Genomic DNA, 144,179 nt, shown 5'->3' on the forward strand with positions numbered 1-144,179 from the left:
CAGGGTGCATTTCACCACAGACACTTGGACGAGTAGGCATGGACAGGGGCGTTACATGTCGCTGACTGGGCACTGGGTAACTATGGTGACACCAGGACAAGGGGCTGCTGTCCAAGTCTTGCCGTCCCCACGAGTTGTGCGTCAATCCTCTTTATGTCAAAGTTCCTCCACTGCTTCTGCCTCCTCAACCTCCTCTCGGTCTTCCACCTGCACCCAAAGCCTGTCTGGTCATGCCACAAGCTTTCTAACTGCGCAGAAGGGATCCTGCACACCTCCTTACTATGCTGGCAGTAGGGCTCAAAGTCATCAGGTGGTTTTTACTTTGAAATGTCTGGGAAATGTGAGTCACACAGCTGAGGAGTTGTGGTCAGCTCTGGAGAACCAATTTCATGAATGGTTGTCTCCACTGGACCTGAAACCAGGGAAGGCCGTGTGCGACAATGCTGCAAACCTGGGTGCGGCCCTTCGCCGGGGCAATGTCACACACGTGCCTTGTATGGCTCACGTGTTGAACCTGGTTGTCCAGCAATTTTTAGCCCACTATCCCAGACTAGATGGCCTTCTGCAGAGGGCACGGTCGCTGTGTGCTCACTTCCGCCGTTCGCATCCCGCAGCTCAGCGACTTACATCTCTACAGAAGTCGTTGGGCCTGCCACTTCACCGGCTAAAATGCGATGTGCCTACCCGGTGGAATTCAACTCTGCACATGTTGCAGCGACTGTGGCAGCACCGACAAGCCCTGGTGCAATACGTTCTGACGTATAGCCTGGGCCAACGAGATCCGGAGGTGGGGCAAATCACGCTGGAGGAGTGGTCTCAGATCAGGGACCTATGCACCCTTCTGCACAGTTTTGAAATGGCGACGAAGATGTTTAGTGCTGACGATGCCATTATCAGCATGACTATTCCGGTGATTTACATGCTGGAGCACATGTTAAACAGAATTCGGAGTCAGGTGGTGGCACAAGAGGAGGTGGAGGAAGTAGAGGAGGAGGAGTTGTATGCGGAAGGGCTAACATCTGCAAGGTCCAGACGTTCAGCAGCACCAAGGCGGCAGGCATGTGAGGGTGGGGGAGATGGTTTTACCAGGGCGCATGGTAGCAGCCAAACTAGTGAGGAAGGTGCAGGAGCCCAGGAAGAAGTGGAGGACGAACTGATGGAAGACTCATCAGATGAGGGAGACCTTGATCACATTTCTGTTGTGCGAGGTTGGGGGGAGAGGACAGAGGAAGGAAGCATGATTGTTACCTCGCCACCAACACAACAGGGACTTGGTGCTCCTGGATGCGCAACACACATGAGTGCCTTCTTGCTGCACTACCTGCAACATGACCCTCGAATTGTGAGAATTAGAAATAATCCTGACTACTGGTTTGCCACACTGTTAGATCCCCGGTACAAAAGTAAATTTGCAGAAATTATTCCTGCCATAGAAAGGGATGCACGCATGCAGGAGTATCAGCAGAGACTGTTGCAGAATCTTACATGTGCTTTTCCACAAAACACCAGTGGTGCACGTAGTGAATCTCACAGTTCCAACTTGCCAACCGTGGGACCGTCAAGTGTTCAGCACTCAAACCATAACAGAACCACAGTATCTGCTGGTAACATCAATTTTGCGGAATCATTTCACCACTTTTTTAGCCCATCCTTTGCAAGGCCACAGGAGACAAGAAGTCTGACACATAGTCAACGCCTAGAGACGATGATACAGGAGTATCTCCAAGTAAACATTGAAGCCATGACTGTGTCACTGGACCCTTGCTCTTTTTGGGCTTCCAATCTGGATAAATGGCCGGAGCTAGCCACTTACGCCTTGGAGATCTTGTCATGCCCCGCAGCCAGCGTTCTGTCTGAACGTGTGTTCAGCGCTGCTGGTGGTGTGCTGACAGATAAGCGCACGCTGCTCTCCACTGATAATGTAGACAGACTCACGTTCATAAAGATGAACAAATCATGGATCCGAAACGACTTTTCTACCCCTGTGTCATCCTGGGGAGAGTAAAAGCTTGATGATTGGTTAAAAATCACCCTACCAACCGTTTTAAGCTTTCAAATTACTAATCATGTTTATCTGTATCTTGACTGGAAAATAATTTGGGCTTTGTAGCAGTGTGCAGCACTGATCCTATTAGCCCATCTATACTAAGCTCCACCAGATTTAAAATTAATAATAATTTGTAGGTGCATCTAGCCCGGAAAATAATTTTGGGGCTCCGAGATGCGCAAGACACATAAGTGCCTTCTTGCTGCACTACCTGCAACATGACCCTCATATTGTCAGAATTCGAAGTAATCATGACTACTGGGTTGCCACACTCTTAGATCCCCCAAACTTTTCCATCAACCTTTTCATTTTAATAAAGACCAAAAAAATGGTCATTTTTGATATTATAAGCATTAGCAGGTTATTAGAAACTGAAATCAAACAGTTTTCAACTCAAAACTTTATTCTAGGTGATGTTACATTTTCACATAGGACTCCTTGTTCGAAAGGAGCTTCTGAACTCTCTCGTCCATTGAATTTGTCAGGTTTTGGATGGTTTCTGCTTCAATTGTCAAGGACAGAATACCCTCCCAGAGCTGTTGCTTAGATGTGAACTGCCTCCCGCCATCATAGACACTCCTTTTGATGATGCTCCAGAGGTTCTGAATGGGGTAGACGTCAGGGGAGCATGGGGGTCACACCATACGTTTGTCCCCTTTTATGCCCATATCAGCCAGAGATGCAGATGTTTTATGTGCAGCATGAGATGGTGCATTATCATGCAAAAAAATGATCTTGCTGTGAAATACATGGTTCTTCTTCTTGAACCATGGCAGGAAGTGCTGTTTGAGAAAATCCACATACATTATGGAGTTCATCTTTAGCGCCTTCAGGGATCCTAAAGGGGCCGACAATCTCTCTCCCCATGATTCCAGCCCAAAACATTACTCCACCTCCTCCTTGTTGGCGCTGTAGCCGTGTTTGCGTGGGGTGTCCATCAACCAGCCATCCTCCACTCCATCCATCTGGACCATCGAGCGCTGCACGGCACTCATCCGTGAACAAAACAGTTTTGAAATCAGTCTTCATGTAATGTTTGGCCCACTGGAGCCATTTCTGCTTCTGTGAAGTGGATAGAGGAGGTCGACAGGATGGCATATGCACAGCTGCAAACCTCTGAAGGACCCTGTATCTTGTTGTTCGGGGGACGTTGGAGGCACCAGCAGCTTCAAAAACTTGTCTGCTGCTATGACAAGGCTTTTTTGCCGCTGCTCTTTTAACCTGACATAATTGCCTGTAGGAAAGAGTCCTCAATTTGCCCTTATCAGCACGCACACATGTGTACTGTGAATCAGCTACATACTTCTTGATTGCCAAGACACTTCATCCTGATCATCGCACAATGTTGATTGTAGTCATGCCTTGACCTAAACACTCCACAATTTGTTGCTTCTCAGCAGCCGACACATCCTTTTTCTTTCCCATTTTGGCAGAAAATGTAGGCTGCTTAATAATGTGAGACAGCCTTCTTAAGTAGTCTTGCCTTTCATTGGACACACCTGCCAAACTAATTAGCACAGGTGTCTGCAATTGCTTACAGTGATATAAAGAGCCCTGACACACATCACCATCAATGAGTTTAACTGACAAATAAACAAATTCTTCCCTTATCACTCCTAAACACTTTTTGCATAATAATTTGGAACACAGTGTACATGTGCTTTTCCACAAAACACCAGTGGTTCACGTAGTGAATCTTACAGTTCTAACTTGCCAACCGTGGTCTGTATGGAGTTGTTCAATAAAGGGCCCAAAATTAAGATAACATAGATGGGAGAGGTCTCTATGAATAGGAATTCCTAAGTATTTGATACCCTGTGAGGGCCAGGCAAAGGGAAAGTTGGACTGGATGGAATCCTATATGGATTTGGGGAGGGAGACATCGAGGGCCTCAGACTTCGCTGCATTGATTTTAAAATTTGACCATGTAACAAAGTGATCTATTTCAGCCACAACAGCATGGATGGATATATGTGATTGAGTGATATATACTAGTACATCATCAGCAAATAGAGAGCACTTGTACTCGGTGCCTCCCACCTCAATCCACCTAATATTGGGGTTATGGCGAATTGATGAGAGCAGGTGCTCCGTCACTAGGATGTATGAGAGAGGGGACAGAGGACATCCCTGCCTTGTCCCATTGGTGATTGTGAAAGGTGATGAAAATGTTCTGATGCACCCCCTGGGCCTTGGGACACCCGGAGCCGGACCCATTTTGGTGGATGCTGGTGGTTGTAGTCTTCGTGGCGGCGACCCGGTTCCGTGGCTCAGGGTGGTCAAACCAGTGGCGGAACTATTTATGTGGTTTTGATGTTTAAATGTCCGACTACGCCACCCGTGGATTGCGGTCAGAGTGAACCGCCGCTGCAGGGCAGACCGCTGAGGCTGGTGTTGTGGGTGCAGCAGAGCGTAGCATAACGCCCCACGGGAGGAGTATAGCCTCAGGGCAGTGTATGCGGAGGATGGGGGTGATGGTGCAGGGCAGCAGCAGTAACGACACGGAGTCAGTGATGCAGTCCAGGGCCTTTACTCACAGTTCTTATTATCCAGACCACGTCTGCAGGTAACGGCTGCCCACGTCGTACTGTGCTCACCAGGTGAGGGGCTCAGACAACTCCCAGATAACTTTGGAGCGCTTCACAGGACCCCCTTTGTGTGTCCTTTGTCTGGCCTTTCTTACCAACCCTTCTGTCCGGCTGCCTCGGGCCTCCTCTTGGTAAACTTGGCGCCAGTTTCCCTGACCCTATGTGCTGCCCTCCTAGCGGGTGTAGCGAGGGGCTGCGCCACATAAAATGTCACAGCCTCCGGTTTCTAGCTGAGGGTCTTTTACTGCCTCCACTAGTTTCGGGGACCGGTCTCCCCCTTTGGCCTGACCCCTCCATGCAGGTGGATTCGGGCGTGCGGTGGCGACTCGCCCGTCCGCACCCCTGGGATCCCTTCGTTCCTCGTTCCTGGAGCCTTCTCCGCTCCTCTTCCTTCCTTCTCCCTCTTCCAGGCCTGGGCCTCTGTTACTAGGCCCGCCTCTGGAGCAGAGCTCATGCAGAGCCCCTGCTCCCTGCCACTTCTGCTCAGACTTCTCTGCACTGAACTAAGATGGTGCCCACCTTTTATACTCCCTTCTCAATGCACCCAGGAACTGCTTCCTCCCTGCTCCTGCACTACAGGTTCCCCTTCCTCAGTGTTCGCCCCCCCACTCCAGCCAGGGACAGGGACTGTCGTGCCCATCTCAGGGGCATATTGGTCGCCCTGCCCCACGGCAATGTGGTGTAATGCATGCAGGTGTCGGGTCCTGATCCACACTCCATCCTTACCTGAGAGTGAGATATCACACCTCTGGGTGAGGTGCAATACCTCTGTAGCAACCGAGCCCTCAGGGTGCTACAGTTCCATTTATCTTCAGCCTAGGTGACGTATTGCGATACAGGGCCGTGATTTTGGCTATAAAAGGGTCCCCTAGACCCCTACCCCAAGCTTTTTAAGAGAATCATATATGGCGTGCCAGGAGACTCTATGGAATGCTTTCTCAGCATCCAACGAGAGTATCTAATTACAAATTTTTAACTGCATCTAGCCCAGGAAATACTTTGTGCCTAGTAGCAGTGTCTGCTAGTCAGCGGATTATCCCGGCTGTTAAGCAAGCTACACCACCTGTAGTTTGGACACTTAATTTTTTCAAAGGAAATGCTTCGGGACCACGGGATACTCAGTGAAGAGCATCAGGAGGCACTCCAAGGCATAGGAGCTGGGACTGGCAGTAGGATGCCTTGCGGTGGACAGCCGAGCTCGATCCTTATAAAAGCTTTTTAACTGCAGCAGCTTTAGTGGACGCTACTGGAGCTGGAATTACGCGGCTGCTGGCATGAGACTTGCCCTCCAATAGATCCTTGTAAATGGATTTAAAGTGTATTCATTCAAATTAGAGAGACAATTTAAATTAAAAAGCTTAGAGCTGCCTCCACCACAGGGGGGCTCGTTCGACCCACCAGCGGACAGGCACCAGTATTGGGAGAGGGGGGCTGGCCGTCAGGGTTCACCGCGGCTCTGGCACAAACCCGGCGACACGGAGGTGGCACGGGCAGGAGCGGACTGAACGTGTCGGCTTCTCACTTTTTGGATTTTAGAAGGGCATGACATGCCTATATCTGTATCTCCCCCTCCTTTTACTCCTCCACCTCTTTTCTTTTCTCATGACTATATGTACTTGTCACTTTTCCATGTGTTAGTTGTGTCTTCTGAGCAGTTTGTCAGCTTTTGGACACCTTTGAAGGTGTTTTCTATGTGTTTCTATGTGTTTTTGTTTGCCTGCCATTGGTTTTAACGGTGTTCGAAGGTGTTCGACGAACAGTTCGACGAACAGTTCGGCGAACACACGGGTGTTCGACGAACCGAACCGAACTCGAACACTACGGGGGTGGCTCAACACTATTTGCCACAGAACACCAGGATTGGCAAAGTTGCCACTGGTGCCCTGTGCTCTTCACAGATGAAAGCAGTTTCACACTGAGCACATGTGACAGACATTACAGAGTCTGGAAACGCCATGGAGAGCAATCTGCTGCCTGCAACATCCTTCAACATGACTGGTTTGGCAGTGGGTCAGTAATGGTGTGGGGTGGCATTTCTTTGGATTGCCGCACAGCCCTCCATGTGCTCGCCAGAGGTAGCCTGACTGCCATTAGGTACCGAGATGAGATTCTCAGACCCCTTGTGTGACCATATGCTGGTGCGGTTGGCCCTGGGTTTCTCCTAATGCAGAACAATGTGCTTTACGGTGTATACATGCATTTAGTCTGATTCCCCGCCCACTGAGTGCGGTGTTTTTTTTTGAAGGGAGCAAGGGATGCGTATCCATGTGCATTCTTTCGCTATAAATAACAGACCCTGCATGTGTATGTGTATAGACTGTCCTGAGGAAGTGGTGTGATCACCAAGAAATGCGTAGAAATAAAGTCTATTTCATCACTACATCGACTTGGATTCCTCTGGTACATTATTCTGACAGGCGAGCAGCACAGTCTCTTCACCTAATAAAGGGTGTGTCAGATGTGACAGACAGGTGCCCTGCAGTTGGTTGCAGGAGATCCCTTCAATTGGCATTACAGACAGCTTCTTAGATCTGTCACACTCTAGGCCCCAGCGGCTACCTCCCTCCTGCTGACTGACATCCAGGCCTGGGTGTGTAAATACTTCCTGTTTGCTATAGGGTGGTGCCTGTTATATTAATATGACCCCTTGTGAAGGCTTGGAGCTGTTGCAGTCTTCTTACTTCCTCCTGGAGCTGAGAGGACGTGTTGCAATCTCTTTGAAGTCGGCTGAAGCTAAGTTACTTTCCCCCTCGTCTGTCTACCTTGTTGACGCGCCCAGGGGATGGGGACGACTAGGCGCCCGGGCCTTGTTGTCTGACTCTGGGGGATGTCACGGTGGTCGGCTCCCGGGCCCGTACCCGGGGCCTCTCTTTAAAAGGGTGGATAATTATGTGAAAGTTCGTGACGCCACCTGTGGAGTCTGGTGAGGGCCTCCAGCGCTGCGGCAGCCCACTGAGGCCGGTGTTAAGGCAGCTTGGGTGGTATAGCTCCCCACAGGTGGAGCTAGGCCTCAGGGCAGCGTAGGTAGTAGAGATGAGCGGTGTTCGACTAGAACTGGTCGCTAATCTCAAATTCGAGCTGTTTTCGGCGGTGTTCGAGTCGTTCGACGAACGCGAACGATTTGCAAAAATTCGGCTGTTCGAGGTTAAGTTCGATAACTGTTCGTGCACCAAAAGCGTGTCCTGCATGTCTGGCGCTATTTAGAGCACCAATCATGCAGGGATTGTCTGCCACTCACTGTAATGCCACAGCCATAGTGGCCCTCACTAGGCTATACACACTAGCGGCAGCTTGCCGCGCTTCACCGCTCTTATGGCATCGGCACGCCTTAAGCTCACTATTCTGAGCTACAAATGAGTCTGACTAAACTGACTGAGCTCCACTGCAGTATCACTTCTGCAAGGGCTCTCCTCAGACTAGACCGAGCTCGACTCTGTATTCAGATCTGTACTTGCTGAACTCTCCAGAGGAACTGACTGCCTAGCTCCACCTTCCCTTTTTATATCCCTAACGGGCTCCCTCTGGTGGTCTGAGGTGGAAGGTGGAGGTGTGTGTATGCTATGAGGGCCTCTTGTGGACCCTTCTAGGATCTGTGGCACTAATGAAAGCAGGGGCGCCACATTGTCTTAAATTGTTAGTCGGGACATACTATTGCTCATCCCCCACTTCCCTAGACAGGGCCTAGCTCTAGGGACAAACAGGGTTTTAGGTTACTGTGCGGCATATGGTGAGGAACCAATATAGGGACATTAGTGGAGAGAGGGTGATATCAGATCAGCCTAGGAGGTCTCTATTCCCCCTTTCCCTAGTGTCTGGGCTCCCTTCCCCTAAGACTTCGTGTTGAACTTAGCATTTCCCACATTTTGCATGACATCATCACCGGCCGTGCACATTTAAAGAAGAAAAGAAAACAAAAACTGACACTTGTGTTTCATTGTGTGTGTGTTTTTTTTTTATTTATTATTGTTTTTTTTTCTCCTTTTATCTTGGTATGAATTCAGTTGTAGAGCTTGCAGAGCTGCTGTACAGTCTGTCTCTGGAGGTGAATGACCTCTGCTGTGAGGTTCAGCAACAGCATCAGCGGCTACAGGTCACTAATGTGGGGGTCTCTGCAGGTAGACCTGTCCAGCCTGAACCAAAGGTTGCACGCCCAGACAGGTTTTCAGGAGGTAGGGACAAGTTTTTTGTATTCAAGGAGCCCTGCAAACTGTAATTTAAACTTCATCCTTATGCGACGCCCTCCCTGAGTGGTGGGGGTACCCGGAGCCGGGCCTTGCTGATGTTATGGGGATGCAGTCGTGGCCAAGACCTTTTCCGTGCCCAGGGCTGTCACATGAAAATAATGGGCTTCTTTTAGGATGAGTGGTATTTCGACTATGCCACCTGTGGTGTCTGGTGAGGGCCACCAGTGCTGCAACAATCCACTGAGGCCGGTGTTATGGGCAGAGAAGATGGGACAGCTCCCCACAGGCGAAGCAGGCCTCAGGGCAGTGTGAGAAGGGATGGTGGGTGCAGTGCCGCGCAGGAAATAACAGGCTGAAGCGGGGTGTGAAGTCATCCAGGGTTTTTACTCACATTCAGATGAACTTTAGCCGCAAAGCTTCCCTCTGCTACACACAGCATACTGCGGTCACCAGGAAGGGGTTCAGCACTTCCCAGGTAGATCAGGAGCACCTGTCAAGACCCCGTCAGCGTGTTCCTCTCCTTCTCCTTCTCCTGACTGTATGTGTGGTATGAACGTGGTGTAAAGCCGGGTCCCACTGGATAAATGCAGTGTGAGAGATACAGGTGGCATAGGCCGCTCCGTCCGTATCCCCCTGGGATCCACTAAGCCTCTGGGCTTTTCTGACTGAGACGTGAAGTGACAAGTCAAATATCGGGGGCCGGTCACCCCTCTTGCAGCAAGAATTTCTGTGACTAGGCCAGAGTGAGGTATATGACTCGCCCCCTGGGCCATGGGGCACTCGGATCCGGGCAATAGGAGAACGATGGGGGTAGTAGTGGCAACCCGGTTCCGTGGCTCAGGGTGGTCAGGCCAGTGGTAGTCCGTTATGTGCTGATGATTATGTCCGACTACGTCACCCGTGGATTTGCGGTCATTAGGAACCGCCGCTGCAAGGCAGACCGCTGGGGCTGATGATGTATGCAGCTGGGATGGTGTGACTCCCCACGGGAAGAGTGCGGCCCCAGGGCAGTATAATGGATGGTGGGAGTGCTGGTGGTGAGAGTCCCAGTGCCGTTAGTGCTGGAGGAGCAAGGAGCACACAGACAACAGGTTGCAGTCCAGGGTCTTTACTAGAACAGGTAAACTGACCCACAAACAGTCCCGGCTAGGAGGGGACCTGGATGTCTGAGAGCAATGGGGAAATTGGCCCTAGTCAGGGTGAGGGTGTAGGCCTACCGTGCTTTCTGCGCTCCTTCTGGCTATCTCCTCCTGATAGGGTAACAGCCCACGTTTCCGAGCTTTCCGTGTACTCTCGCCTGTATGGCCTGCGACGTGGGTTCCTTTCTGATCCCAGCCTGGTACGGCTTTGCTGGTTCCTTCTGTTGTGGCAGAGCCTCCAGGCTTCTTAGGCCAGGGAATATACAGTCCCCTGCGAACTGGTTATCTGTTTTAGGATGTGGAATCCTCCCAGCCTCAGACACCAAAGTGTGGTAAATTAAGTCCGTTATCTGCCAAGACCGGCTCACTTCACCTCTTGTCTCTGGCTTGTGGCTCTCCTCCTGCCACACTTCCTCTTAGGTGCAATACAACTTTCTGTCCCTGCTCTGCTCCGGGACACGTCTCAGTACCGAGACAGGTCATCCAGTTCTCTCTAACCCTGCCCCCAGCACCAGCTTTTATAGGGGCAGCCTGCTCCCCCTACTGGCCTGAGACAGGAGGTACTGCATGCTAATGTTCCCCTGACTAGAGAACCTCCCCCTTGCTCTCAGACACAGCTTTATTACATTTTGTGGCATCCAGGCCAGGGTGACACATATACAGGTGGCGACTCCGCTCCGTCCGCATCCCCTGGGATCCTTTTGCCTGTGGAGCCTATCTCCTCTGCTCCCCTCCAAGGCCTTCCCAGGTCAGGACCTTGACCGGGTAGAGACAGTGGTTAACTCTGACCCGCTCCTCGTCTCAAGGCCAGAGAACAAGGACCATGTATCTTCGGTCAGCTGCAGCCTTTTGCCGGACTCTAGCAGAAGACCACCATCAGAGACGAAGATCACAATCAAAGACATTGAATTTAAGATGGCCGTAGATTAAATATGAATCAATATGTGTTTCCTAAAAGTGTGTCCTCCACCCTCACCCACTACATGGTTCCCCCTATCTTTGGTTCCCCCCATCTCCTCTATCCCGGGCCGGGGCAGCACCCTGGTGCATTTAGGCCCCCTACAGGACAGGATTGGTGTAGTGTTGAGTGGTAAAGTGGTGTCCAGGGTGATGCTCCATCTTTACCTGGGAGAGGAGATACCACACCTCTATCTGAGGTGCAGTAACCCTGTGGCGACTGAACCCTCAGGGGCGCCACACTTACTTCTCCGGAAGTGATGCGCAACGAGCTGGAATTATGATCTCTCTCCTGCAGGGAGATCCTCAATCCAGGGCATTTTCTATACCGCAGGATTCGGTTTGTCTCTAGTCTGTAGAGTGGTTTTTCGGGGCTATGAACCTCATCTATGATGACCCTGACCAAGTCGCCTTGGTTGAGTCTAGGCTATGTTGCCTTCGCAGGGGAATTGGTCAGTGGAGACGTACAGTTCTGAATTCCGTAGATGGGCAATGGATTCTAAATGGAATGACTCAGCCCTTAGAAGTCAATTTTGTGAGCGTCTTACTGAAAGGTTGAAAGATGCCTTGCCAGTATATACAGTTAGGTCCATATATATTTGGACAGAGACAACATTTTTCTAATTTTGGTTCTAGACATTACCACAATGAATTTTAAACAAAACAATTCAGATGCAGTTGAAGTTCAGACTTTCAGCTTTCATTTGAGGGTATCCACATTAAAATTGGATGAAGGGTTTAGGAGTTTCAGCTCCTTAACATGTGCCACCCTGTTTTTAAACGGACCAAAAGTAATTGGACAGATTAAATAATTGTAAATAAAATGTTCATTTCTAGTACTTGGTTGAAAACCCTTTGTTGGCAATGACTGCCTGAAGTCTTGAACTCATGAACATCACCAGATGCTGTGTTTCCTCCATTTTGATGCTCTGCCAGGCCTTCACTGCTGTGGTTTTCAGTTGCTGTTTGTTTGTGGGCCTTTCTGTCTGAAGTTTAGTCTTTAACAACTAAAATGTATGCTCAATTGGGTTGAGATCAGGTGACTGACTTGGCCATTCAAGAATATTCCACTTCTTTGCTTTAATAAACTCCTGGGTTGCTTTGGCTTTATGTTTTGGGTCATTGTCCATCTGTAGTATGAAACGATGACCAATCAGATTGGCTGCATTTGGCTGGATCCGAGCACACAGTATGGCTCTGAATGCATCAAAATTCATTCGGCTGCTTCTGTCCTGTGTCACATCATCAATAAACACTAGTAACCCAGTGCCACTGGCAGCCATGCATGCCCAAGCCATCACACTGCCTCCGTCGTGTTTTACAGATGATGTGGTATGCTTTGGATCATGAGCTGTACCACGCCTTCGCCATACTTTTCTCTTTCCATCATTCTGGTAGAGGTTGATCTTGGTTTCATCTGTCCAAAGAATGTTCTTCCAGAACTGTGCTGGCTTTTTTAGATGTTTTTTAGCAAAGTCCAATCTAGCCTTTTTATTCTTGATGCTTATGAGTGGCTTGCACCGTGCAGGGAACCCTCTGTATTTACTTTCATGCAGTCTCCTCTTTATGGTATTGATACGCCTACCTCCTGGAGAGTGTTGTTCACTTGGTTGGCTGTTGTGAAGGGGTTTCTCTTCACCATGGAGATTATTCTGCGATCATCCACCACTGTTGTTTTCCGTGGGCGCCCAGGTCTTTTGGCATTGATGAGTTCACCAGTGCTTTCTTTCTTTCTCAGGATGTACCAAACTGTAGATTTTGCCACTCCTAATATTGTAGCAATTTCTCGGATAGTTTTTTTCTGTTTTTGCAGCTTAAGGATGGCTTGTTTCACCTGCATGGAGTGCTCCTTTGACAGCATGTTTACTTCACAGCAAAACCTTCCAAATGCAAGCACCACACCTCAAATCAACTCCAGGCCTTTTATCTGCTTAATTGAGAATGACATAACGAAGGGATTGCCCACACCTGTCCATGAAATAGGCTTGGAGCCAATTGTCCAATTACTTTTGGTCCCTTTAAAAACAGGGTGACACATGTTAAGGGAGCTGAAACTCCTAAACCTTTCATCCAATTTTAATGTGGATACCCTCAAATGAAAGCTGAAAGTCTGAACTTCAACTGCATCTGAATTGTTTTGTTTAAAATTCATTGTGGTAATGTCTAGAACCAAAATTAGAAAAATTTTGTCTCTGTCTAAATATATATGGACCTAACTGTAGTGTGATTACTTCTGTCTCGTTATTGTGAGGCCATTTCCCTGGTGATGAATTGAAAGTGCATGAAGTTGTCATCATACGAGACCTTAAATTTAAGCAAAATGCTTTTGAATATAGGTAAGCTCATTTAATTAAAGAAAACTGACTGCCAAAAGTTTTGCATATACTATTTATTGATCACAACATAGAGAGTAATTCATTGTTTACAATGCCATAACTTCGCATTTTGTAGCATAAACTCTTGCTTTAATTACTGCACCACACCGATGGAGCATTAAAGCCACTAGGGTATTCAGGGTATTCAATACATTTTGAGGGATCTTGCTCCATTCCATTTGCAAATCTGCAAACAATTCATCTTTATTGCTCTGGGTATGAGCTCCAACCCATCGCCCTAACTCATTCCAAAGGTGCTCTATAGAGTTTAAATTAGGTGATTGGTTGGCCATTGCAACAGGCAAACTTATTTCTTTGCTAACCAATTTTTGACTAAATTGGATGTGTGCTTAGGATCATTGTCCTGCTGGAATTTCCATCCCCTACCAACTTTGGTTTTACCATGTGGCAGCATTACTTTCTCCAGTATATCCTTCTACATGGAAGCATTCATATTTCTATCAATTCTATGCAGAGGGTCAATGGCAGATGCAGAAAAGCAGCCCCAAACCATGACATTGCCACCACCATGTTTCACTGTAGGTGTTTGGCACCCTCCGTCCTTACGTTTTCCAATTGGGAGGTATATATAGTGCTTGCCATCACTACCAAACAGATTGAACTTGGATTCATCCAACACAACACCTTAGACCAATCTGTCTCTTTCCATTGGCTGTGTTGTTTGGCAAATTCAAGTAAAAATTTTATTTTTTTCCTCTGCAACAGCTCTGCACACACCTGAATTTCAACATCACTAAATGAGGCTGACGGGTCTACAAAAATGGGGCTGTACCAGGAAGCCCTTGTTGCGGAACTATTAAAAAAATTCCTATCTGAAAAAGCTAGTGGCAGTGGTCACACCTTGTTGGACAACCAAGGAGTACAGGCAAGAGAGACACAACTTCAATCCAGCAGAGGCAGGGGAACACTGTCAAAGTTCTGGGAGAATTTTCTCAGACCCTCCTATCGCACAAGCCCTGTGGCATGGGGTACTCTCACAAGAAGTGCAAAGTTTGAGAAGATGCTGAGGGAGTACCTTGCCGACCATACCAAAGTCCTCTGTGATTCCTCTGTGCCTTATAATTATTGGGTATCCAAACTGGATACGTGGTATGAACTGGCTCTCTATGCTTTGGAGGTCCAGACCTGCGTTGCCGCCAGCGTTTTATCAGAGTGGACTTTTAGTGCCGCTGGTGGAATTATAACTGATAAGCGCATCCGCCTGTCAACTGAAAATGCTGACAGGCTGACTCTTATAAAAATGAACAAGGGCTGGATTGGGCAAGACTTCTCAACACCACCGAATGATAGCAGCGTAACATAAACTCAAATCCAGTGTCTTTTCTTGTGAGGTGTATTCCCATGCACTTTTTCACACCCACACATGGGTATACGCTTCCTGATTTTGGCTATTTGCTCTTGTCCTCCTCCTTTTCCTCATCCTCCACCACCATATCACCAGGGTGACCGTGGTCCGTGATGCAACACCCATATAATTTTTTTAAAGGGTCTTTAGGATGCGGGTAAAAAAATTTTTATACGGTATGTTCATGTATACCCCCCAAGGGTAAATGTTTGTCAGCCCATACACTTAGCGCATGGGCATTACAAGTATAGGAGGCCCGCTCCTTTCTAATAGGAACATTTTTTAATGAGGCCCTCCTCCTCGTCTCTTCCAAGGGACATTGAAGAGCCTCCAAATTTTTGGCACCCTTGCATTCACTGCATAGGCCAACACTATGGGAGACTCTCTCCTTTCTAATGGGAATTTGTCGTTACTATGGCCCTGCTCTATGTCTCTTTAAATTGTTAGTGGGGTTTTTCCTAAATTTGGTCAGCCATTGGACTCACTGCATACCATATAACTGTATAGCAGACCCTCTCCTTTCTAATGGGAACATGTCGTACTTGTTACTGTGGCCCTGCTCTATGTCTCTTTAATTTCTTAGTGGGGTTTTTCCTAAATTTGGTCAGCCGTTGAACTCACTGCATACCCTATAACTGTATAGCAGACCCTCTCCTTTCTAATGGGAACATGTCGTACTTGTTGCTGTGGCCCTGCTCTATGTGTCTTTAAATTCTTAGTGGGATTTTTCCTAAATTTGGTCAGCCGTCAGACTCACTGCATACCCTATAACTGTATAGCAGACCCTCTCCTTTCTAATTGGAATTTGTCATTACTGTGGCCCTGCTCTATGTCTCTTTAATTTCTTAGTGGGGTTTCTCCTAAATTTGGTCAGCCGTTGGACTCACTGCATACCCTATAACTGTATAGCAGACTCTCTCCTTTCTAATGGGAATTTGTCGTTACGGTGGCCCAGCTCTATGTCTCTTTAATTTCTTAGTGGGATTTTTCCTAAATTTGGTCAGCAGTTGGACTCACTGCATACCCTATGTTATGGGTCCGGGTGGTGGAACCTCTGTGCCGAGGTGCAAGGAGGGACCCAGAGGGGCGTGACTAAGTATCCACCCGAACCGACCCTGGTCGTACGGCAGCAAACAACACCGTGACCAGGGAGGATCCGGGCTGAGGGACCAGGTGCTACTCTGGGGACGACCTTGTAAGAGAGCAGGTGGTTCCCACGAGTCAGATGGCTGGGACTGACCGGTATGGCGGATGGACACGGCAAGCAGGCGGAAGTCTCTGGTAGCCGACAGGTGGTCACAGTTCGAGAAAGCCGGGCAAGTAGCAGTCTTTAGGTTTACCAGGAAGGTGGTCACAGCAAGTGACGGCAGGGTCTCCAGGCAGGCTGACAGGAAACAGGCGGGTGCTCCCAGGTGAGCGGGCAAACAGACGAGGCAGGTAACTGGCAGGTAACTGGTGGGCGCTCCCAGGTGAGCGGGTAGGCAGACGAGGCAGGTAACTGGCAGGTAACTGGTAGGCGCTCCGGGGTGAGCGGGCTGACGGACACAGCAGGTAACTGGCAGGTAACTGGTTGGCGCTCCCAGGTGAGCGGGCAGATAGAAGAGGCAGGTAAGTGGCAGGTAACTGGTGGGTGCTCCCAGGTGAGCGGGCTGATGGACACAGCAGATAACAGGCGGGTGCTCCCAGGTGAGCGGACAGACAGCCAAGGCAGGTAACAGGTGAGCACTCCAGGTGAGCAGGCTGGCAGGCTCGGCAGGTAACGGGCAGATAACAGGCTGGCAGGATGAGTAGTCAGGCTAGCAGCAGGACCTGAGGGCTGAAGCAAAGATCAGACACAGTGCAAACAACTTTGCTCGGGCACCTCCATTTTGGAGGAGGTGCCTTATATATGGGAGGTCCTCCGGCAATTGGCCGGGGACTCCTTAGGACAGCACGCGCGGTACCTTTAAGAGAGGGCGAGCGCGCGCGCCCCCTAAGCACACTGCCGGGGAAGGAGCGCGCGCCGGAAGCAGCGGGGAGAGGAGCGCTGGAGGACGCCGCACCAGGAGCGGGGAGGTGAGAGGGACAGCATCTCTGCCTAGCAAGGGGCAGAGACGCCGATGCTACAGTACCCCCCCCTTTAGGCCCCCTCTTTTTTTGGCCAGAAAGAAATTTTTCAAGGAGATGCTGGGCGTTGATGTTCTCCCTGGGTTCCCAAGTTCTCTCCTCAGGACCAAACCCCTTCCAATCTACCAGAAAAAAAGGTCTTTCCTCTTACCCTCTTGGTGGCCAGAATACTCTCTACCTCAAAGACGTCTTCAGCGGAAACCGGAGCAGGGGGAGCACCTGGATTGTTGGAAAAAGAGTTAAAGACAACGGGTTTGAGGAGAGATACGTGGAATGAGTTGGGAATCCGTAGGGTGGCCGGGAGTTTTAATTTGTAGGCCACTAAATTAATTTGCTTGAGGATTTCGAAAGGGCCGATGAAGGAGGGTATCTTGAGCCGCACATGTTTGGAGGAGAGCCAAACCTTGTCTCCCGGACGGAATTGAGGCGGATTCAGACGTCTCTTATCAGCATATCTCTTCATCCGCTCGGAGGACTGAAGAAGTGTGGACCTAGTACTCTCCCAAATGGTAGAAAACTCGCTGACAAGAGACTCCGCGGCAGGATTGTCCACAGAAGTGGAGACGGGAAACGGAATCCGGGGGTGTTGGCCATAGACAATAAAGAACGGGGACTTGGAAGAGGATTCGCTCTCGTGGTTATTATAAGAGAATTCCGCCCAAGGAAGGAGGTCCACCCAATCAGAATGGTGGGCATTAACAAAGTGCCGGAGGTAGCTGGTAAGGATCTGATTGATCCGCTCCACTTGACCATTGGACTGAGGGTGGTAAGCGGAGGAGAAATCCAGGGTGACGTCCAGCAGTTTACATGTGGCTCTCCAGAAGCGTGAGGTGAACTGAACCCCTCGATTCGACACGATGTGGAGGGGTAGTCCATGGAGACGGAAGATATGGCGGATAAAGTCCTTAGCCAGCTCAGGTGCAGACGGGAGACCAGGCAGGGGAATGAAGTGAGCCATTTTAGAAAAGCAGTCCGCGACCACCCAAATGACAGTACACCCGGCAGCAACAGGGAGATCGGTAATGAAGTCCATAGCGATGTGTTGCCATGGGGCAACAGGTACGGGAAGTGGCAGGAGATGACCGGCTGGTAAGTGTCTGGGAACTTTGTTGCGGCCACAAGATGAACAGGCAGAGACAAAGTCTACCACATCCTTACGCAGGGTTGACCACCAGTAATGCCGGGAAATGAGCAGGAAGGTCTTCTTTTGGCTGGCATGGCCAGCTAGTTTAGAAGAATGACCCCAGCGAAGAACCTTCTCACGGTCAGGAACCGCCACGAACGTCTTGCCGGGTGGAAGACGAGTCAAATCCAAGGGGGCCACATTCATCACCTTGGAGGGGTCGATAATGTGCATAGGCTCCTCCTCTTGGTCGGAGGACAGGAAGGACCGAGACAAGGCATCAGTTTTGTGTAAAGAGAGGAGAGAACAAGGCGCAATGGGTGACTCAGTATTGCAATTGTAGGAGGGGTGTGCGGATGGCTATTAACCTTATGAAGTTGTGCACCTCTGCACAACCCCAGTGTAAAGCTCCGCAAGCTCCGCTCTGTTGGTGGCTGTCATCTATTTCCAGCGGCGTCCACAGATCCTGATCTCTCGGTGGTGGATCACGTGGTCAGGTTAGTTGCATGTAACGCCGAGATGGACGGCCAGCTTCACCAACACCCCCGGCAGCGCTCCGGAGGGGTTAGGGCAGCGCAGCTTGGAAAACCAGGGTAGTAATTCTAATTAAATTCCTCCCACCGGTGAAAGAACAATAAATTAAAGGCAGCTTTACCGCACCCCAACAGGGGGAAAGGGACAATCAGTGAATATGAATAGTGGTACCAGAGCGCCAATAACAGGGCAAAAATATTAAAAGGACTGATTTATTAATACACACACGCGTTTCGGTGGACACAGCCACCTTCATCAGGTGATGAAGGTGGCTGTGTCCACTGAAACGCGTTGTGTGTATTAATAAATCAGTCTTTTTAATATTTTTGCCCTGTTATTGGCGCTCTGGTACCGCTATTCATATTCACTGATTGAAGGCATCAGCTTTGACATTCTTGTCCGCCGGGCGTAAATGAAGGATGAAATCGAAGCAGGCAAAAAACAAAGACCACCGGGCCTGACGTGGATTAAGTCTCTGGGCATTTTGGAGATATGCCAGATTTTTGTGATCCGTGTAGATGATCACCGGGTATAGAGCCCCTTCAAGCAGATAGCGCCACTCCTCCAGCGCCAATTTGACGGCCAGCAGTTCTCGGTCTCCTATGGAATAATTGCGCTCAGAGGAGGAGAAAATTTTGGAGAAAAAGCCGCAGGTTACCATTCTCCCGGATGAAGACTTTTGGGTGAGAACCGCTCCGGCTCCAGAGGAGGAAGCATCAATCTCCAGGTAGAACTGTTTGTTGCAGTCCGGACGGTGCAGCACAGGGGCAGAGGAGAAGGCTTGCTTCAGGGAAAGGAAGGCCTCCTCAGCTTCGGGTGGCCATACCTTGGGATTTGCTCCCTTACGGGTGAGCGCTGGTATGGGAGCAGTCCGAGACGAGAAGTGTGGAATCAAGAGACGATAGTAATTAACGAAGCCCAGGAATCGCTGTATCGCCTTCAACCCCTCTGGATGGGGCCACTTTAGGACAGCAGAGAGCTTCTCGGGATCCATTCGCAAGCCTGTCTGGGAGACAACATAGCCCAGGAATGGAAGAGAGGTCTGCTCAAATAGGCACTTCTCGTATTTGGCATAGAGGTGGTTCTGCCTGAGCCTAAGCAGGACCTGACGAACATCCCTCCGGTGTGTGGGAAGATCTGGAGAGAAGACCAAGATGTCGTCCAGGTATACCACCACGCAGGAGTAAAGAAGGTCATGGAAGATGACCAGTTCTTGGAAGACGGCGGGAGCATTGCAGAGGCCGAAGGGCATCACATGGTACTCATAGTGTCTGTCCCGGGTATTAAATGCCGTCTTCCACTCGTCTACTTGACGGATACGGACCAGGTTATACGCTCCACGTAGATCCAGCTTGGAGAAGATCCTGGCACCTTTAAGGCGATCAAATAACTCGGAGATGAGCGGAAGGGGGTATTTATTTTTAACCATGATCTGATTGAGTCCTCTATAGTCAATACAGGGGCGTAGCGAGCCATCCTTTTTTTTGACAAAGAAGAATCCGGCTCCAGCCGGGGAAGTAGACTTCCGAATGAATCCCCTAGCCAGATTCTCCTCTATGTACTTGGACATGGCCCGGATTTCAGCCGCAGATAGCGGATAAATATGCCCACGGGGAGGAGTGGCGCCAGGTACCAGGTCGATCGGGCAATCATATGGCCTATGAGGTGGCAATGTCTCTGCTTCCTTTTTACCGAAGACGTCAGCATAGGGCCAGTAAGGAGCCGGAAGACCGGGTAAATTAGCTGGGGTAGGTGGTGGACGAACCGGACGAACCGGAACCAGGCAGGTCTTATGGCAGGCCGGCCCCCACCGGAGTACTTCACCGGAATGCCAGTTCAACACGGGTTCATGTGTCTGGAGCCAAGGTAGGCCTAGCAATAGGGAGTGGGAGAGTCTGGGTAGCACATGGAAGGAGATTACCTCAGAGTGCAGCATTCCCACCTGCAGGTTATGGGTTCCGTGATGAGCAGGATGGTCACCGGAAGGAGTCTTCCATCCACGGAGACGACTGACAATGGTTCAGCCAGAGACTTGGTGGGAATACGGTATTTCTCAACCAGGGACTGGGAGATGAGGTTTCCAGCGGATCCAGAATCCAGGTGGGCGAGTTCAAAGTGACGGTTCTCTCCCCAGGAGGTAGAGACAGACAAAGTCAGGGTTGGAGAGGACTACTTTTGTCTAGGGCGACCTCTCCGAGCGGTCCTAGACACTGGAGTTTCCCAGCCTCTCCAGACAGGAACGGATCAGGTGCTCCTTACTGCCACAATAGAAACAGCTCCCCTCGGCTCGGCGTGACTCTTGATGAGATTTGACCATCTTTGTCTGGTCAATCTGCATGGGCTCGGGTGAGCGCGCCCAGGGAATGACAGAAGAGGAGACAGGTCTCTGGAAAGTAGGAGCAAGGCGGGGAAACTTTCTCTCACGGGTGGTCTCTTTGGTGCGCTCTTGAAACCGGATGTCAATCCGGGTAGCCAGCGACACCAGGTCATCCAGGGTGGTAGGAATGACCCTCCCAGAAGACGGACACCAGGGCCTCGTTATCCCAGGCAAGATCAGAAGTGAGGGTGCGGAACCGTATGGCATATTGGCCCATGGTGAGACTCCCTTGGCGGAGACGTAGCAGAGAGGAGGCAGATGAGGACTTACGTCCCGGTTCATCGAAGACTCTCCGGAAAGCAGTGAGGAAAGACGACAGGTCGGACACCAGGGGATCCCCTCTCTCCCACAGGGGGTTAAGCCATGCCAGTGCCTCCCCAGTGAGATGGGACATGATGAATGCCACTTTGGCCCGGTCGGAGATAAACTGATGAGCCAAAAGTTCAAAGTGCAGGGTGCACTGGTTTATGAAGCCCCGAGCTTGAGCGGGGTCACCTCCGAAACGAGGAGGTGCAGAAAGCCGGGGTCCGGGGCAGGATGCCATGGTATTGGTGGGCTGCGGCGCTGCCGGGTGCGAGTCGTGCAACTAGCGGTGGTTGCTGGTGGAGCAGTTAGTGTGTCCAGGCGGGAGTTGACATTCCGCAGGTGGTTCAGGATGGACTCCTGCTGGGATCTCTGACGGGAGACTTCATGGTATAGGTCAGAGAGCGAGGGAGCTTGGGTGCCACCGGGTTCCATGGCCCGAGCAAACTGTTATGGGTCCGGGTGGTGGAACCTCTGTGCCGAGGTGCAAAGAGGGACCCAGAGGGGCGTGACTAAGTATCCACCCGAACCGACCCTGGTCGTATGGCAGCAAACGACACCGTGACCAGGGAGGATCCGGGCTGAGGGACCAGGTGCTACTCTGGAGACGACCTTGTAAGAGAGCAGGTGGCTCCCATGAGTCAGATGGCTGGGACTGACCGGTATGGCGGATGGACACGGCAAGCAGGCGGAAATCTCTGGTAGCCGACAGGTGGTCACAGGTCGAGAAAGCCGGGCATGTAGCAGTCTTTAGGTTTACCAGGAAGGTGGTCACAGCAAGTGACGGCAGGGTCTCCAGGCAGGCTGACAGGATACAGGCGGGTGCTCCCAGGTGAGCGGGCAAACAAACGAGGCAGGTAACTGGCAGGTAACTGGTGGGCGCTCCCAGGTGAGCAGGTAGGCAGACGAGGCAGGTAACTGGCAGGTAACTGGTGGGCGCTCCCAGGTGAGAGGGCTGACGGACACAGCAGGTAACTGGTGGGCGCTCCCAGGTGAGCGGGCAGACAGACGAGGCTGGAAACTGGCAGGTAACTGGTGGGCGCTCCCAGGTGAGCGGGCTGACGGACACAGCAGATAACAGGCGGGTGCTCCCAGGTGAGTGGACAGACAGCCAAGGCAGGTAACAGGTGAGCGCTCCAGGTGAGCAGGCTGGCAGGCTCGGCAGGTAATGGGCAGATAACAGGCTGGAAGGACGAGGAGTCAGGCTAGCAGTGGGACCTGAGGGCTGAAGCAAAGATCAGACACAGTGCAAACAACTTTGCTCGGGCACCTCGATTTTGGAGGAGGTGCCATAAATCTGGGAGGTCCTCCGGCAATTGGCCGGGGACTCCTTAGGACGGCGCGCGCGGTCCCTTTAAGAGAGGGGGAGCGCGCGCGCGCGCACGCCCTAAGCACACTGCCGGGGAAGGAGCGCGCGCCGGACGTAGCGGGGAGAGAAGCGCTGGAGGACGCCGCGCCAGGAGCGGGGAGGTGAGAGGGACGGCGTCTCTGCCTAGCAAGGGGCAGAGACGCCGATGCTACACCCTATAACTGCATAGCAGACTCTCTCCTTTCTAATGGGAATTTGTCGTTACTGTGGCCCTGCTCTATGTGTCTTTCAGAGTCCCTCCATCATCAATGAAACAGGATGTGTCTGATGATGTGTCACACACAACATTGCCAGATAAGGTTGTAAAATGTTAAAATGACATTTCCCGGTGAATGCATTTGTCTTGGTTGAGAGCAATACAAAAGTGCAAAAACGCATCAAAAACGCTACGTGTGAACATAGCCCAAGGTGTGGAGGAATATTTTTGATTATTTATTTTTCCTTATATACTACTCATTACCCTGGAAAGGATGTTCCTTAACATATTTCCCAGAAAAATCTATTTTGGATTCATTTTTGTATGTTTTATTGTGAGTCCCTAAAAGTGGCCTAATACCTCTGACAACATTGCTGACAGCAGTGACCTGGGGGTCAGAAATGCTTCCAGGGATCTTCCCCATGCTGTTCCCATGTCATTTGAGCACTGTTCCCATCGATTTGGCCATTTTTTAGGCCCTCTGCAGACCGCTGGGGGGAGCCGCCTGAAAAATGCTTGAGTTTCCCATAAACTTACATTGGGCTCGTTGCTCGGGTCGAGCACCCGAGTATTCCAATTTGCTTGACCCAAGCAACGAGTACCCAAGCATTTTAGTGCTCGTTCATCACTACTGAAGACCCACTTCTTGTGACAAGCATATAATTTGCGGTAAGCCTTGCTCCAGCATACTGCTGCACGACTAGCTGTACCCTGACCTACTGTATCCTCAGCCATCCCTTGTAGACTGTGTTTGCGCCTTCGCAGAAAGGGTCCTCTCTTCTCTTGTACCAGTTGGTGACCCCTTTTGACATGTAAAGCGCCATAGATTAAATGTTGCTGTAATAGTAATAATAATTATAGTTCTTGTACTCTGGGTCAATTGATGGCACTTTGCATGTGTCTACCCCTAATTTGATGTGTTTTGTCTGCTTTTGGGCCCGTTTGAAGGTGTTGTGTATGTGTTTTTTGTGTCCCTCCATTGAATCCTATGGCGTTCCGTAACGTTCGACGATCATTCGACGAATAAGTCGGCCAATATTGGAAATTCGGCGATCGTAATCCGAATCGAATATTGAATCATTCGCTCATCTCTAATCACAACAACCTGACAGAAGTAATCACACATTTAAAAAAAGATGCAAAACTTTTGGTCACTACTGTAGACAATCCCCTCCCTGAATTTCCCATTAATTGCTTTTCCTTACCAAAACTCCTGCAGCTGGCCATAGTTTTCACAGATTTGTAAAATAAATGCAACAGTTCAGAAATGCATCAACATAACACAATACAATTATTATATGATCTTCAGGGGGTGCAGGTCATTCTTCCAGTCTTTTACACAGTTGCTTTTTGTTATCATTTCTAAGCTACTTGCAGAAGGATTTGTAATCAGATATGATGCAATCAGGGCTATTAATCTTCCTCCAGCAGATAATAACTTTGCCTCTTGCTTTGTTATTAAATGTGTTCCACCCTATATGTAGTATATATATAGGTCGATGAGCCGCCTGTATAACAGAATATTTACTACATCAAGAATACAAGAGCCAGGTAAGTGTACTGATATTCAGCAAAAGATAGTGTGGTGGTACTGAGTTAGGGAAAAAATATCTAAGTCATGTAATACTGTATATTTTTATGTCAAAAAAGCAAAAGTAAGATACAAGTAATATATTTTCAGGCTAATAAGAAAAAATACAATTTCAAGCTTCCTGAGGCCAGAGGATCTTTTATTAGGTAAGTTATGATAAAACCTGCCAGATGAATGGTCCTTTATTCTCAAAACTTGCATATACGATTTTCAGGTAAGCTAATAAAGGTATCACTCCAGTAATACTTTTTATCTTTTGAACAAAAATATATTAAAGTTTTTTTTTTCAGGTTCAGGACAGAAGTTTAGGCCACGGTCCCACTATCAGTATTTGGTCAATATTCGGTCAGTATTTTTTCTCAGGAGTGGGAGCCAAAACCAGGAGTGGGTGATAAATGTAGAATTGGTGACTTGTTTCTATTATACCTTTTCTCTGATTGTTCCCCACCTGATTTTGGCTCCCACGCCTGAGAAAAAATACTGACCGAATACTGACCAAATACTGATAGTGGGGCCGTGGCTTTATAGTCAATCTGTGACTGCAGATTGACGAACTGTGACAGGGTGCGTTGTAGACGCTGTCACTATTCCCCAATATTCCCCTTGCTAGTTGGCAGTTACATGGCTGCATGTATGTAATTTGAATGCTTGCAATAGTGCAGACAGCCTGGACAGCCCCTTTAATGTCACATAAGTGAGTGTTCTTTATTGTATGTACATTGTGAATAACTGACACCAGGTTAGAATTAGAAATTTGGAAATTTTTAATGCTCCTTGCTCAGTTATTTATAGTCACTGTAACCTGTGAAGCATGTTGTAGCTGTCTTTCTTCTGATCTAATAGTCAGATATGACGGATCACCAGTGAGGCCAAATTAAGAGTTTAGGCCCTCCAATATAACGAGCGTTCAGATAGACATGACTGCACATAGGTCGTGAGCACATCAGTTTCTGTTTATTCACACAAAGAGTAATCATTTTTATACCATTTACAAGCAATGCAACTCAATGCAACCCGCGTAGCCACCCCCCCCCCAACCTGTCCAGGTCATGAGGACTTTATTCATCCTGTTCCATAACATGATTTTAGCAGGAGTTAGCAGAATGTTACATATGAGATAAGAAGCATAAGATCCTTGAGCGAAGACAGTGAGACTGGATAACTCTAAACATAGTATGAAATAGAGAAAGGTCAGGCATCAAGAGAATGTAGAGAAATATAGAGCAGAGAGGAAAAACATTAACCCTTCTATATCAGCTGACTTACTGTAAAAAATAATAGAGATATATAAAGATGCCAATATTAAATTTTGTGGGTAATCAGTGACTACTAGGAGTAGGGGTATGTGCATATGAACCTGTAGAGTTTTTTTAAGCAGAAGATGCCTCGGGAAGCACAGCCATTTTTTTTTCTGAAGTGTCTTTTGTGGTGTTTTTTCCAATGGTATTGACTGCCAACATTTGACTTTCTCTAGGGTTTTCCCACGGTTTTTGTGACTTTTTTTTTACGGCTGTTTTTTGTCTTTCTTATGCTATTGAATAAAGAAGAAACCAATAGTGTTTTTATTCAGAAAAATGTTCCAATAGATGTCTGGGCACCTTCTGGGTGTCCTTTGAGCTTTCCCATTAACTTGTATTGATTGTAAAGTAAAGAGTGTCTTCCAAGTAGAAAACGCCCGTAGAATTGTCGGATCACTTCTTATAGCCGCTTGGCGTCTTTGGAAACCTGAACCAGTTAAAAGAAGTTCTAAAGCCTGAACATATGAACAGAGCGTCATTCTTACACAGTAATGCATATGTTCATTCTTTTGAGCATTTTCTGATTCTCAGTGAATCCACCTGAAAAAGACGTTGTGTGCACCTACCCTAATTTAAGTAGGAGTGCTATTATATCATACTTATGAATATGGTTTTTAATTTCTGTTCTTTTTATTGTTTTATGACTGAAGGTAATATTAAAAAGTCTTTGTTATATAAATTTCGTAATTTTTTAACAAAAAAAAAATATAAATAGCAGTTATTATGATTTTTATTGGGCTAGGTTTCAGAAAATGTTGTGCCTAGCCGTAGAGAAAAGATGAGGGCATTCATAGAATGTTTACATAGTTCCTGATTCATCATTGTCTATTCACTTTTTTTCTGGAGTGAATTTGGTTCTATTAGTGATATTTATATTTATGCTTAGTGTAGCACTCCAGCTTTTTTTTATTTTGGTGCTAGAATGGTGCCACTAATCTTAACTTCCCTGACCCTAGTCTTATACTTAGCAGCTGCCATCTTCAGCTGCTCATGGCGCCACTCCAGTCACATGCTACCATCTTGTGACCACAGCTTCTGAATGACCGGAAGTCAGAAGTAACGGTCACAAGCTTTCACTGCATGTCTAGGAGAACGCCGTTCCGATCTCATTCTGGCTCTCATAGACATACATTGAGTTGTGACTTCTGGACATGCCCAGTAAACACTGGAGAGATCCAGAAAGTCACAAACTGCTGGACCAGAGAGGCACAAATAACAGTTGAAGACAGCCGCTGGTAAGTATGAGACTAAAAGAAGGGAACTTAGATTAGTGGCACAATTCCAGTGCTGCAATAAAAAAACAACAATGCTGGAGTGGTGCTGTAAGCCTACAAGGTCACATCCATGTGAACTGTGAGTGCACTGTCTGATTTTTTTCTAAGAAAGCACACAGACCCATTGAGTATATAGTATCTGATCCTAAAAATCAGATTAGAATAGGACCTGCATGGAATCTGATGGATATCGCACTCAGATCCATGATTTTCACGGGTCTGGGAATAGATCCATGAAACTCTATGGGTACATGTGCTGTCCAATGAAAAATCGATCCGCACACGAACATTTTACATGGAAGTGTGAATGTAGCATTATTTATTACTTGATTTGTGTCTTTTCAAGTTAACTTTACTTTGCTTTGTTTTTTTTTTATTCAACAATGTGGGTGTGGTTTTCTATATCCAGATATTTTACTCAACTTCATTTGTGGCTTTGGATTGTGGAATAAGTCCCTTGGTTAGGCCAGGAGGCGACGGACATCTCCTGGTAAGCTGACTGGCCTGTAGATGTGGCTTAGCTGCAGGATCATCTTCTCCCTTCACACACTGTGGGGATGGACAATTAGCACCTACTCTGTGCCTCTGTCCCCAGCTCTCCAGGATCAGACTATCACATGTCTGACAAGGTGGAGACTGCTGAAACCTGCCCACCGTATTATCCAAAAAGTCCCATGTAAATAAAAACAAGACAAAATCTTAATCAAACTTTTTCTTTTAATGGATGGAGGTTGGTCATAGCTAAGGGGGCGTGCGCAGAACATAGGAATATGAAATCTCAAATCAATACACTATTGGCCAGCAGCAAGTACGAATCGTTATGCCCAGCCGGACTCCCGGCGCAAGTCAGACTTCGTACATAACAAACACTATGATGGTAAAACAAATGACCACCAAGGAGGAGCAAAGTATTTATACTGCGCTCCGACCCCCACCTATTTGGTACAAGGTCTGCTCAAAGCCATCGTGGATACCAGAGAGGAAAATATCCAGACTAGAGTTGAGCGAGTATGTTCTGTTAACCCTTTCGCCGAGTACGCTCGGGCCGAGCTCCGAGTATTTACAGCTGCTCGGTGATATGCTTGAATCCCTCCTGTGTGCATGATTTGCGACTGTTTGACAGTTTTAATACATGGGAGGAATGTCTATTTCTTACACATTCCCCACATGTAATAAAGCTGTCAAACAGTTGCAAATCATGCACACGGGAGTGATTCAAGCATATCACCGAGCAGCAGTAAATACTCGGAGCTCGGCCCGAGCATACTCGGACAGAACATACTCGCTCAACACTAATCCAGACCTATTTCCGTGAGGTGAACACCATCAGGAAACATGAGACTGAAATTGTCTCCTTCAGCTGACGACGCCTGATGACCACTCCAGCAAACAAAGTGGGAGATACGTGCATTAAGTGTGCACCGAGATCGCTCTCCCGCTGCCGCATCCCTTGCGCCCTGCCATGCAACACTTGAAATGACCACCAACCAGACCAGGGTTGGTTCCGGGAAGAAACCATGGAATTTTTCAACATTCGAATGCATCATAGTGAGGGGTTTGGTAATACGGAAAGAGCAGAGATCATTCCCGCCCGCATGGAGGACTAAAATTATGGGGGAAGAAGAAACCTGAGAGATTCGAACAACCTCCGGGAGAACTTGGGACCAGGTCAACCCCCGAATTCCTTTCCAAAATACATCAATCCCGTGAAAGCCGAGACCTCTTCCACCCGGATGACGTTCTGCCCTCTGGGACATCCAGAAGATGTATGAGTGTCCCAGGATCCACAATGTGGGTTTCACACCACCTGGGAAAAAAGGTTAATGGAGTAATAAATCCGGTCTGATGTAACTGGAAAAACAAGAGGAATGCCATCTACCAATGTGCTGAATTTCACTGTTAGACAAACCAGCACGGGCTGTTTCCGTGGCAGCTCCAATCCTGAAGGAATGGGTTCCAAACTCCTTAGGAGGAAGACCCAAGGACAACAACCATTTACAAATGTAACATCCCAGGCGGCGAGCTTGCATAGTGCACCACCTCCCACTATGCAAGATCGCAATCTTACCCTTCAGGCCAGTCTGCAAACCTTGCCCCCGTTCATACTGTGTGCATGTCTCTGGGAAGATGCAGCAGAAGATTCAAAACCTGGCTCATAGAAGACCTTTCAGAAGGCCATCAGGAAGGCCTGTAGGTCCGAGGTGTCAGGATTCCCTCTGTCCCACAAGGGGTTGAGCCACCCTAGGGCAACTCCTGCTAGGTAGGACATAAAGAATCCCACCTTAACCCTATGTGAGGAAATCTGATGGGCAAGTAGCTCATAGTGCTGCATACTGTAACATCCCTGGCGGCATGCTTGCATAGTGCACCACCTCCCACTATGCAAGATCGCAATCTTACCCTTCAGTCCAGTCTGCAAGCCTTGCTCCTGTTCATGCTGTGTGCATGCCTCTGGTCTGATTGCTTAGGGCGGCGGCCCGGTTACTTCCTGTTTCTTATAGCTGCGGTGGGCACACTCCTAATGCGTCCCCAGCCTATTGCTGTGAGTCACTGGATATTTAAACCCACTCCACCCTGGAGGAGGTGCCTAAGCAACACTAACATTCAGTGTGCTCTTTTGACTCTGAAATTACCAGGTCCAGTTCTACCTCTTGTCTGTTTCTGCCATTTCTTGGGGCTGCATTCCCAGACCTGTTTCCTGTGACTTCTTGTTTGTTTCGGCCATTTCTGGGGGCTGCATTCCCAGACCTGTTACCTGTGACTTCTTGTCGGTTTCTGCCACCCTGGGGGCTGAGTTCCCAAGCTCGTTCCTTTACCTTGTTCCTGGTTCAGTCTCTGTCTGAACAGTGTCCTAGCTTGTTACCTGTTTCTCTCTATGTCCGTACCTTCCCTTTTCCTGCAGTGTCTGAACCTGCCCCTAACTCCAACTCGTTGTCTCTGTACTTCTGTTTGTGAGTGTAGAGTCCACTCGCTACTTCATTGAAAGTACCTTGTGTGTATCTGGTTCTGCTTTTCCCTTCCAGTCTGTTCCATGTGAACAGAGCCCTGTCCTCTCTGCCTGCACCATCCGCCCTGTTCTGCTATGCTTTGCTCACCGCTCCGGCGGTTACTCTCTGGTCTGCCTTGTCCACCGCTCCGGCGGTTCCTCTCTGCTCTGCCTTGTTCATCACATCTGCGGTTTCGCTCTGCTTGCTCACCGCACCAGCGATTCTGCCTTGCCCACCGCTCCGGCGGTTTCTCTCTGCTCTGCCTTGTCCACCGCACCTGTGGTTTCGCTCTGCTTGCTCACCACTCCAGCGGTTCCCCTCTGCTCTGCCTTGTTCACTACTCCGGCGGTTCTGCTCTCCCTTGCTCACCGCTCCGGCGGTACCTCTCTGCTCTGCCTTGCCCACCCCTCCAGCAGTTCTGCTTGCTCACCGCACCATCGGTTCTGCCTTGCCCACCGCTCCGGCGGTTCCTCTCTGCTCTGCCTTGCTCACCGCTCCGGCGGTACCTCTCTGCTCTGCCTTGCCCACCGCTCCAGCGGTTCCTCTCTGGTCTGCCTTGTTCATGGCATCTGCGGTTTCGCTCTGCTTGCTCACCGCACCAGCGGTTCTGCCTTTCCCACCGCTCCGGCAGTTCCTCTCTGCTCTGCCTTGTCCACCGCTCCAGCGGTTTCGCTCTGCTCTGCCTTTTCCACCGCACCTGCGGTTTCGCTCTGCTCTGCTTGTCTACCGCATCTGCGGCTCTGTTCCTGTATCCCAGTCTGTACTGGACCCTATCCAGCCTGCGCTCTATCCTGCTAGTACCTCCCTGTCTGCACGCCAGCCGTGCCTGCCAGTACCTCCCTGTCTGCACTCCAGCCGTTCTTGCCAGAACCCCCCTGTCTGCATACCAGCCGTGCTGACCAGTACCCACCTGTCTGCATACCAGTCGTGCCTGCCGGTGGGTCAACAGCCGTGTCCGGGGTCTGACCTAGGAGTAGCACCTGGTCCCTCTGCTCGGTTCCTCCTTGGTGCATGGAGTCGACTGAGCCGTCGTGCGATCTTGGTCGGGTCGGGTTGATACTTGGTAACGCCCCTCCAGGCACGCCCCGGTTCATGGTACAGTGGGATCACTAATCACGCACATGCCAGCCAGTCCGGGCGTGTGCATAACAACAAAAAAGAGAATGGAACTGAAATATTGTCAGAGGGGAACCATCATGGGAGAAAAAGGACTGACCAGAACGACGAACAGATAAATAACTAACTGTTAACGAGGTTTAAAGGATGAATAGGAGCAGGAATGGCAAATAGGGGAACCCATGAACCCAATACCTGACGGATCTGGAGCAGCATGATGATTGATTTTCGAATCCGAATACGGAGGCCTCCATCACAGGGGGAGACGTCATCATGTTGAAGGCCTCCAGAATTGTGCTTTGATGAGGAAACTAACTCGCTAATGCGTAGGGCACTGAAAAATTCAAAGGATTTAATTTTAGATTTTGCCATTAAGGCACCAGGGCCAGCCTCTCTAATCAAGGAGATAGCCTAGTCAAAGGAAACGTATGTTACAGATGCATCGCTTTCCGAAATGCCGTCATTTACCGATGTTCTCCTGGGGAAAGAGAGATGTTGAATTAAACAAAACTTGCCGGGGTCTTTTTTGGGAACGATTCCTAATGGGGAAACGCGGAAATTATAAAACAGAGGGGTTTGAAATGGACCTATTATTCTGCTCAGGGAAACTTTCTCCATTTTTTCTGTAAGAATTAGAGGGAATTCTTTGGCTGATTTCAGGTTGGCAGAAAACAATGGTTGGCTACAGAAAGTGAAAGGAATGAAGAAGCCGTAACTGAAGCCAAAACGTAAATGGGCCCCTGCTTCCTTATTGGGGTAGAGATCGAGCCAAGGCCCCATCGCGGTTACACTCACCGGCGTCCTTGGGCTATGATTGATTGGGGGGTTTTGTTGCCAACTTTGGAGAGGGACGGGGGGATTTGACTGCAGCATGGGGGCCTCCACAGGCTGAACACTCATGTTTGTATTTGCACAAACCAAAGAAATGGCAGTGTCCCTCATTAAACAGCTAACAGCAGCTGGGTCTGCAGTTGGCCACTGACCCTGTACCGGCGGTATGACCAGAGGCCGCTGAGTGAAAGGTGGTTGTGGCTTTCTGGGCTAGCATAAGATGAATCCATGTGTCCGTCGCTTTAACTCCCCAACCCATATGAGGCTCTAGGGCCAAACGCCGCCTGAACTCCTCATCATAGCACTACCAAGCGCAGCACCCATGGGCCTCATAGGAGTGATAGATGGTGTCTATGAAAATAAACATTTCAGAACAGGGCTCTGGATGCTTTTGTCTCATGACGCAGCCCATAACAAAAATTGCTTGCAACCAATTGTTAATGTTTTTTGCAACTTTTGGTTTGCACTCAAAAGGCCTATCAATGGGACGGCGCTCCTTGTCAACCGTATGCTGATTAGGAGACACCAGTGACCAACTATCAACATAATCGTTGGCCCAGATTTTGTTAATGGTCTCCTCGTCTAAGTGAGACCCAAGAGGAGAAATACCACAGATAAAGACATTCTTGTGTATACTAGCGTGGGTGAGAGGTGGGTCTTTTTGAGGGTTTTGGTTTAGCATAAGGGGGTTAACTAAAATGTTTTGTCCGGAAGGGAGGTTATTGCCCTGACGCTAAAGTGATTTTAAGGCTGGAAGTACACCCGCACCATCCCCCCCAAGACCCCGAATACTGGTACTCACCGATCCCTTGTGGAACCGACTGAATGGGATGAGCCTGAGCAACCTGCACAGGAACAGCCACGTCCTGAGAATAACCATGGATTGAAAAGATCCCAGGAGATCTGCGATGTGAACTCCTACGTAGGCTAACGGATACATCGGACGATATGTCGGACGACGAAGGTGATCGCCAGCGTGATGATCTGCATCGGCGGCTATGCCTAGGAGATCTGGAGCGGCATGATGAATGCCTGCTCCGCCTGCTATGAGATCTCATGGAACTATGGCGCCAATCGGGACTCTAAAATGATGATGGGGATGAAGACTCGGCGGTGCGGTTACTGCGCCCATGATGGCGTGTAGTCAGGGCCAGGGTTCCAGCACCCGCCACGTCCTGTCTGATCCGAAGCAGTGCCGTGGGTATCTACAACAGTGTATGTGTTATGCACACGCCCGGACTGGCTGGTGTGTGCGTGATTAGTGATCCCACTGTACCATGAACCGGGGAGTACCTGGAGGGGCGTAACTAAGTATCAACCCGATCCGACTAAGGTCGCACGGCGGCTCAGTCGACTCCGTGCACCAGGGAGGAACCGAGCAGAGGGACCAGGTGCTACTCCTAGGTCAGACCCCGAACACAGCTGTTGACCCACACCGGGGATGGCAGGAACAGGCAGGTCAGGCTGGCTTACAGACAGGTGGGTATTGGCAGGCACGACTGGTATGCAGACAGGTGGGTACTGGTAAGCACGGCTGGTATGCAGACAGGGGGACACTGGCAAGCACGGCTGGAGTGCAGACAGTGAGGTACTAACAGGTTGGAGCGCAGGCTGGATAGGGTCCAGTACAGACTGGGATTCAGGAACAGAACCGCAGATGTGGTAGACAAGCAGAGTAAAGCGAAACCGCCGGAGCGGAGGACAAGGCAGAGCAGAGCGAAACCGCTGGTGCGGTGAGCAAGTAGAGCAGAGCGAAACCGCAGGTGCGGTGGACAAGGCAGAGCAGAGCAAAACTGCCGAAGCGGTGGACAAGGCAGAGCAGAGAGGAACCGCCGGAGCGGTGAGCAAGGCAGAGCAGAGAGGAACCGCCGGAGCGGTGGGCAAGGCAGAACCGATGGTGCAGTGAGCAAGCAGAGCGAAACCGCAGATGCGGTGAACAAGGCAGACCAGAGAGGAACCGCTGGAGGGGTGGGCAAGGCAGAGCAGAGAGGTACCGCCGGAGCGGTAAGCAACGCAGAGCAGAGCAGAACCGCCGGAGCGGTGAACAAGGCAGAGCAGAGCGAAACCGCCGGTGCGGTGGACAAGGCAGAGCAGAGAGGAAATGCCGGAGTAGTGAGCAAGGCAGAGAGGACAGGGCTCTGTTCACATGGAACAGACTGGAACATACAGGAAAATGGTTAGAACACAGGGGGGTAGATACGTAGGAAGGGAAAAGGGACAAGCAGAACCAGATACACACAAGGTACTTACAATGAAGTAGCGAGTGGACTCTAAGCTCACAAACAGAAGTACAGAGACAACAAGTTGGAGTTAGGTGCAGGTTCAGACACTGCAGGAAAAGGGAAGGTATGGACATAGAGACAAACAGGTAACAGGCTAGGAGACAGTTCAGACAGGAACTGACACTGCAACGAGATACAGGAGTGAGCCTGGGTATACAGCCCCCAGAAATGGCGGAAACAGACAAGAAGTCACAGGTAACAGGTCTGGGTATGCAGCCCCCAGAAATGGCAGAAACAGACAAGAGGTAGAACTGGACCTGGCAACTTCAGAGTCAAGGAGCACACTGAATGATAGTGTTGCTCAGGCACCTTCTTCAGGGTGGAGTGGGTTTAAATATCCAGTGACTCACAGCAATAGGCTGGGGATGCATTAGGAGTGTGCCCACAGCAGCTATAAGAATCAGGAAGTAACCGGGCCGCCGCCCTAAGCAATCAGACCAGAGGCATGCACACAGCATGAACAGGAGCAAGGCTTGCAGACTGCACTGAAGGGTAAGATTGCGATCTTGCATAGTGGGAGGTGGTGCACTATGCAAGCACGCCGCCAGGGATGTTACAGTATGCAGCACTATGAGCTACTTGCCCATCAGATTTCCTCACATAGGGTTAAGGTGGGATTCTTTATGTCCTACCTAGCAGGAGTTGCCCTAGGGTGGCTCAACCCCTTGTGGGACAGAGGGAATCCTGACACCTCGGACCTACAGGCCTTCCTGATGGCCTTCTGAAAGGGCTTCTATGAGCCAAGTTTTGAATCTTCTGCTGCATCTTCCCTTCCAGGATCAAACCAGAGAGGTGACGCGTGAGAGGAAATTATCAAATCTCATTCCGTGCTCCCAGAGACCGTTTGTTCCTCAGCCTGAACTCAGTTATGATAAGGAGTGGTGCTTTTGCAGCAGTGGTGAGGGGTATCCCATCTGTCTTTGTCTTGAGAAGCTTGAAAAACTTCAAAGCCTTCGGTCAGTAGGAGAGGCTACCTTTGGCAAGAGTATTCCCTCTCTGCCTATGACTCTGACTGTATCTGTTTCATGTGGAGACTCTAGGTTGGCAGAAAAGTTCTGGCTGCACCAGGATCCCGGCCACCATCTCCAGAATCTGGTGAGGGTGTTGTTCAGAAAATGGAAACCCCTATCCGAAAATGGTCACGTCGTTGCTGTGCAAGTTGAGCTCCAGATTGGAGCTTTGCATCCAGAGAAGTTGCTATCTTCTCAACCAATTCTGCTGGTAGTCAACTTGTGGTGTGCTGGCATCTCCGAAAGAAGGAAAGCAGAGACGATGTCTCCACACAGTCTCGACGATTGTTCCAATGATCTGTGTCCATGAAGCTCCCCACTTCGAGGACATATCTTTGTGGACAACAGGTTGAAGATCGACCCATAGAAGGTACCTTCAGTTTTCAGGTGGTTGGATGATGAGATCTTCAAGGTGGAGGCATCTTCCAAGTCTTTACTATCCACCAACCAGGAAGAAGAACTCTAGTTTGTCTTTTTATCTTCCAAGGTGGTAGTTGGTCTTGCCGGGCAGAAAGAGAATTTGCAATTTAAAGTCCCTGGTACTACACCCGTTTTGTCCTGCTCTAAGGATGTCTTGATGGAGAAAAGCGTCCTAGTCATGAAGAAGGTGAGAGAAGTAACCTTTCTTCCAGTGGACAGAGAGAACATGGTCCTGAAGAGAAGTCGTGAAAGGCCAAGAAGAAGAGTCTGGCTCCACTTCTTCCGCAGATGATCCTTGCGGGCTTGAAGAAGAGAGGGCGTAAGAGGCCTACTGTAATGATAATGATGGCACCCCCGTATGGTTCCCCTTCCACCTCCATTCAGGGACGCTGACATATTTACAGCTGCGGACATGCGGTCACTTCCCCGTCTCTGGCACATCTCCCTGGGTCCTGCGCACTGACTTACAGTTATGCACTTAGTGCAAGCATGCTTCCCTGCTCTTAAAGGTCTTGTAAATGCCCCCAACCAATAGCTGGGAGGCATCTAAGTATAAAATGCACCCTCCTCTTTAGGGTAGGGCCTGAGCAACCCCTAAAGTTCCTGTGTAGTAGTGTGTGTGTGTGCAACTGAATGTTGCCAGGTCCCTCTTCCCATGTAGTTGTGAGTTTACCGGAGCCCCTGGTCCTTGTGCAGCTAGTCCCTGAACCTAAACCCCTGGTCCTTGTGCAGCCAGTCCCTGAACCTGAACCGCTGGTCCTTCCGCGGCTGGGCCCTGAACCTCATCCCCTGGTACTTGTGCGGCCAGATCCTGAACCTGAATCCCTGGTCTTTGTGCGGCCAGGCACTGAACCTGAACCCCTAGTCTTTGTTTGGAGAAAGCCTGAACTCTGAGCCAGAACCCATAGTCCTTGTGTGAACAGGGCCCAAACCCTGAAATCACACCGATGGTACCTGAACCCTGAGAAGCTACACCGGGGACACCTGAACCATGAAGCCATACTGGCGATACCTGAATCCAGAAGCCGCACTGGCGGTACCTGAACCCTTAGAAGCCGCACTGGTGGTACCTGAACCTGAAGTAGCTCTGGCAGCACCTAAACCCAGAAGCCACACCAGCGGTATTCGAACCTGTAACTGTTCCATCAGTAGCAATGGAGAACCTGCACCCGTGTCAGTCCTGGTTAGTGTTCGAGAGTCCATACTGTCGGACCCTTTTTCGGTATCCTGTAACTTTAGCTCAAGCCTGACTCCACCATCAGAATCTTCAGTGAAAACAGAGGTAGCTGCTTAGCCACGCCCCCTCCTATTAAGCTCGGCCCCATGGTACTGTGGGTCCACGAACCACATGTGCCATCAGAGGGCTTGATACAGTGTGTACTTACAATTACTTATTTTGCCTTTCTACCCAGCTAATTTTTCTTTTTACTCTGCTCTATGCAGTAACAGGAAGTGAAGAAAACAAAAAGGTATCCAGCTCCAGGATCCGAAGTTCATAAAAATTACTACATCCAAAAATGAAGGAATGAATAAATAAAACTGAGGTACAGGTGCAATTGAATAGATGTTACTAGGACATTTTCAGCAACGCGTTTCGATCGCTCAGAGGCGATCTTTTTCAAAGCTGCTAGACAAATGCTAACACACCATTTAAATAACATGCTGACAAACCAAAAAAGAAAAAAAAAAAAACAGGTCAGACCATTACCTTCAATGACCCAACAGGTGAATATCAACATGTTAAATCACATACAGAAAATAACACCAACATGCAAAAAGTTGAAAATCAAGTGTTAACACTGAAAATAGCACAAATATCCTAGAAACATAACAAGAAAAACCTAGTCAATTATAATAACACATGATTTATTTTCTAATGTTTAATCCATTTGGAGCACAAGTCCCCAAATTAAAAATCCAAAATGCTTCCCTTGTACGTAACATTCTGACATGATCACCTCCTCTTGGAGGCTTCCTGGCTGCTTCCAAACCAAAAACCTGAAAATGAGAAGTCTGCTTGTGATGTAATGAAATGAAATGCCTGGATGCATGTGAAACGTTACTGCTGTCTGAATTGGAGCTAATAATATCAGTGATGTGTTCTGAAATGCGAACTTTAAGCTTCCTTGCTGTGGAGCCTATGTACATTTTATTGCACGCAGTGCGAACAATAGCATACACAACATTTTGTGTGTAGCAATTTATGAACTGATAGAAAAACCAGCAGATTTATCATGGTTGAAAAAATTGTTAGTGGGTAATGCATGTTTGCGAGTACGACAATGGTTATCATGCAAAGGTTTCTTTAGGTGTGGGGGAAAAAATTGTCGTACTTGCAAACATGTATTATCCACTAACAATTTTATATTATTAGAAAAACCTACAAGAAGCAAAATGAACAAAAACTCTGCTGTAAATAAATAAAAAGCAAGTGCATTTAAATAAAATAGGGTTCTTAGTAACACTGTTTTTGATCAAAAATAGTATGAAAGCTATCCCACCATCGACAAGGTGAACCCATTCTTTGAATTTTGAATTTTATATTATTAACTCCAATTCAGACAGCAGTAACGTTTCACATGCATCCAGGCATTTCATTTCATAACATCACAAGCAGACTTCTCATTTTCAGGTTTTTGGTTTGGAAGTACAGTAGTTAGGGAGCCTCCCAGGGGAGGTGATCATGTCAGAATTTTCAGTGTTCACACTTGGTTTTTCAAACTGTTTGCATGTTGGTGTTATTTTCTGTATGTGTTTTAACATGCTGATTAGAGATGAGCGTTGTTCTACTCGAACTGTTCGCCAATCTCAAATTCGAGCTGTTTTGGGCAGTGTTCGAGCCGTTCGGCGAACACGAACAATTTGAGAAAAATTCGGCTGTTCGAGGTTATGTTCGATAACTGTTCGTGCACCAAAATCATAACTGGATTTTTTCTCAGTAATGATGAAAATTAATGTTAATACGCAGTTTGAGTGTACAGCGGGGTGGGGGGAGGGGCAGGGAATGGATCTCTGCAGGAACAATGAAGATCTCCATTTTTTTTTCTCTTTCCCGCATTTGCAGTGGGGAGGTGCAATCTGTCAGCCTATCAGCAGCGCACACACGGAGCGAAGTGCTTTTTTTCACACAAGCAAGGGCATGTGTCATTGGCAGTGTATGTCACATGTCCTTGCCCTATAAGACCAAGCCATTTTCCCCGTCGCCACCATTTTCTCACTGCTGCAGCTGCGTGTTAGACGGCACCGCTGTTGCTGTGTGCGCTATACCTTGTTAATTTCAAGCCAATTTTCGCACAAATCTACAGATAGCTTGGGAGTAGGGAATAGTTGTGATTGCAGTCCTTTTAAGGACTAGGTTACAGCATTTCCTACGACTTTTATCAGGCAGGTCTGTGCTCTTAAATAGATAGATTGTGGGAGTAAAGACTAATTGTAATTGGAGTCCTTTTCAGGACTAGGTTAAATCAGTTCCTATCAGTTTTTGCCAGGCAGGTCTGTGCCAGTGCTGTGCAAGTTTTTTTTCACAGCATTTGGCTGAATCTAGCAAAGCTAATCCTTTTTGGCCTATTGCAGAGTGTGTTAGTGAGTGGAGTAGCCTATCTGTGTTGCAAGATATACCACCTGTGTATAGAATACCAATTTTTTTACTGCACCTAGTGAAGTAAAATCTTTTGGGCATAGCATCATTCTATTAGTCCATCTATACTGACCTCCATCAGGTTGCAAATTGAATATAATTTTTTTCTGCATCTAGCTCTGAAAAAATATTGGGCTTCTAGCTGTGTGTGGGACTTGTTGTATTAGTCCATCTATACTGACCTCCATCAGGTTGCAAACTGCATATATTTTTTTCTTCATCTACCTCTGAAAAAATATTGGGCTTCTAGCTGTGTGTGGGACTTGTTCTATTAATCGATCTATACAGACCTCCATCAGGTTGCAAACTGAATATATTTTTTTCTGCATCTACCTCTGAAAAAATATTGGGCTTCTAGCTGTGTTTGGGACTTGTTGTATTAGTCCATCTATACTGACCTCCATCAGGTTGCAAACTGAATATATTTTTTCTGCATCTACCTCTGAAAAAATATTGGGCTTCTAGCTGTGTGTGGGACTTGTTCTATTAATCCATCTATACAGACCTCCATCAGGTTGCAAACTGAATATATTTTTTTCTGCATCTACCTCTGAAAAAATATGTGGCCTTCTAGCAGTGTGTGGGCCTTTCTCTATTAGTCCATCTATACTGACCTCCATCAGGTTGCAAACGGAATATAATTTTTTTCTGCATCTAGCTCTGAAAAAATATTTGGCCTTCTAGCAGTGTGTGGGACTTTCTCTATTAGTCCATCTATACTGACCTCCATCAGGTTGCAAATTAAAAATAATTTTTATCTGCATCTAGCTCTGAAAAAATATTTGGGCTTCTAGCTGTGTGTGGGACTTGTTCTATTACTCCATCTATACTGACCTCCATCAGGTTGCAAATTGAATATAATTTTTTTCTGCATCTAGCTCTGAAAAAGTATTGGGCTTCTAGCTGTGTGTGGGACTTGTTGTATTATTCCATCTATACTGACCTCCATCAGGTTGCAAACTGAATATATTTTTTTCTGCATCTACCTCTGAAAAAATATTGGGCTTCTAGCTGTGTGTGGGACTTGTTCTATTAATCCATCTATACACACCTCCATCAGGTTGCAAACTGAATATAATTTTTTTCTGCATCTAGCTCTGAAAAAATATTTGGCCTTCTAGCAGTGTGTGGGACTTTCTCTATTAGTCCATCTATACTGACCTCCATCAGGTTGCAACCTGAATATAATTTTTTCTGCATCTAGCTCTGAAAAAATATTTGGCCTTCTAGCAGTGTGTGGGACTTTCTCTATTAGTCCATCTATACTGACCTCCATCAGGTTGCAAACTGAATATAATTTTTTTCTGCATCTAGCTCTGAAAAAACACTTGGCCTTCTAGCAGTGTGTGGGACTTGTTCTATTAGTCCACCTATACTGACCTCCATCAGGTTGCAAATTCAAAATAATTTTTTGTCTGCATCTAGCTCTGAAAAAATATTTGGCCTTCTAGCAGTGTGTGGGACTTTCTCTATTAGTCCATCTATACTGACCTCCATCAGGTTGCAAACTGAATATATTTTTTTCTGCATCTACCTCTGAAAAAATATTTGGGCTTCTAGCTGTGTGTGGGACTTGTTCTATTAGTCCATCTATACTGACCTCCATCAGGTTGCAAATTGAATATAATTTTTTTCTGCATCTAACCCAGCCAATAGTTTTGGCCTAATACCACAGTTTGGCCACTCAGCTCTGCTCGGTTCCCATCCATTGTTTTTTTGTGCAAACAACTCCAGAGTTGTGAATTAGTTAACCACCAAAATGAGTGGAAAAAGGCCTGCTGCTGGTGGAAAGGGGAATAGGCGTGTTGGGAAGGGGAAAAAAGGTTGTGTCCGTGGGGTAGGTGTTAAAGCAACAGTAACATCTGCAGAAGAAAGACCATCTTCCAGCCAAACTAAAATGTCTACTTCTTTTAGCGGACAATGTGATAAGATCCCTTTCTTACGGCCACGCCAATCGCTACAAATTCCAGATGAGGCACAAAAACAGCAGGTGCTTCAACGGATATTAAGTGCTCCTTTAAGTGGGCTCTCCTCCACATCAACTTCAACATCACAAATACTCCAGTCCTCAAAGGTGTCACCCCAATCGCACTTGCTTCCTCACAGCTCCCAAATCTCCAGCTGCCCATCTGAGTATGAGGTAGAACAGATGGTTGAATCTGCAGAGCTGTTTACTCATACTATAGCCTGGGAATCAGAGGTCGACTCCAGCGCTTCTGTGAATCCAGACGAGGAAATGATCTGCACTGATGCCCAGAATCTTTATGAGTCGGATCCAGGACCAGACGCAGAAGGTTCTGACCATAATGTAGACCCTCATTCCCAAACTGTAACTCCTGTTGGTGGAGACAATGAGGAAGACGATGATAAGACTCAAATACCTGATTGGAGCGACAACTTTAGTTTTTTGTCAGGGCAGGAACAGGTTGGCTCTGAGGACGACGGGTGTGATAACGCACAGGGTGATGATGATGAGGTTGGAGATCCCACTTACTGTCAACCCACAGTCAGCCAAGAGATGAGGTCAGCAGAGGAGGTGGAGGAAGATGCTAGTGACGACGAGGTCAGGTTGCGCCTTCCTGGACAGAGACGTAGTACTGGAAGCACGTCAACAACTGCATCCTCAAACACAACTCTGCCTCTCACCACAAGTCGTGGTGGCTCTTCAGGTCGCATGGGTGCTAAGCCTTGCATAGCCTGGGCATTTTTTCAGATCGATAAAGATGACCCAACTCGTGTTATCTGTAACATTTGTCAGCAAAAGCTAAGTAGAGGCCAAAAAATACATAGTTTGAGTACTTCATGCATGAACCGGCACATGGACATGAAGCATAAGTTGCAGTGGGAAGCTCAGTGTGCTACAATGCGGCCTAGCCGGCCGGGCCAACCACCGTCTGCCATATCTTGTGCATCCGCAGCCTCTTCATCCTCTGTGACTGGGGGAACAGCAGTCACACCTGTTTTGGGGCGCAGACCTGCCACCTCTTTACCCGCAACAGCCAGCGTGATTGGCAGGTCATCATTTTCTTTGGAGGTGGTAACACCAGCTAGTGTTGAGCGCTGTCCGACATCGATAGCACCACCTTTGGATCAAGGCAACCTAACATGTCCGCCTGCATCTTCCTCACAGACAGGCAGTTTGCCGGGGACACCCTTATCAACCCCGTTTAAGCACAATAGCCAGCAATCGGTCCCTCAGATGTGGACAAGTAAAAGACCATTTCCTCCTAGCCATGAGAAAGCTAAGATGTTGAATTTCACCATCTGCAAGTTCTTGGCTACAGAAATGCTGCCTTTCCGCCTGGTGGACACAGAGGATTTTCGAGACCTTATGTCCGTCGCAGTGCCCCAGTACCAGATGCCCAGTCGGCACTACTTCTCAAAGAAAGGTGTGCCTGCGCTCCACCAGCATGTCGCACACAACATCACCGCTTCTTTGAGAAACTCTGTGTGTGACAGGGTGCATTTCACCACAGACACTTGGACGAGTAGGCATGGACAGGGGCGTTACATGTCGCTGACTGGGCACTGGGTAACTATGGTGACAGCAGGACAAGGGGCTGCTGTCCAAGTCTTGCCGTCCCCACGAGTTGTGCGTCAAACCTCTTTATGTCAAAGTTCCTCCACTGCTTCTGCCTCCTCAACCTCCTCTCGGTCTTCCACCTGCACCCAAAGCCTGTCTGGTCATGCCATAAGCTTTCTAACTGCGCAGAAGGGATCCTGCACACCTCCTTACTATGCTGGCAGTAGGGCTCAACGTCATCAGGTGGTTTTTACATTGAAATGTCTGGGAAATGTGAGTCACACAGCTGAGGAGTTGTGGTCAGCTCTGGAGAACCAATTTCATGAATGGTTGTCTCCACTGGACCTGAAACCAGGGAAGGCCGTGTGCGACAATGCTGCAAACCTGGGTGCGGCCCTTCGCCGGGGCAATGTCACACACGTGCCTTGTATGGCTCACGTGTTGAACCTGGTTGTCCAGCAATTTTTAGCCCACTATCCCAGACTAGATGGCCTTCTGCAGAGTGCACGGTCGCTGTGTGCTCACTTTCGCCGTTCGCATCCCGCAGCTCAGCGACTTACATCTCTACAGAAGTCGTTGGGCCTGCCACTTCACCGGCTAAAATGCGATGTGCCTACCCGGTGGAATTCAACTCTGCACATGTTGCAGCGACTGTGGCAGCACCGACAAGCCCTGGTGCAATACGTTCTGACGTATAGCCTGGGCCAACGAGATCCAGAGGTGGGGCAAATCACGCTGGAGGAGTGGTCTCAGATCAGGGACCTATGCACCCTTCTGCACAGTTTTGAAATGGCGACGAAGATGTTTAGTGCTGACGATGCCATTATCAGCATGACTATTCCGGTGATTTACATGCTGGAGCACATGTTAAACAGAATTCGGAGTCAGGTGGTGGCACAAGAGGAGGTGGAGGAAGTAGAGGAGGAGGAGTTGTATGCGGAAGGGCTAACATCTGCAAGGTCCAGACGGTCGGCAGCACCAAGGCGGCAGGCATGTGAGGGTGGGGGAGATGGTTTTACCAGGGCGCATGGTAGCAGCCAAACTAGTGAGGAAGGTGCAGGAGCCCAGGAAGAAGTGGAGGACGAACTGATGGAAGACTCATCAGATGAGGGAGACCTTGATCACATTTCTGTTGTGCGAGGTTGGGGGGAGAGGACAGAGGAAGGAAGCATGATTGTTACCTCGCCACCAACACAACAGGGACTTGGTGCTCCTGGATGCGCAACACACATGAGTGCCTTCTTGCTGCACTACCTGCAACATGACCCTCGAATTGTGAGAATTAGAAATAATCCTGACTACTGGGTTGCCACACTGTTAGATCCCCGGTACAAAAGTAAATTTGCAGAAATTATTCCTGCCATAGAAAGGGATGCACACATGTAGGAGTATCAGCAGAGACTGTTGCAGAATCTTACATGTGCTTTTCCACAAAATACCAGTGGTGCACGTAGTGAATCTCACAGTTCCAACTTGCCAACCGTGGGACCGTCAAGTGTTCAGCACTCAAACCGTAACAGAACCACAGTATCTGCTGGTAACATCAATTTTGCGGAATCATTTCACCACTTTTTTAGCCCATCCTTTGCAAGGCCACAGGAGACAAGAAGTCTGACACATAGTCAACGCCTAGAGACGATGGTACAGGAGTATCTCCAAGTAAACATTGAAGCCACGACTGTGTCACTGGACCCTTGCTCTTTTTGGGCTTCCAATCTGGATAAATGGCCGGAGCTAGCCACTTACGCCTTGGAGATCTTGTCATGCCCCGCAGCCAGCGTTCTGTCTGAACGTGTGTTCAGCGCTGCTGGTGGTGTGCTGACTGATAAGCGCACGCGGCTCTCCACTGATAATGTAGACAGACTCACGTTCATAAAGATGAACAAATCATGGATCCGAAACGACTTTTCTACCCCTGTGTCATCCTGGGGAGAGTAAAAGCTTGATGATTGGTTAAAATCACCCTACCAACCGTTTTAAGCTTTCAAATTACTAATCATGTTTATCTGTATCTTGGCTGGAAAATAATTTGGGCTTTGTAGCAGTGTGCAGCACTGATTCTATTAGGCCATCTATAATAAGCTTCACCAGATTTAAAATTACTAATCATGTTTATCTGTATCTTGACTGGAAAATAATTTGGGCTTTGTAGCAGTGTGCAGCACTGATCCTATTAGGCCATCTATACTAAAGCTTCACCAGATTTAAAATTAATAATAATTTTTAGCTGCATCTAGCCCGGAAAATAATTTTGGGGCTCCGAGATGCGCAAGACACATAAGTGCCTTCTTGCTGCACTACCTGCAGCATGACCCTCATATTGTCAGAATTCGAAGTAATCATGACTACTGGGTTGCCACACTCTTAGATCCCCCAAACTTTTCGATCAACCTTTTCATTTTAATAAAGACCAAAAAAATGGTCATTTTTGAAATTATAAGCATTAGCAGGTTGTTAGAAACTGAAATCAAACAGTTTTCAACTCAAAACTTTATTCTAGGTGATGTTACATTTTCACATAGGACCCCTTGTTCGAAAGGAGCTTCTGAACTCTCTCGTCCATTGAATTTGTCAGGTTTTGGATGGTTTCTGCTTCAATTGTTTTGCATGAGGACAGAATACCCTCCCAGAGCTGTTGCTTAGATGTGAACTGCCTCCCGCCATCATAGACACTCCTTTTAATGATGCTCCAAAGGTTCTGAATGGGGTAGAGGTCAGGGGAGCATGGGGGTCACACCATAAGTTTGTCCCCTTTTATGCCCATATCAGCCAGAGATGCAGATGTTTTATGTGCAGCATGAGATGGTGCATTATCATTCAGAAAAATGATCTTGCTGTGAAATACACGGTTCTTCTTCTTGAACCATGGCAGGAAGTGCTGTTTGAGAAAATCCACATACATTATGGAGTTCATCTTTAGCGCCTTCAGGGATCCTAAAGGGGCCGACAATCTCTCTCCCCATGATTCCAGCCCAAAACATTACTCCACATCCTCCTTGTTGGCGCTGTAGCCGTGTTTGCATGGGGTGTCCATCAACCAGCCATCCTCCACTCCATCTGGACCATCGAGCGCTGCACGGCACTCATCCGTGAACAAAACAGTTTTGAAATCAGTCTTCATGTAATGTTTGGCCCACTGGAGCCGTTTCTGCTTGTGTGAAGTGGATAGAGGAGGTCAACAGGATGGCGTATGCACAGCTGCAAACCTCTGAAGGACCCTGCATCTTGTTGTTCGGGGGACGTTGGAGGCACAAGCAGCTTCAAAAACTTGTCTGCTGCTATGACAAGGCTTTTTTGCCGCTGCTCTTTCAACCTGACGTAATTGCCTGTACGAAAGAGTCCTCAATTTGCCCTTATCAGCACGCACACGTGTGTACTGTGAATCAGCTACATACTTCTTGATTGCCAAGACACTTCATCCTGATCATCGCACAATGTTGATTGTAGTCATGCCTTGACCTAAACACTCCACAATTTGTTGCTTCTCAGCAACCGACACATCCTTTTTCTTTCCCATTTTGGCAGAAAATGTAGGCTGCTTAATAATGTGAGACAGCCTTCTTAAGTAGTCTTGCCTTTCATTGGACACACCTGCCAAACTAATTAGCACAGGTGTCTGCAATTGCTTACAGTGATATAAAGAGCCCTGACACACATCACCATCAATGAGTTTAACTGACAAACAAACAAATTCTTCCCTTATCACTCCTAAACACTTTTTGCATAATAATTTGGAACACAGTGTACATGTGCTTTTCCACAAAACACCAGTGGTTCACGTAGTGAATCTTACAGTTCTAACTTGCCAACCGTGGTCTGTATGGAATTGTTCAATAAAGGGCCCAAAATTAAGATAACATAGATGGGAGAGGTCTCTATGAATAGGAATTCCTAAGTATTTGATACCCTGTGAGGGCCAGGCGAAGGGAAAGTTGGACTGGATGGAATCCTATATGGATTTGGGGAGGGAGACATCGAGGGCCCCAGACTTCGCTGCATTGATTTTAAAATTTGACCATGTAACAAAGTGATCTATTTCAGCCATAACAGCATGGATGGATATATGTGATTGAGTGATATATACTAGGACATCATCAGCAAATAGAGAGCACTTGTACTCGGTGCCTCCCACCTCAATCCACCTAATATTGGGGTTATGGCGAATTGATGAGAGCAGGTGCTCCGTCACTAGGATGTATAAGAGAGGGGACAGAGAACATCCCTGCCTTGTCCCATTGGTGATTGTGAAAGGTGATGAAAATGATCTGACGCGCCCCCTGGGCCTTGGGACACCCGGAGCCGGACCCTTTTTGGTGGATGCTGGTGGTTGTAGTCTCCGTGGCGGCAACCCGGTTCCGTGGCTCAGGGCAGTCAAACCAGTGGCGGAAATATTTATGTGGTTTTGATGTTTAAATGTCCGACTACGCCACCCGTGGATTGCGGTCAGAGTGAACCGCCGCTCCAGGGCAGACCGCTGAGGCTGGTGTTGTGGGTGCAGCAGAGCGTAGCATAACTCCCCACGGGAGGAGTATAGCCTCAGGGCAGTGTATGCGGAGGATGGGGGTGATGGTGCAGGGCAGCAGCAGAAATGACACGGAGTCAGTGATGCAGTCCAGGGCCTTTACTCACAGTTCTTATTATCCAGACCACGTCTGCAGGTAACGGCTGCCCACATCGTACTGTGCTCACCAGGTGAGGGGCTCAGACAACTCCCAGATAACTTTGGAGTGCTTCACAAGACCCCCTTTGTGTGTCCTTTGTCTGGCCTTTCTTACCAACCCTTCTGTCCGGCTGCCTCGGGCCTCCTCTTGGTAAACTTGGCGCCAGTTTCCCTGACCCTATGTGGTGCCTTCCTAGCGGGTGTAGCGAGGGGCTGCGCCACATAAAATGTCACAGCCTCCTGTTTCTAGCTGAGGGTCGTTTCCTGCCTCCACTAGTTTCGGGGACCGGTCTCCCCCTTTGGCCTGACCCCTCCACGCAGGTGGATTCGGGCGTGCGGTGGCGACTCGCCCGTCCGCACCCCTGAGATCCCTTCGTTCCTCGTTCCTGGAGCCTTCTCCGCTCCTCTTCCTTCCTTCTCCCTCTTCCAGGCCTGGGCCTCTGTTACTAGGCCCGCCTCCGGAGCAGAGCTCATGCAGAGCCCTTGCTCCCTGCCACTTCTGCTCAGACTTCTCTGCACTGAACTAAGATGGTGCCCACCTTTTATACTCCCTTCTCAATGCACCCAGGAACTGCTTCCTCCCTGCTCCTGCACTACAGGGTTCCCCTTCTTCAGTGTTCCCTCCCCCCACTCCAGCCAGGGACAGGGACTGTCGTGCCCATCTCAGGGGCATATTGGTCGCCCTGCCCCACGTCAATGTGGTGTAATGCATGCAGGTGTCGGGTCCTGATCCACACTACATCCTTACCTGAGAGTGAGATATGACACCTCTGGGTGAGGTGCAATACCTCTGTAGCAACCCAGCCCTCAGGGTGCTACAGTTCCATTTATCTTCAGCCTAGGTGACGTATTGCGATACAGGGCCGTGATTTTGGCTATAAAAGGGTCCCCTAGACCCCTACCCCAAGCTTTTTAAGAGAATCATATATGGCGTGCCAGGAGACTCTATGGAATGCTTTCTCAGCATCCAACGAGAGTATCTAATTACAAATTTTTAACTGCATCTAGCCCAGGAAATACTTTGTGCCTAGTAGCAGTGTCTGCTAGTCAGCGGATTATCCCGGCTGTTAACCAAGCTACACCACCTGTAGTTTGGACACTTAATTTTTTCAAAGGAAATGCTTCGGGACCACGGGATACTCAGTGAAGAGCATCAGGAGGCACCCCAAGGCATAGGGGCTGGGACTGGCAGTAGGATGCCTTGCGGTGGACAGCCAAGCTCGATCCTTATAAAAGCTTTTTAACTGCAACAGCTTTAGTGGACGCTACTGGAGCTGGAATTACGCGGCTGCTGGCATGAGACTTGCCCTCCAATAGATCCTTGTAAATGGATTTAAAGTGTATTCATTCAAATTAGAGAGACAATTTAAATTAAAAAGCTTAGAGCTGCCTCCACCACAGGGGGGCTCGCTCGACCCACCAGCGGACAGGCACCAGTATTGGGAGAGGGGGGCTGGCCGTCAGGGTTCACTGCGGCTCTGGCACAAACCCGGCGACGCGGAGGTGGCACGGGCAGGAGCGGACTGAACGTGTCGGCTTCTCACTTTTTGGATTTTAGAAGGGCATGACATGCCTATATCTGTGTCTCCCCCTCCTTTTACTCCTCCACCTCTTTTCTTTTCGCATGACTATATGTACTTGTCACTTTTCCATGTGTTAGTTGTGTCTTCTGAGCAGTTTGTCAGCTTTTGGACACCTTTGAAGGTGTTTTCTATGTGTTTCTATGTGTTTTTGTTTGCCTGCCATTGGTTTTAACGGTGTTCGAAGGTGTTCGACGAACAGTTCGATGAACAGTTCGGCAAACACACGGGTGTTCGACGAACCGAACCGAACTCGAACACTACGGGGGTGGCTCAACACTAATGCTGATATTCACCTGTTGGGTCATTGAAGGTAATGGTCTCACTTGGGTTTTTTTGTTTCTCTTTTTTTGTTTGTCAGCATGTTATTTAAAAGGGCAGCAAGGTGGCTCAGTGGTTAGCACTGTAGCCTTTCAGAGCTGGGGTCCTGGATTCAAATCCCACCAAGGACAACATCTGCAAGGAGTTTGTATGTTCTCCCCGTGTTTGCATGGGTTTTCTCCAGGTTCTCCGGTTTCCTCCCACACTAAAAAGACATACTGATTGGGAATTTAGATTGTGAGCCCCAATGGGGACAGAAATTATAATGTATGTAAAGCACTGCAGAATATGTTGGCACTATATAAAAATAAAGATTATTAACGGCGTGTTAGCATTTGTCTAGCAGCTTTGAAAATGATCACCTCTGAGAGATCTAAACGCATTGCTGAAAATGTCATAGTAACAGCTACTCAATTGCACCTGTACCTCAGTTTTATTTATTCATTCCTTCATTTTCGGATGGAGTAATTTTTATGAATTTTTTCTAATAAAGTTGCTATTTTAAAATTTTCCTGTTTCCTCAGATCCTGGAGCTGGATACCTTTTTGTTTTCTTCAGTATTGTTGGTGTCTGTTCAGGACGAATTTCCGTTCTCCATTGTTTGGATTGCTCAGGTGAGCTGGCTGAAACTTTTTTATATACTAAGTAACAGGAAGTCTCTGTTCTCTGTATGAGTAATTCCCTTCTCCCCGCTGCCAGGGACTTTTGCAGTGATGACTCATGCAGGGAAAAGAGACTTCCTTTTTCTACATAGCGCTTAGAAGGATTCAGCTAGTCAGTTTTTAATCACATGATGTCATAGACCTAATGGAAAAGAGAAAAATTAACTGGGTAGAAAAGCAAAATGAGCAATTGTAAGTACACAGCACTATATAATATGATTATTGCAATATATTAAGAGGGTAACCATTTTGATGGGAGGAGGAGTGCTTCTTTAATATTTGCACCTTCCAAGAGAAAGTAAATAGGACTGAGTAGCACTGAAATGCAATTGCAGGCATAGTGTCATACATTTAACTAGCTATTGAACCCGTTCTACGCCCGGGTGGCGAGCATTTTTACTGGTATATGGTCTCCCATGCTGGTATGTGCTGCCCCCTCCTGGTATTTGTGCTGCCCCCATCCTGTCCCCACCATCCTATCCCAGTATGCGTGGCACCCCTCATCCCCAATCCCGGTATGCGTGGCACCCCTCATCCCCAATCCCGATATGCGTGGCTCCCCTCATCCCCATTCCCGGTATGCGTGGCTCCCCTCATCCCTGATCCCGGTATGCGTGGCTCCCCTCATCCCCGATCCCAGTATGCGTGGCTCCCCTCATCCCCGATCCTGGTATGCGTGGCTCCCCTCATCCCTAATGCCGGTATGCGTGGCTACCCTCATCCCCAATCCCAGTATGCGTGGCTCCCCTCAACCCGAATCTTGGTATACGTGGCTCCCCTCATCCCCAATCCCGGTATGCGTGGCTCTCCTCATCCCCAATCCCGGTATGCGTGGCTCCCCTCATCCCCAATCCCGGTATGCATGGCTCCCCTCATCCCCAATCCCGGTATGCGTGGCTCCCCTCATCCCGAATCCCGGTATGCGTGGCTCCCCTCATCCCCAATCGTGGTATGCGTGGCTCCCCTCATCCCCAATCCCGGTATGCGTGGCTCTCCTCATCCCCAATCCAGGTATGCGTGGCTCCCCTCATCCCCAATCCCGGTATGCATGGCTCCCCTCATCCCCAATCCCGGTATGCGTGGCTCCCCTCATCCCGAATCCCGGTATGCGTGGCTCCCCTCATCCCCACTCCCGGTATGCGTGGCTCCCCTCATCCCCATTCCCGGTATGCGTGGCTCCCGTCATCCCCTATCCCGGTATGCGTGGTACCCCTCATCCCCAATCCCGGTATGCGTGGCTCCCCTCATCCCCATTCCCATATGCATGGCTCGCCTCATCCCCTATCCCGGTATGCGTGGTACCCCTCATCCCCAATTCTGGTATGCGTGGCTCCCCTCATCCCCAATTTCGTATGCGTGGCTCCCCTCATCCCCATTCCCAACATGCGTGGCTCCCCTCATCCCCAATCCCGGAATGCGTGGCTCCCCTCATCCCCAATCCCGGTATGCGTGACTCCCCTTATCCCCAATCCCGGTATGCGTGGCTCCCCTCATCCCCAATCCCGGTATGCGTGGCTCCCCTCTTCCCCAATCTCGGTATATGTGGCTCCCCTCATCCCCAATCCCAGTATGTGTGGCTCCCCTCATCCCCAATCCCGGTATGCGTGGCTCCCCTCATCTCCACTCCCGGTATGCGTGGCTCCCCTCATCCCCATTCCCGGTATGCATGGCTCCCCTCATCCCCATTCCCGGTATGCGTGGCTCCCCTCATCCCCTATCCTAGTATGCGTGGTACCCCTCATCCCCATTCCCGGTATGCGTGGCTCCCCTCATCCCTATTCCCGTATGTGTGGCTCCCCTCATCCCCTATCCTGGTATGCGTGGTACCCCTCATCCCCAATCCCAGTATGCATGGCTCCCCTCATCCCCATTCCCATATGCGTGGCTCCCCTCATCCCCATTCCCGATATGCGTGGCTCCCCTCATCCCCATTCCTGGTATGCATGGCTCCCCTCATCCCCATTCCCGTTTTGCGTGGCTCCCCTCATCCCCTATCCTGGTATGCGTGGTACCCCTCATCCCCAATCCCGGTATGCATGGCTCCCCTCATCCCCATTCCCATATGCGTGGCTCCCCTCATCCCCATTCCCGATATGTGTGGCTCCCCTCATCCCCATTCCTGGTATGCATGGCTCCCCTCATCCCCATTCTCGTTATGCGTGGCACCCCTCATCCCCAATCCCGGTATGCGTGGCTCCCCTCATTCCCAATCCCGGTATGCGTGGCTTCCCTCATCCCCACTCCCGGTATGAGTGGTTCCCCTCATCCCCATTCCCGGTATGCATGGCTCCCCTCATCCCCATGCCCGGTATGCGTGGCTCCCCTCATCCCCTATCCCGGTATGCGTGGCTCCCCTCATCCCCTATCCCGGTATGCGTGGCTCCCCTCATCCCCTATCCTGGTATGCGTGGCTCCCCTCATCCCCTATCCCGGTATGCGTGGTACCCCTCATCCCCAATCCCGGTATGCGTGGCTCCCCTCATTCCCATTCCCGTATGCGTGGCTCCCCTCATCCCCATTCCCGATATGCGTGGCTCCCCTCATCCCCATTCCCGGTATGCATGGCTCCCCTCATCCCCATTCCCGGTATGCGTGGCTCCCCTCATCCCCTATCCTAGTATGCGTGGTACCCCTCATCCCCATTCCCGGTATGCGTGGCTCCCCTCATCCCTATTCCCGTATGTGTGGCTCCCCTCATCCCCTATCCTGGTATGCGTGGTACCCCTCATCCCCAATCCCAGTATGCATGGCTCCCCTCATCCCCATTCCCATATGCGTGGCTCCCCTCATCCCCATTCTCGATATGTGTGGCTCCCCTCATCCCCATTCCTGGTATGCATGGCTCCCCTCATCCCCATTCTCGTTATGCGTGGCACCCCTCATCCCCAATCCCGGCATGTGTGGCTCCCCTCATCCCCAATCCCGGTATGCGTGGCTCCCCTCATTCCCAATCCCGGTATGCGTGGCTTCCCTCATCCCCACTCCCGGTATGAGTGGTTCCCCTCATCCCCATTCCCGGTATGCATGGCTCCCCTCATCCCCATGCCCGGTATGCGTGGCTCCCCTCATCCCCATGCCCGGTATGCGTGGCTCCCCTCATCCCCTATCCCGGTATGCGTGGCTCCCCTCATCCCCTATCCTGGTATGCGTGGCTCCCCTCATCCCCTATCCCGGTATGCGTGGTACCCCTCATCCCCAATCCCGGTATGCGTGGCTCCCCTCATTCCCATTCCCGTATGCGTGGCTCCCCTCATCCCCATTCCCGATATGCGTGGCTCCCCTCATCCCCATTCCCGGTATGCATGGCTCCCCTCATCCCCATTCCCGTTATGCGTGGCTCCCCTCATCCCCATTCCCAGTATGCGTGGCACCCCTCATCCCCAATCCGGCATGCGTGGCACGCCTCATCCCCAATCCCGGTATGCGTGGCTCCCCTCATCCCCTATCCCGGTATGCGTGGTACCCCTCATCCCCAATCCCGGTATGTTTGGCTCCTCTCATCCCCATTCCCGTATTGGTGGCTCCCCTCATCCCCATTCCCGATATGCGTGGCTCCCCTCATCCCCGATCCCAGTTTGTGTGGCTCCCCTCATGCCCCCAATCCTGGTATGTGTGTTACCTCCTCATCCCCCCAATCCTGGTATGTGTGGTACCCCTCATCCCCCCAATCCTGGTATGTCTGGTACCCCTCACCTAACAATCCTGGTATATACACTGTGTTCCAAATTATTATGCAAATAATATTTTCTTAGATTTTCCCAAATTGCCTATATGAATTGCAGTCATTGTAATTTTCCAGTCAAATAACTATTAGAGTACAATTGAAAGGTTTTTGTACAAACTGCCTATGATAACAGTATATTTAAAATAAAAATCAAAAAACTCAAACTGCACTCAAAATGCATGTTCTAAATTATTATGCACAGCAGAGTTTTCAACCTTTTCATTTTAATAAAGAACAAAAAAATGGTCATTTTTGAAATTATAAACATTAGCAGGTTATTACAAACTGAAATCAAACAGTTTTCAACTCAAAACTTTATTCTAGGTGATGTTACATTTGTACATAGGACCCCTTGTTCGAAAGGAGCTTCTGAACTCTCTCGTCCATTGAATTTGTCAGGTTTTGGATGGTTTCTGCTTTAATTGTTTTGCATGAGGACAGAATACCCTCCCAGAGCTGTTGCTTAGATGTGAACTGCCTCCCGCCATCATAGACACTCCTTTTGATGATGCTCCAGAGGTTCTCAATGCGGTTGAGGTCAGGGGAGCATGGGTGCCACACCATAAGTTTTTCCCCTTTTATGCCCATAGCAGCCAGAGATGCAGATGTGTTATGTGCAGCATGAGACGGGGCATTATCATGCATGAAAATGATCTTGCTGCGGAATACACGGTTCTTCTTCTTGAACCATGGAAGGAAGTGCTGTTTGAGAAACTCAACATACATTATGGAGTTCATCTTTACCCCTTCAGGGATCCTAAAAGGGCCGACAATCTCTCTCCCCATGATTCCAGCCCAAAACATTACGCCGCCTCATCCTTGTTAGCGCCGTAACCGTGTTTGCATGGGGTGTCCATCAACCAGCCATCCTCCACTCCATCCATCTGGACCATCGAGATCATTTCATGCATGATAATGCATGATAATCCGACGCCTCACTCCTGCTTCTGTCTCCGGCGAAGAGAGGCGCCGCTGCAACACTCCTCCCGGTCAGGTAAGTATGCAAGTATGGCACCAGAGATCGCGGTGTGCATTCAGTGTCTATGCATACCGCGATCTCCGCCGCCATACACCTCCTCTAAGTATGGCGCCGGAGATCGCAGTGTGCGTTCAGTGTGTACGCATACCGCGATCTCCGGCGCCATAAACCTCCTCTTACCTGTAACGGCTGGATGCCTGCTTCTGTCTGGAGCCAGACTGCGCGTCACGCATGCGCAGTCTATCGAGGCTTCAGATAGAGACACGCATCCCCCGTTATATTATAGATAGTGGCTGTGCCTGGTATTGCAACTCAGATCAGCTTAAGTGAATGTGACTGAGCTGTAATAAGAGGCACAACCACAGTGATCTGGGGCACATGCTGTAGATTCCCTTTGTCCTATTCTAAGCTTTGGTCATTATTTTGCTAATCCCGGAGAATCGCCTTAATTAACACCTACTTCGTGAACAGTAGTGTATGCAGATTGAGATGGGCTCACTATTAAATTTCCTTAGACCCATATTGAGTCCAAAATATAGGAAAGCAAAGAGCGGGGTAATTCCCCAGTCACTCACTGGTGAACACAGATAGAAAAGGGCCCCTGTGCAAGAACAATATATGGGCCCTTTTGCAGCCCAAGAGCTCCTAATAATGCAAAATTGCACCTACTTTGGAGGTACAAATGGGCCCCCTTACCTCTTCGGCCCCTGTACAGCCACACAGGTTGCACCAATGAAATGCCCACCCATGTGTCCAGTGGTCTCTGCTACCTCTGTGCCTCCAACTTTAGCTCCATCCAAAAGATATAACTCTACAACAATTCTATATGATCAAAGTCACAAAATAGTAGGTAAGGGTGTATTTACCAAAAGCTAATGATGTGCAACAGAGTATGGAAAACAACACCCAATGAATGAATAAAAATATAATTTTTATTTAATCAGCAATAAAAAAACTTCCACAAGGCCAATTAAAAACAAATATAAAACAGGGGGGAAGGAAGCAGGAAAAATCACAGGGAAATGTATATATAGTGAGTATCATATATTGGTATGAAAAAATGCAATACTTGCAAAGTAAATCGTAGACCATACATATACAAAAATATATGTAAAGAGATTGTGTATCCAATGGTCCAATAGAGGATAAATATCCTAAAAATACATCAATATTTTACAAGCTAAGTGCCATAGTAGACATTGGATTAAAGGTCTTGAGAAAGCCACCTGGCGAAACGTACGTTGGGCTGCCATAATCTGGTATTATGCTTTTCTACTTATCCATCTTAGCATCATGATATACTTTATTGTTTACCTGAATATGTGTGTTTACTTTTAATCCAATGTCTATTATTGATTAAATAAAAATTATATTTTTATTCATTCATTGGGTGTTGTTTTCCATACTCTGTTGCACATCCGTCCAGAAGATACAAAAGTTTAATAAAGAATTGATTATCTTTCTGCCTTCCCAGTGCATGTGGAGAGAGAGATAACTAGTTGCCAGACGCCGCTTATCTCCATGCTGCACAAACGATCAGCAATGATAAAAATCCGACAAGTCAAACCTTGATCTAATGCTGACCGGAACATACTGTATTTTTTTTTAAAGAAATAAATTTCACGCATATTTTTAATCCTTTCAGCTACTTCTACAATATCGTACGAGAGCAGAGGTCTGCCTACAGCTATTAAAAGTTTGTTCTGCAACAGCTGAAGAGCTACAGGGTATTAAATAGCACTGCAGTCCCCCGATCTGCTCTTTTATTAATGTAAATTGTACTAAATAAGCAATGATCCCTCATCAGGAGTAAAACTGCAAGAAGCAATAGTGCTATACTTATACCGTACCGTAAATACATCACTGAACTTCCAAGAAACTTAGACAGCCCTGATTAGGTCATGTAAGGCTCTGTGCAGTGAGATCCCGTCACTATCTTGCTTCATCTACAATATTTTATTAATTCTTATGCACTTGGATATTGTACAACGTGAAAAAGGAATGTAATCCAGCCCTTCTCATTCTGATATAAGATTGTTGACCAAACCATCATTTAAATTCCAAGTGGAGTATAAATAACTAGTGATGAGCAAACGTGCTCGCCACTACTCGGTACTCGCCCAAACATCACGGTGCCAGACAAGCTCAGCGCTCGGTGACTATTTCCGGGTTGATCGGGCGGGAGCTCGGGTCCCCTCCCTGCATGTTTGGCGCTCTTTAAAGAGCCAATGAACATGCAGGGATTGCCTGCCACTCACTGTAATGCCGCAGCCATGTTGGTTGTGGGCATTACAGTGATTGGCTGGCCGCACAGCGTCATCAGGTCTATATAAGACCTGGCGTCACTATGCTCTTCACAGGCTACCCCAGAAACAGGCAGAGTAGGCAGAGGTGCTGTGAGTCAGGGAGAGATTTGCTTGTTTATAGTTAGTATAAGTATTCCATAATAAATATATATATATATATATATCCATCTCAACTAACAGTCCTTCTGAGGACTAATCCAGCTGCATATTTTCAGTGGTGAATGTAATAGCAGTAGTTAGGCAGGCAGGCAGGGTATGTGACAGACTGAAGTGCATAATACAGCACAAAAGGGTCCATTGCACGCTCAACTTCTGACTGATCCTGCTATGACAAATATTTTTAGACATAGCCCCAGATATCAGGGGCCAGGGCTGAGGTTTTTTTATTGTAATCCTGATTATTTGCTTAAAAACCAATCCCAAGTACATAATTTTTCTGCTCCATTTCCTTGTTAGCACTGCAGAATACAGCCAGATCTTTTACATATTACATCAATAAAAATCCAGAAATTTGAAGTGAATGTGGACAATATTGGCTTCCATTTTCATTTTGTTGCAGTTTGTCGGTCAAGTAATTCACACTAGTTGTCTGTGAAGAATAGTATTAGTAAACTACAGGCCTGCGATTTAAAACCGTGGTTCTCTGTCAGACGTATCACATATAACTGTGTTCCAAAATCAGCCATTTCTGGCTTCCATTTTCATTTTGTTGCGGTGTGTGGGTCAAGCTATTCACACTAGGTCTCTGAGAAGAATAGTATTAGTAAACTACAGGCCTGCTATTTAAAACCGTGGTTCTCTGTCAGACATATCACATATAACTGCATTCCAAAATCAGCCATTTCTGGCTTCTATTTTCACTTTGTTGCAGTGTGTTGGTCAAGCTATTTACACTAGGTCTCTGAGAAGAATAGTATTACTAGAGGACTGCTATTTAAAATCATTGTTCTCTGTCAGACATATCACATATAACTGTGTTCCAAAATCAGCCATTTCTAGTGAACGTGGAAAATATGGTCCTCAATTTAAAATGGGCAAGGTGCGTGGCAAGGTGACGGGGAAGTGGACGTGATGGTGATGGTGCATACAGGGGCCGAGGCCGAGGCCATGGCTGTGGGCAACCTGATATTGTGCCACAACAAACACCCACATCTTGTCGCCTGACTTTCCTGTCCCAATTGCTAGGGGACCGCAGCACACCACTATTGAACCCAGAGCAATGTCAAAAGGTTGTTGGTTGGATAGCAGATAATGCTTCCAGTCACTTTGGCACCACCAATACCACCCTGTCTTCCACACGGTCAAGTTTCAGTAGCCGGGAGTCTCAACCGCATATTCCTTACCGGGATCCTGCTTTCTCCCACCATGCCAAGTGCCCAGAGACAACTGATCCCACACTAGGACATTCAGAAGAGCTGTTCACTTTTCCATTTATAGATTCAGGCCTCTCGTCCGGCCAGCTTCAAATGACTCAAGAGGAGAACTCGTGTAGCGATGCCCAAATATTTGAGCAGCCACGGTGACACGAAGGCAATGGCGGGAAAGTGCAATTACTGTCGCAAGAGGTGGATGATGATGAGACACAATTGCCAGAAAGTCAGGAGGAGGACCAGGGTGTGAAAGTGGAAGACGAGGTGGTGGATGATATAGTAACTGACCCAACATGCAGAGCAAGGACAGCAGTACACAGGGGGAGGGAGGTGTAGCACCATAACAGGCAGGAAGAAGCAGTGTGGTGGCCACAGACACAAGGCGGAAAAGCGTTTACCGTAACGCCATCATGACGGAAGTTGCCAGTACAACTGTTAGGTCTTCCCGAGTCTGGTTGTTTTTAAACCCCTCTACCCCCGAAGGTGGTTTGCACGTTGATGACCGGGCCAATTTTTACAATTCTGACCGCCGTCAATTTATGAGGTAATTACTCTGGAACGCTTCAACGGATCACGCTGATTATGAGACTGTTTTTTTGTGACATATTGTACTTCATGATACAGGTAAAATTTCTTTGATATCACTTGTGTTTATTTGTGAAAAAAATGGAAATTTGGCGAAAATTGTAAAAATTTTGCAATTTTCAACATTGAATTTTTATGCCCTTAAATCAGAGAGATATGTCACACAAAATAGTTAATAAATAGCATGTCCCACATGTCTACTTTATATCAGCACAATTTTGGAACCAAAATTTTTTTTTACTAGGGAGCTATATGGGTTAAAAGATGACCAGCGATTTCTCACTTTTCCAACAAAATTTACAAAACCATTTTTTAGGGACCACATCACATTTGAAGTCACTTTGAGGGGTCTTTATGACAGAAAATACCCAAAAGTGACACCATTCTAAAAACTGCACCCCTCAACGTGCTCAAAACCACATTCAAGAATTTTGTTAACCCTTCAGGCGCTTCACAGGAATTTTTGGAATGTGGAAGAAAAAAATTAACATTTAACTTTTTTCACAAAAATGTTATTTGAGACGCAATTTTTTTTAAAAATGGACCCCAAAATTTGTTGTGCAATTTCCCCTGAGCACGTAGATGCCCCATACGTGGGTAAAAAACACTGTTTGGGCGCACAGCATTGTTTGGAAGAGAAGGAGCGCCATTTGACTTTTTGAATGTAAAATTTGCTTGAATAATTAGCGGATGCCATGTTGCATTTGGAGAGCCCCTGATGTGCCTAAACAGTGGAAACTCCCCACAAGTGACACCATTTTAGAAACTAGACCCCTCAGGGAACTTATCTAGATGTGTGGTGAGCACCTTGAACCCCCAGGTGCTTGAGAGAAGTTTAGAAAATTGAGCCGTAAAAATAAAATTTTCACATTTTTGCAACAAAAATGTTTTTCAGCCTCCAATTTTGCATTTTCATGAGGGTAACAGGAGAAATTGCACCATGCAATTTGTTGTGCAATTCTTCCTGAGCACGCCGATACCCCATATGTGGGGGAAAACCACTGTTTGGGCGCACGGCAGAGCTCAGAAGAGAAGGAGCGCCATTTGACTTTTGAATGTAAAATTTGCTTGAATAATTAGTGTATGCCATGTTGCGTTTGGAGAGCCCCTGATGTGCCCAAACAGTGGAATCCCCAACAAGTGACACCATTTTGGAAACTAGACCTCTCAGGGAACTTATCTAGATGTGTGGTGAGCACCTTGAACCCCCAGGTGCTTCACAGAAGTTTAGAACATTGAGCCGTAAAAATAAAATTTTCACATTTTTCCCACAAAAATGTTTTTCAGCCCCCAATTTTGCATTTTCATAAGGGTAACAGAAGAGATTGCACCATGAAGTTTGTTGTGAAATTTCTCCTGAGTAAGCAGATGCCCCATATGTGGGGGAAAACCACTGTTTAGGCGCATGGCAGGGTTCGGAAGGGAAGGAGCGCCATTTCACTTTTTGAATGTAAAATTTGCTTGAATAATTAGTGGATGTGCCCCTGATGTGCCTAAAAAGTGGAAAAACCCCACAAGTGACACCATTTTGGAAACTAGACCCCTCAGGGAACTTATCTAGATGTGTGGTGAGCACCCTGAACCCCCAAGTGCTTTGCAGAAGTTTATAACATGGAGCCGTGAAAATTAAAAAATCTAACTTTTTCCACAAAAATAATGTTTAGCCCCAATTTTTTTATTTTCACAAGGGTAAAAGGAGAAAATGGAACCCAAAAACTGTTGTGCAATTTCTCCTGTGTACGCCAATACCCTATATGTGGAGAAAATACAGTGTTTGGGCGCACGGCAGAGTTCAGAAGGGAAGAAGCATTGTGTGACTTTTTGAACGCAAAATTGGCTGGAACTGAGAGCGGACGCCATGTCGCGTTTGGAGAGCCCCTGATGTGCCTAAACAGTGGAAACCCCCCCCAGAAGTGACCCCATTTTGGAAACAAGCCCCCTCAAGGATTTTATCAAGGGGTAGAGTGAACATTTTGAATCCAGAGATACGACACAGAATTTGATAACATTAGGTCATCATACTGAATAAGTTGTCATTAGTCTAGAGCGCAAGTGCCAGCTACTTGAGTTTGCATCAGATACACGGGTATGCACCATGTATCACGGGTGCTCGAGTGACATGCTCGAGTCCCCGCTCGCATGATTCATGGTTATTAGACACCCCAAAAAAACATGTGGGGATCGCTCGTGCAAGGCAGGCAGTCCCCGCGAGGTTTTTTTTGGCCACAAAGCATATGGGGCAGAGACTCGAGCATGTCACTTGAGCACCCGCGATACTCAGTGCATACCCGAGCACCCGATGCAAACTCATGTGGCGAGCACTTACGCTCAACACTAGTCACCATATCGTCATCTTTTTTTTTTTTTACTTTTGAAAAAAATCCCAACCCTAACCCTAGCCCAACCCTAACCCTAACCCAACCCTAACCCTAGAGTTTATTTTTTATGCCGTTCCTCGTGCGGTATAAGTGATTAGACGACTTTATTCTTCGCGTCGGTGCGATTACAGCGATGCCATAATTATATCGGGTTTTTATGATTGGCAGCTGTCACACACACACATTTTTTTGCAAAATCTAGTTTTTGCATCGCCATATTTTGAGAGCTATAATTTTTTCCATATTTTGGCCGACAGAGTCATATGATGGCTTTTTGCAGGATGACTTGACGTTTTTATTGGTTCCATTTTTAGGAACTTGACATTTTTTGATCGCTTTCTATTCTGATTTTTGGGAGGCAGAATAAACACAAACCAGCAATTCCAGAATTTTTTTTATGTTTTTCTTATGCTGTTCTGTGTGTGGTAAAATAGATAAGACAGCGTTATTCTTCGGGTCAGTACATTTACAGCGGTACCACATTTATATCGTTTTTCTATGTTTTGGTGCTTTTACACAATAAAAGCTATTTTATAGAAAAAAAAATTTTTTTGCATCACTGTATTCTGAGAGCTATAACTTTTTTATTTTTCGGCTGATGGAGATGTATGGCAGCTTGTTTTTTGCGGGACAAGATGATGTTTTCAGCGGTACCATTTTTATTCATATTTTTCTTTTTGATCGCGTGTTATTTCATTTTTTGTTTGGCAGTATGATGATAAAGCATTGTTTTTTGCTTCATTTTTTTTTTACTGTGGTCAATAAAAGGGTTAACTAGTGGGATAGTTTTATAGGCCAGGTCGTTCCGGACGCGGCAATACCAAATATGTGTACTTTTATTTTTTTTTTGTTTTTTTTTCATAATAATATTTATTGATGGGTACATTATATTTTTATTTTTGGTGTATTATTTTTTTTATTTTATTTTTTATATTTTTCCAATTTTTTTTTCTTTCATTTTTTAACACTTTGTGGACTTTTATTCTGTGTCCCACTCTGGGACTTTCACTTTTTTTATTCTGATCGCCTGTATAGCACAGGAATGCAGCACCATTCCTGTGCTATACAGGCTGTCAGTGCTGCACAGGGAGATTCTTTTGTCATGCATTGCGCATGACCAAAGAATCTTCCTGCTGTCTGGTGACCCGGATGTGGTCATGACGACATTGGATCATCATGGCAACATTCGGGAAGCCGCGGCAGACAGCGCTGGAGGCCGGAAGAGGAGGTGAGTATCCCGATCACCTCCCCTTGCCACCGCAATGCTGCGATCGAATTCGATCGCAGCATTGAGGGGGTTAATGTGCCGGGAGTGGTGCGGGACCGCTCCTTGCATATAGTACCGGGTGTCAGCTGTGACAATCAGCTGACACCCGTGGCGATTTCCCCGCACCGCTTGTGTGCGGGCGCGATCGCCGTATGACCTAATAATACATCATTGATCCAATCGGTCCAGGTCACCATGACGTACTATTAGGTCATATGTCAGAAAGGGGTTAAAGACTGTGCAGATAACCCCAAACAGGCCATTTGCACCACCTGCCAGGCTAGCATCATCAGGGGTAGCAAAACTAGCAGCCTGACCATCACCAGCATGACCAGGTACATGGCAGCAAAGCACCCGACTAAGTGGGCCGAACCCCAGGGCCCAGAAACAGTGTCTGCAGGTGACACCACTGCTTCTTCTGCTGTTGTGCGTGTGCGCCAATCCTCTTTCCATAGATCATGCGAAGATGCCTCCTGCCCTGCACCTGCCGTTGCACACTCTCAACTAGCACCATTAGCAAGCACGTCCACGTCCTTGTCCCAGCACAGTGTTCATTTGTCCTTACCCCAGTCCTTGGAACACAAGCACAGCCAACGCCCCACAGGCCACACTACTAAATTCAAACATTTCACGAATTCTTGCGCTCGAAATGTTGCCTTTTAGGCTCGTGGAGACGGAAGCTTTCCGCAACCTGATAGCGGTGACCGTCCCTCGGTACTCGGTCCCCAGCCGCCACTATTTCTCCCGGTGTGCCGTCCTGACATTACACGAGCAGGTGTGCCACATTATTAGCCGTGCTCTCAACAACGCAGTTACTTGGAAAGTCCACCTAACCACGGGCATGTGGACAAGTTTCACGCCAAGTGTGGGAAAGACTTAGTGCTACACAAAGGGCAGAGGGAAAGGGAGCCCAGACTCTAGGGAAAGGGGGAACAGGAGACCTCCTAGTCTGGTCTAGTGTCACCTTGTCTCAACTACCGTCCCTATATTGGGTCTTCACCAATCGCCACACGCGTGACTCGCCCTGACTTTCCCTGGCATATGGCTAAGGCTAAGGAAGGGAGGAGATGAGCACTAGTTGATCTCCACTAACTCTATAGACCACAAGGATAGACAAACAGGGGGGGGATTGCTTAGCTTTAGATGACTCCAGACAAATGCGCACATGGCCTCAAGCTCCAGAGAGGACGAAGGCTAAAGCCTCACAAGTAGTAATGAATATCTCCAGCACCTCCCTCTCACACACACAGGTATTTATACACCCAGGCCAGGGAGCTAATCAGGCAGAGGGAGGTAGCCGCTGGGTCCTAGAGATAGCCAGCCTCCAAGAAGATGTCTGTAATGCCAAACGTAGAGATCTCCTGCAACCAACTGCAGGGTGACTGTCTGTCACCTCTAACACACCCGTGACAGTACCCCCCCTCTACGAGTGGCCTCCAGACACTCAGGACCGGGTTTCTAAGGAAAAGAGGTGTGAAATGAGCGAACCAGTCTGGGAACGTTCACCTCTGACGCTGAAACCCACATCCTCTCCTCTGTACCATAGCCTTTCCAGTGCACCAAGTATTGTAGAGAATGACGTTGGAGACGAGAATCTATAATCCTCGAAATCTGGAACTCCAGATTACCATCAACCATTACTGGGGGCAGTGGTAGAGACGAGGGCTCAAGAGGTTCCACATAATTTTTAAGTAAGGACCTATGGAACACGTTGTGGACGAAACGCTGTTGGGTTAATGACTGTGGTTATTTTATAGTGACTAGTGATGAGCAAGCATACTCACTACTGCTCGGTGCTCGCCCGAGCATCTCACTGCTCGAGATGCTCGGCGCTCGCCGAGTATTTCCGGGGTTGCTCAGCAGGAGCTCGGGTCCTCTCCCTGCATCTTTCGCGCTCTTTAGAGCGCCAATAAACATGCAAGGATTGCCTGCCACTCACTGTAATGCCGTAGCCATGTTGGTTGTGGCATTACAGTGATTAGCTGGCCGCACAGCGTCATCAGGTCTATATCAGACCTGGTGCAGCCATGTTTGTCACAGTCACTCCAGAATCAGACTGTGTAGGGAGAAGTGCTGCTGCGTCAGGGAGAGATTTGCTTGTGTATTAGGTAGTGTAGGGAGAAAAAACGTACATTACACATATCCATCTTAGCAAACAGTCCTTTTGCGGACTAACTAATCCATCTGCAGAGATATCAGGTAGGCAGTGTATATAGGCAGGCAGGGTATATAGCAGACAGCAGTGCATATAGCACAAGAGGCTCCATTCCAATTCTGACTTATGCTGCTGTTAGATATTTCTACACTAAGGCTCAGGTCTCAGGGACCAGGAATACTTTTCTTTGGATCTTAATCATCATTATTTGCTTAAAAAGCAATCCAGAGAACACCGTTTTCTGCGCCATTTGCTTGTTGGCACTGCAGAATACAGCCAGGTCCTTTCCATATTACAGCGCGAGAAATCCAGCTATTTAAAAATGTGTTTTCTCCATCAAACGGATCACATATACGTTGTCAGAAAATACTGTCATTTCTGGCCTCCATTAAAAATTTACTTTAGTGTGTCCGTGAAGCAATTCACAGCAGTTTGCTGTTCAAACTACTTACCTACAGGCCAGGTATTTAAAACTCTGTTTTCTCCGTTACACGGATCACATATAAGTTCGCTCCAATCTCAGTCATTTGTAGTGAGCGTGGAAGATACTGTCCTCCATTTAAAATGAGCAAGGCACGTGGCAAGGGACGGGGAACTGGGCGTGATGGTAATGGTGCATGCAGAGGCCGAGGACAAGGCCGTGGGCAAGCTGAAATTGTGCCACAACAAACACCCACATCTTCTCGCCTGACCTTCCTGTCCCAATTTCTAGGGGACCGCAGCACACCACTATTGAACCCAGAGCAGTTTCAAAAGGTTGTTGGTTGGATAGCGGATAATGCTTCCAGTCACTTATCCACCACCACCACCACCCTGTCTTCCACACGGTCAAGTCTTAGTAGCCGTGAGTCTGGACCGCATATTCCTCACCCTGATCCTCCTTCCTCCCACCATGCCGAGTACCCAGAGACAACTGATCCCACACTTGGACACTCTGAAGAGCTGTTCACTTTTTTATTTATAGATTCGGGTCTCTCGCCCAGTCCACTTGAAGCGGGGCAAAAGGAGATCGCGTGTAGCGATACTCAAATATTTGACCAGCCACAGTCACACGAAGGCGACGGTGGGAAAGTGTCACAAGAGGTGGACGATGATGAGACACAATTACCAGAAAGTCAGGAGGAGGACCAGGGGTGGGAAGTGGAAGACGAGGTGGTGGATGATATAGTAACTGACCCAACCTGGCAGAAGGACATGCAGAGCGAGGACAGCAGCACACAGGGGGAGGGAGGCAGAGCACCCCAACAGGCAGGAAGAAGCAGTGTGGTAGCCGTAGACAGAAGGCAGGCAACCATTCCCCGTAACACCAACACGAAGGAAGTTGCCAGAACAACTGTTAGGTCTTCCCGATGCTGGTTGTTTTTTAAAGACTCTGCCGATAACCCCAAAAAGGCCATTTGCACAACCTGCCAGGCTAGCATCAGCAGGGGTGGCAAAACAACCAGCCTGACCACCACCAGCATGATCAGGCACATGGCAGCAAAGCACCCGACTTTGTGGGCCGAACCCCAGGGTCCAGGAACTGTGTCTGCAGGTGGCACCATTGCTTCTTCCGCTGTTGTGCATGCAAGCCAATCCCCTGTCCTTGGTGCATGCGAAGATGCCTCCGGCCCTGCACCTGTCTTTGCGCACTCTCAAGTAGCAGCATCAGGAAGCACGTCCATGTCCTTGTCCCAGCGCAGCGTTCAGTTGTCCATTCCCCAGTCCTTGGAACGCAAGCGCAGATATGCAGCCAATGCCCCACAGGCCACACTACTAAATTCTCACATTTCACGACTGCTTGCGCTCGGAATGTTGCCTTTTAGGCTCGTGGAGATGGAAGCATTCCACAACCTGATGGCAGCGGCCGTCCCTTGGTACTCGGTCCCCAGCCGCCACTATTTCTCCCGGTGTGCCGTCCCCGCATTATACCAGCAAGCGTCCCAAAACATTAGCCGTGCCCTCAACAACGCAGTTACCGGGAAAGTCCACCTAACCACGGATACGAGGACAAGTGCTTGTGGGAAGGCACGGTACATCTAGCTGACGGCACACTGGGTTAACATAGTGGAAGCCGGGACCCAGTTGAACCTTGAGACAGAACCGTCCTCCCGACGCCAAGGATTGCAGGCCCTAGGTCAATCAGGGTTGCCACCACGGTCCACAGCTCCTGCACCTCATCCTCCTCAGCCTCCTCCTCCTCTTCAGCCTCCATCTCTGAAATGACCACTTCAGTCACAAGCTGGAAGCACTGCAGCACTGCCTCGGCCAAGAGGCAACAGGCTGTGCTGAAGCTAATATGCTTAGGTGACAAACCACACAATGCTGAAGAGTTGTGGACAGCTCTGAAAGAGCAGGCAGATCTGTGGCTCACACCGCTGAACCTACAGCCAGGCATGGTCGTGTGTGACAATGGCCGGAACCTGGTGGCGGCTCTGAGGCAAGGCGAGCTCACACACGTACCATGCCTGGCCTATGTGCTTAACCTCGTGGTTCAGCCGTTTCTCAAATCCTACCCAGAGCTGCAGGATCTGCTTGTTAAAGTATGCCGCCTGTGTGCCCATTTTAGAAAGTCAACTACAGCTTCTGCCGCCCTTGCCGTGTTTCAGCAGCATTTGCAACTTCCGGCTCACAGACTGGTGTGTGATGTCCCCATGTGTTAGAACTCTACACTGCAGATGTTGGGAAGGATTTATGAGCAGAAGAGGGCAGTTGTTGAGTACCAGCATCAACAAGGCCGTTGGTATTCAGTTCAGACTCCACACATAAGACCTCAGGAGTGGACATGGATGTCAGACATATATACCATCCTCCAAAACTTTGAGGACTCCACCAAGATGGTGAGAGGTGATGACTCCATAATTAGTGTCACCATCCCACTACTCTGTCTTCTAAAACACTCTCTGCTCACAATCAAAGAGGATGCATTGCAGGCGGAGCACGATGAGATGGAGCAAGGAACCATACAGGGTGATTACACACAGCCAAGCCTCATCTCATCCCAATGTGGATTGGATGACAATGAGGAAGAGGAGGAGGAGGAGGAGGAAGGACAGGAGCTAGTTTCATGCACTATGGCCAGGGGAAAGAGAGGAGGAGGAGGAGGAAGAGAGCATGGTCAGTCATCCTCTTGGTGAGGACACAGGAGTCTTGCCTGTTAGTAGTCTGGCACGCATGGCTGAGTTTATGTTACGCTGCCTTTCCCATGACCCTCGCGTTCTCAAAATTTTGGGTGACAGTCATTACTGGTTCGTGACACTTCTAGACCCACACTACAAGGAGAACTTTATATCTCTTATTCCTGAGGCAGACAGGTCTACAAAAATGGGGCAATATCAGAAGGCCCTTGTTGCGTAACTATTAAAAAAATTCCCATCTGAAAATGCTGGCGGCAGAGGGCACACTTCATTGGACAACCTAGGAGTACAGGCGAGAGAGACACAACTTCAATCCAGCAGAGGCAGGGGAACACTGTCAAAGATCTGGGAGAGTTTTCTCAGACCCTCCCATTGCACAAGCCCTGAGGCGCGGGGTACTCTCACAAGGAGTGCAAAGTTTGGGAAGATGCTGAGGGAGTACCTTACCGACTGTACCAATGTCCTCCGTGATTCCGCTGTGCCTTATAATTATTCGGTATCCAAGCTGGATACGTGGAATGAACTGGCTCTCTATGCCTTGGAGGTCCTGGCTTGCCCTGGCGCCAGCGTTTTATCAGAGCGAGTTTTTAGTGCCGCTGGTGGAATTATAACTGATAAGAGCATCCGCCTGTCAACTGAAAATGCTGACAGGCTGACTCTTATAAAAATGAACGAGGGCTGGATTGGGCCAGACTTCTCAACACCACCGAATGATAGCACCGTAACATAAACTCAAATCCAGTGTCTTTTCTTGGGAGGTGTATTCCCATGCACTTTTTCACACCCACACATGGGTATACGCTTCCTGATTTTGGCTATTTGCTCTTGTCCTCCTCCTTCTCCTCATCCTCCACCACCATATCACCAGGGTGACCGTAGTTCGTGATGCAACACCCACATAATTTTTTTAAAGGGTGTTTATGATGCCCGTTAAAAAAAAAATTATACAGTATGTTCATGTATACCCCCCAGAGGTAAATGTTTGTCAGCCCATTCACTTAGTGCATGGGCATTACAAGTATAGGAGGTCCGCTCTTTTTTAATGGGAACATTTTTTTATGAGGCCCTCCTCCACATCTCTTCCAAGGGGCATTGAAGTGTCTCCAAATTTTTGGCGGCCCTTGCATTCACTGCATAGGCCAACACTATGGGAGACTCTCTCCTTTCTAATGGGAATTTGTCGTTACTGTGGCCCTGCTCTATGTGTCCTTAAATTCTTAGTACAGTTTTTCCTAAAATTGGTCAGCCATTGGACTCACTGCATACCCTATAACTGTATAGCAGACCCTCTCCTTTCTAATGGGAACATGTCGTACTTGTTACTGTGGCCCTGCTCTGTGTATCTTTAAATTCTTAGTGGGGTTTTTCCTAAAATTGGTCAGCCGTTGGACTCTCTGCATACCCTATAACTGTATAGCAGACTCTCTCCTTTCTAATGGGAACATGTCATACTTGTTACTGTGGCCTTGCTCTGTGTGTCTTTGAATTCTTAGTGAGGTCTTTCCTAAAATTGGTCAGCCGTTGGACTCACTGCATACCCTATAACTGTATAGCAGACTCTCTCCTTTCTAAATGGAATTTGTCGTTACTGTGGCCCTGTTATATGTGTCTTTTAATTCTTAGTGGGGTTTTTCCCAAATTTTGGCAGCCCTTGCAGTCACAGAATGGGCATTACCACTATAGGAGACCCGATCCTTTATAATGGGAACATTTTTTTTACTGAGACCCTCCTCTATGTCTCTTCAAAAGGGTATTGGGTTGCATTCAAATTTTTTACAGCCCTTGCAGTCACTGGATACGCAATAAGAGTATAGGAGACCCATTTGTTAATAATGGGAACAACAAAGCTTCGCCGGCTGATGGCTCTCTAACAATAGCGAGGGCCGACTGCTGGCCTTTTAAGAATAGTAAGGGCTGTCTGATTTCCCTTTAAAAACAGGCTTTATGACTTTCAGAGTCCCTCCATCATAAATAAAACAGGATGTGTCTGATGATGTGTCACACACCACATTGCCAGATAAGGTTGTAAAATGTTAAAATGACATTTCCCAGTGAATGCATTTGTCTTAAAAAATAACGTAAAAAAAGAAAACAATAGGATCTTTCTTTAGTATAAAAAACAGCGTCACCAATTTAACCTCAATGTAATCACATTGTTCAGCTCCTGCACCTCCTCCTCCATCTCCGAAATGACCACATCAGTCACAAACTGACAGCACTGCAGCACTGCCTTGGCCAAGCGGCAACTGGCTGTGCTGAAGATAACATGCTTAATGCTTAATTGACAAACCGCCTAGCGCTGCAGAGTGATTGAAAGTTGTAACACAGCAGCCTGATCTGTGGCTCTCACCGCTGAACATACAGTCAGGCATGGTCGTGTACGACAATGGGCGGAACCTGGTGACGGAGAAATGACAGCCGGAATAGATACGGTTTCCCTCTATGCCAGTCCTTTCACCGAGCTAAATATAACTCTCAGCAAAAAAAGGTGTGGACTGGCTCCGGACAGTCCCTGGCCACATTCACCTGTCCACGTGTTTGTGGGTAGGCGGTCCTTCCCAGTAAGTGCAGTGGGGAGGGCACAGGTAATGTTGTGAGACCCGTGCTTGTTGAAGACGATACCGGGAGAAATAGTGGTGGCTGGGGACCGAGTATGGACACCTGGCTGCCGCCGGCATGAGGTTGTGAAAAGCTTCCGCCTCCACGAGCTTAAAAGGCCATATTTCAAATAGAAGCAACTGCCCAGAAATCTGGCAGCTTAGTGTTGCGGCCTGTGGGTGGGTGGGTGGCTGGCTGCATATTTGCGCTTGCATTCCAAGTAACAGAAAATTAAGCAGATGGTGGCCTCTATCATTATCATGGCCTCATCTCGGCACTATGAACTCTCTCCTGAAGGAGAAGCCAGGGCCCACCGGAGGAGTCTCCGGTTCTCTGGTGGGCCCGTCCAACCCTGCCGAGAAGCAGCCCTGGCTAAGAAAAGTGTGGGGGAAGGTTCCCAAACACTTTATGGCTGATTTTTTAATGTGGATCGGACACGCTTATGCATGTTATTTCTTAAACCGCATTGCAGATTAGGCCATTGTCCAACTCTGTATTCATGAAATTAAATGCACAAAGAAAGATGTTTGTGTGTCAAAGCTCCACCGACAAGTGCGAGTTGATGTTGGATGGGCTGCCATTGCTTCTGCAATAAGCTGCATTAGAGGACATCCTGGGAGAAATGACACCCAGGGTAGATACGGTTTCCCTCTATGCCAGTCCTTTCACCGAGCTAAATACAACTCTCAGCAAAAAAAGCTGTGGACTGGCTCCCTACCGTCCCTGGCCACATTCACCTGTCCACATGTTTGTGGTTTGGCGGTCCTTCCCAGTAAGTGCAGTGGGGAGGACACGGGTAATGCTGTGGGACCCGTGCTTGTGGAAGGCGGAGACGACACCGGGAGAAACGGTGGCGGCTGTGGACAGAGTATGAACACCCGGCCACCGCCGGCGGCATGAGGTTATGAAAAGCTTCTGCCTCCAAGAGCCTAAAAGGCCACATTTCAAGTGCAAGCAGCTGTCAAAAATTTGGCAGTATAATATTGCAGCCTGTGGGTGGCTGGCTGCATACTTGCGCTTGCATTCCAAGGAATGGGGTAGGGGCAACTGAACGCTGCACTGGGACAATGATGTGGACGGTGATTGATGCAAGTCTGCAATGACAGGTGCATTGTGGGAGGCATCTTCGCATGAGCCAAGGATCACTTATGATGGGCACACTTTTAGGCAGTGACCCCTAGGTCTCAGCAAAAAAAGCTGTGGACTGGCTCCGGACAGTCCCTGGCCACATTCACCTGTCCACGTGTTTGTGGGTAGGCGGTCCTTCCCACTAAGTGCAGTGGGGAGGGCATGGGTAATGTTGTGGGACCCGTGCTTGTTGAAGACGATACCGGGAGAAATAGCTGGGGACCGAGTATGGACACCCGGCTGCCGCCAGCATGAGGTTGTGAAAAGCTTCCGCCTCCACGAGTCAGAAATGCTTCCAGAGGTCTTCCCCATGCTGTTCCCATGTCTTTTCAGCACTGTATGCATGTGTCTGATGATGTGTCACACACCACATGGCCAAATAAGGTTGTAAAATGTTAAAATTACATTTCCAAGTGAATGAATTTGTCTTTGTTGAAAGCAATGCAAAAGTGCAAAAACGCATCAAAAATGCTACGTGTGAACATAGCCCAAGGTGTGGAGGAGTATTTTTGGTTTTGGTTATTTATTTTGCCTTATATACAAGTCATTACCCTGGAAAGGATGTTCCACAATATATTTCCCAGGAAAATCCATTTTAGTTTTGTTTTTGTATGTTTTATTGTGAATCCGTAAAAGTGGCATAATACTCTGACAAACTTGTTGACAGCTGTGACCTGGGAGTCAGAAATGCTTCCAGGGGTCTTCACCATGCTGTTCCCATGTCATTTGAGCTCTGTTCCCATCAATTTGGGCAATTTTTAGGACCTCTGCAAACCGCCCGGGGGAGCCGCCTGAAAAATGCTCGAGTTTCCCATTGACTTACATTGGGCTCGATGCTCTGGTCGAGCACCCGAGTATTCCAATTTGCTCGACCCGAACAACGAGTACCCAAGCATTTTATTGCTCGCTCATCACTAATAGTGACCAATAAACCAATGCGCATTTTCTATCCTCGTCCGACCACTTCAGCATGCTATTATTGGTAAGAAAAACAGTTTTTTCAGGGTCAACCATTTATGATGCATTTCCCCTGCCATCAAGACATTTAGTTATGAGAGGTTACCTTCCCTCATTTTTGCCCTTGGGGAACCCTGTTTAAAATGTCCTGCTATTTGCTAAAATCTGTTAGCACTGGAAACATGCACACTGCACCTTATTTGATTGGTTTGGTCTGACTGCCTGTCAGCAATGCACTACGAAGTGCGCCACCATATGGTCAGTCTAAGTATAACCCATTTAATCCTGACATTATTATGTACCTGATTAAAATATAATTATACAAAAATTTTCTACAATTTTGGTCAGGAAATTTTTGGTATAGTGCTTTCTCATGTTTTCCCATGTGTTTTCCCATATATTTGCATTTTTTTGGTTCGATGCCCTAACTTTTTTCTATCTGTAAATCTATGCAAATTTGATCAAATATTTAATATCAGGGCAGGCTTTGTTCTGGCTGGATCGGATATTTCATTGTCTACCTTGCTTTTTGTGTTTTGTTTGAGTTATATATTTTTAAATGAATGTTTCAATAAAACATGTATACTTTTTTCTAAGCCATGATGACTCTGTTGTTCTCTCTTTAACTTACATTTCCATAGAGACAGTAGCAAGGGAAATATCTAAACAGTTCTCATGGCAGTAATCTCTCTATTCAATAATCTCTACGGTTTGCCAATCCACTAATGGATTATGTTTAAGAAGCCAAGGGATACCCAAGACAATCGGCATGGGAAGATTAGATACAGGACATAGCAAGGAATTATTTCACAATGAACTGACCCCACCCTCAGTTTTACATTATGTACAATCTGAGTAAATGCTTTCTGTGCAAGTGGCGCCGAGTCGATGGCAAAAATGGAAATAGTTTTATCTAAAGTACAACAAGCAAGACCATGAGTTTTCACAAACTGAGCATCCACCATTCACTGTCAACAAGCACAGAAATTTTCTCGGTTTTTCTCTCTAGAACCACCTCTGCTGTCAGGACAAAGCGAGAACTGCAGTTTGGCCACAAATGCACCTCTTGTTTATCCAACTCCAGACTACCAAGAGTTAATCGAGTCTCCTTTTGTTTAGGAATTGAAGGACAGGTCCCAACAAAATGTCTCTTCATCCCACACAAAAAAAACATATGCCTTTTTTCTTGCGAATCTCCAGGGAGATGTATGATGTAGAGACACCCCCTAAATGCATGGGTTCCTCCACCTCCCCCAGTACTGGTTCACCCCCAGACCGCTCCCCTGGCAGAGGTACACAACCCCGATAAGAAGGCTCTGGAGAAGGTGGTCTCACCAATTTATCCTGAAGGTGTCTATCAAGACGCATGTCTAAAGACATGGCAGCCTCCAAGTCCTGAGTGGTTTCATATACTGCTAAGGCATCTTTTAACCTTTCAGTGAGGCCCTCACAAAATTGACTTCTAAAGGCTGAGTCATTGCATTTGGGATTCATTGCCCATCTTCGGAAATCCGAACTGTATGTCTCTACTGACCGATTCCCCTGCTGAAGGCGACGTAGCCTAGACTCAGCCAAGGCGGCTCAGTCAGAATCATCATAGATAAGGGCCAGAGCCCCGAAAAAAAACCTCCACAGACTGGAGACAGAGTCCTGCGGTAAAGAAAACGCCCAGGATTGAGGATCTCCCTGCAGTAGAGTGATCAAAATTCCTACCTGTCGCTCCTCTTTTCCGGAGGAATAGGGGCGAAGTTTAAAATACAGTTTGCAGGCCTCCTTGAATACAAAAAAACTTGTCCCTACCTCCAGAAAACCTGTCCAGGAGGGCAACATTGGGTTCAGGCTGGACAGGCCTACCTGCAGAGACCCCCATATTGGCGACCTGTAGCTGCTGATGCTGCTGCATCTCACTGCGGTGGTCAGTCAACTCCAGAGACAGCGTGCTCTGTAAGCTCTGCAACTGAACCCATACCAAGTGAGAAAGGGAAAAAAAAAAGGTCCACGCCCAAAAACACACAGAGAAAAAAAAACCAAAATATCAGTTTTTTTTTTCTTTTCAAAACGTGATCGGCCGGCGATAATGTCACTCCAGGTGTGGGAAAGACTTAATGCTACATAAAGGGCAGAGGGAAAGGGAGCCCATACTCTAGGAAAAGGGGGAAGAGGAGACCACCTAGTCTGGTCTAGTGTCATCCTGTCTCAACTACCGTCCCTATATTGGCTCTCCCAATTGCCGCACGTGTGCCTCGTCCTGACTTTCCCTGGCATATGGCTAAGGCAAGGGAAGGGTGGAGATGAGCACTAGTCGATCTCCACTAACTCTATAGACAAAAACGGTAGACAAACAGGGGGGATTGGTTAGCTTTAGATGACTCCAGACAAATGCGCACATGGCCTCAAGCTCCAAAGAGGACGAAGTACTGCTCTTGCTAAAGCCTCACAAGTACAGGGTGGGCCATTTATATGGATACACCTACTGTAAATTAAATGGGAATGGTTGGTAATATCAACTTCCTGTTTGTGGCACATTAGTATATGGGAGGGGGGAAACTTTTCCAGATGGGTGGTGACCACGGTGGCCATTTTGAAGTCGACCATTTTAGATCCAGCTTTATTTTTTTTAATGGGAAGAGGGTCATGAGACACATCAAACTTATTGAGAATTTCATAAGAAAAACAATGGTGTGCTTGGTTTTAACGTAACTTTATTCTTTCATGAGTTTTTTACAAGTTTATGACACTTATAAAATGTGTTCAAAGTGTTGCCCATTGTGTTGGATTGTCAATGCAACCCTCTTCTCCCACTCTTAACACACTGATAGCAACACCGCAGAAGAAATGCTAGCACAGGCTTCCAGTATCCGTTGTTTCAGATGCTACACATCTCGCATCTTGATGGTATGGTGTGGTATATGGGGTACAAAGATAGTGGGACCATTCTTCATCAATGGAAACCTCAATGCAACTGGATATCTGAAATTGCTACATGATGATGTGTTGCCCTCTTTATGCACTGAAGATGGCTCGTTCCCTGAGTTTTTCCAACAAGATGGTGCACCACCACATTATGGGTGTCAGGTCCGAGCATTCCTACATGAACAGTTTCCTGGAAAGTGGATTGGTCATGGTAGGCCAGTTGAATGGCCACCAAGGTCTCCCGATCTGACCCCCTTAGACTTTTATCTTTGGGGGTCATCTGAAGGCAATTGTCTATGCTGTGAAGATATGGTCACCACCCATCTGGAAAAGTTTTCCCCCTCCCATATATTAATGTGCCACAAACAGGAAGTTGATATCACCAACCATTCCCATTTAATTTAGGTGTATCCCTATAAAATGGCCCACCTTGTAGTTGCGAATATCGCTGGCACCTCGCTCTCAGACACACCAGGTATTTATACACCCAGGCCAGGGGGCTAATAAGCCAGAGGGAGGTAGCCGCTGGGTCCTAGAGACCGCCAGCCTCTAAGAAGATGTCTGTAATGCCAAACGTAGAGATCTCCTGCAACTAACTGCCGGGTGACTGTCTGTCACCTCTGACACACTCGTGACAACAAGTGCTTGTGGGCAGGGACGGTACATCTCGCTGACGGCACACTGGGTTAATATAGTGGAAGCCGGGACCCAGACATACATTGGGATGGAACATGTCCTCCCGACGCTGAGGATTGCGGGCCCTGGGTCAATCAGGGTTGCCCCCACATTCTTCAGCTCCTGCACCGCTTCCTTCTCCTCCTCTTCAGTCTCCATCTCCAAAATGACCACATCAGTCAGAAGTTGGAAACACTGCAGCACTGCCTCGACCAAATGGCAACAGGCTGTGCTGAAGCTAATATGCTTAGGTGACAAAACAAACAACGCTGAAGAGTTGTGGACAGCTCTGTAGGAGCAGGCAGATATGTGGTTGACACCGCTGACCCTACAGCCAGGCATGGTCGTGTGCGACAATGGCCGGAACCTGGTGGCGGCTCTGAAGTGATGCGAGCTCATACATGTACCATGCCTGGCCCATGTGCTTAACCTCGTGGTTCAGCGGTTTCTCAAAACCTACCCGGATCTGCCTGTCAAAGTATGCCATGTGTGTGCCCATTTTAGAAAGTCAGCTACAGCTTCTGCCGCCCTTGCCATGATTCAGCACTGTTTGCAGCTTCCAGCTCTCCGACTTGTGTGCGATGAACCCACAAGTTGGTATTCTACACTGCAGATGTTGGAAAGGATTTGTGAGTAGAAGAGGGCAGTTGTTGACTACCAGCATCAACAAGGCCGCCGGTATTCAGGTCAGACTCCACACATAAGACCTCAGGAGTGGACATGAAAGTCAGACATCTGTACCATCCTCCAAAACTTTGAGGACTCCACCAAGATGGTGAGCGGCAATGCCGCCATAATTGGCGTCACCATCCTGCTTCTCTGTCTTCTGAAACGCTCTTTTGCTCACAATTAAAGAGGATGCATTGCAGGCGGAGCATGATGAGATTTAACAAGGAACCATACAAGGTGATTCCACACAGCCCAGCCTCATCTCATCCCAACGTGGATTGGGTGACAATGAGAAAGAGGAGGAAGAAGATCAGGAGCTAGTTTCCTGCGCTATTCCAGCATGGATGGCCTGAGGACAGGGAGGAGGAAGAGGAGGAGGAGGAGGAGGAGGAAAGCATGGTCAGTCATCCTCTTGGTGAGGACACGGAAGTCTTGCCTCTTAGCAGTCTCGCACACATGGCTGATTTTATTTTACACTGCCTTTCCCATGACCCTTGCTTTGTCCAAATTTTGGGTGACAGTCATTACTGGTTGGTTAACGGATGCAGAGTGGTGCTGATGAATCCGCGCTCCACCGGTGAAAACGAAGACAGGCACAGCAAGTACAGCAGTGTCAATGACTGTACTTTATTGTAACAATAAGCTAATTGACAACGCGTTTCACGGACATACCGGTCCGCTTCCTCAGGTCATAGAAGAGGCACTGGTGACAGGGCTATGACTTGAGAAAGCGGACGGGTATGTCCGTTAAATGCGTTGTTAATTAGCTTATTGTTACAATAAAGTACAGTTATCCACACTGCTGTACTTGCTGTGCCTGTCTTCTTATTCACCGATGGAGAGCGGATTCATCAGCACCACTCTGCATCTGTTATCTGACGTCTTCGTATCCTTTGGATATCTTGTGCTGCCTGCAGCCCCCGGTCTACTTCATTGTTGTGCAGATCTTCATTGATCCAGGTGAGCAACTTTCACTACATAACTATATTGTTTTTGGGTAACAGCGCTATTTTGCTTCCTCTCTTTTACTTACTTTCATTACTGGTTGGTGACACTTCTAGACCCACGCTACAAGGAGAACTTTCTGTCTCTTATTCCCTTGCCGGACAGGCCTAATAAAATAGGGCAATACCAGAAGGCCCTTGTTGCGGAATTATTAAAACAATTTCCATCTGAAAACGCTGGCGGCAGAGGTCACAGTTCATTGGACAACCAAAGAGTACAGGCGAGAGAGACACAAATGAAATCCAGCAGAGGCAGCGAAACACTGTCGAAGTTCTGGGACAGTTTTCTCAGACCCTCCCATCGCACAGGCCATGAGGCGCGGGGTACTCTCACAAGGAGGGAAAAGTTTCGGAAGATGCTGAGGGAGTGTACCTTGCCGACAGTACCAACGTCCGCCGTGATTCCTCTGTGCCTTATAATTATTGGGTATCCAAGCTAGCCACGTGGCATGAACTGGCTCTCTACGCCTTGGAGGTCCTGGCCTGCCTTGCCGCTAGCGTTTTGTCAGAGCAGGTTTTTAGTGCCGCTGGTGGAATTATAACTGATAGGCGCATCTGCCTGTCAACTGAAAATGCCGACAGGCTGACTCCTATAAAAATGAACAAGGGCTGAATTGGGCCAGACTTCTCAACACCACTGAATAATAGTAGTGTAGCATAAACTCAAATACAGTGTCTTTTTTTTGGGAGGTCTAACTCTATTCCCATGCACCTCTGTCTTCACACCCAGATATGGGTATATGCTTCCTGATTCTGTCTTTTTGCTCTTGTCCTCCTCCTTCTCCTCATCCTCAGCCTCCACCACCATATCACCTCAATATTTACCATATCACCATATCTACGTCTCTTGCAAGAAGCATTGGTGTGCCTCCAAATTTTTGGCAGCCGTTGAATTCACTGCATAGGCAAACAGTATGGGAGACCCACTTCCTAATAATGGGAACATTGTTTTCAGGAGGCCCTCTGACCTCTACATCTCTTGCAAGGGGCATTGCAGTTCCTCCAAATTTTGGGCAGCCATTGCATTCACGGCATAGGCAAACAGTATGGGAGAGTGTCATAAAAATATTAAGGATTTCTCTTTCCCCCATGAAGCCTTCATAAATGAAACAGGATGTGTCTAATCATGTCTCACACACAACATGGCCAGATAGAATAGTAAAATGTTAAAATGACATTTACCGGTGAATGTATTTTTCACCGTTGAACGCAATGCAAATGTGCAAAAACGCATCAAAAACGCTACATGTGAACATAGCCAATGGTGTAGAGAAGCATTTTTGTTTTTGGTTATTTATTTTGCCTTGTATACAAGTCATTACCCTGGAAAGTGTAACATCCCTGGCGGCGTGCTTGCATAGTGCACCACCTCCCACTATGCAAGATCGCAATCTTACCCTTCAGTCCAGTCTGCAAGCCTTTCGCCTGTTCATGCTGTGTGCATGCCTCTGGTCTGATTGCTTAGGGCGGCGGCCCGGTTACTTCCTGATTCTTATAGCTGCTGTGGGCGCACTCCTAATGCGTCCCCAGCCTATTGCTGTGAGTCACTGGATATTTAAACCCACTCCACCCTGAAGGAGGTGCCTGAGCAATGCTAACATTCAGTGTGCTCCTTGATTCTGAAGTTGCCAGGTCCAGTTCTACCTCTTGTCTGTTTCCGCCATTTCTGGGGGCCGCATACCCAGACCTGTTACCTGTGACTTCTTGTCTGTTTCTGCCAGTTCTGGGGGCTGCATACCCAGGCCCGTTCCTGTATCTCGTTACAGTGCCAGTTCCTGTCTGAACTGTCTCCTAGCCTGTTACCTGTTTGACTCTATGTCCGTACCTTCCCTTTTCCTGCAGTGTCTGAACCTGCACCTAACTACAACTCGTTGTCTCTGTACTTCTGTTTGTGAGTTTAGAGTGCACTCGCTACTTTATTGTAAGTACCTTGTGTGTATCTGGTTCTGCTTGTCCCTTTTCCCTTCCTCCGTATCTACCTCCTGTGTTCTAACCATCTTCCTGTATGTTCCAGTCTGTTCCATGTGAACAGCGCCCTGTCCTTTCTGCTTGCTCACCACTCCAGCGGTTTCTCTCTGCTCCGCCTTGATAACCGCTCCGGCGGTTCCTCTCTGCTCCGCCTTGTTCACCGCACCTGCGGTTTCGCTCTACTTGCTCACCGCTCCAGCGGTTCCCCTCTGCTCTGCCTTGTTCACCGCTCTGGCGGTTCTGCTCTGCTCTGCCTTGCTCACCGCTCCGGCGGTACCTCTCTGCTCTGCCTTTCCCACTGCTCCAGCGGTTCCTCTCTGGTCTGCCTTGTCCACCGCTCCGGCGGTTCCTCTCTACTCTGCCTTGTTCACCGCATCTGCGGTTTCACTCTGCTTGCTCACCGCACCAGCGGTTCTGCCTTGCCCACCGCTCCGGCGGTTCCCCTCTGCTCTGCCTTGTTCACCGCTCCGGCGGTTCCTCTCTGCTCTGCCTTGTCCACCGGACCTGCAGTTTCGCTCTGCTTGCTCACCGCTCCAGTGGTTCCCCTCTACTCTGCCTTGTTCACCGCTGCGGCTATTCTGCTCTGCTCTGCCTTGCTCACCGCTCCGGCGGTTCCTCTCTGCTCTGCCTTGTCTACCGCATCTGCGGCTCTGTTCCAGTATCCCAGTCCGTACTGGACCATATCCAGCCTGCGCTCCAACCTGCTAGTACCTCTCTGTCTGCACGCCAGCCGTGCCTGCCAGTACCTCCCTGTCTGCACTCCAGCCGTGCTTGCCAGTACCCCCCTGTCTGCATACCAGTCGTGCCTGCCAATACCCACCTGTCTGCATACCAGTTGTGCCTGCCAATACCCACCTATCTGTAAGCCAGCCTAACCTGCCTGTTCCTGCATTCTCCGGTGTGGGTCAACAGCCGTGTCCGGGGTCTGACCTAGCAGTAGCACCTGGTCCCTCTGCTTGGTTCCTCCCTGGTGCACGGAGTCGACTGAGCCGCCGTGCGATCTGGTCGGATCGGGTTGATACTTAGTTACGCCCCTCCAGGCACTCCCCGGTTCATGGTACAGCGGGATCACTAATCACGCACACGCCATCAGTCCAGGCGTATGCACAACAGAAAGGATGTTCCTTAACGTTTTTCCCAGGAAAATCCATTTTCGTTTCGTTTTTGTATATTTTATTGTGAGTCAGAGATGCTTCCAGAGGTCTTCGCAATGCTGTTCCCATGTCATTTGAGCACTGTTCCCGTTGATTTGGGCAACTTTTGGGCCCTCTGCAGACTGTCGCGGGGGGAATGGTGCAGCCGGAAAAATGCTCGAGATTCTCATAGACTTACATTGGGCTCGTTACTCGGACTGAGGACTTGAGCACTCCAATTTGCTCTACCCGAGCAACGAGTACCCGAGAATTTTAGTGCTCGCTCATCACTATAAATAACCAAGTCATTAGCCATCAGGCTTTACAGCCCCAGCCTCGGAAGAATTGCTCTGTGAAGGGGGTACTCTATGCTGTGTGTATGATCTGAGGGTGGTGTTTGGAGGGTATGTAACTGGGGTCCCCTAAGGGGGTAAGCACGAGTCACATCTTATCTCCAACTTGGAAGAGTAGAAGAATTGCTACTGAAAAAAAAAGACTATTTCCAATCCTTACCTACAAGGATCAGGCTGGAAGGAGATTTCCTATGATTTTTTGGACTACAATTACTGCAAAGGAATACCTTTTTTTTATCGGCCGACAACATCACTCTGGTTACTTGCAACTCTCATCGCCACAAACCTGGATTGCTTCCTCGTGTCTTAGTCAAAGCAAAGGTGGTGTTTTTGGGAAGGGGTTCAGTGTATTAGGTCTTTATATAAACGTTGTTTGTTACACTGAAATATTGTTACCTTGTTGCAGATTGCTGATTGTAATACTATGGATAGAATGGAGTAGACAATGCCTATCTTCACAAGTGTTGTACTGTACCCACGATTGATATTTGTGCTTCTGCTATGCTATTTTATTCCTTATGTTGCAACTGTACCAGCAAGGTTCAAAATGTCTAACTCATCATTTATCTCTTAGCAGATAAGTAGATGGCTTTTGCAGGTATCCTCAGTGACGCTGACATCTCAGCTGCCATCAAGAGCGCTGAAGGTAATGTACTATCTGTTATCAGCACCTTGGTCTATCATCACTCCTCATCTCCCGAGATAATAGAATTAAGACATCAGGGTCAAGTTAGGAGTTAGATGTCACAGTGCCTCCTGTGGAGGACAGGGTAACTGCTATTATATCTTGCAAGTCCTACCTGATTGTTACTGCAGTTTTAGAGAAGTTTTATGTTGGAAATAGGAAACACATTTACTTTACTCCAAGGTGAATGTCTAATATGCTGAAGAGCAAAACTAATATTCATAGGAAAAGTTTATTAGTGTCCCTGGTTCTGTAAAAACGTATTTATAAATATAATTGCAACTAATATTTCAGTTAATCTAGTGTGCCTGTCTATCTATCTATCGATCTATCTATTGTTCATATATCTTATGCCTATCTTATATTGATCTATTGTATCTATCTATAATCTATCTATCTTACGTCTATTTATCTAATATATATATACAGTATCTTTTATCCATCTTTCTACCCCTCTATCTTATGACTATTTATTTAATAATTTTTTTTATCTTTCATCTGTATTATTTCTATTTATCTAACATATATATACATATATACATATCTTTTCTATGTATTCCTTCTATCTAATGTCTATTTTTCTAATATCTGTCTGTTATATCTATCTATCTATCTATTTCCTCTATCTATCTTATGTATATTTATCTAATATATATTTTTATCTATCTAGGTCTCTATCTAATATCTGTATCTATCTATTGTAGGGGTTTTACTCGCTGGGGTGCGAAGGGAGGAAAACAGGAGGCATGTTCCTCTAAAAGTTCATATGGGTTTATTGCTTCATAAACCCACAAGCAAAACAGAAAAGCAAATGGCATTGAGATCAGGCAAACAAAATAGACATCCTTAGCAAGTCTCTGCTCACTCAGGCCTGTGTGGCACACAAGCTGGGGTAGCATCCAGTGTCCTGGCTTGGTCTGAAGACAAACACACAGGAGGCATTCTCCCTCCAAGCACACAGACCATGTGGCAAACAGCTTCCATTTTATAGGCTGTTAATCACACACAGTGGTGAGGTATGTGGGTTGCTGCATCCGCCCATCTCTCCTAGTAGCCCGTACCCCGGCTCCCAGGTGCAACAATTAGTCCTCGTAGTTCACGCAAGCACTAGAGTAAATACACCGGGTTACATCACAGAGAACAGCCATCTCTCTGATACATACCTCCCATCGACTACACGACCATTAGCCACCTTACAGTATCTATTGATCTATCTATGTCTCTATCTATCTATTTTTAATCTATCAATCCAAACTTCCCAATCATTTCCTTTTCAGTCAAGGAATCCTTCAACTACAAAACTTTCTTTGCCAAATCTGGTCTGAGAAGCAAGGCCCGGACTGAAGTCAGGAAAGTCTTTGAAATCCTGGACATAGACAAGAGTGGATTCATTGAGGAAAGTGATGCGAAGTGAGTAATGACGTAACCACCAATGGAACAAATTGGAGGGAGGGAAAGATAAAAGTCTCACCATCCATGTATTATAAGTAGGAGATCTGTAGCTATGAATTAAATCTCAGCCCTAATTATTGATAATTGTCAGATATAGATGAGCAGAGACCACTCCCCTCTGGTTCATAGCTGCCTGCACTTTGTAGCAAATATATTTGTGAGCTCTATGTCTGCAGGACGTGTCATCTGGCAGTGTACTATACAAATGTAGCATAGAAGTGTACAGCTCTGAATTAGTCCTGAATTGAACCTGAAGGGAACTGAAGGTAGCTGGATACTCAGCCACAGTAAACAATGTTCCTGTTTGTCTTCACTCTCTCCTCTATAGTCCTTCACTTTCTACTAACCCTTCTAATCCCTACTCCTAGTTAGGAACTCTTCATCTCTTCCTCCATCCTCCCTTTCCACTTCACCTCCTCCTCAGAACTATTCCTTAACATACAATCCTGCATCTCTAAGCACAGACAGCCACCTCATGCCCTCTCCTTCTCCCACCTGCTAACACTTTCTCTGCTCCTCCTCACTGCCGGCGATAGCTCTCCAAATCCCGCCCCCCCCTTCACCATATCCTCACAGTCACCTGTACAATTCATCCTAGATCAAGCACACATTTCCGCAACCTCTCTAACCTTATATCCATCCACCCAGCCCCTGCTTCCCCACTACCACTATCAGGAGCTCTATGGAACACTCGCTCCATCCACAACAAACTTTCATACATCCATGATCTTTTCATAACCAACAAACTTTCCTTCCTCGCCATCACCGAAACCTGGCTCACCGCCTCTCCAGCTGCACTTTTGTATGGCGGATTACACCTATCCCACACCTCCCACACCAGCTGCAAGCATGGTGGAGGAGTTGGGTTTCTACTGTCAGACAACTGCTCCTTCTCACATCTCCCACTGCCACCCTCCGTTACCCTCCCTTCTTTTGAAGTGCACTGTGTGCACATTTACTCCCCCTCCAACCTCCAACTGGCTGTCATTTACCAACCCACAGGGCCAGCCACCACCTTCTTAGACCACTTCACCACCTGGCTATTTCACTTCCTTTCCGCTGACATCCCCACTATCATCATGGGCGATTTCAACATCCCCATTGACTCTCCCCACTCATCTGTCTCTAAGCTTCTATACCTCACTTCCTCCTTTGGCCTTGCTCAATGGTCTTCAGCCCCCACTCACAAAGATGGCCACACACTGGACCTCATCTTCACCCACCTCTGTTCCCTATCCAACCTTTCTAACTCTCCTCTCCCTCTGCATTCATCTCAGCTGAAGACTTTGCCTCATTCTTCAAGCAGAAGATTGACAACATAAGACAAAGCCTTTGCCATAAGTCCCCACAGTCCCTCCTCACAGCTGCTCAACTCTCCTTCTCCAAAACCAGCTTCTCATCCATCAAGGAAGATCAACTTTACTCTTTACTCTCCAAGTCACATCTCACCACCTGTGAACTTGACCCAATCCCGTCCCACCTCATCCCTAACCTCACCACAGTCTTCATCCCAATCCTATCCCACCTTTTCAACCTGTCACTAACAACTGGTGTCTTCCCCTTATGCTTCAAACATGCCTGGATCACATCCATCCTCAAAAAGCCATTGCTTGACCCATCCTCTCTGTCTAGCTATCGCCCCATATCACTTCTCCCCTATGCCTCAAAACTACTAAAACAACATGTCCATCTTGAACTGTCCTCCTACCTCTCGTCCTACTCCCTCTTTGACCGCCTCCAATCTGGCTTCCGACTGTATCATTCTACTGAAACTGCCCTGACTAAAGTCACCAACGACCCCTACTGACTGCCAAATCCAAGCGACACTACTCTGTCCTTCTCCTTCTGGACCTGTCATCTACCTTTGACACAGTAGACCACTCCCTATTACTACACACTCTCTCATCTCTCGGCATCACAGACTTGGCCCTATCTTGGATCTCCTCATACCTGACAGACAGGACATTCAGTGTCTCCCATTCACACACCACCTCCTCATCTTGCCCCCTATCTGTCGGTGTCCCCCAAGGCTCAGTTCTAGGACCCCTGCTCTTCTCCATCTACACCTTCAGCCTTGGACAGCTCATAGAGTCTCATGGCTTTCAGAATCACCTCTATGCCGATGACACACAGATCTACCTCTCCGGACCTGATATCACCTCCTTACTAACCAGAATCCCACAATGTCTGTCCACTATTTCATCTTTCTTCTTTGCTAGATTCCTAAAACGTAATATGGATAAAACTGAATTCATCATCTTTCCACCATCTCGCTCAACCCCTCCACCTGACCTATCTATCAAAGTCAATGGCTGTCCACGCCCCCGAGTCCTGCAAGCTTACTGCCTCAGGGTAACCCTTGACTCTGATCTCTCCTTTAAGCCCTTTCCACTTCCTGCCGACTCCAACTCAAAAATATTTCCCAGATCTGCACATTCCTCCACTATGAATCTGCAAAAACACTAGTGCACGTCCTCATCATCTCTCGCCTCAACTACTACAACATCCTGCTCTGTGGTCTCCCTTCTAAAACTCTCACACCCCTGCAAAATATCCTAAACTCTGCTGCCCGACTAATCTACCTGTTCCCCGCTATGCCCCGGCCTCTCCTCTCTGTCAATCCCTTCACTGGTTCCCCATTGCCCAGAGACTCCAGTTCAACACTCTAACCATGTCATATGAAGCCACCCACAACCTGTCTCCTCCATATATCTGTGACCTAGTCTCCCAGTACATACCTGCATGCAACATTCGATCCTGACAAGATCTCCTGCTCTACTCCCCTGTTATCTCCTCTTCACACAATCGCATACAAGATTTCTCCCATGCATCCCCCCTACTCTGGAACTCTCGCCTACCGTGGAAACCTTCAAAAGAAACCCGAAGACTCACCTCTTCAGACAAGCCTACAACATGCAGTAAATATCGCTCCACCATACTGCTGCACGACCAGCTCCACCCCCACCTACTGTATCCTCACCCATCCCTTGTAGATTGTGAGCCCTCGTGGGCAGGGTTCTCGTTCCTCCTGTACAAGTTGCTGACTCATTTTTGTTCAAATTATTGTACTTGTTGTTTGCTATGCCCTTTTAAACATGCAAATTGCCATGGAATTAATGGCGCTATAATAATAAATAATAATAATAAGGGGTCTATGTATATGGATCTCTAGAGTTCCTCTGCTACATTGTGACTCTCCCTTTCTCATATCTAGACTGCTCATGAAGAAGTTCAGTAATAATGCCAGAAAACTGACCGACTCTGAAACAAAGAACTTAATGTCTGCTGGTGACTCAGATGGTGACGGCAAAATTGGATTGGACGGTAAATATGGAAAAGTCTATTTTATATGTGAAATATGGATTTTTTTCAGACTTATAATGGGGTTTTTGATAGTATAGCATTATAGGGTTGATGTCATTAGTTCTTCACGAGGCAGCAATAAATAAAGCTGTCAATCTCTAGTTGCAGCTTTGTGATATTTCAGTACACTTTAACTTATAAGGTAACCACTAGTGATGAGCGATCATGCTCGCTACTGCTCGGTGCTCACCCGAGCATCTCAGTGCTCCAGTTGCTCGGCAGGAACTCTGGTCCCCTCCCTGCATGTTTGGCACTCTTTACAGGGCCAATGAGCATGCAGTGATTGTCTGCCACTCACTGTAAAGCCATAGCCATGGTGGTTGTGGAATTACAGTGATTGGCTGGCCGCTCAGCATCATCAGGTCTATATCAGACCTGGCGCCGCCGTGCTCGTTACAGTCACTCTGGAATCAGACCGTGTAGGGAGAGGTGCTACCTGAGCTAGGGAGTAGTGTTGAGCCACCCCCGTAGTGTTCGAGTTCGGTTCTAGAAACACATAGAAAACACCTTCAAAGGTGTCCAAAAGCTGACAAACTGCTCTGAAGACACAACTAACACATGGAAAAGTGACAAGTACATATAGTCATGCGAAAAGAAAAGAGGTGGAGGAGTAAAAGGAGGGGAAGACACAGATATAGGCATGTCATGCCCTTCTAAAATCCAAAAAGTGAGAAGCCGACACGTTCAGTCCGCTCCTGCCCGTGCCACCTCCGTGTCGCCGGGTTTGTGCCAGAGCCGCGGTGAACCCTGACGGCCAGCCCCCCTCTCCCAATACTGGTGCCTGTCCGCTGGTGGGTCGAGCGAGCCCCCCTGTGGTGGAGGCAGCTCTAAGCTTTTTAATTTAAATTGTCTCTCTAATTTGAATGAATACACTTTAAATCCATTTACAAGGATCTATTGGAGGGCAATTCTCATGCCAGCAGCCACGTAATTCCAGCTCCAGTAGCGTCCACTAAAGCTGCTGCAGTTAAAAAGCTTTTATAAGGATCGAGCTCAGCTGTCCACCGCAAGGCATCCTACTGCCAGTCCCAGCCCCTATGCCTTGGGGTGCCTCCTGATGCTCTTCACTGAGTATCCCGTGGTCCCGAAGCATTTCCTTTGAAAAAATTAAGTGTCAAAACTACAGGTGGTGTAGCTTGCTTAACAGCCGGGATAATCCGCTGACTAGCAGACACTGCTACTAGGCACAAAGTATTTCCTGGGCTAGATGCAGTTAAAAATTTGTAATTAGATACTCTCGTTGGATGCTGAGAAAGCATTCCATAGAGTCTCCTGGCACGCCATATATGATTCTCTTAAAAGCTTGGGGTAGGGGTCTAGGGGACCCTTTTATAGCCAAAATCACGGCCCTGTATCGCAATACGTCACCTAGGCTGAAGATAAATGGAACTGTATTACCCTGAGGGCTCGGTTGCTACAGAGGTATTGCACCTCACCCAGAGGTGTGATATCAAACTCTCAGGTAAGGATGGAGTGTGGATCAGGACCCGACACCTGCATGCATTACACCACATTGCCGTGGGGCAGGGCGACCAATATGCCCCTGAGATGGGCACGACAGTCCCTGTCCCTGGCTGGAGTGGGGGGAGGGAACACTGAGGAAGGGGAACCCTGTAGTGCAGGAGCAGGGAGGAAGCAGTTCCTGGGTGCATTGAGAAGGGATTATAAAAGGTGGGCACCATCTTAGTTCAGTGCAGAGAAGTCTGAGCAGAAGTGGCAGGGAGCAGGGGCTCTGCATGAGCTCTGCTCCGGAGGTGGGCCTAGTAACAGAGGCCCAGGCCTGGAAGAGGGAGAAGGAAGGAAGAGGAGCGGAGAAGGATCCAGGAACGAGGAATGAAGGGATCCCAGGGGTGCGGACGGGCGAGTCGCCACCGCACGCCCGAATCCACCTGCGTGGAGGGGTCAGGCCAAAGGGGGAGACCGGTCCCCGAAACTAGTGGAGGCAGGAAACGACCCTCAGCTAGAAACTGGAGGCTGTGACATTTTATGTGGCGCAGCCCCTCGCTACACCCGCTAGGAAGGCACCACATAGGGTCAGGGAAACTGGCGCCAAGTTTACCAAGAGGAGGCCCGAGGCAGCCGGACAGAAGGGTTGGTAAGAAAGGCCAGACAAAGGACACACAAAGGGGGTCCTGTGAAGCGCTCCAAAGTTATCTGGGAGTTGTCTGAGCCCCTCACCTGGTGAGCACAGTACGACGTGGGCAGCCGTTACCTGCAGACGTGGTCTGGATAATAAGAACTGTGAGTAAAGGCCCTGGACTGCATCACTGACTCCGTGTCATTACTGCTGCTGCCCTGCACCATCACCCCCATCCTCCGCATACACTGCCCTGAGGCTATACTCCTCCCGTGGGGAGTTATTCTACGCTCTGCTGCACCCACAACACCAGCCTCAGCGGTCTGCCCTGGAGCGGCGGTTCACTCTGACCGCAATCCACGGGTGGCGTAGTCGGACATTTAAACATCAAAACCACATAAATAGTTCCGCCACTGGTTTGACCGCCCTGAGCCACGGAACCGGGTCGCCGCCACGGAGACTACAACCACCAGCATCCACCAAAAAGGGTCCGGCTCCGGGTGTCCCAAGGCCCAGGGGGCGCGTCAGAACATTTTCATCACCTTTCACAATCACCAATGGGACAAGGCAGGGATGTTCTCTGTCCCCTCTCTTATACATCCTAGTGACAGAGCACCTGCTCTCATCAATTCGCCATAACTCCAATATTAGGTGGATTGAGGTGGGAGGCACCGAGTACAAGTGCTCTCTATTTGCTGATGATGTCCTAGTATATATCACTCAATCACATATATCCATCCATGCTGTTATGGCTGAAATAGATCACTTTGTTACATGGTCAAATTTTAAAATCAATGCAGCGAAGTCTGAGGCCCTCGATGTCTCCCTCCCCAAATCCATATAGGATTCCATCCAGTCCAACTTTCCCTTTGCCTGGCCCTCACAGGGTATCAAATACTTAGGAATTCCTATTCATAGAGACCTCTCCCATCTATGTTATCTTAATTTTGGGCCCTTTATTGAACAACTCCATACAGACCACGGTTGGCAAGTTAGAACTGTAAGATTCACTACGTGAACCACTGGTGTTTTGTGGAAAAGCACATGTACACTGTGTTCCAAATTATTATGCAAAAAGTGTTTAGGAGTGATAAGGGAAGAATATGTTTGTTTGTCAGTTAAACTCATTGATGGTGATGTGTGTCAGGGCTCTTTATATCACTGTAAGCAATTGCAGACACCTGTGCTAATTAGTTTGGCAGGTGTGTCCAATGAAAGGCAAGACATTATTAAGCAGCCTACATTTTCTGCCAAAATGGGAAAGAAAAAGGATGTGTTGGCTGCTGAGAAGCAACAAATTGTGGAGTGTTTAGGTCAAGGCATGACTACAATCAACATTGTGCGATGATCAGGATGAAGTGTCTTGGCAATCAAGAAGTATGTAGCTGATTCACAGTACACACGTGTGCGTGCTGATAAGGGCAAATTGAGGACTCTTTCCTACAGGCAATTACGTCAGGTTAAAAGACCAGCGGCAAAAAAGCCTTGTCATAGCAGCAGACAAGTTTTTGAAGCTGCTGGTGCCTCCAACGTCCCCCGAACAACAAGATGCAGGGTCCTTCAGAGGTTTGCAGCTGTGCATACGCCATCCTGTCGACCTCCTCTATCCACTTCACACAAGCAGAAACGGCTCCAGTGGGCCAAACATTACATGAAGACTGATTTCAAAACTGTTTTGTTCACGGATGAGTGCCGTGCAGCGCTCGATGGTCCAGATGGATGGAGTGGAGGATGGCTGGTTGATGGACACCCCACGCAAACACGGCTACAGCGCCAACAAGGAGGAGGTGGAGTAATGTTTTGGGCTGGAATCATGGGGAGAGAGATTGTCGGCCCCTTTAGGATCCCTGAAGGCGCTAAAGATGAATTCCATAATGTATGTGGATTTTCTCAAACAGCACTTCCTGCCATGGTTCAAGAAGAAGAACCGTGTATTTCACAGCAAGATCATTTTTTTGCATGATAATGCACCATCTCATGCTGCACATAAAACATCTGCATCTCTGGCTGATATGGGCATAAAAGGGGACAAACTTATGGTGTGACTCCCATGCTCCCCTGACCTCTACCCCATTCAGAACCTCTGGAGCATCATCAAAAGGAGTGTCTATGATGGCGGGAGGCAGTTCACATCCAGTAGTCAGGATTATTTCTAATTCTCCCAATTCGAGGGTCATGTTGCAGGTAGTGCAGCAAGAAGGCACTCATGTGTGTTGCGCATCCAGGAGCACCAAGTCCCTGTTGTGTTGGTGGCGAGGTAACAATCATGCTTCCTTCCTCTGTCCTCTCCCCCCGACCTCGCACAACAGAAATGTGATCAAGGTCTCCCTCATCTGATGAGTCTTCCATCAGTTCGTCCTCCACTTCTTCCTGGGCTCCTGCACCTTCCTCACTAGTTTGGCTGCTACCATGCGCCCTGGTTAAACCATCTCCCCCACCCTTACATGCCTGCCGCCTTGGTGCTGCCGACCGTCTGGACCTTGCAGATGTTAGCCCTTCCGCATACAACTCCTCCCCCTCTACTTCCTCCACCTCCTCTTGTGCCACCACCTGACTCCGAATTCTGTTTAACATGTGCTCCAGCATGTAAATCACCGGAATAGTCATGCTGATAATGGCATCGTCAGCACTAAACATTTTCGTCGCCATTTCAAAACTGTGCAGAAGGGTGCATAGGTCCCTGATCTGAGAACAATCCTCCAGCGTGATTTGCCCCACGTCTGGATCTCGTTGGCCCAGGCTATACGTCAGAACGTATTGCACCAGGGCTTGTCGGTGCTGCCACAGTCGCTGCAACATGTGCAGAGTTGAATTCCACCGGGTAGGCACATCGCATTTTAGCCGGTGAAGTGGCAGGCCCAACGACTTCTGTAGAGATGTAAGTCGCTGAGCTGCGGGATGCGAACGGCGGAAGTGAGCACACAGCAACCGTGCCCTCTGCAGAAGGCCATCTAGTCTGGGATAGTGGGCTAAAAATTGCTGGACAACCAGGTTCAACACGTGAGCCATACAAGGCACGTGTGTGACATTGCCCCGGCGAAGGGCCGCACCCAGGTTTGCAGCATTGTCGCACACGTCCTTCCCTGGTTTCAGGTCCAGTGGAGACAACCATTCATGAAATTGGTTCTCCAGAGCTGATCACAACTCCTCAGCTGTGTGACTCACATTTCCCAGACATTTCAAAGTAAAAACCGCCTGATGACGTTGAGCCCTACTGCCAGCATAGTAAGGAGGTGTGCAGGATCCCTTCTGCGCAGTTAGAAAGCTTGTGGCATGACCAGACAGGCTTTGGGTGCAGGTGGAAGACCGAGAGGAGGTTGAGGAGGCAGAAGCAGTGGAGGAACTTTGACATAAAGAGGATTGACGCACAACTCGTGGGGACGGCAAGACTTGGACAGCAGCCCCTTGTCCTGCTGTCACCAGAGTTACCCAGTGCCCAGTCAGCGACATGTAACGCCCCTGTCCATGCCTACTCGTCCAAGTGTCTGTGGTGAAATGCACCCTGTCACACACAGAGTTTCTCAAAGAAGCGGTGATGTTGTGTGCGACATGCTGGTGGAGCGCAGGCACACCTTTCTTTGAGAAGTAGTGCCGACTGGGCATCTGGTACTGGGGCACTGCGACGGACATAAGGTCTTGAAAATCCTCTGTGTCCACCAGGCGGAAAGGCAGCATTTCTGTAGCCAAGAGCTTGCAGATGGTGAAATTCAACCTCTTAGCTTTCTCATGGCTAGAAGGAAATGGTCTTTTACTTGTCCACATCTGAGGGACCGAGGGCTGGCTATTGTGCTTAGACGGGGTTGATAAGGGTGTCCCCGGCAAACTGCCGGTCTGTGAGGAAGATGCAGGCGGACATGTTAGGTTGCCTTGATCCAAAGGTGGTGCTATCGATGTCGGACAGCGCTCAACACCAGCTGGTGTTACCACCTCCAAAGAAAATGATGACCTGCCAATCACGCTGGCTGTTGTGGGTAAAGAGGTGGCAGGTCTGCGCCCCAAAACAGGTGTGACTGCTGTCCCCCCAGTCACAGAGGATGAAGAGGCCGCAGATGCACAAGATATGGCAGACGGTGGTTGGCCCGGCCGGCTAGGCCGCATTGTAGCACACTGAGCTTCCCACTGCAACTTATGCTTCATGTCCATGTGCCGGTTCATGCATGAAGTACTCAAACTATGTATTTTTTGGCCTCTACTTAGCTTTTGCTGACAAATGTTACAGATAACACGAGTTGGGTCATCTTTATCGATCTGAAAAAATGCCCAGGCTATGCAAGGCTTAGCACCCATGCGACCTGAAGAGCCACCACGACTTGTGGTGAGAGGCAGAGTTGTGTTTGAGGATGCAGTTGTTGACGTGCTTCCAGTACTACGTCTCTGTCCAGGAAGGCGCAACCTGACCTCGTCGTCACTAGCATCTTCCTCCACCTCCTCTGCTGACCTCATCTCTTGGCTGACTGTGGGTTGACAGTAAGTGGGATCTCCAACCTCATCATCATCACCCTGTGCTTTATCACACCCGTCGTCCTCAGAGCCAACCTGTTCCTGCCCTGACAAAAAACTAAAGTTGTCGCTCCAATCAGGTATTTGAGTCTCATCATCGTCTTCCTCATTGTCTCCACCAACAGGAGTTACAGTTTGGGAATGAGGGTCTACATTATGGTCAGAACCTTCTGCGTCTGGTCCTGGATCCGACTCATAAAGATTCTGGGCATCAGTGCAGATCATTTCCTCGTCTGGATTCACAGAAGCGCTGGAGTCGACCTCTGATTCCCAGGCTATAGTATGAGTAAACAGCTCTGCAGACTCAACCATCTGTTCTACCTCATACTCAGACGGGCAGCTGGAGATTTGGGAGCTGTGAGGAAGCAAGTGCGATTGGGGTGACACCTTTGAGGACTGGAGTATTTGTGATGTTGAAGTTGATGTGGAGGAGAGCCCACTTAAAGGAGCACTTGATATCCGTTGAAGCACCTGCTGTTTTTGTGCCTCATCTGGAATTTGTAGCGATTGGCGTGGCCGTAAGAAAGGGATCTTATCACACTGTCCGCTAAAAGAAGTAGACATTTTAGTTTGGCTGGAAGATGGTCTTTCTTCTGCAGATGTTACTGTTGCTTTAACACCTACCCCACGGACACAACCTTTTTTCCCCTTCCCAACACGCCTATTCCCCTTTCCACCAGCAGCAGGCCTTTTTCCACTCATTTTGGTGGTTAACTAATTCACAGCTCTGGAGTTGTTTGCACAAAAAAACAATGGATGGGAACCGAGCAGAGCTGAGTGGCCAAACTATGGTATTAGGCCAAAACTATTGGCTGGGTTAGATGCAGAAAAAAATTATATTCAATTTGCAACCTGATGGAGGTCAGTATAGATGGACTAATAGAACAAGTCCCACACACAGCTAGAAGCCCAAATATTTTTTCAGAGCTATATGCAGAAAAAAATTATATTCAGTTTGCAACCTGATGGAGGTCAGTATAGATGGACTAATAGAGAAAGTCCCACACACTGCTAGAAGGCCAAATATTTTTTCAGAGCTAGATGCAGAAAAAAATTATTTTCAGTTTGCAACCTGATGGAGGTCAGTATAGATGGACTAATAAAGAAAGTCCCACACACTGCTAGAAGGCCAAATATTTTTTCAGAGCTAGATGCAGAAAAAAATTAAATTCAGTTTGCAACCTGATGGAGGTCTGTATAGATGGATTAATAGAACGAGTCCCACACACAGCTAGAAGCCCAATATTTTTTCAGAGGTAGATGCAGAAAAAAATATATTCGGTTTGCAACCTGATGGAGGTCAGTATAGATGGACTAATACAACAAGTCCCACACACAGCTAGAAGCCCAATATTTTTTCAGAGCTAGATGCAGAAAAAAATTATATTCAATTTGCAACCTGATGGAGGTCAGTATAGATGGAGTAATAGAACAAGTCCCACACACAGCTAGAAGCCCAAATATTTTTTCAGAGCTAGATGCAGATAAAAATTATTTTTAATTTGCAACCTGATGGAGGTCAGTATAGATGGACTAATAGAGAAAGTCCCACACACTGCTAGAAGGCCAAATATTTTTTCAGAGCTAGATGCAGAACAAAATTATATTCAGTTTGCAACCTGATGGAGGTCTGTATAGATGGATTAATAGAACAAGTCCCACACACAGCTAGAATCCCAATATTTTTTCAGAGGTAGATGCAGAAAAAAATATATTCAGTTTGCAACCTGATGGAGGTCAGTATAGATGGACTAATACAACAAGTCCCACACACAGCTAGAAGCCCAATATTTTTTCAGAGCTAGATGCAGAAAAAAATTATATTCAATTTGCAACCTGATGGAGGTCAGTATAGATGGAGTAATAGAACAAGTCCCACACACAGCTAGAAGCCCAAATATTTTTTCAGCGGTAGATGCAGAAAAAAATATATTCAGTTTGCAACCTGATGGAGGTCAGTATAGATGGACTAATACAACAAGTCCCACACACAGCTAGAAGCCCAATATTTTTTCAGAGCTAGATGCAGAAAAAAATTATATTCAATTTGCAACCTGATGGAGGTCAGTATAGATGGAGTAATAGAACAAGTCCCACACACAGCTAGAAGCCCAAATATTTTTTCAGAGGTAGATGCAGAAAAAATTATATTCAGTTTGCAACCTGATGGAGGTCTGTATAGATGGATTAATAGAACAAGTCCCACACACAGCTAGAAGCCCAATATTTTTTCAGAGGTAGATGCAGAAAAAAATATATTCAGTTTGCAACCTGATGGAGGTCAGTATAGATGGACTAATAGAACAAGTCCCACACACAGCTAGAAGCCCAATATTTTTTCAGAGCTAGATGCAGAAAAAAATTATATTCAATTTGCAACCTGATGGAGGTCAGTATAGATGGAGTAATAGAACAAGTCCCACACACAGCTAGAATCCCAAATATTTTTTCAGAGCTAGATGCAGATAAAAATTATTTTTAATTTGCAACCTGATGGAGGTCAGTATAGATGGACTAATAGAGAAAGTCCCACACACTGCTAGAAGGCCAAATATTTTTTCAGAGCTAGATGCAGAAAAAAATTATATTCAGTTTGCAACCTGATGGAGGTCTGTATAGATGGATTAATAGAACAAGTCCCACACACAGCTAGAAGCCCAATATTTTTTCAGAGGTAGATGCAGAAAAAAATATATTCAGTTTGCAACCTGATGGAGGTCAGTATAGATGGACTAATACAACAAGTCCCACACACAGCTAGAAGCCCAATATTTTTTCAGAGCTAGATGCAGAAAAAAATTATATTCAATTTGCAACCTGATGGAGGTCAGTATAGATGGAGTAATAGAACACGTCCCACACACAGCTACAAGCCCAATATTTTTTCAGAGGTAGATGCAGAAAAAAATATATTCAGTTTGCAACCTGATGGAGGTCAGTATAGATGGACTAATAGAGAAAGTCCCACACACTGCTAGAAGGCCAAATATTTTTTCAGAGCTAGATGCAGAAAAAAATTATATTCAATTTTAACCTGATGGAGGTCAGTATAGATGGACTAATAGAATGATGCTATGCCCAAAAGATTTTACTTCACTAAATGCAGTAAAAAAATTGGTATTCTATACACAGGTGGTATATCTTGCAACACAGATAGGCTACTCCACTGACTTACACACTCTGCAATAGGCCAAAAAGGATTAGCTTTGCTAGATTCAGCCAAATGCTGTGAAAAAAACTTGCACAGCACTGGCACAGACCTGCCTGGCAAAAACTGATAGGAACTGATGTAATCTAGTCCTGAAAAGGACTCCAATTACAATTAGTCTTTACTCCCACAACCTATCTATTTAAGAGCACAGACCTGCCTGATAAAAGTCGTAGGAAATGCTGTAACCTAGTCCTTAAAAGGACTGCAATCACAACTATTCCCTACTCCCAAGCTATCTGTAGATTTGTGCGAAAATTGGCTTGAAATTAACAAGGTATAGCGCACACAGCAAGAGCGGTGCCGTCTAACACGTAGCTGCAGCAGTGAGAAAATGGTGGCGACGGGGAAAATGGCTTGGTCTTATAGGGCAAGGACATGTGACATACACTGCCAATGACACATGCCCTTGCTTGTGTGAAAAAAAGCACTTCGCTCCGTGTGTGTGCAGCTGATAGGCTGACAGATTGCACCTCCCCACTGTAAATGCGGGAAAGAGAAAAAAAAATGGAGATCTTCATTATTCCTGCAGAGATCCATCCCCTGCCCCTCCCCCCACCCCGCTGTACACTCAAACTGCGTATTAACATTAATTTTCATCATTACTGAGAAAAAATCCAGTTATGATTTTGGTGCACGAACAGTTATCGAACATAACCTCGAACAGCCGAATTTTTCTCAAATCGTTCGTGTTCGCCGAACGGCTCGAACACCGCCCAAAACAGCTCGAATTTGAGATTGGTGAACAGTTCGAGTAGAACAACGCTCATCTCTACTAGGGAGAGATTTGCTTTGTTCCAGTTAGTGTAGGTATTCCAAACTATATTAGAGACACATATCCATCTCAACAAACAGTCCTTCTGAGGACTAATACATCTGCAGAGATATCAGGCAGGCAGTGTATATAGGCAGGCAGTGTATATAGTAGACTGTAATACATTTAGCACAAGAGGCTCCATTCCAGTTTTATCGGCTACTGCTGTTAGATATTTCTAGAAATAGGCCCAGGTCTCAAGGGCCAGGAATAATTATTTTTTGGATCTTAATCCTCATTATTTGCTTATAAAGCAATCCAGAGAACACTGTTTTTCTGCGCCATTTGCAGAATACAGCCAGGTCCTTTCCATATTACAGCGCTAAAAATCCAGCTATTTAAAACTGTGGTTTGTCCGTCACACGGATCACATATAATTGCGCTGAAAATACTGCCATTTCTGGCCTCCATTACAAATTTGTTTCAGTGTTTCAGTGAATCTATTGATACCAGTTTGCTGTTCAAAATAGTTACCTACAGGCCAGGTATTTAAAACTGTGTTTTCTCAGTCACACGAATCACATATACATTTTCAGAAAATACTGTCATTTCTGGCCTCCATCAAAAAAATTTTCAGTGTGTCAGTGAAACTATTGACACCAGTTTGCTGTTCAAAATAGTTACCTACAGGCAAGGTATTTAAAACTGTGGTTTGTCCGTCACACGGATCACATATAGGTTCGCTCCAAATTCAGGCATTTGTAGTGAGTGTGGAAGATATTGTCCTCAATTTAAAATGGGCAAGGCACGTGGAAAGGGACGGGGAACTGGACGTGATGGTGATGGTGCAAGCAGAGGCCGAGGCTGTGGGCAAGCTGAAATTGTGCCACAACAAACACCCACATCTTCTCGCTCGACCTTCCTGTCCCAATTAATAGGAAACCGCAGAACACCACTATTGAACACAGAGCAGTGTGAAAAGGTTATTGGTTGTGTGTCACCCTGACCTGGATGCCACAAGTGTAATTAAAGCTGTGTCTGAGAGCAAGGGGGAGGTTCTCTAGTCAGGGGAACATTAGCATGCAATGCCTCCTGTCTCAGGCCAGTAGGGGGAGCTGGCTGCCCCTATAAAAGCTGGTACTGGGGGCAGGGTTGGAGAGAACTGGATTGCCTTTTTCAGCTCTGAGACATGTCCCAGAGTGGAGCAGGGACAGAAAGTTGCATTGTAACCTAAGAGGAAGTGTGGCAGGAGGAGAGCCACAAGCCAGAGACAAGAGGCGAAGAGAGCCTGTCTTGGCAGAGAAAAGACTTAACTTTACTAGACTTTGGTGTCTGAGGCTGGAAGGATTCCACATCCCCCAGCAGAGAACCAGTCCGCAAGGGACTGTACATTCCTTAGCCTAAGAAGCCTGGAGGCCCTGCCACAACCGAAGGGACCAGTAAAGACGTACAAGGCTGGGAGCAGAAAGGAACCCACGTCGCAGGCCATACAGGCGAGAAAACACGGAAAGCTCGGAAACGTGGGCTGTTACCCTATAAGAAGGAGATAGCCAGAAGGAGCGCAGAAAGCACGGTAGGCCTACACCTTCACCCTGACCAGGGCCAATTTCCCCATTGCTCTCAGACATCCAGGTCCCCTCCTAGCTGGGACTGTTTATGGGTCAGTTTACCTGTTTCAGTAAAGACCCTGGACTGCAACTTGTTGTCTGTGTGCTCCTTGGTCCTCCAGCACTATCAGCACCGGGACTCTCACTACCATCACTCCCAACATCCACTACACTGCCCTGGGGCCGCACTCTTCCCGTGGGGAGTCACACCATCCCAGCTGCACATATCATCAGCCCCAGCGGTCTGCATGCAGCGGCGATTCCTAATAACCGCAATCCACGGGTGGCGGAGTCGGACATAATCAACAACACATAACGGACTACCACTGGCCTGACCACCCTGAGCCACGGAACCGGGTTGCCACTACTACTCCCATCGTTCCCCCTATTGCCCGGATCCGAGTGCCCCACGGCCCAGGGGGCGAGTCAGTTGGATAGCAGATAATGCTTCCAGTCACTTAGCCACCACCACCACCACCCTGTCTTTCACACGGTCAAGTCTCAGTAGCTGTGAGTCTGGACCACATATTCATCACCCTGAACCTCCTTCCTCCCACCATGCCGAGTGCCCAGAGACAACTGATCCCACACTTGGACACTCCGAAGAGCTATTCACTTTTCCATTTATAGATTCAGGCTTCTCGCTTGGTCCACTTGAAGCAGAGCAAGAGGAGATCGCATGTAGCGATGCCAAAATATTTGAGTAGCCACAGTCACACGAAGGCGACGGTGGGAAAGTGTCACAAGAGGTGGACGATGATGAGACACAATTGCCAGAAAGTCAGAAGGAGGACCAGGGTGCGGAAGTGGAAGACGAAGTGGTGGATGATATAGAAACTGACCCAACCTGGCAGGAGGACATGCAGAGCGAGGAGAGCAGCACACAGGGGGAGGTAGGGAGAGTACCCCAACAGGCAGGAAGAAGCAGTGTGCTGGCCGCAGACAGAAGGTAGGCAACCATTCCCCCTAACACCAATACGAAGGAAGTTGCCAGTACAACTGTTAGGTTTTCCCGAATCTGGTTGTTTTTTAAAGACTCTGCCGATAACCCCAAAAAGGCCATTTGCACCACCTGCCAGGCCAGCATCAGCAGGGGTGGCAGAACTAGCAGCCTGACCACCACCAGCATGATCAGGCACATGGCAGCAAAGCACCCGACTTTGTGGGCCGAACCCCAGTGCCCAGGAACAGTATCTGCAGGTGACACCACTGCTTCTTCCGCTGTTGTGCATGCAAGCCAATCCCCTGTTCATTGTGCAGGCGAAGATGCCTCCTGCCCTGCACCTGTCATTGCACACCCACAACTAGCACCATCAGCAAGCACGTCCTTGTCCAAATGCAGAGTTCAGTTGTCCATACCCAAGTCCTTGAAACGCAAGTGCAAATACACAGCCAACCCCACACAGGCCACACTACTAAATTCCCACATTTCGAAACTGCTTGTGCTCAAAATGTTGCCTTTTAGGCACGTGGAGACGGAAGCTTTACGCTACCTGATGACAGCGGCCGTTCCTCGATACTCGGTCCCCGACTGTGTCCAGGAACAGAGTCTGCGGGTGACACCACTGCTTTTTCCGCTGTTGTGCGTGCAAGCCAATCCCCTATCCATAGTGCATGCAAAGATGCCTCCTGCCCTGCAACTGTCATTGCACACTCTCATGTAGCAGCATCAGGAAGCACGCCAACGTCCTTGTCCCAGCACAGCATTTAGTTGTGCATACCCCAGTCCTTGGAACACAAGCGCAAATATGCAGCCAACACCCCACAGGCCACACTAGTAAATTCCCACATTTCGCGACTGCTTGCGCTCGAAATGTTGCCTTTAGGCTCGTGGAGATGGAAGCATTCCGCAACCTGATGACGGCGGCCGTTCCTCAGTACTCAGTCCCCAGCCGCCACTATTTCTCCTGGTGTCCCGTCCCCACATTACACAAGCACGTGTTCCACAACATTAGCCATGCCCTCAACAACGCAGTTAACGGGAAAGTACACCTAACCACAGACACATGGACAAGTGCTTGTGGGCAGGGAAGGTACATCTCGCTGATGGCACACTGGGTTAACATAGTGGAAGACGGGACCAAGTTGGACCTTGGGACGGAACACGTCCTCCCGACGCCAAGTATTGCAAGCCCTAGGTCAATCAGGGTTTCCCCCACAGTCATCCTGAACCTCATCCTCCTCAGCCTCCTCCTCCTCTTCAAGAAAGAGGGAATTGTGCGGTGTTAGTGAAGCGCTAGAACAACTAGACAGGGGATTAGGTTATAACACACCAACCTTTTATTGTTTAGCACGCTCTCTAACGCCACGACGTGTTTCGATAGCAGACGCTATCTTCCTCAGGTAGATTCTACCTGAGGAAGATAGCGTCTGCTATCGAAATGCGTCATGGCGTTAGAGAGCGTACTAAACAATAAAAGGTTTGTGTGTTATAACCTAATCCCCTGTCTAGTTGTTCTAGCGCTTCACTAACACCGCACAATTCCCTCTTTCTTGATTGCTAATCTCCCCTGTGGAGAGCGGTGGAAGCTGCTGTGTTTACAACTAGCTCACTACAGGACCTGCCGTGATGTCATTGTGGAACGCCCACTTCGGTCACACGGTCCTGGTCATGTGACTGCTGAAGCAGACAGAAACTCCCTACAGCAGTTCATCATACAGACTCCCACCTGGAAGCGTTTTCCCTTGTTGTGCGGGGCTCCTTTGCACAACAGGACCAGGTGAGTGGTCACAACATCTCCCCCTTCATTCCCCCCCCCAAACCTCAGGCTCTTCACCATTGGCGCTCTTACTGCTTTTGTTTTCCTCCTCCTCTTCAGCCTCCATCTCCGAAATGACCACATCAGTCACAAGCTGGAAGCACTGCAGCACTGCCTCCGCCAAGCGTCAACAGGCTGTGCTGAAGCTAAGATGCTTAGGTTACAAACAGCACAATGCTAAAGAGTTGTGGACAGCTCTGAAAGAGCAGGCAGCTCACACAGCTGAACCTACAGCCAGGCATGGTCGTGTGTGACGGTACTTGGTGGCGACTGTGAGGCGAGCTCATACACATACCATGCCTGGCCTATGTGCTTAACCTCGTGGTTCAGTGGCTTCTCAAATCCTACTCGGAGCTGCTGGATCTGCTTGTTAAAGTATGCCGCCTGTGTGCCCATTTTAAAAGGTCACCTACGGCTTCCGCCAACCTTGCCGTGTTTCAGCAGCATTTGCAGCTTCCGGCTCATAGACTGGTGTGTGATGTCCCCACGCATTGGAACTCTACTCTGCAGATGTTGGGAAGGATTTGTGAGCAGAAGAGGGCAGTTGTTGAGTACCAGCATCAACAAGGCCGTCGGTATTCAGTTCAGACTCCACACATAAGACCTCAGGAGTGGACATGGATGTCAGACACATTTACCATCCTCCAAAACTTTGAGGACTCCACCAAGATAGTGAGCGGCGATGACGCCATAATTAGTGTCACCATCCCACTTCTCTGTCTTCTGAAACACTCTCTACTCACAATCAAAGAGGATGCATTGCAGGCGGAGTACAATAAGATGGAGCAAGGAACCATACAGGGTGATTACACACAGCCCAGTCTCATCTCATCCCAATGTGGATTGGGTGACAATAAGGAACAAGAGGAGGAAGAACAGGAGCTAGTTTCATGGGCTATAGATGGTATTACCTGCACCACTGTCATACTGTCTGTTCAGCGTGGATGGCCTGAGGACAGAGAGGAGTAGGAGGAGAGCATGGTCCCTTGTCCTCTTGGTGAGGACACGGAGGTCTTGCCTGTTAGCAATCTGGCACACATGGCTGACTTTATGTTACGCTGACTTTCCCGTGACCCTCGCGTTCTCAAAATTTTGGGTGACAGTCATTACTGGTTGGTGACACTTCTAGACCCACACTACAAGGAGAACTTTATATCTCTTATTCCTGAGGCTGACAGGTCTACAAAAATGGGGCAGTACCAGAAGGCCCTTGTTGCAGAACTATTAAAAAATTCCCATCTGAAAACGCTGGCGGCTGAGGTCATAGTTCGTTGGACAACCAAGGACTACAGGCGAGAGAGACACAACTTCAATCCAGCAGAGGCAGGGGAACACTGTCAAAGTTCTGGGAGAATTTTCTCAGCCCCTCCCATTGCACAGTCCCTGAGACGCGGGGTACTCTCACAAGGAGGGAAAAGTTTGGGAAGATGCTGAGGGAGTACCTTGCCGACCGTACCAACATCCTCCGTGATTCCTCTGTGCCTTATAATTATTGGGTATCCAAGCTGGATACGTGGAATGAACTGGCTCTCTATGCCTTGGAGGTCCTGGCCTGCCCTGCCACTAGCGTTTTATCAGAGCGAGTTTTTAGTGCCGCTGGTGGAATTATAACTGATAAGCGCATCCGCCTGTCAACTGAAAATGCTGACAGGCTGACTCTTATAAAAATGAACAAGGGCTGGATTGGGCCAGACTTCTCAACACCACAGAATGATAGCAACATAACATAAGCTCAAATCCAGTGTCTTTTTTTGGGAGGTGTATTCTCATGCATCTTTTCACACCCACACATGGATATACGCTTCCTGATTTTGGCTATTTGCTCTTGTCCTCCTCCTTCTCCTCATCCTCATCCTCCACCACCATATCACCAGGGTGACCGTGGTCTGTGATGCAACACCCACATAATTGTTTTAAAGGGTCTTTATGATGCCCGCAGAAAAAAAAAATTATACAGTATGTTCATATATACCCCCCCAGGGGTAAATGTTTGTCAGCCCATACACTTAGCGCATGGGCATTACTAATATAGGAGACCCGCTCCTTTCTAATCGAACATTTTTTTTATGAGGCCCTCTACGTCTCTTCCAAGGGGCATTGAAGTGCCTCCCAATTTTTGACAGCCCTTGCATTCACTGCATAGGCCAACACTATGGGAGACCCACTTCCTAATAATGGGAACATTTTTTCATGAAGCCCTCTACGTCTTTTCCAAGGGGCATTGGAGTGCCTCCCAATTTTTGGCAGCCCTTGCATTCACTACATAGGCCAAGACTATGGGAGACCCACTTCCTAATAATGGGAACATTATTTTTAGGAGGCTCTCTGACCTTTACGTCTTGCAAGAGGCATTGGAGTTCCTCCAAATTTTTGGTAGCGGTTGCTTCACTGCATACGCAAACAGTATGGGAGACCCTCTCCTTTCTAATGGGAATTTGTCATTACTGTGGCCCTGCTCTATGTGTCTTTAAATTGTTAGTGGGGTTTTTCCTAAATGTTGTCAGCCATTGCTCTCACTGCATACCCTATAACTGTATAGCACACCCGCTCCTTTGTAATGGAAACATGTCATTACTGTGGCCCTGCTCTATGTGTCTTTAAATTCTTAGTGGGGTTTTTCCCAAATTTTGGCAGCCCTTGCAGTCACAGCATGGGCATTACCACTATAGGAGACCCGTTCCTTTATAATGGGAACATTTTTTTTACAGAGTCCCTCCTCTATATCTCTTCAAAGGGGTATTGGGTTGCATCCAAATTTTTGGCAGCCCTTGCAGTCGCAGCATATGCAATAACAGTATAGGAGACCACTCGTTAATAAAGGGAACAACAAAGCATAGCCGGCTGATGCCTCTCTATGGCCCTTTAAGAATAGTAAGGGCCGTCTGATGGCCCTATAAAAATAGGCTTTGTGGCCTTCAGAGTCCCTCCATCATAAATGAAACAGGATGTGTCTGATGTGTCACACACCACATGGCCAGATAAGGTTGTAAAATGTTAAAATTACATTTCCCGGTGAATGCATTTTTCTTAAAAAATAACGTAAAAAATAGAAAACAGTAGGATCTTTCTTTAGTATAAAAAACCAAGTCGCCAATGTAACCTCAATGTAATCACATTGTTCAGCTCCTGCACCTCCTCCTCCATCTCTGAAATGACCACATCAGTCACAAGATGAAAGCACTGCAGCGCTGCCTTGGCCAAGCGGCAACATGCTGTGCTGAAGATAACATGCTTAATGCTTAGGTGACAAACCGCCCAGCGCTGCAGAGTTGTTGAAAGCTGTAACACAGCAGCTTGATCTGTGGCTCTCACCGCTGAACATACAGCCAGGCATGGTCGTGTGTGACAATGGGCGGAACTTGGTGATGGAGAAATGACAGCCGAAGTAAATACGGTTTCCCTCTATGCCTGTCCTTTCACTGAGCTAAAAAATATAGTTGTGGTGAAATACATCTCCCACTGAGAAGCAGTTTCAAACTGAAAAACATTGGGCCCACCAGAGGATTTGATTCTGATGGCTCACTTTTCTCCCCCGCTCAAGAGCCCCATAGCTGTTGCAAAGTTAGTGCTATCTTAAACTCTCCTGATGGAGAAGCCAGAGCCCACCTGAGGACTCTCTGGTGGGACAGTCCAACCCTGTCTAGAAGCAACCCTGGTTAAGAAAAGTGTGTGGGAAGGTTCCCGGACACTCTATGGCTCCTTTTTTACTGAGGTGGAAACCCACGCAAACACGGGGAGAACATACAAATTCCTTGCAGATGTTGTCCTTGCTGGGATTTGAACCCAGGATCTCAGCGCTGCAAGGCTTCAGTGCTAGCCATTGAGCCAATGTTCTGCCGTTAACCCTGTGATATCTAACAGGCTGGATAAACTTGCACACTCTATCTTCAGTTCCTTTGTGAGAAACTAATGTATTTGGGCAGCCACTCAGTCTACCAAATAGAATTCCTGAGAAAAAAATTGGGGATGGCTTTGCTACTGGTACTCAGGGCAGTGCTAATACCATGGCGCCATACCATAGTTTACTGGAAGTATTACAGGCTGGTAGGAGGCAAGCAGATTCCCACAGAAAAGTACCAGCAGTAATGTTCAGGGATCCTTGCTTGTGGAAGGCGGAGACGACACTGGGAGAAATAGTGGTGGCTGGGGACCGAATATGGACACCCGGCCGCCGCCGGCATAAGTTTGTGAAAAGCTTTCGCCTCCACGAGCCTAAAAAGCCACATTTCAAGTGCAAGCAGCTATAGAGGACTTCCTGGGAGAAATGACAGCTGGGTAGATATGGTTTCCCAAGTCCTTTCACCAAGCTAATGAATATAGCAGTGGTGAAATACAACTCACCGACAAGCTGTGGACTGGCTCCATACCGTCCCTGGTTACATTCACTTGTCCATGTGTTTGTGGTTAGTAAGTAAACTGGGGAGGTCATGGGTAATGTTGTAGGACCCGTGCTTGTGGAAGGTGGAGATGACACCGGGACAAATAGTGGTGCTGGGGACCGAGTATGGATACCCCGTCGCCGCTGCCACCATAAGGTTGTGGATAGCTTCCACCTCCACGAGCCTAAAAGGCCACATTTCAAGTGCAAGCAGCTGTCAAAAATTTGACAGTATAGTATTGCAGCCTGTGGGTGGGTACGTGGCTGGCTGCATACTTGCGCTTGCATTCCAAGGAATGGGGTAGTGACAACTGAACGTTTCACTGGGACAAGAACGTGGACGGTGATTGTTGCAAGTCTGCAATGACAGGTGCATGGCGGGAGGCATCTTCGCATGCACCAAGGATCACTCATGATGGGCACACTTTTAGGCAGTGACCTGGGACTCAGAGATGCTTCCAGAGATCTTCCCCATTCTGTTCCTGTCTTTTCAGCACTGTATGCATGTGTCTGATGATGTGTCACACACCACATGGCCAGATAAGGTTGTAAAATATTAAAATTACATTTCCCAGTCAATGCATTTGTCTTGGTTGAAAGCAATGCAAAAGTGCAAAAACGCATCAAAACACTACATGTGAACATAGCCCAAGGTGTGGAGGAGCATTTTTGTTTTTGTATATTTATTTTGCCTTATATTCAAGTCATTACCCTAGAAAGGATGTTCCTTAACATATTTCCCAGGAAAATCCATTTTGGTTTCGTTTTTGAATGCTTTATTGTGAGTCTGTAAAAGTGGCGTAATACCTCTGACAACGTTGTTGACAGCAGTGACCTGGGAGTCAGAAATGCTTCCAGGGGTCTTCACCATGCTGTTCCCATGTCATTTGAGCACTGTTCGCATCGATTTGGGCAATTTTTAGGCCCTTTGCAGACCGCCGGGGAGAAACCGCCTGAAAAATGCTCGAGTTTCCCATTGACTTACATTGGGCTCGTTGCTCGGGTCGAGCACCCGAGTATTCCAATGTACTCGAACCGAGTATCGAGCAAACGAGCATTTTAGTGCTGGCTCATCACTAGCAACCACCTAAAGCAGTTTGTTATTTATGGAAAAGTTATTTAAGGAAACAGCTGCATACCTTTCCATTCAGCAGAATAATGTGGAATAAGCAGGAGCTTCTAATGATACCAATGTCATATTTTAGAAATTATTCTTTCATTAATACTTTTTTTTTCTCACTTTTTCAGAGTTCTTAGCTTTGGTAGAGGCTTCAAGTGATACTCCTAACATATGATCATAGAAATGTAATCTTCCCCCTTTTGCTTTGTTAAACTTCAGTGTTGATGGAAACCGTGTAACAAAAACAAAGATTGCCCCATTGAAGGGGGGGGGGAATTTGCTCCAAGATATACAAGCAAAAGTCATCTCCTTGATAAGTTCTATGTTAAGTAACAAGAATGATGAAAACGCAATGCTATCAATAAAAATCATGTTTTGGAATCAGTTTGGATTGGATTTCTTTCCGGGGTGCAATTGTCAAAGCCTGAAAATGTCAATAGTGTGTGCAATAGCATTGCTAAATTATCAAATCGAATTAATATTAAAATGGTGGAGCCATTCCTGTAGGAGCAGTAAAATAATAATAGCGCTCGTACTCTGGCCCTGGTGTAGGGTCAAGGTCCAAGGTCCAAAAGCTTCTCAATCTCATAAAGCCCCCCCAAAACAAAATAGATAGCTGTCAGCCAAACAGTCATGCGATAAAGCACCCCAAACATAATAGATAGCTGTCAGCCAAACAATCATTCGGTAAAGCAGTCCCAAACATAACAAATAGCTGTTAGCCAAACAATCATTCAGTTAAGCCCCCCCAAACATAATAGATAGCTGTCAACCAAACAATTATTCAGTAAAGCCCCCCCAAACATAATAGAGAGCTGTCAGACAAACAATCATTCAGTAAAGCCCTCCCAAACATAACAGAGATCTGTCAGTCAAACAATCATCCGGTAAAGCCCCCCAAACATAATAGATAGCTGTCAGCCAAACAATCATTCAGTAAAGCTCTCCCAAAAATAAGAGATCTGTTAGCCAAACAATCATCCGGTAAAGCCCCCCAAACATAATAGATAGCTGTCAACCAAACAATCATTCAGTAAAGCCCCCCCAAACATAATAGATAGCTGTCAGTCAAACAATCATTCAGTAAAGCTCTCCCAAACATAACAGAGATCTGTCAGCCAAACAATCATCCGGTAAAGCCCCCAAACATAATAGATAGCTGTCGGCCAAACAAACATTTGGTAAAGCACTCCAAACATAATAGATAGCTGTTGGCCACACAATCATTCGGTAAAGACCCCCAAACATAATTATTCTTCCTTCCTCCACGTATGATGCTGTGGGGGATTTAGCATACAGCTTAGCCCTCATTCATATTGAATTAAATAGACTGTAGCATTCTGTAATCTTGATTTAATGGTGATGGTATGAACTTGATAGTGTGGTAAAAACTATAACACAATACAAAATGATGACAGTCAGTACTGGGTACATTAAAGAAACTAGCACTAACATAGAGATAATACAGGTTACAGTAAACATGAGTAACTGAGGTAGATCACTGCCACAGGCTCTATTCTATACAGAATGCATCAACCTGAGTACAGTGCAAGAGGCATTAACTAAATGGTGTATCTCAGAACACAATACAATTCACTTTACAGTATTTCACACAAAACATGTAACTGTATTTGCTCTTACCGGAATCATCTGACAAGAGGAAAGTTGTACACTGTAAAGCCAGACACAGGTCTTATCTGCTTCCCTGAAAGCCTGGGAAAAACTGATTACAGGAACTCTTTCTCCCTGAGGAAGGAGGGGGGCGGTCCCTCTGCACAAATTATTCTTAAAGGGGACAGACTCTTGTGACTATAAGAGTATTACTAGATGATGTGCAGCTTCTAAACAACATAAACAGACAACTGGTGACCTCTACAGGTCGCAACTAGAATAACTATGAACATTCCCTTAGCTGCTCATGAGTAGACAGAACACTCCCCGCTCGGCATCAACAGATGCCACCGCTTGACTCTTTCGGGAAAAGCAGTAACACGAGTTCGGTGACTGGCCTGAGGAACAGTTTGTTTTCTCCAAGCTTACCCACTCTAACCTCCACTTTGTTTACTTTCCCATCCTTGCTGGGAAAGGGTTTGGTGACTAGGCCGAGTGGCCACTTGTTTCGAAGCGATTGACTGTCTTTCACAAGTACAACATCGCCAGGTTTGATGTTAGGATGGTCTTTCTGCCACTTAGTCCTGGTTTGTAGAGTGGAGACATACTGTTTTCTCTATCTGTCCCAAAAGGCATTAGACATCCAAGGCTACTGGTATGCTTACACAGCCAACATCCAGCCTCCGCCTTTCAGGCTTCAATAGGCCTCTCTCTCTAGCGGTGTCCCACACAGGAACCTGGGCCCAAAAGATTTGCCACAGTGTGAATACACGTGATAGTCCACCTGTGAGAAGGAGAGAGCTGGAGGGAGAGCGGACACCACAGAGCCGAGGGGTTAGATGGAAAACGGAAGAAGGAAAGAGGGCGAGGGAGGTAAGGGAGTACAGTGGAAGGCCGACCTGAGCTCCCCCATGTTCCTTCTGGGCGGGGAACAGCCCTGGGAAGAAAAGCCGCTTGCGCATCCCTTTGAGGTTACGGGCGCAAGCGGGCAGAGGGACTATGCTGGAGTGCCAAGCGGACACGGCCAGTCCGTTATTGCCCGTGCGACCTCCGTGTCGCCAGGTTTGTGCCAGAGCCGCGGTGGACCCTGACGGCCAGCCCTCCTCTCCCAATACTGGGGCCTGTCGGCTGGTGGGTTGAGCCCCCCCGCGGTGGGGAGGGTAACATCTGCAGAAGAAAGACCATCTTCCAGCCAAACTAAGATGTCTACTTCTTTTCGTGGACAAAGTGATATGATCCCTTTCTTACGGACATGCCCATCGCTACAAATTCCAGATGAGGCACAAAAACAGCAGGTGCTTCAACGGATATCAAGTGCTTCTTCAAGTGGGCTCTCCTCCACCTCAACTTCAACATCACAAATACTCCAGTCCTCAGAGGTGTCACCCCAATCGCACTTGCTTCCTCACAGCTCCCAAGTCTCCAGCTGCCCGTCTGAGTATGGGGTAACACAGATGGTTGAGTCTGCACAGCTGTTTACTCATACTATAGCCTGGGAAACGGAGGTCTGCTCCAGAGCTTCTGTTAATCCAGACGAGGAAATGATCTGCACTGATGCCCAGTATCTTTATGAGTCGGATCCAGGACCAGATGAAGAAGGTTCTGAGCATAATGTAGACCCTCGTTCCCAAACTGTAACTCCTGTTGGTGGAGACAATGATGAAGACGATGATGAGACTCAAATACCTGATTGGAGAGACAACTTGACTTTTCGGTCACGGCAGGAAGAGGTTGGCTCTGAGGACGACGGGTGTGAGAACACACAGGGTGATGATAACGAGGTTGGAGATCCCACTTACTGTCAACACACAGTCAGCCAGTCGATGAGGTCAGCAGAGGAGGTGGAGGAGGATGTGACTAGCCCAGGGGATGGGGATGACTCGGTACCTGGGCCTTTGCCTGGCCTTGGGGATGTTGCGGTGGTCGGCTCCCGGGCCCATACCCTGGGGTCACTCTTTAAAAGGGTGGATACTTGTTAATTTTATAAGAGTTCGTGATGCCACCAGTGGTATCTGGTGAGAAGCACCAGCGCTGCAGCAGTCCACTGAGGCTGGTGATAAGGCAGCTCAATGGTATAGCTCCCCACAGGTGGAGCTAGGTCTCAGAAAAGCATATGCAGGGGGAATGCAGGACAGGCGAGACCCAGCTGGGTGAGAGCAAAAAGGGAATGGACACGGTAGTCACTTCAGTACCCTTTACTGGTGGAAATTCAGGCACATCCCGGAGCACTGTAGGGTGAAGGGTGCATATCAGGATCCTCCCCAATGAGCGGGTGTAAGGTAGTGTTGAGACACCCCCGTAGTGTTCGAGTTCGGTTCGGTTCGTCGAACACCCGTGTGTTCGCCGAACTGTTCGTCGAACTGTTCGTCGAACACCTTCGAACACTGTTAAAACCAATGGCAGGCAAACAAAAACACATAGAAACACATAGAAAACACCTTCAAAGGTGTCCAAAAGCTGACAAACTGCTCAGAAGACACAACTAACACATGGAAAAGTGACAAGTACATATAGTCATGCGAAAAGAAAAGAGGTGGAGGAGTAAAAGGAGGGGGAGACACAGATATAGGCATGTCATGCCCTTCTAAAATCCAAAAAGTGAGAAGGCGACACGTTCAGTCCGCTCCTGCCCGTGCCACCTCCACGTCGCCGGGTTTGTGCCAGAGCCGCGGTGAACCCTGACGGCCAGCCCCCTTCTCCCAATACTGGTGCCTGTCCGCTGGTGGGTCGAGCGAGCCCCCCTGTGGTGGAGGCAGCTCTAAGCTTTTTAATTTAAATTGTCTCTCTAATTTGAATGAATACACTTTAAATCCATTTACAAGGATCTATTGGAGGGCAAGTCTCATGCCAGCAGCCGCGTAATTCCAGCTCCAGTAGCGTCCACTAAAGCTGCTGCAGTTAAAAAGCTTTTATAAGGATCGAGCTCGGCTGTCCACCGCAAGGCATCCTACTGCCAGTACCAGCCCCTATGCCTTGGGGTGCCTCCTGATGCTCTTCACTGAGTATCCCGTGGTCCCAAAGCATTTCCTTTGAAAAAATTAAGTGTCCAAACTACAGGTGGTGTAGCTTGCTTAACAGCCGGGATAATCTGCTGACTAGCAGACACTGCTACTAGGCACAAAGTATTTCCAGGGCTAGATGCAGTTAAAAATTTGTAATTAGATACTCTCGTTGGATGCTGAGAAAGCATTCCATAGAGTCTCCTGGCACGCCATATATGATTCTCTTAAAAAGCTTGGGGTAGGGGTCTAGGGGACCCTTTTATAGCCAAAATCACGGCCCTGTATCGCAATACGTCACCTAGGCTGAAGATAAATGGAACTGTAGCACCCTGAGGGCTCGGTTGCTACAGAGGTATTGCACCTCACCCAGAGGTGTGATATCTCACTCTCAGGTAAGGATGTAGTGTGGATCAGGACCCGACACCTGCATGCATTACACCACATTGCCGTGGGGCAGGGCGACCAATATGCCCCTGAGATGGGCACGACAGTCCCTGTCCCTGGCTGGAGTGGGGGGAGGGAACACTGAGGAAGGGGAACCCTGTAGTGCAGGAGCAGGGAGGAAGCAGTTCCTGGGTGCATTGAGAAGGGAGTATAAAAGGTGGGCACCATCTTAGTTCAGTGCAGAGAAGTCTGAGCAGAAGTGGCAGGGAGCAGGGGCTCTGCATGAGCTCTGCTCCGGAGGCGGGCCTAGTAACAGAGGCCCAGGCCTGGAAGAGGGAGAAGGAAGGAAGAGGAGCGGAGAAGGCTCCAGGAACGAGGAACGAAGGGATCCCAGGGGTGCGGATGGGCGAGTCGCCACCGCACGCCCGAATCCACCTGCGTGGAGGGGTCAGGCCAAAGGGGGAGACCGGTCCCTGAAACTAGTGGAGGCAGGAAACGACCCTCAGCTAGAAACAGGAGGCTGTGACATTTTATGTGGCGCAGCCCCTCGCTACACCCGCTAGGAAGGCACCACATAGGGTCAGGGAAACTGGCGCCAAGTTTACCAAGAGGAGGCCCGAGGCAGCCGGACAGAAGGGTTGGTAAGAAAGGCCAGACAAAGGACACACAAAGGGGGTCCTGTGAAGCGCTCCAAAGTTATCTGGGAGTTGTCTGAGCCCCTCACCTGGTGAGCACAGTACGACGTGGGCAGCCGTTACCTGCAGACGTGGTCTGGATAATAAGAACTGTGAGTAAAGGCCCTGGACTGCATCACTGACTCCGTGTCGTTACTGCTGCTGCCTTGCACCATCACCCCCATCCTCCGCATACACTGCCCTGAGGCTATACTCCTCCCGTGGGGAGTTATGCTACGCTCTGCTGCACCCACAACACCAGCCTCAGCGGTCTGCCCTGGAGCGGCGGTTCACTCTGACCGCAATCCACGGGTGGCGTAGTCGGACATTTAAACATCAAAACCACATAAATAGTTCCGCCACTGGTTTGACCGCCCTGAGCCACGGAACCGGGTCGCCGCCACGGAGACTACAACCACCAGCATCCACCAAAAAGGGTCCGGCTCCGGGTGTCCCAAGGCCCAGGGGGCGCATCAGAACATTTTCATCACCTTTCACAATCACCAATGGGACAAGGCAGGGATGTTCTCTGTCCCCCCTCTTATACATCCTAGTGACGGAGCACCTGCTCTCATCAATTCGCCATAACCCCAATATTAGGTGGATTGAGGTGGGAGGCACCGAGTACAAGTGCTCTCTATTTGCTGATGATGTCCTAGTATATATCACTCAATCACATATATCCATCCATGCTGTTATGGCTGAAATAGATCACTTTGTTACATGGTCAAATTTTAAAATCAATGCAGCGAAGTCTGAGGCCCTCGATGTCTCCCTCCCCAAATCCATATAGGATTCCATCCAGTCCAACTTTCCCTTTGCCTGGCCCTCACAGGGTATCAAATACTTAGGAATTCCTATTCATAGAGACCTCTCCCATCTATGTTATCTTAATTTTGGGCCCTTTATTGAACAACTCCATACAGACCACGGTTGGCAAGTTAGAACTGTAAGATTCACTACGTGAACCACTGGTGTTTTGTGGAAAAGCACATGTACACTGTGTTCCAAATTATTATGCAAAAAGTGTTTAGGAGTGATAAGGGAAGAATTTGTTTGTTTGTCAGTTAAACTCATTGATGGTGATGTGTGTCAGGGCTCTTTATATCACTGTAAGCAATTGCAGACACCTGTGCTAATTAGTTTGGCAGGTGTGTCCAATGAAAGGCAAGACTACTTAAGAAGGCTGTCTCACATTATTAAGCAGCCTACATTTTCTGCCAAAATGGGAAAGAAAAAGGATGTGTCGGCTGCTGAGAAACAAAAAACTGTGGAGTGTTTAGGTCAAGGCATGACTACAATCAACATTGTGCGATGATCAGGATGAAGTGTCTTGGCAATCAAGAAGTATGTAGCTGATTCACAGTACACACGTGTGCGTGCTGATACGGGCAAATTGAGGACTCTTTCCTACAGGCAATTACGTCAGGTTGAAAGAGCAGCGGCAAAAAAGCCTTGTCATAGCAGCAGACAAGTTTTTGAAGCTGCTGGTGCCTCCAACGTCCCCCGAACAACAAGATGCAGGGTCCTTCAGAGGTTTGCAGCTGTGCATACGCCATCCTGTCGACCTCCTCTATCCACTTCACACAAGCAGAAACGGCTCCAGTGGGCCAAACATTACATGAAGACTGATTTCAAAACTGTTTTGTTCACGGATGAGTGCCGTGCAGCGCTCGATGGTCCAGATGGATGGAGTGGAGGATGGCTGGTTGATGGACACCCCACGCAAACACGGCTACAACGCCAACAAGGAGGAGGTGGAGTAATGTTTTGGGCTGGAATCATGGGGAGAGAGATTGTCGGCCCCTTTAGGATCCCTGAAGGCGCTAAAGATGAACTCCATAATGTATGTGGATTTTCTCAAACAGCACTTCCTGCCATGGTTCAAGAAGAAGAACCGTGTATTTCACAGCAAGATCATTTTTTTGCATGATAATGCACCATCTCATGCTGCACATAAAACATCTGCATCTCTGGCTGATATGGGCATAAAAGGGGACAAACTTATGGTGTGACCCCCATGCTCCCCTGACCTCTACCCCATTCAGAACCTTTGGAGCATCATTAAAAGGAGTGTCTATGATGGCGGGAGGCAGTTCACATCTAAGCAACAGCTCTGGGAGGGTATTCTGTCCTCATGCAAAACAATTGAAGCAGAAACCATCCAAAACCTGACAAATTCAATGGACGAGAGAGTTCAGAAGCTCCTTTCGAACAAGGGGTACTATGTGAAAATGTAACATCACCTAGAATAAAGTTTTGAGTTGAAAACTGTTTGATTTCAGTTTCTAGCAACCTACTAATGCTTATAATTTCAAAAATGACCATTTTTTTGGTCTTTATTAAAATGAAAAGGTTGATCGAAAAGTTTGGGGGATCTAGGAGTGTGGCAACCCAGTAGTCATGATTACTTCGAATTCTGACAATATGAGGGTCATGCTGCAGGTAGTGCAGCAAGAAGGCACTTATGTGTCTTGCGCATCTCGGAGCCCCAAAATTATTTTCCGGGCTAGATGCAGCTAAAAATTATTATTAATTTTAAATCTGGTGAAGCTTTAGTATAGATGGCCTAATAGGATCAGTGCTGCACACTGCTACAAAGCCCAAATTATTTTCCAGTCAAGATACAGATAAACATGATTAGTAATTTTAAATCTGGTGGAGCTTATTATAGATGGCCTAATAGAATCAGTGCTGCACACTGCTACAAAGCCCAAATTATTTTCCAGCCAAGATACAGATAAACATGATTAGTAATTTGAAAGCTTAAAACGGTTGGTAGGGTGATTTTAACCAATCATCAAGCTTTTACTCTCCCCAGGATGACACAGGGGTAGAAAAGTCGTTTCGGATCCATGATTTGTTCATCTTTATGAACGTGAGTCTGTCTACATTATCAGTGGAGAGCCACGTGCGCTTATCTGTCAGCACACCACCAGCAGCGCTGAACACACGTTCAGACAGAACGCTGGCTGCGGGGCATGACAAGATCTCCAAGGCGTAAGTGGCTAGCTCCGGCCATTTATCCAGATTGGAAGCCCAAAAAGAGCAAGGGTCCAGTGACACAGTCATGGCTTCAATGTTTACTTGGAGATACTCCTGTACCATCGTCTCTAGGCGTTGACTATGTGTCAGACTTCTTGTCTCCTGTGGCCTTGCAAAGGATGGGCTAAAAAAGTGGTGAAATGATTCCGCAAAATTGATGTTACCAGCAGATACTGTGGTTCTGTTACGGATTGAGTGCTGAACACTTGACGGTCCCACGGTTGGCAAGTTGGAACTGTGAGATTCACTACGTGCACCACTGGTGTTTTGTGGAAAAGCACATGTAAGATTCTGCAACAGTCTCTGCTGATACTCCTGCATGCGTGCATCCCTTTCTATGGCAGGAATAATTTCTGCAAATTTACTTTTGTACCGGGGATCTAACAGTGTGGCAACCCAGTAGTCAGGATTATTTCTAATTCTCACAATTCGAGGGTCATGTTGCAGGTAGTGCAGCAAGAAGGCACTCATGTGTGTTGCACATCCAGGAGCACCAAGTCCCTGTTGTGTTGGTGGCGAGGTAACAATCATGCTTCCTTCCTCTGTCCTCTCCCCCCAACCTCGCACAACAGAAATGTGATCAAGGTCTCCCTCATCTGATGAGTCTTCCATCAGTTCGTCCTCCACTTCTTCCTGGGCTCCTGCACCTTCCTCACTAGTTTGGCTGCTACCATGCGCCCTGGTAAAACCATCTCCCCCACCCTCACATGCCTGCCGCCTTGGTGCTGCCGACCGTCTGGACCTTGCAGATGTTAGCCCTTCCGCATACAACTCCTCCTCCTCTACTTCCTCCACCTCCTCTTGTGCCACCACCTGACTCCGAATTCTGTTTAACATGTGCTCCAGCATGTAAATCACCGGAATAGTCATGCTGATAATGGCATCGTCAGCACTAAACATCTTCGTCGCCATTTCAAAACTGTGCAGAAGGGTGCATAGGTCCCTGATCTGAGACCACTTCTCCAGCGTGATTTGCACCACCTCTGGATCTCGTTGGCCCAGGCTATACGTCAGAACGTATTGCACCAGGGCTTGTCGGTGCTGCCACAGTCGCTGCAACATTTGCAGAGTTGAATTCCACCGGGTACGCACATCGCATTTTAGCCGGTGAAGTGGCAGGCCCAACGACTTCTGTAGAGATGTAAGTCGCTGAGCTGCGGGATGCGAACGGCGGAAGTGAGCACACAGCGACCGTGCCCTCTGCAGAAGGCCATCTAGTCTGGGATAGTGGGCTAAAAATTGCTGGACAACCAGGTTCAACACGTGAGCCATACAAGGCACGTGTGTGACATTGCCCCGGCGAAGGGCCGCACCCAGGTTTGCAGCATTGTCGCACACGACCTTCCCTGGTTTCAGGTCCAGTGGAGACAACCATTCATGAAATTGGTTCTCCAGAGCTGACCACAACTCCTCAGCTGTGTGACTCACATTTCCCAGACATTTCAATGTAAAAACCGCCTGATGACGTTGAGCCCTACTGCCAGCATAGTAAGGATGTGTGCAGGATCCCTTCTGCGCAGTTAGAAAGCTTGTGGCATGACCAGACAGGCTTTGGGTGCAGGTGGAAGACCGAGAGGAGGTTGAGGAGGCAGAAGCAGTGGAGGAACTTTGACATAAAGAGGATTGACGCACAACTCGTGGGGACGGCAAGACTTGGACAGCAGCCCCTTGTCCTGCTGTCACCATAGTTACCCAGTGCCCAGTCCACGACATGTAACGCCCCTGTCCATGCCTACTCGTCCAAGTGTCTGTGGTGAAATGCACCCTGTCACACACATAGTTTCTCAAAGAAGCGGTGATGTTGTGTGCGACATGCTGGTGGAGCGCAGGCACACCTTTCTTTGAGAAGTAGTGCCGACTGGGCATCTGGTACTGGGGCACTGCGACGGACATAAGGTCTCGAAAATCCTCTGTGTCCACCAGGCGGAAAGGCAGCATTTCTGTAGCCAAGAGCTTGCAGATGGTGAAATTCAACCTCTTAGCTTTCTCATGGCTAGGAGGAAATGGTCTTTTACTTGTCCACATCTGAGGGACCGAGGGCTGGCTATTGTGCTTAGGCGGGGCTGATAAGGGTGTCCCCGGCAAACTGCCGGTCTGTGAGGAAGATGCAGGCGGACATGTTAGGTTGCCTTGATCCAAAGGTGGTGCTATCGATGTCGGACAGCGCTCAACACCAGCTGGTGTTACCACCTCCAAAGAAAATGATGACCTGCCAATCACGCTGGCTGTTGCGGGTAAAGAGGTGGCAGGTCTGCGCCCCAAAACAGGTGTGACTGCTGTCCCCCCAGTCACAGAGGATGAAGAGGCCACGGATGCACAAGATATGGCAGACGGTGGTTGGCCCGGCCGGCTAGGCCGCATTGTAGCACACTGAGCTTCCCACTGCAACTTATGCTTCATGTCCATGTGCCGGTTCATGCATGAAGTACTCAAACTATGTATTTTTTGGCCTCTACTTAGCTTTTGCTGACAAATGTTACAGATAACATGAGTTGGGTCATCTTTATCGATCTGAAAAAATGCCCAGGCTATGCAAGGCTTAGCACCCATGCGACCTGAAGAGCCACCACGACTTGTGGTGAGAGGCAGAGTTGTGTTTGAGGATGCAGTTGTTGACGTGCTTCCAGTACTACGTCTCTGTCCAGGAAGGCGCAACCTGACCTCGTCGTCACTAGCATCTTCCTCCACCTCCTCTGCTGACCTCATCTCTTGGCTGACTGTGGGTTGACAGTAAGTGGGATCTCCAACCTCATCATCATCACCCTGTGCGTTATCACACCCGTCGTCCTCAGAGCCAACCTGTTCCTGCCCTGACAAAAAACTAAAGTTGTCGCTCCAATCAGGTATTTGAGTCTTATCATCGTCTTCCTCATTGTCTCCACCAACAGGAGTTACAGTTTGGGAATGAGGGTCTACATTATGGTCAGAACCTTCTGCGTCTGGTCCTGGATCCGACTCATAAAGATTCTGGGCATCAGTGCAGATCATTTCCTCGTCTGGATTCACAGAAGCGCTGGAGTCGACCTCTGATTCCCAGGCTATAGTATGAGTAAACAGCTCTGCAGACTCAACCATCTGTTCTACCTCATACTCAGACGGGCAGCTGGAGATTTGGGAGCTGAGAGGAAGCAAGTGCGATTGGGGTGACACCTTTGAGGACTGGAGTATTTGTGATGTTGAAGTTGATGTGGAGGAGAGCCCACTTAAAGGAGCACTTGATATCCGTTGAAGCACCTGCTGTTTTTGTGCCTCATCTGGAATTTGTAGCGATTGGCGTGGCCGTAAGAAAGGGATCTTATCACATTGTCCGCTAAAAGAAGTAGACATTTTAGTTTGGCTGGAAGATGGTCTTTCTTCTGCAGATGTTACTATTGCTTTAACACCTACCCCACGGACACAACCTTTTTTCCCCTTCCCAACACGCCTATTCCCCTTTCCACCAGCAGCAGGCCTTTTTCCACTCATTGTGGTGGTTAACTAATTCACAACTCTGGAGTTGTTTGCACAAAAAAACAATGGATGGGAACCGAGCAGAGCTGAGTGGCCAAACTGTGGTATTAGGCCAAAACTATTGGCTGGGTTAGATGCAGAAAAAAATTATATTCAATTTGCAACCTGATGGAGGTCAGTATAGATGGACTAATAGAACAAGTCCCACACACAGCTAGAAGCCCAAATATTTTTTCAGAGGTAGATGCAGAAAAATTTTTTATTCAGTTTGCAACTTGATGGAGGTCTGTATAGATGTATTAATAGAACAAGTCCCACACACAGCTACAAGCCCAATATTTTTTCAGAGGTAGATGCAGAAAAAAATATATTCAGTTTGCAACCTGATGGAGGTCAGTATAGATGGACTAATAGAGAAAGTCCCACACACTGCTAGAAGGCCAAATATTTTTTCAGAGCTAGATGCAGACAAAAACTTATTTTGAATTTGCAACCTGATGGAGGTCAGTATAGGTGGACTAATAGAACAAGTCCCACACACTGCTAGAAGGCCAAATATTTTTTCAGAGCTAGATGCAGAAAAAAATTATATTCAGTTTGCAACCTGATGGAGGTCTGTATAGATGGATTAATAGAACAAGTGCCACACACAGCTAGAAGCCCAAATATTTTTTCAGAGGTAGATGCAGATAAAAATTATTTTTAATTTGCAACCTGATGGAGGTCAGTATAGATGGATTAATACAACAAGTCCCACACACAGCTAGAAGCCCAATATTTTTTCAGAGCTAGATGCAGACAAAAAATTATTTTGAATTTGCAACCTGATGGAGGTCAGTATAGATGGACTAATAGAGAAAGTCCCACACACTGCTAGAAGGCCACATATTTTTTCAGAGGTAGATGCAGAAAAAAATATATTCAGTTTGCAACCTGATGGAGGTCTGTATAGATCGACTAATAGAACAAGTCCCACACACAGCTAGAAGCCCAATATTTTTTCAGAGGTAGATGCAGAAAAAAATATATTCAGTTTGCAACCTGATGGAGGTCAGTATAGATGGACTAATACAACAAGTCCCACACACAGCTAGAAGCCCAATATTTTTTCAGAGGTAGATGCAGAAAAAAATATATTCAGTTTGCAACCTTATGGAGGTCTGTATAGATGGATTAATAGAACAAGTCCCACACACAGCTAGAAGCCCAATATTTTTTCAGAGGTAGATGCAGAAAAAAATATATTCAGTTTGCAACCTGATGGAGGTCAGTATAGATGGACTAATACAACAAGTCCCACACACAGCTAGAAGCCCAATATTTTTTCAGAGGTAGATGCAGAAAAAAATATATTCAGTTTGCAACCTGATGGAGGTCTGTATAGATGGATTAATAGAACAAGTCCCACACACAGCTAGAAGCCCAATATTTTTTCAGAGGTAGATGCAGAAAAAAATATATTCAGTTTGCAACCTGATGGAGGTCAGTATAGATGGACTAATACAACAAGTCCCACACACAGCTAGAAGCCCAATATTTTTTCAGAGCTAGATGCAGAAAAAAATTATATTAATTATATTATATTCATCTATACTGACCTCCTGATGGAGGTCAGTATAGATGGACTAATAGAATGATGCTATGCCCAAAAGATTTTACTTCACTAGGTGATGTAAAAAAATTGGTATTCTATACACAGGTGGTATATCTTGCAACACAGATAGGCTACTCCACTGACTAACACACTCTGCAATAGGCCAAAAAGGATTAGCTTTGCTAGATTCAGCCAAATGCTGTGAAAAAAACTTGCGCAGCACTGGCACAGACCTGCCTGGCAAAAACTGATAGGAACTGATGTAACCTAGTCCTGAAAAGGACTCCAATTACAATTAGTCTTTACTCCCACAATCTATCTATTTAAGAGCACAGACCTGCCTGATAAAAGTCGTAGGAAATGCTGTAACCTAGTCCTTAAAAGGACTGCAATCACAACTATTCCCTACTCCCAAGCTATCTGTAGATTTGTGCGAAAATTGGCTTGAAATTAACAAGGTATAGCGCACACAGCAACAGCGGTGCCGTCTAACACGCAGCTGCAGCAGTGAGAAAATGGTGGCGACGGGGAAAATGGCTTGGTCTTATAGGGCAAGGACATGTGACATACACTGCCAATGACACATGCCCTTGCTTGTGTGAAAAAAAGCACTTCGCTCCGTGTGTGCGCTGCTGATAGGCTGACAGATTGCACCTCCCCACTGTAAATGCGGGAAAGAGAAAAAAAAAATGGAGATCTTCATTGTTCCTGCAGAGATCCATCCCTGCCCCTCCCCCCACCCCGCTGTACACTCAAACTGCGTATTAACATTAATTTTCATCATTACTGAGAAAAAATCCAGTTATCGAACATAACCTCGAACAGCCGAATTTTTCTCAAATTGTTCGTGTTCGCCGAACGGCTCGAACACCGCCCAAAACAGCTTGAATTTGAGATTGGCAAACAGTTCGAGTAGAACAACGCTCATCTCTAGTGTAAGGCTTCCTGTTTCTTGCCTCTGCGTAGTAAGTTTCTGACCTGCTTGGAGATAGGCCTAACTTTGTCTCTGTCCTGCGCTGGCTGATCTTGTGGTAGGGCCTTGTCTTGGAGTTCACGCTCCCAGTATGCGGGGCCTAAGCGTCTCCTGGCTCTGTTATGTATCAGCACCTTAGCGATCCTGGGACTTGTAGTTCTCCAGGGATTCTGGTTATGCCTTACTGGGTCATAGAGATCCTGGTAAGCTCGGATCCGGTGTCCGGTAAATTCTTCGGGGTGAGCTGGTTAAGCTCCTCTGCCCCCTATGTACTAACTCTCCACTCGCCTTCGGCCTACTCGGGCCCTCACTAGGCTATACACTCTAACGGCAGCTTGCCACGCTTCACCGATCCTATGGCGCCGGCACACCATAAGCTCTAACTGGGCTCCCTGAATCTAGCTAGCAGGAGCCTCGTGCTCCACTGCTGAACTATTAACTGAGTTCTCTAGACTAGACTGAGCTTCACTGCAGACTGACCTCTCTTAGGCTTTTCTACTGCAGGAACTCTTCAGAGGAACTGAACTGCCTAGCTCCACCTTCCCTATTTATATCCCTAACGGGCTCCCTCTGCTGGTCTGAGGTGGAAGGTGGAGATGTGTGAACGTTTATGGGGGCCTCTTGTGGAGGATTCCATCAATGCACTCTTCTAGGATCTGTGATACCAAGCCCAGCTTGGCGTCACAGATGCTATTGACGACGAGGTTAGGTTGCGCCTTCCTGGACAGAGACGGAGTACTGGAAGCACGTCAACAACTGCATCCTCAACCATAACTCTGCCTCTGACCACAAGTCGTAGTGGCTCTTCAGGTTGCATGGGCTCCAAGCCTTGCATAGCCTGGGCATTTTTTCAGATCGATAAGGATGACCCAACTCGTGTTATCTGTAATATTTGTCAACAAAAGCTAAGTAGAGGCCAAAAAATCCATACTTTGAGTACTTCATGCATGAAACGTTACATGGATATGAAGTATAAGTTGCAGTGGGAAGCTCACTGTTCTACAATGCAGCCAAGCGGGCCGGGCCAACCGCCGTCTGCCCCATCTTGTGCATCCGCGGCCTCTTCATCCTCTGTGACTGGGGGGACAGCAGTCACACATGTTTTTGGATGCAGACCTGCCACCTCTTTACCCGCAACAGCCAGTGTGATTGGGAGGTCATCATTTCATTTGGAAGTGGAAACACCAGCTGGTGTTGAGCGCTCTCCGACATCGAGAGCACCACCTTTGGATCAAGGCAACCTAACTTTTCCGCCTGCATCTTCCTCACAGACTGGCAGTTTGCCGGGGACACCCTACTCAACCCCGTCTAAGCACAACAGCCAGCCCTCGGTCCCTCATATGTGGACAAGTAAAAGACCATTTCCTCCTAGCCATGACAAAGCTAATAGGTTGAATTTCACCATCTGCAAGCTTTTGGCTACAGAAATGCTGCCTTTCCGCCTGGTGGACACAGAGGATTTTCGAGACCTTATGTCCGTCGCAGTGCCCCAGTACCAGATGCCCAGTCGGCACTACTTCTCAAAGAAAGGTGTGCCTGCGCTACACCAGCATGTCGCACACAACATCACCGCTTCTTTGAGAAACTCTGTGTGTGACAGGGTGCATTTCACCACTGACACTTGGACGAGTAGGCATGGACAGAGGCGTTACATGTCGCTGACTGGGCACTGGGTAACTATGGTGACAGCCGGACAAGGGGCTGCTGTCCAAGTCTTGCCGTCCCCACGAGTTGTACATCAATCCTCTTTATCTAGAAGTTCCTCCACTGCTTCTGCCTCCTCAACCTCCTCTCGGTCCTCCACCTGCACCCAAAGCCTGTCTGGTAATGCCACCCGCTTTCTAATTGCGCAAAAGGAATCCTGCACACCTCCTTACTATGCTGGCAGCAGGGCTCAACGGCATCAGGTGGTGTTTACTTTGAAATGTCTGGGAAATGTGAGTCACACAGCTGAGGAGTTGTGGTCAGCTCTGGAGAACCAATTTCATGAATGGTTGTCTCCACTGGACCTGCAACCAGGGAAGGCCGTGTGCGACAATGCTGCAAACCTGGGTGCGGCCCTTCGCCGGGGCAATGTCACATACGTGCCTTGTATGGCTCACGTGTTGAACCTGGTTGTCCAGCAATTTTTAACCCACTATCCTGGACTAGATGGCCTTCTGCAAAGGGCACGGTCGCTGTGTGCTCACTTCCGCCGTTCGCATCCCGCAGCTCAACGAGTTAACTCGTTGGGCCGGCCAGTTCACCGACAGAAATGCGATGTGCCGAAACGGTGGAATTCAACTCTGCACATGTTGCAGCGACTGTGGCAGCACCGACAAGCCCTGGTGCAATACGTTCTGACGTATAGCCTGGGCCAACGAGATCCAGAGGTGGGGAAAATCACGCTGCAGGAGTGGTCTCAGATCAGGGACCTATGAAGTTGACGCACCCCCTGGGCCGTGGGGTACCCTGAGCCGGGCCGGTAGACGCTGGGGGTTGTAGTCACTGTGTCGGTAACCCGGTCCGTGACCCAGGGCGGTCAATCCAAGGGTAATTTGTATATATGGGTTTTATAATGTCCGACTACGCCACCTGTGGGGTGCGGCCAAAGGGGCCGCCGCTGCGGAACAGTCCTCTGAAGCTGGTGGTTTTGCAGCAATGGTATTATTACTCCCCACAGGATGAGTGTAGCTTCAGGGCAGTGTGGGTGGATGATGGTGGTTGTAGTGCAAGGAGTCAGTAATGAACACAGAGTCCGTGTGATGCAGTCCCAAGATTTTTACTCACAGTTGTTGCAGTCCAGATTACAGGTACCAGAGCAATCTCCCCCGTCGTGCTGTGCGTACTCAGTGAGGGGCTCAGTCCACCCCCAGATAGCTCTGGAGTACTTAGCAGGACCCCCTTCTGTGTGTCCTTTCTCTGGCCTTCTCCCTGCACCTCACAGCCAGTGACACTTCTATCCGGTATCCTCGGGCCTTGGCGGGCGACGTGTGTCCCGTCCCCTGGGTCCTATGTGGCTACCTTCTTAGTGAGACTGGTGTGGACTTTGGCCTGCAGTACATGAAATGCTGCAGCCTCCAGTTTCTAGTTGAGCCTTGCTGTTTCTCCGCTAGTTGAGGGACTGGTTCCCCTTATCTGGCCTGACCCCTCTACCTCCTGGTAGCAGCGAGCGTACGGGTGGCCTTCTGCGCGGCCCGTACCCCTAGGGTCACTTCGGTTCCTGGGGCCTTCCTGCTCCCACTCCTCTCTTCTCTCCTTCAGTACTGGGCCTCCCAGGCTAGGATCGCCTCCGGAGCAGAGCTCATGCAGAGCCTCTGCTCCTGTCACTTCTCCTCCTCTGACTGGCTTGCTCTTTCTAAGATGGCTTCCTATTTATACTCTCCCTGTCATGTGCTCCCCTAAGCTGCTTTTTCCACCCACATCCACTACATAGGACCCTCCCGCCAGCTAGGGACCTGGGACTGTGCTCTACCTTAGGAACAATCTCGCCCTACCCCCACTGCGGGTATGTGTTGGATGCAGGTGTTAGGGTCCCGAGACATACTCCTTCCTTACCTGAGGGTGAGATACCACACCTCTGGGTGAGATGCAGTACCTCTGTGGCGACTAAACCCTCAGGGGCGCCACACACCCTTCTGCACAGTTTTGAAATGGCGACGAAGATGTTTAGTGCTGACGATGCCATTATCAGCATGACTATTCCGGTGATTTACATGCTGGAGCACACGTTAAACAGAATTCAGAGTCAGGTGGTGGGACAAGAGGAGGTGGAGGAAGTAGAGGAGGAGTTGTATGCGGAAGGGATAACATCTCCAAGGTCCAGACGGTTGGCAGCACCAAGGCGGCAGGCATGGGAGGGTGGGAGAGAGGGATTAACCAGGGTGCATGGTAGCAGCCAAACTGTTGAGGAAGGTGCAGGAGCCAAGGAAGAAGTGGAGGACGAACTGGCGATGGGCATGTAAGACTCATCAGATGAGGGAGACCTTGATCACATTCCTGTTGTGTGAGGTTAGGGGGAGAGGGCAGAGGAAGGAAGCATGATTCTTACCTCGCTAACAACACAACAAGGACTTGGTCCTCCTGGATGTGCAAGACACATGACTGCCTTCTTACTGCACTACCTGCAACATGACCCTTGGATTGTCAGAATTCGAAGTAATCCCGACTACTGGGTTGCCACACTCTTAGATCCCCGGTACAAAAGTAAATTTGCCAAAATAATTCCTGCCATAAAAAGGGATTCATGCATGCAGGAGTATCAGTAGAGGCTGTTGCAGAATCTTACACGTGCTTTTCCACAAAACACCAGTAGTGCACGTAGTGAATCTCACAGTTCTAACTTGCAAACCGTGGGACTGTCGAGTCTTCATCACTCAAACCATAACAGTAACACAGTGTCTGCTGGTAACAGCAATTTTGTGGAATCGTTTCACCACTTTTTTAGACCATCCTTTCCAAGGCCACAGGAGACAAGAAGTCTGACACATAGTCAACGCCTAGAGAGGATGGTACAGGAGTATCTCCAAGTGAACATCGAAGCCATGACTGTGTCACTGGACCCTTGCTCATTTTGGGATTCCAATCTGGAGAAATGTCCGGAGCTCGCCACTCACGCCTTGGAGATCTTGTCATGCCCTGCAGCCAGCGTTCTCTCTGAATGTGTGTTCAGCGCTGCTGGTGGTGTGCTGACAGATAAGCGTATGCGGCTGTCCACTGAGAATGTAGACAGACTCACGTTCATAAAGATGAACAAATCATGGATCCGCAAGGACTTTTCAACCCCTGTGTCATCCTGGGGAGACTAAAAGCTTGAGGATTTGGTAAAATCACCTTACCAACCGTTTTAAGCAACTCTGGGGCAATTGATGCCACTTAAGTGGTGTCTGTGCCACAATTTTTGGAAAAAATGGAGACTCTTTTTGGAGTCCCCTTGCTGCGTTTTACGTGACGTTGGCATCGTCAATTCCAGGTGGGTTGGGTCACCCACCCCCCTTTTAACTGTAAGAAACTACATACACTATGGCTTGCGGTAACATAGATGGTTGAGTCTGAAGAGCTGTTTACTCAGAGGTCTGCTTCAAAGCTTCAGTGTCTGCTAGTCAGCGTAGAATTTTTAACTGCATCTAGCCTAGGCAATACTTTGGGCGTAGTAGCCCAGCTGCGAAGCAAGCTACACTACCTGTGTATCTAATAAGAATTTTTAAATGCATCTAGCCTAGGCAGACTGTGGGGACCTCCAACCAAACCCAGACGCTCAGCCCCCCTATCGCACCCCTTTCCTTGACAATACAATAATGTAACTCTTACAACTGGATGGGTGAGGATCGGTCACAGCTTTATTAACTCTTTATACTCATTCCATTAGAAAGGCAATTTATTTCTAAAATAATTCAGCTTGTTGCAGCATGCCCTGGGTCTCCACACCGGCTAGTTGGCCAACAAGTGTAACTCTCCAACATGTCCTTTCTATTTCCAGGCCACGGAGGATCCTGCGTACTCGTATGCAGGACTCTGACCCCCATCCATCACTCTTAATGCTTGTTCCACTCCGTCCTGGAGTCCTGACAGGAATATGTCCAGTCCAATATCCATTAAGTGAACACCGTCGGGCCGTATGAGGCCTGCTTTATCTCCTTCCAGTTGTCGGTGTTGTATCACTACACCGCCTCTGTCTCTTCTAAATTTTGCCATCTGAATATTTATTACCCGCCTTGTCCGTTCGATGGCCGTTATGTCTCGCGCACCTTGCCATACCCCTATCGGCACAATCTCTGACCATACTATAGTTAGTTTTGTGAAAAATTCTCTGAAGCGCTCAGTGTCTAGTTTCATTATTGCCATTAGTTATGCACTCTTGTGATGACCTAGGTCATTTCCCCCAACCTGTATAACTAAGATGACCGGACCTCTTGCCTCTCTCCCTACCTTGATTATCTCCATTAGTACCTGTGGCCATAGCAAGCCTCTAATACCTCTCCAGTTGAAATATGTGTTATGAAGCTCTAATTTCCTCCCGCCTGGGCGGACTTTCGCCCTTTTTTCCGCCCAATATATATACGAGTGGCCTATCACCCACACTGTTGGCTTAGCGTCACCTGTAAAAGAAACAAACCACGTTAGGATGACAAGTCCGGTCTTATGTATCTTGCCAAACACGTGGATCGCCATCTCCCTATCCTCTGAACTTCCGTTTCTGACAGTCCTGCTCTTGCTGCCTCCGTGGCCGTGCCTATGCGGAATGAGTGTGTCCCGTAACCTTTGGGGTGGTTCCCTGCCGATGTTATGCATTTATTAAATATAGCTTGGAACTGGTATCTTGATAATGGCATTCCATCAATGTGTGATAGGAAGAAATTACTTTGTGATCTGATGGTTATATATGTTTTTACTATTGTTACCCGACTCAGTGTACCATTTGTGGGTTGTAGAAGTACCCAAGTGCCCTGCCCGCTGGAACCGTTTTCGATTGGCGTATGCGTAGACGTATTGCATTATTGGCTATGACTACGTCCTGGTGTAATAAGCCTCCACTGGTGGTCATTTTGGATTGAGGGACTAATTCGCTTATGCATAGCGCCCCGAAGAAAGCGATCGCAAATGCAGTAGACAGTAGTGTTGCTTCAAATTGTGAGTGTCATGTTAATGGTGTTAGGGATATGATGTGAGAAATCAGTTTTAGTGACACAGGACGGGACGTCTACACTCTTGACTTGGCTGACCCCTTTTCCACCCTTTTATGGATTGTCTGATGATGAATCTCTTTGTCACATCTCCCCAATTCAGTAGTTGGAAGTGAAATGCTACTCCAGTCATACACCGCTGCGCTGACACCCCTGATATGCCCCTTATCATTAGCTGGTGGAGAAATTCTATGGTGACTTGTAATCTGGCTTGTTCACATTGGTCAACCCGTCTGCCTGCTACTAGTCGTGTCCACTCTTCCCATGCCTTACCGTAAGCTTGCCACGTCGACGGGGCAACTGACGCTCTGATTAATGGCATCAACTATTCGCCACTAGATCCCATAGGGAGGGTGGGCAACTGTTGCCCGATGGGTGGGCGTTGGGGAGGAGCTCTATGAAAATCTGACAATTGAATTGTGATAAAGCGTTAGCAGCAGCTTTAGACCCCTCAGCATCGTGGCTAGCGTGGACCCATACATTGTGTTTTAGGCACAGGAATGCTAGCCAGCGTAGTAGGCCTTGCACTGGGAGAGAGGATGATGCCATCTTATTAATGCAGTGCGCTAGGCTGGTGTTTTTTGTTATGAAGCGTATATTTTTGTTAGCCAGGCGCGCGCCCCATATTTCTATTGCTACCACTATTGGGAAGAAAAATTATTTTCCGGGCTAGATGCAGCTAAAAATTATTATTAATTTCAAAGCTGGTGGAGCTTGGTATAGATGGCCTAATACAATGGGTACCACACACTACTACTATGCCCAAAATTATTTTCCAGGCAAGATGCAGCTAAAAATTATTATTAATTTCAAAACTGGTGGAGCTTGGTATAGATGGCCTAATACAATGAGTACCACACACTGCTACTATGCCCAAAATAATTTTCCAGGCAAGATGCAGCTAACAATTATTAGTAATTTGAAAGCTGGTGGAGCTTAGTATAGATGGCCTAATAGAATGAGTACCAGACACTGCTAATATGCCCAAAATTATTTTCCAGGCAAGATGCAGCTAAAAATTATTATTAATTTCAAAGCTGGTGGAGCTTGGTATAGATGACCTAATACAATGAGTACCACACACTACTACTATGCCCAAAATAATTTTCCGAGCTAGATGCAGATAAAAATTATTTGTAATTTGCAAGCTGGAGGACCTTAGTATAGATGGACTAAGAATGAGTACCACACACTGCTACAAGCCCAAAATTATTTTCCGAGCTAGATGCAGATAAAAATTATTACTAATTTGCAAGCTGGTGGAGCTTAGTATAGATGGCCTAATAGAATGATGCTATGCCCAAAAGGTTTTACTTGGCTAGGTGCAGTAAAAAAAATTGTATTCTATACACAGGTGGTGTAGCTTGCAACACAGATACGCTACTCCACTGACTAACACACACTGCAAGAGGCCAAAAAGGATTTGCTTAGCTAGATTTAGCCAAATGCTGTGAAAAACACTTGCACAGCACTGGCACAGACTTGTCTGGCAAAAAGTCCTAGGACTGCAATTACAATTAGTCCCTACTCCCAACCTATCTATTTCAGAGCACAGACCTGCCTGCTAAAAATCATAGGAAATGCTGTAACCTAGTCCTCAAAAGGACTGCAATCATAACTATTCCCTACTCCCAAGCTATCTGTATATTTCTGAGAAAATTGGCTTGAAATTAACACTGAAAGTATAGCGCACACAGCAACAGCGGTGCCGTCTAACACGCAGCTGCAGCAGTGAGAAAATGGTGGCGTCTGGGAAAATGGCTGGGTCTTATAGGGCAAGGACATGTGACATGCACAGCCAATGACACATGCCCTTGCTTGTGTGAGAAAAAGCAGTTCGCTCCGTGTGTGCGCTGCTGATAGGCTGACAGATTGCACCTCCCCACTGTAAAAAAAAAATGGAGATCTTCATTATTTCTGCAGAGATCCATCCCCTGCCCCTCCCCCCGCCCCGCCCCGCCGTACACTCAAACTGTGTATTAACATTGATTATCAGCATTACTGTGAAAAAATCCAGTTATGATGTTCGTGCACGAACAGTTATCGAACATAACCTTGAATAGCCGGATTTTTTTCAAATCGTTCGTGTTCGCCGAACGGCTTGAACACCGCTGAAAACAGCTCGAATTTGAGATTGGCGAACAGTTCGAGTCGAACACCGCTCATCTCTAGTTATGTGTGTAATATGCCAGTGAGCCACTAAGAGGGAATGTGTGATAAGCAGTTATGAAGTGCAATAAACTGCTGAGGTGTCAAAACGGAAAAACGTGGCTGGTGTGCTTAATTGACCCGGTGCAGCAAGTATCCCCCAGTATGATGACTAGCGCTGCCTTACACAGGCTTGCTGCTATTTGGCGTCAAATAGTACAAGGAGGAAGGGCCTGTGAACCACGTAGTGTCCTTAAGATGACTGGGTGCGATGGATCTAGTTGCATAGTCTGCAGGATTGTGGTGCCACTGATTAGGGCAAGTGGATCTTCTTATCCTCAGTACCCGATTGATAACGTAGACGTAGAAGCATCGCATCTCGCTGCAGATGTATCCCAGTACCATCTTGCTATCCATGTAGAATTCGGCATTTTTGATCTGCAGATTCAACCCATCCGAGATAAGTTCGGCCAACTCAACTGCAAAGACGGCAGCACAGAGTTCCAGTCTGGGTATTGTGTGTTCACGGAGTGGCGCTAGCTTTGTCCGACCCATGACGAACCCGATATGGCTTTATTCGTTCACGTCTGTGGTCTTGAGATACGCTACTGCTGCGATCGCTTTGACTGATGCGTCACAGAAGATACAAAGTCTTTGAGTCTTGACTTCTGTGGATGGCGCGAGAGCATAAGGCATTCATACGAAGGTCGGTCAAGGCTTCAGGAGACTTCCTCCACTCTGTCCACAAGTCTGTCTTTTCTGCTGCGAGTGGATCGTCCCAATCAAACTTCCCTTGGGTGAAGTCTCCCAGCATCATTTTGCCTTGGATGGTTACTCGAGTTACGAACCCCAAGGGGTCGCACAGGCTATTCACGAAGGAAAGAACTCCTCTGCGCATGAAAGGGTTTCTCGTATTTGTTGATCTGAAAGGTGAAGGCACCCGTCTTCAAATCCCAAAGCAATCCTAGGCTCCGCTGCATGGGAAGGGAGTCGATGCTTAGGCCTAAGTCCTTCAGATCACTGGAATAGTCTTGAGAAGGAAAGGCTTCCATCAATTCTCTGCTGTTGGAGGCGATCTTATGTAGCCTCAGGTTAGACAGAGCAAGCATTTCTTGAACCCTCTTCAGGAGGCTGATTGCAACCTCGTTTGTTGGTGTGGACTTCAGACAGTCATCAACGTAGAAGTCCTTTTCTATGAAGGATCTGACATCTAATCCATACCTTTCTTCGCCCGCTTTGGCAGAATTTCGGAGGCCATAGGTAGCGACTGCTGGGGAGGGACTGTTCCCAAAGATGTGGACCCTCATCCGGTACTCTGTGATGTCTTTATCGGGGTCGTTATCGCGGTACCAGAAGAACCTCAACCTCCTTGATGAGGAAAGAGTGGAACATCTGTTGTATGACAGCCATAAATGGCACTGAATCTCTGCGGAAACAGAGTAGCACCTCTAGGAGCCTGTTGTTGAGGTCTGGGCCTGACAGTATGACATCGTTCAACGAGACGTCTTCACATTTGGCACTTGAGTCGAATACCACTCTTATCTGACCTGGTTTCTTAGGATGGTACACTCCGAAGATGGGTAATTACCAATACTCCTCTGAATGCCGAAGTGCAGGTGCAATCTCCGCGTGGTTGTTCTGGAATATCTTCCCCATGTAGGTAAAGAAATGTTCCTTTGTCTCAGGCGCCTTCCGAAGCTTGTGTCCAAGGGAGATAAATCGACTGTAGACCAGTTCCTTCTTGTTGGGTAGACGTCTTCTCCGGGGTCGGAATGGTAGAGGTGCGACCCAACTGTTTGACTTGTCTTTGACTATCTCTTGATCCATGATGGCCAAGAACATCCTGTTTTCTATGGACATTGCTGTCTTGTTTTCTTCCTTTGTTCTGTGGAAAACTGCACATCCTATGTGATCTTGTTCACCTTCACAGGCGTGGTCTTCGTTGGAAGGAGATGAGAAAGGGCAAGGCAGGTGAGTGCTGCTTGGTAACTCCTTTACCAGCAGACTTTGAAAAGAGATGGACGTCCATATTCTAGCACGCTGGTGAGCATACTGTTGACTGACACATCTCCTATTATAACCCAACCAAGGTCAAGCCTCTGTGCGTATGGAGCATTCTGGAAGCCATTGATAGACTCTCTAGACTAGTGGACTCTTATTATATCTCTTCCCAGGAGTAAAGCTATTAGAGCTTCTGGGTCCAACTCAGGTATCAGGTGAGCTATACGCTTCAGATGGGGGTGATGTATCGCCACCTCCGGTGAAGGTATCTCGGACCTGTTGTCGGGAATTTTGTTGCACTCCAGGATGGTTGGTAGCAATAGGCAGATCTGGCCATCTATGGACTCCACTTTGTATCCGGTAGCTTTCCTCCCCGCCGTCTCAACGGTACCTGAACACGTCTTCAGCGAGTAGGGAGAATCGGGGCCTACAGTGCTGAAGTTGTCAAAGAAGATGGACTTGGCTAAAGACCTCTTACTTTGGTCATCCATGATCGGGATATACAGTTAGGTCCATATATATTTGGACAGAGACAACATTTTTCTAATTTTGGTTCTAGACATTACCACAATGAATTTTAAACAAAACAATTCAGATGCAGTTGAAGTTCAGACTTTCAGCTTTCATTTGAGGGTATCCACATTAAAATTGGATGAAGGGTTTAGGAGTTTCAGCTCCTTAACATGTGCCACCCTGTTTTTAAAGGGACCAAAAGTAATTGGACAGATTAAATAATTGCAAATAAAATGTTGATTTCTAGTACTTGGTTGAAAACCCTTTGTTGGCAATGACTGCCTGAAGTCTTGAACTCATGAACATCACCAGACGCTGGGTTTCCTCCTTTTTGATGCTCTGCCAGGCCTTCACTGCACTGGTTTTCAGTTGCTGTTTGTTTGTGGGCCTTTCTGTCTGAAGTTTAGTCTTTAACAAGTGAAATGCATGCTCAATTGGGTTGAGATCAGGTGACTGACATGGCCATTCAAGAATATTCCACTTCTTTGCTTTAATAAACTCCTGGGTTGCTTTGGCTTTATGTTTTGGGTCATTGTCCATCTGTAGTATGAAACGACAACCAATCAGTTTGGCTGCATTTGGCTGGATCTGAGCACACAGTATGACTCTGAATACATCAGAATTCATTTGGCTGCTTCTGTCCTGTGTCACATCATCAATAAACACTAGTGACCCAGTGCCACTGGCAGCCATGCATGCCCAAGCCATCACACTGCCTCCGCCGTGTTTTACAGATGATGTGGTAAGCTTTGGATCATGAGCTGTACTATGCCTTCGCCATACTTTTCTCTTTACATCATTCAGGTAGAGGTTTATCTTGGTTTCATCTGTCTAAAGAATGTTCTTCCAGAACTGTGCTGGCTTTTTTAGATGTTTTTTAGCAAAGTCCAGTCTAGCCTTTTTCTTCTTGATGCTTATGAGTGGCTTGCACCCTGCAGTGAACCCTCTGTATTTACTTTCATGCAGTCTCCTCTTTATGGTATTGATACGCCTACCTCCTGGAGAGTGTTGTTCACTTGGTTGGCTGTTGTGAAGGGGTTTCTCTTCACCATGGAGATTATTCTGCGATCATCCATCACTGTTGTCTTCCGTGGGCGCCCAGGTCTTTTTGCATTGATGAGTTCACCAGTGCTTTCTTTCTTTCTCAGGATGTACCAAACTGTAGATTTTGCCACTCCTAATATTGTAGAAATTTCTCGGATGGGTTTTTTCTGTTTTTGCAGCTTAAGGATGGCTTGTTTCACCTGCATGGAGAGCTCATTTGACCGCATCTTTACTTCACAGCAAAACCTTCCAAATGCAAGCACCACACCTCAAATCAACTCCAGGCCTTTTATCTGCTTAATTCAGAATGACATAATGAAGGGATTGCCCACACCTGTCCATGAAATAGCCTTGGAGTCAATTGTCCAATTACTTTTGGTCCCTTTTAAAACAGGGTGGCACATGTTAAGGAGCTGAAACTCCTAAACCCTTCATCCAATTTTAATGTGGATACCCTCAAATGAAAGCTGAAAGTCTGAACTTCAACTGCATCTGAATTGTTTTGTTTAAAATTCATTGTGGTAATGTCTAGAACCAAAATTAGAAAAATGCTGTCTCTGTCCAAATATATATTGACCTAACTGTATCTTGATCACTTTGTCCCTGCTGCCTGCTGGGTAGATTCGGACAAGGCAGATTTTTGAACAACATCTTCCTCCCATGAGCCCTCCGCAGATCTCTGTACATTTAGAGGTGACCTCGGGGGTGCCTTCGTCAGTGTTCTTCTGTCTCCCATCATGCTCCTCTTGCTGCGACAACACTCGAGGGGGTGGTCCATGGTGCAAGGCTGTATTGTGGTCCATGCTGCTGCATTTTTCACATTTCACGCTAGCTTCACAGTTCCTGGCAAGGTGAGAGGCTGTGGCACAACATTTGAAGCAGATGTTATTTTCTTTGAGGAACTCTTTGCGATCCTCTAAAGACTTCTCCCTGAAGGCTCTGCATTTTGGGAGAGGATGTGGTTTCCTGTGTAGAGGACACTGCTTACTGACGTCTTGAGGTTTATTCTTTTCTGGAGGGGACCTATTCGCCTTGTGAGGAGGACCTGTGGAAGGAATGTTAGTTTTGTTGACTTCCACCGGTGTTCTACTAGTTTTGACACTGGAGGCAGTGGGACATGACAAAGTGAAGTCGAAGCTAGGGTCATTTCTGATTTTAGCTTGTTGGGCGACAAAATCTACAAACACTGTAAAAGGGGGGAACGGTACGTTATGAGTCTGTTTATAACGCGAACCATATGTGACCCACTTATCTCGTAGGTTGTCAGGAAGTTTTTGAACAATGGGATTGACATCCCTGGCGGTGTCCAGGAATGCCAATCCAGGTAAATTTCCTTCCGTCTGAGCCACCTGTAGCTCCGCTAACAAATCGCTTAGTTCCCTGAGCTCCTCGTAACCCTTAGACACTATTTTGAGTAAATCATCAATTCTCTTATATAAAGCATATTCTATTGCTTCTATTGACCCATAACACTCATCAAGTCTTTCCCAAACCTTGCGTAGACCTATGTGTGGATGCTTTTTATTAATGTCTCTTATTCTTTTGGAGTGTTCAGCGGCTCGCTTCCAAGCCACTTTACTAGGAGGTCTAACTCCTCTAGGTAAGAAAGGTCCAAGCCTCTGCTGGCATTCAGGAACGAGGCTCGCCATGACCTATAGTTCTCAGCTCGATCAGTGAACTTTACAAGTCCCTGTGTGATCAGCTCCCGGCGAGCAAGGAGCTTTACAAAGTCCATGGTGGCTTGGTTATCGCTGATACGAGCTGGTGTGTTATAGTCACGTCTAGTGTGTGGTGTATCACCATACCTGTCGGACGTTTCCGGCTTCGGATAGTCTGTATGATACCTCTCTGGAGAGGAAGGTGTCTCTTTGAGGCGGGAAGGGGGCTGTACCTTCTGCTCGGCGGAACTGTGGCTGTGGCCCACATCTCGTTTGTAGTAGCGAAGTTCGGGGTTGGATCGTTGGTAATCAGCGTAGGCTGGTCAATGTAACGCGTGAGGGCTGTCATCTCTTCCATGATGTCGGTTGACGTACTCTCAGACGCGCTGTACTGGATCCTGCTGATTTAGATCTGGTCCCAGAACGTTGCTGCGTTTCTCATAATCAGGATACTCCATTGCTTCCAAGTCCTCTGCCTTGGTTATTGCGGCTGCTGCCTCTCTGGTGGTGGCAAGTCTTTCCAGAGACACTCGCAGATGCACACTCACTGCTTCTTGATCTGCTTGTCTCAACCTTAATTGCATCTCTTGCGCGGCGAAGGAGGATCTCGCTTTGGCCACCTCGGCTTCGGCGCGAGCGACTGCAGCGAGCTCTGCTATTGATGACTTGCTAGAGCCTGCTCGTGACCTCGTTTTGAGTGAGGATGTAGCGCTTCGAGACATGGCGCGCTTAGCTGTAGACTGCTGAATACTTTGGCGGAAAACTGAGGCTATATGCGGACGGGCTTCTGGTTTGCGGGAATGGCGCCGTGCTTTCAGGGGGTGAGCTGGGCTCTTGTTCTCTGTGGCTCTATGGTGGCTGTATGGAGGCTGCTGTAATGCCCGTATGCGGTGCAGCGTGGGCATTAGCGGTCCCGTACAGTCTGTTCAACCACCGCCTGCGGCCAGGGTCTGTTTTTACTGTTCTGCCTTCCTCCACGTATGATGCTGTGGGGGATTTAGCATACAGCTTAACCCTCATTCATACTCAATTAAATAGACTGTAGCATTCTGTAATCTTGATTTAATGGTGATGGTATGAACTTGATACTGTGGTAAAAACTATAACACAATACAGAATGATGACAGTCAGTACTGGGTACATTAAAGAAACTAGCACTAACATAGTGATAATACAGGTTACAGTAAACATGAGTAACTGAGGTAGATCACTGCCACAGGCTCTATTCTATACAGAATGCATCAACTTGAGTACAGTGCAAGAGGCATTAACTAAATGGTGTATCTCAGAACACAATACAATTCACTTTACAGTATTTCACACAAAACATGTAGCTGTATTTGCTCTTACCGGAATCATCTGACAAGAGGAAAGTTGTACTCTGTAAAGCCAGACACAGGTCTTATCTGCTTCCCTGAAAGCCCAGGAAAAACTAATTACAGGAACTCTTTCTCCCTGAGGAAGGAGGGGGGCGGTCCCTCTGCACACATTATTCTTAAAGGGGACAGACTCTTGTGACTATAAGAGTATTACTAGATGATGTGCAGCTTCTAAACAACATAAACAGACAACTGGTTACCTCTACAAGTCTCAACTAGAATAACTATGAACATTCCCTTAGCTGCTCATGAGTAGATAGAACAATAATAGATAGCTGTCAGCCAAACAATCATTCAGTAAAGCCCCCCCAAACATAACAGATAGCTGTCAGCCAAACAATCATTCGGTAAAGCCCTCCAAACATAACAGATAGCTGTCAGCCAAACAAACATTCGGTAAAGGCCCCCCAGACATAATAGATAGCTGTCAGCAAACAATCATTAGTTTAAGCCCCCCAAATCATAACAGATAGCTGTCGACCAAACAATCATTCGATAAAGCCCCCCCCAAACCTAATAGATAGCTGTCGGCCAAGCAATCTTTCAGGGAACAGCTATCACTCCCAAGTTCCCCATATACAAGAATGCTGGGCCGAGCACCCTATGAAATAGAGTTCTATGGTGGGGACTTCTCTCTGGGGGAACAAAAGGGTGGGAAACTCAACGTGCCGGATCCTTCTCTTCCCTGACATCATCTGTCAAGGTAAAGTCTCAAGGGCCCCATACACATTGGACTGTGAGCCAATCCTGTCCAAATCAGTGGGTTCGGCTGACATTGGGTGCCCTAAGAATACTCCAATTTCATAAATAACACTTAGGCCATTTCACGTGGAAAAATCGGTACCGGAGCTATCCATGTCCATGTGTGTTTTATGTGTTGTATCGGTGTGCTTTCCATGTGTCTGTTTTTTACATCCATGCGCCATCCGTGTGCTTTCCATGTGAAAACGCATTATATGGTTGAATTTGGTTTGGCCAAAAAAGGGTTATTTATTTAATTACCTGCATTTAACTAGAAATGGTGCGCCAATTCACTAATTAGCTTTTCCAAGGCTTAAAACAAAAAAAACCCACACATTTATGCTTTGGCTTGTGTGTTAGTAGTTCTGTGGTTTGCAAATATGTCTGTTTCCAATGAGGTGTTGCTGTGTTTGGACTGGCTTGTGTCCCGTCGTTTTGGGGTTCACCGCCATATGCTTGGTGAAGAACCACTGTGTCCCAAAAGACTATAGGTTCACCCTCTCCTCTTGCAACATGGGGCATGTGGACATTTTCATACATTATATAATGAACTTTGCAAGTATCCTGAAAAGTTTGTTGCTTTCTGACGCATGTCCATGTCTTGTTTTGACAAACTTCTGGAAGATTTGCGTCCTTTCCTACTTAAACAAGACACCTGCATAAGACTAAGCATTTCTCCAGAGGATCCTTTGCTAGTAACCATGAGGTAAGTTTGCTTCTCTGTCATTTTTTGCGAATGCCTTAACTGGCCCTGTTTCATTAATGTCCAAGTATAAATTTCTCAAATGCAAACAACCATTTTGGCATATGTGAAATGATAGCGAAACTTAGGCCAGTTCTCTTACCAACATGTGTTATCCATCATTTGCCTGCTCTCCAGTATATGTAACACCTGTGTGACATGCAGAAGTAGTGCTGTTGCTTCAAAAACATCCAGCAACTGTTGCAAATAACACAAGCACAGGAGACAGGAAGTGTTGTGTTTCAGAAGCATCCAGCAACTAGAAGGGTTAACACAGTCACAGGAGACAGGCAGTGTTTTAGCATTGCCCCAGTGGGATTGTGGGAAACTTGTTATTGTTGGCTGGCTGAAGCCGAAGAGAAAGGTGGTGTGTTATCTGGATCTGACATAAGGCAACTGAACAGGATTCAGATCAGGAGCAAAACTAAGCACACGTCAGATAAACTCCCTGAACTAACAGTGCAGAGTATTATCAGGCAGGAAAATAAGGACTGGAAGGAATTGTGTCACAGGGATCATCTCCCTCATCAAACCTTCCCCCCTTCCATCTCCATGCAGGATAAAGAATGCTGTGTACTATTGTGTCCTTATGAAGGAAAAGCCTGTGGTTGTGTATGCATAGAAGTGTGCTGCTAAGAGATCTAATCTATGCTGAATTATGCTACTGAAGAGACAGTAATACTGTGTCTTGTGAAGAAACTACTGTAGTTACTGGAGCCGGTTGCTCAAGAAACTCAGACTCTACTGTAATGAAGATTGTTGCTGCAATATCCCTGAATTGCACTGGCCATGCTTCAGTGTGTGTGTGTGCTTCAGATAGTGTGTGGAGGCGTATCGCCTCCACACACTGTCTGTCCATCCCAGTTTTCCCCCATATTAAAATCTTCGTCATTTTCAGGTTCATACCAACCATGCACATAATAGCCTTGGTCAGGACTGCACACGTACTGGCAGGCGACTAGTTCATGTATTATTTATCCTATTTAGTATATCAAGGCTGCATTATACAATATATGTTCATTCTACCTTTTGTGTCTCCCCCATTTCCTCATAGACTGTAAGCTTGCGAGCAGGGCCCTCACTCCTTTCGATATGAAATATGCTTATTCTGTATTGTCTGTATAAGTCCCCCCTAAAATGTGTAAAGTGCTGCGGAATATGCTATAAAAATAAAAAATTATTATTATTCAGATTAAATTCCACTGTTAAACTGTTGAAAAAGCCTCTCGTCAGATGTGTCTGGTCAGCAACTGAATCCATCGTGTGCCTGAGAGAAGCTGCAGCCTATGGTCACTCTGAGTAACAGTTTCCCTAGGATTCCAAAGAATTCATAAAACCCCTTTCACCCTATCTGAACCTAGTGGCATGGGTGTAACACCTGTGTGCTTCTGTCATAGTTGGGGTTTATCTTTCACCCCACACATTTGCCATGTATTGAATATAGTTAGATGTGAAATGTTGTTGTAATTTCAGCCTATAATGTGTGTGCACTCTATTCCACATTTTAAACAACCATATGTATACACTGCATATTTGTGATCTGAATTATTTTTGTCATTATTTCAGTTTTTTTTTTAACATTTTTTCATTTGTAATTTCAGATTCCTGGCTACTGGCAATTCATTTAGTTCACTCCATTTTCAGTTCCTTCTTGGCACGTCGACGATTTCCCAGATTGTGCGGACAACCTGTGATATTATTTGGGACAAACTGAAGAGCCAAATGATGCCTCAGCCAACCACACATGACTGGTGAGGATTGCCCAGGGGTTCATAGAAGCAGCATAGTTTCCGAATTGTATCGGTTCACTAGATGGGAAGCACATTCGTGTCAAGAAACCGACAAACTCAAGGTAATGATTCTTTAATTGCAAAAAAATGTTCTCAGTAGTGCTGCTGGCTGTTTTGTAATTGCTGACATTGGTGCCTATGGTAGTGTGTCGGATGCTCACATCTTTCGTTCTTCCAGATTTGCAAGGCGGCTTGCTGAAACGAATGTCAACCTTCCCCACCCATGTGCACTTCCAGGAGCGTCTGATCCACCTGCACCATTTATTATGGTTGTTGATGAGGGTTTTGCACTCTCAAGCCATGTTTTGAGTCCATTTTCGCAGAGAGGTTTGGACACACGAAGGGGCATTTTTAACATACGACTAGCGAAAGCCCATTGTTTTGTTCAGTGTTCTTTTGGATTGTTAACCTCTAAGTGGCGTATATTTGACAGTGCTATGCAAATGCATCCGGCCAATGTCAAGGCAGCCATAAAGGCAAGCATCCTCTTGCATAATTTTGCAAGAACACATGAATCATTCTTGGATGATGTTGAGGACGTGACAATGTTAGGCGTGCCAATACCACAAGACATTCCGCGTGGTCCACAAGCTGGTACTTCTGCGCCTTCGAGTCAGGAATATTTTTTGTGATTATTTTATGTCACCAGAGGGTAGTGTCCCATGGCAAATGGAGTGAATCAAAGCTTGTCATCATTAGATAGAATTGTTGGTTTAGATTTTTTTATTTGGCTTTTTTTTTTCAACATTTGGAGATGCGTTACTTAGAGACTCGCAAGACAATGAGGATCCTTGACGTGGGTTGCAAGCTTATTTTTGTTTGTGGAAAATGTTACACATCCTTCGCAAAGGCTTCCTCTTTCCCAGACAAGATAACAAATACCTCATTTATCTAATTTTCACCAGTTTACTGTTTTTTTTATAAAACTCATTTTGTTTAGTTGTAAAGTAGTCTGATTTATATGTTTACATCCTGTTCTAGACATCAAACCAAGTACACATTCTGATGTACTTGTAATGTTGTTTTTAGTCCATATCTTTAGAGAAATATTTCCATGTCTGCTTACTGGACCACTGTTACCACAAAATTATTATGATTGTTGCATATGTCGTCAGTGATCACACAAACTTTATGCTTACACTCTCTATACAACATCACACACATTGTGTTGTGTGGTTAGTAGAGATGAGCGGTGTTCGACTAGAACTGTTTGCCGATCTCAAATTTGAGCTGTTTTGAGCGGTGTTCGAGTTGTTCGATGAACGTGAACGATTTGCAAAAAATTCGGCTGTTCGAGGTTATGTTAGTAATGGGGGTGTCTTATAGACGCCTCTCCATTACTAACCTGGGCTTGATGTCAGCTGGCATTATAAGCTGACATCAACCCCAGCCCTATTACCCCTCTGCCACCGCTACAGGGCAGTGGGAAGAGCGAGGCTAAGTGCCAGAATTGGCGCATCCTATGGATGCGCCATATCTGGGGCGGCTGACGGCTGGTGTTTCTAGCCAGGGAGGGGGCCAATATTCATGGCACCCTTCCTGGGCTATTAATATCAGCCCCCAGCTGTCTGCCTAGCCTTTGCTAGCTATTAAAATAGGGGGGACCCCATGTCATTTTGTTTTTGGTCCCCCATTTTAATAGCTAGTAAAGGCTAGGTATCGAGCTGGGGGCTGATATTAGTAGCCTGGGAAGCTCCGTGGGTATTACCCCCTTCCCAGGCTTCAAACATCTGCCGCAGCCATCTGCTTAACCTCCGCTAGAGACTAAAATTACAGGGAACCCCACGCCAATTTTTTTTTAATAAATCCTTTGTTTTAACACTAAATGACAAGTACAGTAATCAACACTATCACTGTACTTCTTATATATGTGACTGACATGTTTCTATCTATCTAATCTATGTGTGATGCTCTATTCTTTCTGTTCTAAATTTTTAACCCTGCTGTTCTGTTCGCATTTGCTATACACTTGTACTGTTCCCGGGTAAATATGACCCGACCTATTAATTCTTGATTTTTAGCTACTCTAAGTGTTTTATTTGAATACTTTTTTCATTATTATATTGTATGTGAACATGATTGATCATAAACAAATGAAAAATTTAAATTCAAACGTAATAATTTATTTTTTTTCATAAAAAGGTTACACAGGCTTTTACAATTATCTTTGATTGTTGGCATTCTGCACACAAATAAAAAAGAAGCTTTACATTACTATTACTAAAACATGAAATTTAACTTTTTGAAATTTTTTTTTATAAATCAACAAATGAAAAATCATAAAAACTTCAACCTTTTTAGAGAGAAAAAAGAAAAAACTGAACATGTTCATGCGTTTTTACACTGAACACAATAATAAGACACATGTCCTTTACACAGATATTTTGAACATCCAGCACATGTCAGATTAGTCTTATTGTCACAGGAAGATGGACAGAAGCTACATCTCTTCCTTTTTTTGCTGGTAGCTGTGCTGCTGGTAGCTGTGCTGGTGGAGGCCGTGGATGTGGAGTCTCTTTCTTGATCATGCTGGACACTTTTTACAATGGCTGTTGCTCCTTCACTTCTGGGGGTCACTTTTTTGCTCTCAATATATGGCCTAACCAGGGATTTTCCCAATTCCTCAAGAAATAATCTTCTTTTATGCAGCTTATTCCGGTTCCAATCGGGGTCGATTTCTCTCCATAAGACAAATGCATTGTATGCAGAAACGTCCAGTATGTTATAAAATAAAATCATTGGCCAACGATTGGTTTTGCGTTTGCATGTATATGTTGATATTGCTTGGTCTAAAGTATCAACTGCTCCCTTTGTGGCATTATAATCCAAAATAATGTCAGGCTTTCTGTCTTCTCTATCACTTACGGCATTGTCATGGTGCATTGTGCTCATTAGAATTACCTGTTTGTTTTTTTTTGGAACATAAGAAGCAACAGTTGTATTTCCAGAAAAATAAAAAGTAGAACTGTACACCTCTCTCTTGCTAAGGATACCTTGCGGTAGTTCAGGTTTGTTTTTTCTTATAGTACCCAGCATGGTAAGTTGTTTTTTATTCAACATCTGGCCTAGTTGATAGGATGTAAAAAAGTTGTCACATGTGACATTTTGTCCTTTTAGTCCATGAGTCAAATCGAGAACAACACGCATACCCTAATTTTTTTCAGGTCTTTCACCAGGGGTTTTTCCTGTATACACTTGAACATTTAGAGCATATGAACTTTTGCTGTCGCAAAGTGTCCAGATCTTATTGCCGTATTTTGCTGGCTTACTTGGTATATATTGTCTGAATGGGCACCTACCTCGGAATGCCACCAGTTGCTCATCAACAGTTACATTTTCACCACTATTATACAATTTTGGTAGAATCTCTACTCATTGATTCCAAACATTTCTAATAGGTGCTAGTGACTCGCCCCCTGGGCCATGGGGCACCCGGATCCGGGCAGTAGGGGAACGATGGGAGTAGAAGTGGCAACCCTGTTCCGTGGCTCAGGGTGGTCAGGCCAGTGGTAGTCCGTTATGTGCTGATGTTTATGTCTGACTACGCCACCCGTGGATTTGCGGTTATTAGGAACCGCCGCTGCATGCAGACCGCTGGGGCTGATGAGGTGTGCAGCTAGGGTAGTGTGACTCCCCACGGGAAGAGTGCGGCCCCAGGGCAGTATAGTGGATGGTGGGAGTGATGGTAGTGAGGGTCCCAGTGCCGGTAGTGCTGGAGACGCGAAGGAGCA

The 144,179-nt window shown here is 47.5% G+C and overlaps 1 protein-coding gene and 1 pseudogene across 4 annotated transcripts; both read left to right on the top strand.

The window, feature by feature from the left end:
* The first annotated feature begins 24,128 nt into the window (after positions 1-24,128).
* Positions 24,129-107,421, top strand: LOC141160982 (parvalbumin beta-like). 4 transcript variants are annotated; one of them, XM_073645777.1, is made up of 7 exons: positions 24,129-24,215; positions 24,346-24,401; positions 49,719-49,808; positions 81,709-81,780; positions 83,097-83,229; positions 86,486-86,595; positions 107,166-107,421. In XM_073645777.1, exons 4-7 carry the CDS (start codon positions 81,720-81,722, stop codon positions 107,210-107,212), a joined length of 351 nt encoding a protein of 116 aa, XP_073501878.1. In that variant the 5' UTR covers positions 24,129-24,215; positions 24,346-24,401; positions 49,719-49,808; positions 81,709-81,719; the 3' UTR covers positions 107,213-107,421. The 4 variants fall into 4 exon arrangements, with proteins under 4 accessions (XP_073501878.1, XP_073501879.1, XP_073501877.1 ...); XM_073645778.1 differs by having other exon boundaries at positions 81,712-81,780; XM_073645776.1 differs by lacking the exon at positions 49,719-49,808.
* A 30,888-nt stretch (positions 107,422-138,309) lies between these two features.
* LOC141161348 (uncharacterized) lies at positions 138,310-141,454 on the top strand (annotated as a pseudogene).
* Positions 141,455-144,179: the final 2,725 nt, after the last annotated feature.

Source organism: Phyllobates terribilis, unplaced genomic scaffold, assembly GCF_046119375.1.
Source record: "Phyllobates terribilis strain yellow unplaced genomic scaffold, ASM4611937v1 Scaffold_9__5_contigs__length_417890890, whole genome shotgun sequence".
Taxonomy (NCBI): domain Eukaryota; kingdom Metazoa; phylum Chordata; class Amphibia; order Anura; family Dendrobatidae; genus Phyllobates; species Phyllobates terribilis.

What these genes read in the sequence shown, in the direction of transcription:
- LOC141160982 (XM_073645777.1), top strand. Translation starts at nt 81,720, where the DNA reads ATGGCTTTTGCAGGTATCCTCAGTGACGCTGACATCTCAGCTGCCATC. An exon ending in TGCCATCAAGAGCGCTGAAG is followed by an intron (nt 81,781 to 83,096) that starts GTAATGTACTAT and finishes TTTCCTTTTCAG; the next exon opens with TCAAGGAATCCTTCAACTAC. An exon ending in ATTGAGGAAAGTGATGCGAA is followed by an intron (nt 83,230 to 86,485) that starts GTGAGTAATGAC and finishes TCTCATATCTAG; the next exon opens with ACTGCTCATGAAGAAGTTCA.